General features: G+C 48.3%; 1 protein-coding gene across 1 annotated transcript; it reads right to left on the bottom strand.

The window, feature by feature from the left end:
* Positions 1 to 44,835: 44,835 nt before the first annotated feature.
* On the bottom strand, positions 44,836 to 121,756 carry NOL9 (nucleolar protein 9). Its single transcript, XM_063943406.1, has 12 exons — positions 121,351 to 121,756; positions 111,123 to 111,342; positions 110,318 to 110,448; positions 102,064 to 102,199; positions 93,617 to 93,713; positions 92,840 to 92,937; positions 86,458 to 86,619; positions 83,798 to 84,092; positions 83,583 to 83,697; positions 81,898 to 82,075; positions 63,421 to 63,554; positions 44,836 to 45,268 (listed from the first exon to the last, which is right to left on the bottom strand). The coding sequence occupies exons 1-12, from the start codon at positions 121,561 to 121,563 to the stop codon at positions 45,158 to 45,160; spliced, it is 1,890 nt and encodes a 629-aa protein (XP_063799476.1). The 5' UTR covers positions 121,564 to 121,756; the 3' UTR covers positions 44,836 to 45,157.
* Positions 121,757 to 144,179: the final 22,423 nt, after the last annotated feature.

The raw sequence follows: 144,179 nt of genomic DNA, 5'->3' as shown, positions 1-144,179 counted from the left end.
CAGAACCCCTGCTTCAAAACCAACCGTTGCTGATTCAGTCAGACAACATCACGGCGGTCGCCCATGTAAACCGACAGGGCGGCACAAGAAGCAGGATGGCGATGGCAGAAGCCACAAGGATTCTCCGATGGGCGGAGAATCACGTGCTAGCACTGTCAGCAGTGTTCATTCCGGGAGTGGACAACTGGGAAGCAGACTTCCTCAGCAGGCACGACCTCCACCCGGGAGAGTGGGGACTTCATCCAGAAGTCTTCACGCTGATTGTAAATCGTTGGGAACAGCCACAGGTAGACATGAAGGCGTCCCGTCTCAACAAAAAGCTAAAAAAATATTGCGCCAGGTGAAGGGACCCTCAGGCGACAGCTGTGGACGCACTAGTGACACCGTGGGTGTACCAGTCGGTTTATGTGTTCCCTCCTCTTCCTCTCATACCCAAGGTACTGAGGATTGTAAGAAAGAGATGATTAAGAACTATACTCATCGTTCCGGATTGGCCAAGAAGAACTTGGTACCCAGAACTACAAGAAATGATCTCAAAGGACCCATGGCCTCTGCCTCTCAGACAGGACCTGTTACAGCAGGGGCCCTGTCTGTTCCAAGACTTACTGCGGCTGCGTTTGACGGCATAGCGGTTGAACGCCGGATCCTAACGGAAAAGGGCATTCCGGATGTTGGATTTCCTGAAATCCCACTGGTTTGAGCCACTTAAGACCGTGGAGCTAAAATATCTCACGTGGAAAGTGGTCATGCTATTGGCCTTAGCTTCGGCTAGGAGTGTGTCAGAATTGGCGGCTTTGTCGTGTAAAAGCCCTTATCTGATCTTCCATATGGACAGGGCAGAATTGAGGACTCGTCCCCAATTTCTCCCTAAGGTGGTATCAGCGTTTCATTTGAACCAACCTATTGTGGTGCCTGTGGCTACTAGGGACTTGGAGGACTCCAAGTTACTAGATGTAGTCAGGGCTTTGAAAATATATATAGCCAGGACGGCTGGAGTCAGGAAAACTGACTCGCTGTTTATCCTGCATGCGCCCAACAAGCTGGGTGCTCCTGCTTCAAAGCAAACTATTGCGCGCTGGATCTGTAGCACGATTCAGCAAGCTCATTCTGCGGCAGGATTGCCGCATCCTAAATCAGTAAAAGCCCATTCCACAAGGAAGGTGGGCTCTTCTTGGGTGGCTGCCCGAGGGGTCTCGGCTTTACAGCTTTGCCGAGCTGCTACTTGGTCGGGTTCAAACACATTTGCTAAGTTCTACAAGTTTGATACCCTGGCTGAGGAGGACCTTGAGTTTGCTCATTCGGTGCTGCAGAGTCATCCGCACTCTCCCGCCCGTTTGGGAGCTTTGGTATAATCCCCATGGTCCTTACGGAGTTCCCAGCATCCACTAGGATGTCAGAGAAAATAAGAATTTACTCACCGGTAATTCTATTTCTCGTAGTCCGTAGTGGATGCTGGGCGCCCGTCCCAAGTGCGGACTCTCTGCAATACATGTATATAGTTATTGCTTAACTAAAGGGTTATTGTTATGAGCCATCTGTTACTGAGGCTCAGTTGTTGTTCATACTGTTACCTGGGTATGGTTATCACGAGTTGTACAGTGTGATTGGTGTGGCTGGTATGAGTCTTACCCTGGATTCCAAATCCTATCCTGGTAATGTCAGCTCTTCCGGGCACAGTTTCCCTAACTGAGGTCTGGAGGAGGGGCATAGAGGGAGGAGCCAGTGCACACCAGATATAGTACCTAATCTTTCTTTTAAGAATGCCCAGTCTCCTGCGGAGCCAGTCTATTCCCCATGGTCCTTACGGAGTTCCCAGCATCCACTACGGACTACAAGAAATAGAATTACCGGTGAGTAAATTCTTATTTTTTTTATTATTTTCACCAATTATTTTTTGGGAATGAATGGGTAAATTAACACTTTCTCCGCAAAACACCAGAATGAATGTAAGAAAGATGGATGAGGGGGAAGGGGGGGGGACACGGCTTTTAGGAGACAGATGGTCACATCCTCACCTCAGTAATGTGAGTGGGAACTTCCCACTGTTATGTGGGCCACTGTATAATCCTGCGGAACTCCGTCAGTGGTCAGCCACAGAACACTTCAAGTTCTGTGTGTGGGTTGGCGGGCCGCGGGCGGGAGGACAGGACAGTGCAGGTGGACGGTTGGGCATGAGGGAGCGCGGTGTGACGTCATATATATAAGCCAAAAAAATGGAAAGTCAGTGCGCTACTTCTGTTTCTTACAAAATTGTGTAATTCTGATAGAATAGAGACAGGAGTATTCCTGTAAGTCCTTATTGCCCACTTTTTCACAGGTGTCCCTGTGAGTGGCTGCTCAGTTCCTCAATACGCTACTGGGTTAGTAGCAAAAGAATCTTTAATCAAAGAAGATGGAACAAGCGCTTCATGGTGCAGTAACATCTCAGTATATTGAATATACACACATTACACATGTAGGTAATCTGCATACCAGATAGTAAGTTCAGTTGTGCATATCACATATAGTAGTCTCGCCGCCTTGTATACAGCCGACCTCAATATTAGGCAGGATCAGAGTCTCAGCTCCACTGTGGCTAGCTGCTCCAGCAAGCTCTCGTGAGAAGTGCAGTTAGCCTTCTTGCATTAGAATTTACTTTGCATACAAATCCTGGAGTGCCGCTGTTCTTTTGTTCTAGGGGGGTAATTCCAAGTTGATCGCAGCAGGATTTTGTTTAGCAGTTGGGCAAAACCATGTGCACTGCAGGGGGGGAAGATTTAACATGTGCAGAGAGAGTGTACACACGGTGAGATAAATCTGTAAGATTTTGACTATATAGTCAAAATCTTATGAAAAGTTAGTGCATATCTCATGGTGCTAGGCAGCTTGCGATACAGATTCGATCCCGATGCGCGCTCCCGTGCGGTCGGTATCGTAAGGCTAGATAGACTGTGCAGGCAAGTCAATCTTGACTATCTAGTGTACTATCTAGTATAAAGTATAGTCAAAATTGGCACTTAGTCAAAATCGTACATAGACAAAATCTCAAGCACAGATAGTCAAAATCTGTACAATTTGTGCTATCTGGGCTCTGGGGGAGTTCAAGGGAAATCGCATAGTCAAAATCGAACATAGCAGGGATCTCACCGTGTGTACACACCCTTAGATTTGGCTGTGGTGTGTTCAATCTGCAATCTAATTTGCAGTGTAAAAATAAAGCAGCCAGTATTTACCCTGCACAGAAATAAAATAACCCACCCAAATCTAACTCTTTCTGCACATGTTATATCTCCCTTCCCTGCAGTGCACATGGTTTTGCCCAACTGCTAAAAAAAATCCTGCTGCGATCAACTTGGAATTACCCCCTATATGCATTGCTTTCCACATGGAGGACACCTGGGTAATTTCTAACTATGTAAGTGGAGTATCGGACTAATACCTTTACTATAAGATATATAATATATATATATATATATACACACACACACACACACTAGTGATGAGCGGGTTCGGTTTCTCGGAAACCGAACCCCCCTGAACTTCACCCTTTTTTACACGGGTCCGAGCCATACTCGGATTCTCCCGTATGGCTCAGTTAACCCGAGCGCGCCCGAACGTCATCATCCCGCTGTCGGATTCTCGCGAGATTCGGATTCTATATAAGCAGCCGCGCGTCGCCGCCATTTTCACTCGTGCATTGCAAATGTTAGGGAGAGGACGTGGCTGGCGTCCTCTCCGTTATTGTTGAACTTGATTGTGCTTTATTGCTTAATTGTGGGGAGGACTGGGGAGCAGCTGTATAATATAGGAGGAGTACAGTGCAGAGTTTTGCTGATCAGTGACCACCAGTTTTATCCGTTCTCTGCCTGAAAAAAACGCTCCTTATCTGTGCTCAGTGTGCTGCATATATCTGTGCTCACACTGCTTAATTGTGGGGACTGGGGAGCAGCTGTATTATATAGCAGGAGTACAGTGCAGAGTTTTGCTGACAGTGACCACCAGTATACGTTGTCTGCCTGAAAAACACTCCATATCTGTGCTCAGTGTGCTGCTTTATTGTGGGGACTGGGGATCACCAGTATAATATTATATAGGAGGAGTACAGTGCAGAGTTTTGCTGACACAGTGACCACCAGTATACTATACATAGCAGTACAGTACGGAAGGCCACTGCTGTACCTACCTCTGTGTCGTCATTAAGTATACTATCCATCTACATTCTATACCTGTGGTGCATTTTAGTTTTGCAGTTTGCTGACACAGTGACCACCAGTATACTATATATAGCAGTACGGTACGGAAGGCCACTGCTGTACCTACCTCTGTGTCGTCATTAAGTATACTATCCATCTACATTCTATACCTGTGGTGCATTTTAGTTTTGCAGTTTGCTGACACAGTGACCACCAGTATACTATATATAGCAGTACGGTACGGAAGGCCACTGCTGTACCTACCTCTGTGTCGTCATTAAGTATACTATCCATCTACATTCTATACCTGTGGTGCATTTTAGTTTTGCAGTTTGCTGACACAGTGACCACCAGTATATTATATATAGCAGTACGGTACGGAAGGCCACTGCTGTACCTACCTCTGTGTCGTCATTAAGTATACTATCCATCTACATTCTATACCTGTGGTGCATTTTAGTTTTGCAGTTTGCTGACACAGTGACCACTAGTATACTATATATAGCAGTACGGTACGGAAGGCCACTGCTGTACCTACCTCTGTGTCGTCATTAAGTATACTATCCATCTACATTCTATACCTGTGGTGCATTTTAGTTTTGCAGTTTGCTGACACAGTGACCACCAGTATACTATATATAGCAGTACGGTACGGAAGGCCACTGCTGTACCTACCTCTGTGTCGTCATTAAGTATACTATCCATCTACAATCTATACCTGTGGTGCATTTTAGTTTTGCAGTTTGCTGACACAGTGACCACCAGTATACTATATATAGCAGTACGGTACGGAAGGCCACTGCTGTACCTACCTCTGTGTCGTCATTAAGTATACTATCCATCTACATTCTATACCTGTGGTGCATTTTAGTTGTGCGCAGTATATATAGTAGTAGGCCATTGCTATTGATACTGGCATATAAATCCACACATTAAAAAATGGAGAACAAAAATGTGGAGGTTAAAATAGGGAAAGATCAAGATCCACTTCGTGCTGAAGCTGCTGCCACTAGTCATGGCCGAGACGATGAAATGCCATCAACGTCGTCTGCCAAGGCCGATGCCCAATGTCATAGTAGAGAGCATGTAAAATCCAAAAAACAAAAGTTCAGTAAAATGACCCAAAAATCAAAATTGAAAGCGTCTGATGAGAAGCGTAAACTTGCCAATATGCCATTTACGACACGGAGTGGCAAGGAACGGCTGAGGCCCTGGCCTATGTTCATGGCTAGTGGTTCAGATTCACATGAGGATGGAAGCACTCATCCTCTCGCTAGAAAAATGAAAAGACTTAAGCTGGCAAAAGCACAGCAAAGACCTGTGCGTTCTTCTAAATCACAAATCCCCAAGGAGAGTCCAATTGTGTCGGTTGCGATGCCTGACCTTCCCAACACTGGACGGGAAGAGCTTGCGCCTTCCACCATTTGCACGCCCCCTGCAAGTGCTGGAAGGAGCACCTGCAGTCCAGTTCCTGATAGTCAAATTGAAGATGTCACTGTTGAAGTACACCAGGATGAGGATAATAAGATTTTACTTACCGATAAATCTATTTCTCGTAGTCCGTAGTGGATGCTGGGGACTCCGTCAGGACCATGGGGAATAGCGGCTCCGCAGGAGACAGGGCACAAAAGCAAGCTTTTAGGATCACATGGTGTGTACTGGCTCCTCCCCCTATGACCCTCCTCCAAGCCTCAGTTAGGTACTGTGCCCGGACGAGCGTACACAATAAGGAAGGATCTTGAATCCCGGGTAAGACCCAAACCAGCCACACCAATCACACCGTACAACTTGTGATCTGAACCCAGTTAACAGTATGATAACAATGAAGTAGCCTCTAAAAAAGATGGCTCACAACAATAATAACCCGATTTTTGTAACAATAACTATGTACAAGTAATGCAGACAATCCGCACTTGGGATGGGCGCCCAGCATCCACTACGGACTACGAGAAATAGATTTATCGGTAAGTAAAATCTTATTTTCTCTAACGTCCTAGTGGATGCTGGGGACTCCGTCAGGACCATGGGGATTATACCAAAGCTCCCAAACGGGCGGGAGAGTGCGGGTGACTCTGCAGCACCGAATGAGAGAACTCCAGGTCCTCCTCAGCCAGGGTATCAAATTTGTAGAATTTTACAAACATGTTCCCCCCTGACCACGTAGCTGCTCGGCAAAATTTTAAAGCCGAGACCCCCTCGGGCATCCGCCCAAGATGAGCCCACCTTCCTTGTGGAATGGGCATTGACAGATTTTGGCTGTGGCAGGCCTGCCATAGACTGTGCAAGCTGAATTGTACTACAAATCCAACGAGCAATAGTCTGCTTAGAAGCAGGAGCACCCATCTTTTGGGGTGCATACAATATAAACAGCAAGTCAGACTTTCTGACTCCAGCCGTCCTGGAAATATATATATATATATATATATATATATATATCTATTTTTAGGGCCCCGACAACGTCTAGCAACTTGGAGTCCTCCAAGTCCCTAGTAGCCGCAGGCACCACAATATGTTGTTTCAGGCGAAACGCTGACACCACCTTAGGAAGAAACTGGGGACGAGTCCGCAGTTCTGCCCTGTCCGAATGGAAAAACAAATATGAGCTTTTTTTAAGACAAAGCCCCCAATTCTGACAATCGCCTGGCCGAGGCCAGGGCCACAACATGGTCCTTTCCATGTGAGATATTTCAAATCCACAGATTTGATCGGTTCAAACCAATATGATTTGAGGAATCCCAACACTACGTTGAGATCCCACGGTGCCACTGGAGGCACACAAGGGGCTGTATATGCAATACTCCCTTGACAAACGTCTGGACTTCAGGAATTGAAGCCAATTTTTTCTGGAAGAAAATCTACAGGGCCGAAACTTGAACCTTAATGGACCCCAATTTGAGGCTCATAGACACTCCTGTTTTCAGGAAGTGCAGAAATCGACCTAGTTGAAATTTTTTCGTGGGGCCTTCCTGGCCTCACCCACGCAACATATTTTCACCACATGTGGTGATAACGTTGTGCGGTCACCTCCTTCCTGGCTTTGACCAGGGTAGGTATGACCTCTTCCGGAATGCCTTTTCCCTTAGGATCCGGCGTTCAACCGCCATGCCGTCAAACGCAGTCGCGGTAAGTCTTGGAACAGACAAGGTCCCTGCTGGAGCAGGTCCTTTCTTAGAGGCAGATGCCACGGTTCCTCTTGGAACAGACATGGTTCTTGCTGAAAGCAAATCCCATCTTAGCTCCCGAGGCCATTAGTCCTCTGTGAGCATCTCTTGAAGTTCCGGGTACCAAGTCCCTCTTGGCCAATCCGGAGCCACGAGTATAGTTCTTACTCCTCTACGTCTTATAATTCTCAATACCTTGGTTATGAGAAGCAGAAGAGGGAACACATACACCGACTGTTACACCCACGGTGTTACCAGGACGTCCACAGCTATCGCCTGAAGGTCTCGTGACCTGGCGCAATACCTGTCCCGTTTTTTGTTCGGGCGGGACGCCATCATTTCCACCTTTGGTCTTTCCCAACGGTTCACAATCATGCGGAAAACTTCCCGATGAAGTTCCCACTCTCCCGGGTGGAGGTCGTGCCTGCTGAGGAAGTCTGCTTCCCAGTCGTCCACTCCCGGAATGAACACTGCTGACAGTGCTATCACATGATTTTCCGTCTAGCGAAAAATCCTTGCAGTTTTGACCACTGCCCTCCTGCTTCTTGTGCCGCCCTATCTGTTTACGTGGGCGACTGCCGTGATGTTATCCCACTGGATCGATACCGGCTGACCTTGAAGCAGAGGCCTTGCTAAGCTTATAGCATTACAAATTTGCTCTTAGCTCCAGTATATTTATGTGGAGAGAATTCTCCAGACTTGATCACACTCCCTGGAAATTTTTTCCCTGTGTGACTGCTCCCCAGCCTCTCAGGCTGGCCTCCGTGGATACCAGCATCCAATCCTGAATGCCGAATCTGCGGCCCTCTAGAAGATGAGCACTCTGTAATCACCACAGGAGAGACACCCTTGTCCTTGGATATAGGGTTATCCGCTGATGCATCTGAAGATGCGATCCGGACCATTTGTCCAGCAGATCCCACTGAAGAGTTCTTGCGTGAAATCTGCCGAATGGAAGCGCTTCGTAATAAGCCACCATTTTTTACCAGGACTCTTGTGCAATGATGCACTGACACTTTTCCTGGTTTTAGGAGGATCCCGATTAGCTCGGATAACTCCCTGGCTTTCTCCTCTGGGAGAAACACCCTTTTCCTGGACTGTGTCCAGAATCATCCCTAGGACCAGCAGACGTGTCGTCGGAACAACTGCGGTTTTGGAATATTTAGAATCCACCCGTGCTGTCGTAGAACTACTTGAGATAGTGCTACTCCGACCTCCAACTGTTCTCTGGACCTTGTTCTTATCAGGAGGTCGTCCATTTTCTTTGAAGACGAATCCTCATTTCGGTCATTACCTTGGTAAAGACCCGGGGTGCCTTGGACACTCCAACGGCATCGTCTGAAACTGATAGTGACAGTTCTGTACCACGAACCTGAGGTACCCTTGGTGAGAAAAGCAAATTTTGGGACATGGAGGTAAGCATCCCTGATGTCCCGGGACACCATATAGTCCCCTTGTTCCCAGTTCGCTATCACTGCTCTGAGTGACTCCATCTGGATTTGAACCCTTGTAAGTGTTCAAATTTTTCAGATTTAGAATCGGTCTCACCTAGCCTTCTGGCTTCAGTACCACCCTATAGTGTGGAACAATACCCCTTTCCTTGTTGTAGGAGGGGTAATTTTATTATCACCTGCTGGGAATACAGCTTGTGAATTGTTTTCAATACTGCCTCCCTGTCGGAGGGGGACATTGGTACAGCAGACTACAGGAACCTGCGAGGGGGGAAACGCCTCGACATTCCAATCTGTGCCCCTTTGATACTACTTGTAGGATCCAGGGGTCCTGTACGGTCCCAGCGTCATGCTGAGAACTTAGTAGAAGCGGTGGAGGGCTTCTGTTACTGGGAATGGGCTGCCTGCTGCAGTCTTCTTCCCTTTCCTCTATCCCTGGGCAGATATCTTATAGGGACGAAAAGACTGAGGCTGAAAAGACGGTGTCTTTTTCTGCAGAGATGTGACTTAGGGTAAAAAACGGTGGATCTTCCAGCAGTTGCCATGGCCACCAGGTCCCATGGACCGACCCCAAATAACTCCTCCCCTTTTATACGGCAATACATCTTTGTGCCGTTTGGAATCTGCATCCCCTGACCACTGTCGTGTCCATAAACATCTTCTTGCAGATATGGACATCGCATTTACTCTTGATGCCAGAGTGCAAATATCCCTCTGCGCATCTCGTATATATAGAAATGCATCCTTTAAATGCTCTATAGTCAATAAAATACTGTCCCTGTCAAGGGTATCAATATTTTTAGTCAGGGAATCCGACCAAGCCACCTCAGCTCTGCACATCCAGGCTGAGGCGATCGCTGGTCACAGTATAAACACCAGCATGTGTGTGTATACTTTTTAGGATATTTTTCTGATAAGCATGTGAGCGCCTTATCCACCCTGAGGGGTGTTTCCCAATGCGCCTTAACTTCTGGCGGGAAAGGGTATACCGCCAATAATTTTCTATCGGGGGAAACCCACGCATCATCACACACTTCATTTAATTTATCTGATTCAGGAAAAACTACAGGTAGTTTTTTCACCTCACACATAATACCCTTCTTTGTGGTACTTGGAGTATCAGAAATATGTAACACCTCCTTCATTGCCCTTAACGTGTGGCCCTAAAGGAAAATACGTTTGTTTCTTCACCGTCGACACTGAAATCAGTGTCCGTGTCTGGGTCTATGTCGACCGACTGAGGTAAATGGGCGTTTTTACAAGCCCCTGACGGTGTCTGAGACGCCTGGACCGGTACTAATTTGTTCGCCGGCCGTCTCATGTCGTCAACCCACTTGCAGCGTGTTGACATTATCACGTAATTCCATAAGTAAGCCATCCATTCCGGTGTCGACTCCCTAGAGAGTGACATCACCATTACAGGCAATTTGCTCCGCCTCCTCACCAACATTTTCCTCATACATGTCGACACACACGTACCGACATATAGCACACACATAGGGAATGCTCTGATAGAGGACAGGACCCACTAGCCCTTTGGGGAGACAGAGGGAGAGTTTGCCAGCACACACCAAAATGCTATAATTATACAGGGACAACCCTTATATAAGTGTTCCTCCCATATAGCATTTAATATATATATGTATATCGCCAAATCAGTGCCCCCCCTCTCTGTTTTAACCCTGTTTCTGTAGTGCAGTGCAGGGGAGAGCCTGGGAGCCTTCCCCTCAGCCTTTCTGTGAGGGAAAATGGCGCTGTGTGCTGAGGAGAATAGGCCCCGCCCCCTTTTCGGCGGGCTTCTTCTCCGGAGATTGTGAAGTCTGGCAGGGGTTAAATACATCCATATAGCCTCAAGGGCTATATGTGATGTATCTTTCGCCATACAGGTATTCTACATTGCTGCCAGGGCGCCCCCCCCCGCGCCCTGCACCCTCCGTGATCGCTGTGGGAAGTGTGCTGACAGACAATGGCGCACAGCTGCAGTGCTGTGCGCTACCTGAGGAAGACTGAAAAGTCTTCTGCCGCCTGGTTCCGGACCTCTTCAATCTTCAGCATCTGCAAGGGGGTCGGCGGCGCGGCTCCGGGACGAACCCCAGGGCGAGACCTGTGTTCCGACTCCCTCTGAAGCTAATGGTGTCCAGTAGCCTAAGAATCCAATCCATCCTGCACGCAGGTGAGTTGAAATTCTCTCCCCTAAGTCCCTCGATGCAGTGAGCCTGTTGCCAGCAGGACTCACTGAAAATAAAGAACCTAAAAACTTTTTCTAAGCAACTCTTTAAGAGAGCCACCTAGATTGCACCCTTCTCGGACGGGCACAAAAACCTAACTGAGGCTTGGAGGAGGGTCATAGGGGGAGGAGCCAGTACACACCATGTGATCCTAAAAGCTTGCTTTTGTGCCCTGTCTCCTGCGGAGCCGCTATTCCCCATGGTCCTGACGGAGTCCCCAGCATCCACTAGGACGTTAGAGAAATGGGTGTTGCTGGCACTGGGGAGGAAATTGACAAGGAGGATTCTGATGGTGAGGTGGTTTGTTTAAGTCAGGCACCCGGGGAGACACCTGTTGTCCGTGGGACGTATATGGCCATTGACATGCCTGGTCAAAATACAAAAAAAAATCAGCTCTTCGGTGTGGAATTATTTCAACACAAATGCGGACAACAGGTGTCAAGCCGTGTTTTGCCTTTGTCAAGCTGTAATAAGTAGGGGTAAGGACGTTAACCACCTCGGAACATCCTCCCTTATACGTCACCTGCAGCGCATTCATCATAAGTCAGTGACAAGTTCAAAAACTTTGGATGACAGCGGAAGCAGTCCACTGACCACTAAATCCCTTCCTCTTGTAACCAAGCTCCTGCAAACCACACCACCAACTCCCTCAGTGTCAATTTCCTCCTTACCCAGGAAAGCCAATAGTCCTGCAGGCCATGTCACTGGCAAGTCTGACGAGTCCTCTCCTGCCTGGGATTCCTCCGATGCATCCTTGAGTGTAACACCTGCTGCTGCTGGCGCTGCTGTTGTTGCTGCTGGTAGTCGATTGTCATCCCAGAGGGGAAGTCGGAAGACCACTTGTACTACTTCCAGTAAGCAATTGACTGTCCAACAGTCCTTTGCAAGGAAAATGAAATATCACAGCAGTCATCCTGCTGCAAAGCAGATAACTCAGGCCTTGGCAGCCTGGGCGGTGAGAAACGTGGTTCCGGTATCCGTTAATTCAGAGGCAACTAGAGACTTGATTGAGGTACTGTGTCCCCGGTACCAAATACCATCTAGGTTCCATTTCTCTAGGCAGGCGATACCAAAAATGTACACAGACGTCAGAAAAAGAGTCACCAGTGTCCTAAAAAATGCAGTTGTACCCAATGTCCACTTAACCACAGACATGTGGACAAGTGGAGCAGGGCAGACTCAGGACTATATGACTGTGACAGCCCACTGGGTAGATGTATTGCCTCCCGAGCAAAGAACAGCAGCGGCGGCACCAGTAGCAGCATCTCGCAAACGCCAACTCGTTCCTAGGCAGGCTACGCTTTGTATCACCGCTTTCCAGAAGAGGCACACAGCTGACAACCTCTTACGGAAACTGAGGAAGATCATCGCAGAATGGCTTACCCCAATTGGACTCTCCAGGGGATTTGTGACATCGGACAACGCCAGCAATATTGTGCGTGCATTACATCTGGGCAAATTCCAGCACGTCCCATGTTTTGCACATACATTGAATTTGGTGGTGCAGAATTATTTAAAAAACGACAGGGGCGTGCAAGAGATGCTGTCGGTGGCCCGAAGAATTGCGGGCCACTTTCGGCATTCAGCCACCGCGTACAGAAGACTGGAGCACCACCAAACAATCCTGAACCTGCCCTGCCATCATCTGAAGCAAGAGGTGGTAACGAGGTGGAATTCAACCCTATATATGCTTCAGAGGGTGGAGGAGCAGCAAAAGGTCATTCAAGCCTATACATCTGCCCACGATATAGGCAAAGGAGGGGGAATGCACCTGACTCAAGCGCAGTGGAGAATGATTTCAACGTTGTGCAAGGTTCTGCAACCCTTTGAACTTGCCACACGTGAAGTCAGTTCAGACACTGCCAGCCTGAGTCCGGTCATTCCCTTCATCAGGCTTTTGCAGAAGAAGCTGGAGACATTGAAGGAGGAGCTAAAACAGAGCGATTCCGCTAGGCATGTGGGACTTGTGGATGGAGCCCTTAATTCGCTTAACCAGGATTCACGGGTGGTCAATCTGTTGAAATCAGAGCACTACATTTTGGCCACCGTGCTCGATCCTAGATTTAAAACCTACGTTGTATCTCTCTTTCCGGCAGACACAAGTCTGCAGAGGTTCAAAGACCTGCTGGTGAGAAAATTGTCAAGTCAAGCGGAACGTGACCCGTCAACATCTCCTCCTTCACATTCTCCCGCAACTGGGGGTGCGAGGAAAAGGCTAAGAATTCCGAGCCTACCCGCTGGCGATGATGCAGGGCAGTCTGGAGCGAGTGCTGACATCTGGTCCAGACTGAAGGACCTGCCAACGATTAGAGTGTTTAGTGCAGCCGCTCACCTTGTCAGCAATCGGCGTACGAGGTTACTTCCAGAAAATGTGGAGAAGATGATGTTCATCAAAATGAATTATAATCAATTCCTCCGTGGAGACATTCACCAGCAATTGCCTCCAGAAAGTACACAGGGATCTGAGATGGTGGATTCCAGTGAGGACGAATTAATAATCTGTGAGGAGGGGATGTACACAGTGAAAGGGGTGAGGAATCGGAGGAGGATGATGAGTAGGACATCTTGCCTCTGTAGAGCCAGTTTGTGCAAGGAGAAATTGATTGCTTCTTTTTTGGTGGGGGCCCAAATCAACCAGTCATTTCAGTCACAGTCGTGTGGCAGACCCTGTCGCTGAAATGATGGGTTCGTTAAAGTGTGCATGTCCTGTTTATACAACATAAGGGTGGGTGGGAGGGCCCAAGGACAATTCCATCTTGCACCTCTTTTTTCTTTCATTTTTCTTTGCATCATGTGCTGTTTGGGGACAATTTTTTTGAAGTGCCATCCTGTCTGACACTGCAGTGCCACTCCTAGATGGGCCAGGTGTTTGTGTCGGCCACTTGTGTCGCTTAGCTTAGCCATCCAGCGACCTCGGTGCAAATTTTAGGACTAAAAATAATATTGTGAGGTGTGAGGTGTTCAGAATAGACTGGAAATGAGTGGAAATTATGGTTATTGAGGTTAATAATACTATGGGATCAAAATGACCCCCAAATTCTATGATTTAAGCTGTTTTTTAGGGTTTTTTGAGAAAAAAAAAACACCCGAATCCAAAACACACCCGAATCCGACAAAAAATTTTCGGTGAGGTTTTGCCAAAACGCGTCCGAATCCAAAACACGGCCGCGGAACCGAATCCAAAACCAAAACACAAAACCCGAAAAATGTGCGGTGCACATCACTAACACACACACAGTATTTATTAGTTACCTGCCCGTCAAACTGATGGAACAACATAACAGCAATGTCAGGCCAGCGGCTGTGCGCACCCAGACAGAGCAACACTTGAATTGCTCTGGCAGGTGAGGAGCAGTGTTAAGCCTTTTATTATATGGGATATATATGAACAATTTTTAGAACTTGCAAATTAACTCTAGTTTATATTATCATAGCTAATTGTCTATACAATGTCATTTTAAGTGAAATTGAAAGTACTTAAGAATTTAAATAAATACTGGGGAGAAAACAAGTTCAGGCGAGTTCATCTTTGAAAGTTTAAGACATTGTGTGCCACCAGTAGAATCAGTAGTTATCCTTAAGTGCTTGCTGTGATATGTTTGTGTGTCAGCCTCCTGGAGTGTCTGTGCAAAAACACTGCAAATTGAGATATATCTTTAAATGTGTTTATACCAGAGGGAACAGACCACCGTAATGGGGGGACATGTAACTGGGAATCTAAATAAAACATTCTAAAACCTGCCACGGAGAAAGTCATTCTGGCATATGTACTGAGAGCTGTGTAACAAAGTACAAAGGATTTGGGAATCTGGTGGGTTCTTTAATCGCCGAAGAAGAATGTATGAGCATGCGGCTGACAATGGGCAGCCTTCAGTTGTTGTCAGTTGTCCTCCGAGCATTGGGAGATATTATATATATATATATATATATATATATATATATACACCTCTGTTTGGCTAATGGGTATCTTTAACGGGTGTCGTACGGTATGCCGGCGCTCGGGCTCCCGGCGACCAGCATACCGGCGCCGGGAGCCTGACCGCCGGTATACCGACAGTGTGGCGAGCGCAAAGGAGCCCCTTGCGGGCTCGCTGCGCTCGCCACGCTGCGGGCACGGTGGCGCACTACGCACTATTTTATTCTCCCTCCGGGGGGGTCGTGGACCCCCACGAGGGAGAATAGTTGTCGGTATGCCGGGTGTCGGGATTCCGGCGCGGGTATACTGTGCGCCGGGATCCCGACATTCGGCATACAGAAGACCACCCTCTTTAACGAATGGCTTTCATTGCAATAGCAGTGCCACCTACCTGACAACTGCAAAAGCTATTTCAAGGAACATACTGTATAACAGAAAAGGCTAATTGTTTGTACTAAATATGTAGCTATTAGTACAATTTTCAAGTACAGTACATATGTAACAATGGTGTGTATCAGAATTGAAGTTATTCTATATAAGGTCATGATCAAGGGGCAGGCAATTTGCCCTGCACATCACACTTCCTGTTTACAAGCTTCATTTGGCTGCGAACAGTGGGGGTAATTCAGACCTGATTGTAGCAGAAAATTTGTTAGCAGTTGGGCAAAACCATGTGCACTGAAGGAGGGGTGCGGCAGATATAACATGTGCAGAGAGAGTTAGATTTGGGTGGGGTGTGTTCAAACTGAAATCTAATTGCAGTGTACAAATAAAGCAGGCAGTATTTACCCTGCACAGAAACAAAATAACCCACCCAAATCTAACTCTCTCTGCACATGTTATATCTGCCGCACCCCTCCTTCAGTGCACATGGATTTGCCCAACTGCTAACAAATTTGCTACTACGATCAGGTCTGAATTACCCCCAGAGAACAATAGCTTACAGTGACAGAAGTCTCAATAATATATATATATATATATCACATGCTGATAAAGGGACAAATTACCCTGATTTGTGTGTGGCTACAAAATGAGCGCAATGCCCACAAATCAAATCTACAGTAAATTGTCAGAACATTGGGGGTGATGCATCAAACCTTGGGGCGATAAAGTGGCAAGAGATAAGGTACCAACCAATCAGCTCCTAGTTATTTAGCAGGCTGTGTTTGAAAAATGACAGGAGCTGATTGGATGGCACTCTGGGGCAGTTGTATTAAGCCTGGAGAAGTGATAAAGTAGAAGGTGGTAACGCACCAGTCAATCAGCTCCTAACTGTCAATTTACAGGCTGGGTTTGAAAAATGACAGGAGCTGATTAGCTGGTATTCTATCTCTCTCCAAGCATTGATAAATATCCCCCTAAATGAGATTTACGCATAAATGTACAGTAAATGACCGATATCTGCCTCTGTGAGCAAATGCTGTAACAAGCCCGATGTGGCCTGCTTAGCGTCATTACTACTCACGGGAACAAATGATGAACGGGCTGATTGTATCTTAAAGGCAAAATGGTTCTATAGGGCGCCAGCTTCTGTTTCTATGAAAAACCATTGTGCACAGGGGTGAGGGGGTGTCCTACAGGACGTCTGTGACCCAAATTCCGCCTGTATTTACGGTGGCCCCATTTTCCATCGCAATGCCAGCATTCTCTTATTGTTTTTGAGTATTTAGCTCACAAGTGATATCACAACTGTCACCATGTGAAATGATCACAAGAATCTGGTTGCTATGAGCAACACCACTTTTAATATTTAGAAGCTTTAGTAAATGTACCCTGATTCTGAGGTAAAAGTAAAGCAAACATAAAGCAAGTAACTTTGCACCTTAGTGAAACCATGCTGCTCTGCAGGCAGGGGAGATGTAATATGTGCAAAGACTTAGATGCCAGAGGAACGTGTCCAAACGTAAATCTAAATTGCAGTGTAAAAATAAAACTGTCCAGTATTCGTGGGGCTACATGAAAAAAACAGCCAGAATTTACTCTGCATGCAAAACAAATAAATGTACATGCACCCCTTTCTTTGCAGTTTGGTCTGTCCTGGTGCCTTGTACCTTTACAAAGTTCCTCTCCCAAGAGGTGGAACTGAGTTGCGGAGGGGCAGTCTCACATAGGCACAGTTCAGTGAGGACATGTAGACGGAACCAGTAGAACTTCAGAGTTGCATTTAAGTATAAAACAGGATTTTAATACCTACCGGTAAATCCTTTTCTATAAGTCCGTAGAGGATGTTGGGGACACCAAAAGAACCATGGGATATAGACGGATCCGCAGGAGACATGGGCACTGTAAGACTTTCAAAGGGGGCGTGACCTGGCTCCTCCCTCTATATCCCTCCCCAGACTCAGTTTGAAACTGTGCCCGGAGAGATGGACATTTTGAGGAAAGGAATTAACAACAAGGTGAGCATCATACCAGCTTATGCCATAAACATGCCGAATAACATGGCATTCAACTGAACACATTCCAACGGACATGAACAAAATTCAGCAACAAGATGAAGAAACCATAACACAACCTGTGTGTAACCAGAACTAAACTGCAGATACAGTACGCACTGGGACGGGCGTCCAACATCCTCTACGGACTTATAGAAAAGGATTTACCGGTAGGTATTAAAATCCTGTTTTCTATTACGTCCTTGAGGATATTGGGGACACCAAAAGAACCATGGGATTATACCAAAGCTCTATAATGGGCGGGAGAGTGCGGATGACTCTGCAGCACCGATTGACCAAACTTTAGGTCTTCATCGGCCAAGGTATCAAACTTGTAAAACTTAGCAAACGTGTTTGACCCCGACCAAGTAGCAGCTCGGCAAAGTTGTAATGCCGAGACACCCCGGGCAGCCGCCCAGGACGAGCCCACCTTCCTAGTGGAATGGGCTTTTACCGATTTAGGTAACGGCAAACTTGCCGTGGAATGAGCCTGCTGAATCGTGTGACATATCCAGCAGGCAATGGTCTGCTTGGAAGCAGGATACCCAAGTTTATTGGGAGCATTTAGCACAAACAGAGACTCTGTTTTTCTAACTGGAGCCGTTCTGGCAACGTAAATTTTCAAAGCTCTGACGACATCCAGAGACTTTTCCTCAGCCAAAGTGCCAGTAGCCACTGGCACCACAATAGGTTGGTTAATATGAAAAGAGGAAACCACCTTTGGCAGAAATTGTTGCTGAGTTCTCAATTCTGCCCTATCTTCATGGAAGATCAAATAAGGGCTCTTGTGAGACAAGGCCGCCAATTCAGACACCCGCCTTGCGGATGCCAATGCTAACAAAATGACAACCTTCCAAGTGAGGAATTTCAACTCCACTTTACTTAAAGGTTCAAACCAATGTGATGTTAGGAATGTCAAAACCACATTAAGATCCCAAGGTGCCACAGGTGGCACAAAAGGAGGTTGGATGTGCAGGACCCCTTTTACAAAGGTCTGCACCTCAGGAAGTGAGGCCAATTGTTTCTGAAAGAAAATTGACAAAGCAGAAATCTGTTCGTCTATCAAGACTTACAGCGGCTACGTTTGACGGCATGGCGGTTGAACGCCAGATTTTAGCCCGTAAGGGTATTCCCGATGAAGTCATCCCCACTCTAATCCTTGCTAGGAAGGGTGTGACGTCGAAACACTATCACCGTGTTTGGAGGAAATATATTTCCTGGTGCGAGTCCAAGAAAGCTCCAGTGGAGAAGTTTGACCTTGGACGTTTTCTCCATTTTCTACAAAATGGAGTGGATGCGGGCCTTAAATTAGGCTCCATAAAAGTGCAGATTTCTGCTTTGTCAATATTCTTTCAGAAACAATTGGCCTCACTTCCTGAGGTGCAGACCTTTGTAAAAGGGGTCCTGCACATCCAACCTCCTTTTGTGCCACCTGTGGCACCTTGGGATCTTAATGTGGTTTTGACATTCCTAAAATCACATTGGTTTGAACCTTTAAGTAAAGTGGAGTTGAAATTCTTCACTTGGAAGGTTGTCATTTTGTTAGCATTGGCATCCGCAAGGCGAGTGTCTGAATTGGCGGCCTTGTCTCACAAGAGCCCTTATTTGATCTTCCATGAAGATAGGGCAGAATTGAGAACACAGCAACAATTTCTGCCAAAGGTGGTTTCCTCTTTTCATATTAACCAACCTATTGTGGTGCCAGTGGCTACTGGCACTTTGGCTGAGGAAAAGTCTCTGGATGTCGTCAGAGCTTTGAAAATTTACGTTGCCAGAACGGCTCCAGTTAGAAAAACAGAGTCTCTGTTTGTGCTATATGCTCCCAATAAACTTGGGTATCCTGCTTCCAAGCAGACCATTGCCCGCTGGATATGTCACACGATTCAGCAGGCTCATTCCACGGCAAGTTTGCCGTTACCTAAATCGGTAAAAGCCCATTCCACTAGGAAGGTGGGCTCGTCCTGGGCGGCTGCCCGGGGTGTCTCGGCATTACAACTTTGCCGAGCTGCTACTTGGTCGGGGTCAAACACGTTTGCTAAGTTTTACAAGTTTGATACCTTGGCCGATAAAGACCTAAAGTTTGGTCAATCAGTGCTACAGAGTCATCCGCACTCTCCCGCCCGTTATAGAGCTTTGGTATAATCCCATGGTTCTTTTGGTGTCCCCAACATCCTCAAGGACGTAATAGAAAACAGGATTTTAATACCTACCGGTAAATCCTTTTCTATAAGTCCGTAGAGGATGTTGGGCGCCCGTCCCAGTGCAAACTGTATCTGCAGTTTAGTTATGGTTACACACAGGTTGTGTTATGGTTTCTTCAGCTTGTTGCTGAATTTTGTTCATGTCCGTTGGCATGTGTTCAGTTGAATGCCATGTTATTCGGCATGTTTATGGCGTGAGCTGGTATAATGCTCACCTTGTTTTTAATTCCTTTCCTCAAAATGTCCATCTCTCCGGGCACAGTTCCAAACTGAGTCTGGGGAGGGATATAGAGGGAGGAGCCAGGTCATGCCCCTTTGAAAGTCTTAAAGTGCCCATGTCTCCTGCGGATCCGTCTATATCCCATGGTTCTTTTGGTGTCCCCAACATCCTCTACGGACTTATAGAAAAGGATTTACTGGTAGGTATTAAAATCCTTGGACCTCGCCTTTATCAGGAGGTCATCCAAGTACGGGATAATTGTAACTCCTCTTTTTCTGAGGAGAACCATCATTTCTACCATGACTTTTGTGAAAATCCTCGGAGCCGTGGCCAGGCCAAACGGCAACGTCTGAAATTGGTAATGAGTATCCTGGATTGCAAACCGGAGATAACTCTGATGAGGGGGATAAATGGGAACATGAAGGTAGGCATCCTTTATGTCCAAAGACACCATGAATTCCCCCTCCTCCAGGCTGAAGATCACCGCTCAGAGAGACTCCATCTTGAATTTGAATTTCTTCAGGAAAAAATTTAGAGATTTTAGGTTGATTGGTCGTACCGAGCCATCCGGCTTCGGCACTACAAATAGGCTTGAATAAAACCCTTCCCCTTGTTGTGCCCGGGGGACCGGGATCACAACCTGACTTTGACATAATTTTTGTATTGCTCCACAGACTAGAACTCTGTCTGGAAGCGAAACTGGTAAGGGTGATTAGAAAAAAACGGCGAGGGGGAACGTCTTGGAATTCCAGTTTGTACCCTTGGGTCACAATTTGTAACACCCAAGGGTCCAGGTCCGAGCGAACCCAAACCTGACTGAAAAGCCTTAGACGTGCCCCCACCGGTGCGGTCTCCTGTAATGGAAACCCGGCGTCAGGCGGTGGATTTGGCGGAAGCCAGGGAGGACTTCTGCTCTTGTGAACTTGAGGAGGCGGAAGTTCTCTTGCCCCTTCCTCTACCTCTGGTAGCGAGGAAGAAGTTACCTCGGCCTTTTCTATATTTATTGGGCCGAAAGTACTGCATTTGATAGTGCGGTTTCTTCTGTTGCGCAGGAGCATTAGGTAAATAAGTAGATTTACCCGCAGTGGCCGCTGATACTAAATCAGTAAGGCCGTCACCAAACAGTTCCCCACCTTTAAAGGGAAGGGACTCCATATTTTTATTGGAATCAGCGTCAGCATTCCATTGATGAGTCCACAGCGCACGCCTAGCCGCAATTGACATAGCATTAGCCTTAGCCCCCAGGAGGCCAGCATCTCTTGCAGCCTCTTTCAAGTACGCAGCCGCGTCCCTGATATAACCAAGCGTCACTAGGGTGCTATCCCTATCCAGAGTATCTAAACCCGCAGATAAACTTTCAGCCCATTTTTCAATGGCGCTACTAACCCACGCTGACGCAATAAGCGGTCTAAGCTGTGTCCCCGTGGTAGTAAATATAGCTTTTAAAGTAGCCTCCTGCTTACGATCAGCCGGCTCCTTAAGAGTCGTCGACTGAGCCGCAGGGAGCGCTACCTGTTTAGACAAGCGTGCTAGGGCTTTGTCTACTGTGGGTGGTGTTTCCCACTTATCCCTGTCCGCTGCGGGAAAGGGGTATGCCACCTTGATCCTATTAGGAATGAGAAATTTCTTATCAGGTGTATTCCAAATGCCATCAAAAAGGTCATTTAGTTCAAACAAGGAGGAAAAGAAACCGAGAGTCTCTTTTCTTTGTAAATAAGGACCCTCGTTTCTGGTGTAAAGGGGTCCTCGTCAATACGTAATATGTCTTTGACAGCCACAATCATATATTGAATACTTTTAGCCAATTTAGGATCTAATCTAGAATCAGCATAATCGGCACCGGTATCAGAGTCTGTGTCGGTATCTGTGTCATCTAATTGGTCAACACCATGTTTTAGTGACCCTTGTAATAAAGCATCATCTACTGATCTCTTCCAAATCTGCAGTTGAGAGTCAGATTCAGTAAACTTTTGATTTAATAGAGTAACATTAGCATTTAAAGCATTTAAAGCAGTTAACCAATCAGCAGTCGGCGGTGCCGACAGGACCCCCAAAACATTTGGTGTCCCCAATAAATTATCCCGAGAGAAAAATTCTGCCTCAAACATGTTGTCTCCCTAACAGCACCCAAAAGAAAGCCTGTGAGGGAACAAAAGGAAAGGAGCCAGCTCACACCCCAGCGCCAAAGTGCAGGTCTGAAAAACACCCTCAAGTGTCACAGAGCTGCAGCGCTATAATATGTATGTAAATAATCTGCCCCCACCCCTCGTTTTATAGCTCCTGGTACTTGCTGCTGTGAGGAAGGACCAGCGCTGCTGCTTGGAGGAGGAAATGGCGCAGAGTGAGCCTGGAGGAAGAAGCCCCGCCCCCAAGATGGCGCGCTTCTTCCCGCTTATTTTTACATGTTTATCCTGGCGGGGGTTTGCGGGCTGTACAGATATGCCAGCCTTATTTATGAGGTATTTTTAGCTCCCCAGGGCGCCCCCCCCCAGCGCCCTGCACCCAGCGGTGTGTACAGTCCGGGAGCCTGGCACGCACTGAGCAAATCACGTTGCGCGGTACCTCTATATGCCGTCTTTGTTGAAGAGAAGATGTCTTTTCCTCACATACTCACCTGTCTTCTGGCTTGTAGAGGGGGAACGGCAAGCTGTGGGAGCGAGCATCCAGGACAGCCCGGCGTTCATCTCCCCTCAGGAGCTGAAGGCATCCTGTCAGCAGCAGCAGAGCCCTGAAACTCATTAGAAGTGGGTCTAGACCGCTCTCCCCTCTTTCCCACGAAGCAGGGAGTCTGGAGCCAGCAGATCTCCCCAAAATAAAAAACCTAACATTAAGTCTTTTCAGAGAAACTCTAAGAGCTCCCCCGAGTGCCTCCATCTCGCAGGGCACATTTTCTAAACTGAGTTTGGGGAGGGATATAGAGGGAGGAGCCAGGTCACGCCCCCTTTGAAAGTCTTAAAGTGCCCATGTCTCCTGCGGATCCGTCTATATCCCATGGTTCTTTTGGTGTCCCCAACATCCTCAAGGACGTAATAGAAAATAAGATTTTAAACCTACCGGTAAATCTTTTTCTCCTAGTCCGTAGAGGATGCTGGGGACTCCGTAAGGACCATGGGGATAGATGGGCTCCGCAGGAGACATGGGCACTAAGAAAGAACTTTAGGTATGGGTGTGCACTGGCTCCTCCCTCTATGCCCCTCCTCCAGACCTCAGTTAGAGAAACTGTGCCCAGAGGAGACGGACAGTACGAGGAAAGGATTTGGTTAATCCAAGGGCAAGATTCATACCAGCCCACACCATTCACACCGTATAACTAGGGATATACGATCCAGTTAACAGTATGAAACAACACAGCATCAGACCGAGACTGATGAAAACTGTAACATAACCCTCATGTAAGCAAAACTATATACAAGTCTTGCAGAAGTAGTCCGCACTTGGGACGGGCGCCCAGCATCCTCTACGGACTAGGAGAAAAAGATTTACCGGTAGGTTTAAAATCTTATTTTCTCTTACGTCCTAGAGGATGCTGGGGACTCCGTAAGGACCATGGGGATTATACCAAAGCTCCCAAACGGGCGGGAGAGTGCGGATGACTCTGCAGCTCCGACTGAGCAAACAGGAGATCCTCCTCAGCCAGGGTATCAAACTTGTAGAACTTTGCAAAGGTGTTTGAACCTGACCAAGTAGCAGCTCGGCACAATTGCAATGCCGAGACCCCTCGGGCAGCCGCCCAAGAAGAGCCCACCTTCCTAGTGGAATGGGCCTTAATCGATTTTGGTAACGGCAATCCAGCCGTTGAATGAGCCTGCTGAATCGTGTTACAGATCCAGCGAGCAATAGTCTGCTTTGAAGCAGGAGCGCCAACCTTGTTGGCAGCATACAGGACAAACAGTGCTTCTGTTTTTCTGACCCTAGCCATTCTGGCTACGTAAATTTTCAAAGCCCTGACCACATCAAGGGACTCGGAATCCTCCAAGTCTCGTGTAGCCACAGGCACCACAATAGGTTGGTTCATATGAAAAGATGAACCCACCTTAGGCAAGAATTAAGGACTGGTCCGCAATTCCGCTCTATCCATATGGGAAACCAGATAGGGGCTTTTATGAGACAAAGCCGTCAATTCCGACACTCGCCTAGCCGAAGCCAAGGCTAACAACATGACCACTTTCCAAGTGAGATATTTTAATTCCACTGTTTTAAGTGGTTCAAACCAGTGCGACTTAAGGAAACTCAACACGACGTTAAGGTCCCAAGGCGACACCGGAGGTACAAAAGGAGGCTGAATATGCAGCACTCCCTTCACAAAAGTCTGTACTTCTGGGGGAGAAGCTAATTCCTTCTGAAAGAAAATGGATAGGGCCGAAATCTGAACCTTGATGGAGCCTAATTTTAGGCCCAAATTCACTCCAGTTTGTAGAAAGTGAAGGAAACGTCCCAGATGGAATTCTTCCATAGGAGCATTCCTGGCCTCACACCAAGAAACATACTTTCGCCATATACGGTGATAATGTTTAGCTGTCACGTCCTTCCTAGCCTTTATCAGAGTAGGAATGACCTCATCCGGAATGCCCTTTTCCGCTAGGATCCGGCGTTCAACCGCCATGCCGTCAAACGCAGCCGCGGTAAGTCTTGGAACAGACAGGGCCCCTGTTGTAACAGGTCCTGTCTTAGAGGAAGAGGCCACGGATCTTCTGTGAGCATTTCCTGCAGATCCGGATACCAGGCCCTTTGCGGCCAATCTGGAACAATGAGAATTGTCAGTACTCCTCTTTTTCTTATTATTCTCAACACCTTGGGGATGAGAGGAAGAGGAGGAAACACATAGACCGAATGGAACACCCACGGTGTCACTAGGGCGTCCACTGCCACCGCCTGAGGGTCTCTTGACCTGGCGCAATACCTCTGTAGTTTTTTGTTTAGGCGGGACGCCATCATGTCTATCTGGGGCAGGCCCCACTGACTTGCAATCTGTGCGAAGACTTCCTGATGAAGTCCCCACTCTCCTGGATGTAGATCGTGTCTGCTGAGGAAGTCTGCTTCCCAGTTGTCCACTCCCGGAATGAACACTGCTGACAGTGCCCTATATGATTTTTCGCCCAGCGAAGAATCCTGGTGGCTTCCGCCATTGCCACTCTGCTCCTTGTGCCGCCTTGGCGGTTTACATGAGCTACTGCGGTGATGTTGTCTGACTGGATCAGAACCGGTAGGTCGCGAAGCAAAGTCTCCGCTTGACGAAGGCCGTTGTATATGGCCCTCAGTTCCAGGACGTTGATGTGGAGACAAGTCTCTTGGCTTGACCAAAGACCTTGGAAGTTTCTTCCCTGTGCGACTGCTCCCCAACCTCGGAGGCTCGCGTCCGTGGTCACCAGAACCCAGTCCTGAATGCCGAATCTGCGTACCTCCAGAAGGTGAGCACTCTGCAGCCACCACAGGAGAGACACCCTGGCCCTGGGGGACAGGGTGATCAACTGATGAATCTGTAGATGTGACCCGGACCACTTGTCCAATAGGTCCCATTGGAAGGTCCTCGCATGGAACCTGCCGAAAGGAATGGCCTCGTAAGGCACCACCATCTTTCCCAGGACTCGAGTGCAGTGATGCACCGACACCTGTTTTGGCTTCAATAGGTCCCTGACCAGAGTCATGAGTTCCTGGGCCTTTTCTATCGGAAGATAAACCCTTTTCTGGTCCGTATCCAGAATCATGCCTAAGAAGGTCAAACGGGTCGTAGGAACTAACTGTGACTTCGGGATATTGAGAATCCAGTTGTGTTGCTGTAACACCTTCAGTGAAAGTGACACGCTGTTCAACAACTGCTCTCGTGATCTCGCTTTTTTTAGGACATCGTCCAAGTATGGGATAATTGTGACACCCTGCTTCAGCAGGAGCACCATCATTTCCGCCATTACCTTGGTGAAAATCCTCGGTCCCGTGGAAAGCCCAAACGGCAACGTCTTTGGTAATGACAATCCTGTACCGCAAATCTCAGGTACGCCTGATGAGGTGGATGTATGGGAACATGAAGGTATGCATCCTTTATGTCCAGGGATACCATATAATCCCCCCCTTCTAGGCTGGCGATGACCGCTCTGAGCGATTCCATCTTGAACTTGAACCTTTTCAAGTATAGGTTCAAGGATTTTAAATTTAAAATGGGTCTGACCGAACCGTCCGGTTTCGGGACTACAAATAGGGTTGAGTAATACCCCCTCCCTTGTTGCAGCAGGGGAACTTTGACCACCACCTGTTGAAGACACAATTTTTGAATTGCATTTAAAACTATCTCCCTTTCTGGGGGAGAAGCTGGTAGGGCCGATTTGAAAAACCGGCGAGGAGGCACCTCTTCTAATTCCAGCTTGTAACCCTGGGAAACAATTTCTATTGCCCAGGGATCCACCTGTGAGTGAACCCTGATGTGGTTGAAAAGGCGAAGACGTGCCCCCACTGGGGCGGACTCCCCCAGCGGAGCCCCAGCGTCATGCGGTGGATTTTGTAGAGGCCGGGGAGGACTTCTGCTCCTGGGAACTAGCTGTGGTTGGCAGCTTTTTTTCCTCTGCCCTTACCTCTGGCAAGAAAGGACGATCCTCGTGCTCTCTTGTTTTTATTTGACCGAAAGGACTGCATTTGATAATGTGGCGCTTTCTTAGGCTGTGAGGGAATATAAGGCAAAAAATTAGATTTACCTACCGTAGCAGTGGAGACTAGGTCCGAGAGACCTTCCCCAAACAATTCCTCAAACCTGTAAGGTAAAACCTCCATATGACTCTTTGAGTCGGCATCACCTGTCCATTGCTGGGTCCATAGGACTCGTCTAGCAGAAATCGACATAGCGTTGACTCTAGAACCCAGTAGGCCAATGTCTGTTTGAGCATCCCTCATATATAAGACAACATCTTTAATATGACCCAGGGTTAATAAAATGGTATCCTTATCCAGGGTATCCAATTCCGCCGATAAGGTATCTGTCCACGCTGCTACAGCGCTACAAACCCAAGTCGACGCTATCGCCGGTCTGAGTAAGGTACCAGAGTGTGTGTAAATGGACTTTAATGTAGCCTCCTGCTTGCGATCAGCAGGATCCCTGAGGGTAGCCGTATCTTGGGACGGCAGTGCTACCTTTTTGGATAAGCGTGTCAACGCTTTGTCTACCCTTGGGGAGGATTCCCACCGTATCCTGTCCTTGGTCGGGAAAGGATACGCTATAAGAATCCTTTTGGGAATTTGCAGTTTCTTGTCTGGAGATTCCCAAGCTTTTTCAAATAACTCGTTCAGCTCATGAGAAGGGGTAAAGGTTACCTCAGGTTTCTTTTCCTTATACATGTGTACCCTCGTGTCAGGGACAGGGGGTTCCTCTGTGATATGCAAAACATCTTTTATTGCAATAATCATATATTGAATACTTTTAGCCAATTTTGGTTGTAACTTTGCATCATCGTAGTCGACACTAGAGTCAGAGTCCGTGTCGGTATTAGTGTCTACCATTTGGGATAGTGGGCGCTTTTGAGACCCCGAGGGTCCCTGCGACATAGGGACAGGCAGGGCCTGACTCTCTGCATAATTCCTGGACTCAGCTTTGTCCAACCTTTTGTGCAATAAATTTACATTAGCACTTAAAACATTCCACATATCCACCCAGTCAGGTGTCGGTATTGCCGACGGAGACACCACATTAATCTTCTCCACCTCCTCACTAGGAAAGCCTTCTACCTCAGACATGCCGACACACGCGTACCGACACCACACACTCAGGGAAACCTCTTATCTGAAGACAGTTCCCCCACAAAGGCCCTTTGGAGAGACAGAGAGAGAGTATGCCAGCACACACCCAGCGCTAATGACCCAGGAAAAAACACTCTATATGTTTACCCAGATAGCGCTGTAATCTATTTGCGCCAAATTATGTGCCCCCCCCCCCGTTCTTTAAAACCCTCTTTCACCGTGGTAAGCAGGGGAGAGTCCGGGGAGCTTCCTCTCAGCGGTGTGCTGTGGATAAAATGGCGCTGGTGAGTGCTGAGGAGCAAGCTCCGCCCCCTCATCGGCGGGCTTCGGTCCCGCTTAAAAATTCAAAACATGGCGGGGGATCTCTCTTATATAGTGCCCAGCCTGTATATAAGGTTATTGCCACCTTTGGAGGTCCATATTGCTGCCCAGGGCGCCCCCCCTGCGCCCTGCACCCTTACAGTGACTGCCGTTTGTGTGTGCTGTATGGGAGCAATGGCGCACAGCACTACCGCTGTGCGTTACCTCAGTGAAGATCTGAAGTCTTCTGCCGCCTTTGAAGTCTTCTTTCTTCACATACTCACCCGGCTTCTGTCTTCCGGCTCTGCAAGGAGGACGTCGGCGCGGCTCTGGGACGAACTGCGGGGTGAGACCTGCGTTCCGTTCCCTCTGGAGCTAATGGTGTCCAGTAGCCTAAGAAACAGAGCCTAACATTAAAGTAGGTCTGCTTCAGGCTCCCTGAAAATAAAAAACCTAACAAATACTTTCTTTTCCAGGAAAACTCAGGAGAGCTCCCTGTAATGCACCCAGTCTCCTCTGGGCACAGTAATAAACGGAGGTCTGGAGGAGGGGCATAGAGGGAGGAGCCAGTGCACACCCATACCTAAAGTTCTTTCTTAGTGCCCATGTCTCCTGCGGAGCCCGTCTATCCCCATGGTCCTTACGGAGTCCCCAGCATCCTCTAGGACGTAAGAGAAATATAGGTTTCCAAACATATCATTTACATCCAGGAAGGCTGGTGCAAAAGCATCCTGATGATGTCAAGTTCCAAATCAAATGCACAGATAACGTACCAGGCTATCATGATATGCAAATGACTGAACTGCCTGCACATGGATATACCTTTAATGGCCCTTTAAATAAAAGTTAGTCAACAGCACTATGAATGGGCCTGTCTATCTGCTTAGCTGGCATTCCCCGGTGCCAACAAAACACATGGACAATCAAGACTCTCGGCTATTGTGTGCACTTTCACATTTTGTCTGCTCAGTAGACTGCAGTGTGATTTATAGACCCTGTAGGCTTTTGTTGGCCAGTTATTACATAGGACAGAGAAAATTATACAGTGTCTGATAAAACAAAGGAAGGAAATAACCCAAGTGTTAGGGCAAAGGAGGAAGAGGAATGTGTGTGATGCTACAATATATCAAATATAGTGGAACAAATCAGCATTTGCAGATAACTAGAGAGACTAGGAATACGGTGGAGACAGTTGTGTAACGAGAAGAGGTGAAAAATGAGAAAGAACATAAATACTTATAAACTTCTGACCTATGTCAGGAGTATCAGCAAGGTATCCTCTCAGCATTCCCTGTGAAATCATTTGTTTATTTAATACAATCTACTTAATAATCTAATGCAGCTGTTCCCAAATGCAGTCCTCAAGGCAACACTAATAGTCCAGGTTTTGGCCTGGCCAACCTGAGGCTCTCCGGCTGTTATGAAACTACCCAACCCAGCATGCCCTGCCCCCGTTTTAGCATTCCCTAATAGCAAAACTGTGTCAGGGCATGCTGGGACTTGTAGCCTCAACAGCTGGAGAGCCACAGGTTGGTCAGGTCTGAAATACATGCTCAGGCACAGGTGACTTAATTAGTACCTCAATCAGTTTGAATATATAGTACCATCTGTGCACAAGCAGGGATATCCCTAAAACTTGGACTGTTGGGGTCCCTTGAGGACTGCATCTGGGAACCACTGATCTAATCCGGCATTATACCTGGAGATTATGGGTCAAGGGTAGCAGGTGTTTGCAGGTGCACAGTATGGCGAGTTAGCAGTAAGGTTGAAAGCCATTAAAAGGCAAAAGCAGGTGGGTTTTGCCTTTTTGTTTTTAAAAATAATTTAAAAAGCAAAATATTTAAATATTTCTTTGGGGGAAAACATCCCTGTAGCCCCCCCTCCTCGAGTCAATCGCTCCCCATTGTAATGTTACCTGCAGGTCACCAGGAAAATAAGAATTTACTTACCGATAATTCTATTTCTCATAGTCCGTAGTGGATGCTGGGGACTCCGAAAGGACCATGGGGGATAGCGGCTCCGCAGGAGACTGGGCACAAAAGTAAAAAGCTTTAGGACTACCTGGTGTGCACTGGCTCCTCCCCCTATAACCCTCCTCCAAGCCTCAGTTAGGATACTGTGCCCGGACGAGCGTACACAATAAGGAAGGATTTTGAATCCCGGGTAAGACTCATACCAGCCACACCAATCACACCGTACAACTTGTGATCTGAACCCAGTTAACAGCATGATAACAGAAGGAGCCTCTGAAAAGATGGCTCACAACAACAATAACCCGATTTTTGTAACAATAACTATGTACAAGTAATGCAGACAATCCGCACTTGGGATGGGCGCCCAGCATCCACTACGGACTATGAGAAATAGAATTATCGGTAAGTAAATTCTTATTTTCTCTAACGTCCTAGTGGATGCTGGGGACTCCAAAAGGACCATGGGGATTATACCAAAGCTCCCAAACGGGCGGGAGAGTGCGGATGACTCTGCAGCACCGAATGAGAGAACTCCAGGTCCTCCTCAGCCAGGGTATCAAATTTGTAGAATTTAGCAAACGTGTTTGCCCCTGACCAAGTAGCTGCTCGGCAAAGTTGTAAAGCCGAGACCCCTCGGGCAGCCGCCCAAGATGAGCCCACTTTCCTTGTGGAATGGGCTTTTACAGATTTTGGCTGTGGCAGGCCTGCCACAGAATGTGCAAGCTGAATTGTACTACAAATCCAACAAGCAATAGTCTGCTTAGAAGCAGGAGCACCCAGCTTGTTGGGTGCATACAGGATAAACAGCGAGTCAGATTTTCTGACTCCAGCCGTCCTGGAAACATATTTTCAGGGCCCTGACTACGTCCAGTAACTTGGAATCCTCCAAGTCCCTAGTAGCCGCAGGCACCACAATAGGCTGGTTTAAGTGAAATGCTGAAACCACCTTAGGGAGAAATTGAGGACGAGTCCTCAATTCTGCCCTGTCCGTATGAAAAAATAGGTAAGGGCTTTTATAGGATAAAGCCGCCAATTCTGAAACACGCCTGGCTGAAGCCAGGGCTAACAGCATTACCACTTTCCATGTGAGATATTTTAAGTCCACAGTGGTGAGTGGTTCAAACCAATGTGATTTTAGGAACCCCAAAACTACATTGAGATCCCAAGGTGCCACTGGAGGCACAAAAGGAGGCTGTATATGCAGTACTCCCTTGACAAACGTCTGAACTTCAGGAACAGAAGCTAGTTCTTTTTGGAAGAATATTGACAGGGCCGAAATTTGAACCTTAATGGACCCTAATTTTAGGCCCATAGACAGTCCTGTTTGCAGGAAATGCAGGAATCGACCCAGTTGAAATTCCTCTGTAGGGGCCTTCCTGGCCTCGCACCACGCAACATATTTTCGCCAAATACGGTGATAATGTTGTACGGTCACATCCTTCCTGGCTTTGATCAGGGTAGGGATGACTTCATCCGGAATGCCTTTTTCCTTCAGGATCCGGCGTTCAACCGCCATGCCGTCAAACGCAGCCGCGGTAAGTCTTGGAACAGACATGGTCCCTGCTGGAGCAGGTCCTTTCTTAGAGGTAGAGGCCACGGGTCTTCCGTGAGCATCTCTTGAATTTCCGGGTACCAAGTCCTTCTTGGCCAATCCGGAGCCACGAGTATAGTCTTTACTCCTCTCCTTCTTATGATTCTCAGTACTTTTGGTATGAGAGGAAGAGGAGGGAACACATACACTGACTGGTACACCCACGGTGTTACCAGAGCGTCCACAGCTATTGCCTGAGGGTCCCTTGACCTGGCGCAATATCTGTCCAGTTTTTTGTTGAGGCGGGACGCCATCATGTCCACCTTTGATTTTTCCCAATGGTTCACAATCATGTGGAAGACTTCTGGGTGAAGTCCCCGCTCCCCCGGGTGAAGATCGTGTCTGCTGAGGAAGTCTGCTTCCCAGTTGTCCACTCCCGGAATGAACACTGCTGACAGTGCTATCACATGATTTTCCGCCCAGCGAAGAATCCTTGCCACTTCCGTCATTGCCCTCCTGCTTCTTGTGCCGCCCTGTCTGTTTACGTGGGCGACTGCCGTGATGTTGTCCGACTGGATCAACACCGGCTGACCCTGAAGCAGAGGTCTTGCCTGACTTAGGGCATTGTAAATGGCCCTGAGTTCCAGGATATTTATGTGAAGTGACGTTTCCATGCTTGACCACAAGCCCTGGAAATTTCTTCCCTGTGTGACTGCTCCCCAGCCCCTCAGGCTGGCATCCGTGGTCACCAGGACCCAATCCTGAATGCCGAATCTGCGGCCCTCTAGGAGATGAGCACTCTGTAACCACCACAGGAGAGACACCCTTGTCCTTGGAGACAGGGTTATCCGCTGATGCATTTGAAGATGCGATCCGGACCATTTGTCCAGCAGATCCCACTGAAAAGTTCTTGCGTGGAATCTGCCGAATGGAATCGCTTCGTAAGAAGCCACCATCTTTCCCAGGACCCTTGTGCATTGATGTACTGACACTTGGCCTGGTCTTAGGAGGTTCCTGACTAGGTCGGATAACTCCCTGGCTTTCTCTTCCGGGAGAAACACCTTTTTCTGTACTGTGTCCAGAATCATTCCTAGGAACAGCAGACGTGTTGTCGGAATCAGCTGCGATTTTGGAATATTTAGAATCCATCCGTGCTGTCGTAGTACTACTTGAGATAGTGCTACTCCGACCTCTAACTGTTCTCTGGACCTTGCCCTTATCAGGAGATCGTCCAAGTAAGGGATAATTAAGACGCCTTTTCTTCGAAGAAGAATCATCATTTCGGCCATTACCTTGGTAAAGACCCGGGGTGCCGTGGACAATCCAAACGGCAGCGTCTGAAACTGATAGTGACAGTTCTGTACCACAAACCTGAGGTACCCTTGGTGAGAAGGGCAAATTGGGACATGGAGGTAAGCATCCTTGATGTCCAGAGACACCATATAGTCCCCTTCTTCCAGGTTCGCTATCACTGCTCTGAGTGACTCCATCTTGAACTTGAACCTTTTTATGTAAGTGTTCAAGGATTTCAGATTTAAAATGGGTCTCACCGAGCCGTCCGGCTTCGGTACCACAAACAGCGTGGAATAATACCCCTTTCCCTGTTGTAGGAGGGGTACCTTGATTATCACTTGCTGGGAATACAGCTTGTGAATGGCTTCCAATACCGCCTCCCTGTCGGGGGGAGACGTTGGTAAAGCAGACTTCAGGAACCGGCGAGGGGGAGACGTCTCGAATTCCAATTTGTACCCCTGAGATACTACCTGCAGGATCCAGGGATCCACTTGCGAGTGAGCCCACTGCGCGCTGAAATTCTTGAGACGGGCCCCCACCGTCTTGCCTGAGTCCGCTTGTAAGGCCCCAGCGTCATGCTGAGGACTTGGCAGAAGCGGGGGAGGGCTTCTGTTCGTGGGAAGAGGCTGTCTGCTGCAGTCTTTTTCCCCTTCCTCTGCCCCGGGGCAGATATGAGTGGCCTTTTGCCCGCTTGCCCTTATGGGGACGAAAGGACTGAGCCTGAAAAGACGGTATCTTTTTATGCTGTGAGGTGACTTGGGGTAAAAAGGTGGATTTCCCAGCCGTTGCCGTGGCCACCAGGTCCGATAGACCGACCCCAAATAACTCCTCCCCTTTATACGGCAATACTTCCATATGCCATTTGGAATCCGCATCACCTGACCACTGTCGCGTCCATAACCCTCTTCTGGCAGAAATGGACATCGCACTTACTCTTGATGCCAGAGTGCAAATATCCCTCTGTGCATCACGCATATATAGAAATGCATCCTTTAAATGCTCTATAGTCAATAATATATTGTCCCTGTCCAGGGTATCAATATTTTCAGTCAGGGAATCCGACCAAGCCACCCCAGCACTGCACATCCAGGCTGAGGCGATTGCTGGTCGCAGTATAATACCAGTATGTGTGTATATACTTTTTAGGATATTTTTCCAGCTTCCTATCAGCTGGTTCCTTGAGGGCGGCCGTATCAGGAGACGATAACGCCACTTGTTTTGATAAGCGTGTGAGCGCCTTATCCACTCTAGGGGGTGTTTCCCAACGCGTCCTAACCTCTAGCGGGAAAGGGTATAATGCCAATAATTTTTTAGAAATTAGCAGTTTTTTATCGGGGGAAACCCACGCTTCATCACACACCTCATTTAATTCATCTGATTCAGAAAAAACTACGGGTAGTTTTTTCACACCCCACATAATACCCTTTTTTGTGGTACTTGTAGTATCAGAAATGTTCAAAACCTCCTTCATTGCCGTGATCATATAACGTGTGGCCCTACTGGAAAATACGTTTGTTTCCTCACCGTCGACACTGGAGTCAGTGTCCGTGTCTGTATCGACCTGAGGTAACGGGCGTTTTATAGCCCCTGACGGTGTTTGAGACGCCTGTACAGGTATTAACTGATTTGCCGGCTGTCTCATGTCGTCAACAGTCTTTTGTAAAGTGCCGACACTATCACGTAATTCTTTCCATAAGACCATCCAGTCAGGTGTCGACTCCCTAGGGGGTGACATCACTAACACAGGCAATTGCTCCGCCTCCACACCATTTTCCTCCTCATACATGTCGACACAGCGTACCGACACACAGCACACACACAGGGAATGCTCTGATAGAGGACAGGACCCCACTAGCCCTTTGGGGAGACAGAGGGAGAGTTTGCCAGCACACACCAGAGCGCTATATATATACAGGGATAACCTTATATAAGTGTTTTTCCCTAATATAGCTGCTGTATATATTTATATGCCAATTTAGTGCCCCCCCTCTCTTGTTTTACCCTGTTTCTGTAGTGCAGGACTGCAGGGTAGAGTCAGGGAGCCTTCCTCCAACGGAGCTGTGAGGAAAAAATGGCGCCAGTGTGCTGAGGAGATAGGCTCCGCCCCTTTTTCGGCGGCCTTTCTCCCGCTTTTTTATGTAAAAATAGGCAGGGGTTAAATACATCCATATAGCCCAGGAGCTATATGTGATGTATTTTTTGCCAAAAAAAGGTGTTTTTATTGTGTCTCAGGGCGCCCCCCCCCCCCCCAGCACCCTGCACCCTCAGTGACCGGAGTGTGAAGTGTGCTGAGAGCAATGGCGCACAGCTGCGGTGCTGTGCGCTACCTTAGTGAAGACAGGACGTCTTCTGCCGCCGATTTTCCGGACCTCTTCAGTCTTCTGGCTCTGTAAGGGGGACGGCGGCGCGGCTCCGGGACCCATCCATGGCTGGGCCTGTGATCGTCCCTCTGGAGCTAATGTCCAGTAGCCTAAGAAGCCCAATCCACTCTGCACGCAGGTGAGTTCGCTTCTTCTCCCCTTAGTCCCTCGATGCAGTGAGCCTGTTGCCAGCAGGTCTCACTGAAAATAAAAAAACCTATTTAAACTTTTACTCTAAGCAGCTCAGGAGAGCCACCTAGATTGCACCCTTCTCGTTCGGGCACAAAATCTTAACTGAGGCTTGGAGGAGGGTCATAGGGGGAGGAGCCAGTGCACACCAGGTAGTCCTAAAGCTTTTTACTTTTGTGCCCAGTCTCCTGCGGAGCCGCTATCCCCCATGGTCCTTTCGGAGTCCCCAGCATCCACTAGGACGTTAGAGAAAGAAAGGGTTAACACTTTGGGTAGCGAGCAGAACACATGGCTGAAGTGGTTTACATATAGTTGAAGGGCAGAGGGGGTTCATACATAGGAGAGACAGCATTGGCATCCCATGTTCACTCCACATGGGAAGAATACCGCTTAATGGTAGCCCCAGCACCAGGAGTCACACTCTTCACAGCCCCCATGATTATACAGTATGCGGTTAACATACCGCCTGTCGGGATCCCGGCTGTCTCAATACAGACGTCGGGATCCCGACGGGGGTACTATACCACCGCTGGAATACCGGCGATGTAGGAGATTTCCCCTCTATGGGTGTCCATGACACCCATAGAGGGAGAATAGAATCTGTGGCGAGCTAATCTTGCCACCGAAACCGCAAGGTGTCCCCCCCCCCCCCCCACCGCCAGCATTCTAGCGCCCGGGATGCCAATGTCGGTATAGGGGCACATTCAGCATCCCAGTCGATGGGCTCACATACTGATCCTGATTATACTTGGCAGGAACACACTGTACATCTCCACAGGAGCAGGCTCGATAATGGAGTATGTTTCTGTCAGGATATCAAGCGGTGGGTAATGTAGCTCATGGGTAACATAGGCAAGGCAAAAAGAAAAGGTGCTTCAGTAGAGGTATTAGAAATAAAAGGCCAGCTGAGTCCTCGATCTTCCAAGCAAACTATCAGCAGATTTGGAAAGCAGTCACTTAGATTGGTATGTGGATGGTATATACATAGGGGAGGGATTCAATTGTTATCAAGCACCGATCATCAGTCTACAGCAGGCATTCCCAACCACGGTCCTCGAGGCACACCAACAGTGCAGGTTTTAGTGATATCCAGACTTCAGCACAGGTGACTTAACTAGTACCTCAGTTATTTTGATTTAACCATCTGTGCTGCAGCCTGGATATCACTAAAACCTGCACTGTTGGTGTGCCTTGCAGACTGTGGTTGGGAATGCCTGGTCTACAGTGATGGGAGATTGCAAGGGCAATATTCAATTGATCCCCGTCATCACACCCATTAGTGCCTGGTTTAGCCGCGTAAAGCAGCTATACCTGACCAAGCTAATGGGCGCGATCAAGAAAAGTGACGTTTGGGCGCCCAAACATCACTTTTCACACATTTCAGCCGAGGGGTGCGAGCTGAAATGTCAGCATCCGATCACGCCCGAACGGAGATACAATTGAATAGCTCCGTTGGATGCCATCTGCTGGCTGCCAGCGCATACTACATATGAATTCCGCCCATAGCCAGTCAATAGGTTGATAAATAAGAATTTACTTACCGATAATTCTATTTCTCATAGTCCGTAGTGGATGCTGGGACTCCGTAAGGACCATGGGGAATAGCGGCTCCGCAGGAGACTGGGCACAAAAGTAAAAGCTTGAACTAGCTGGTGTGCACTGGCTCCTCCCCCTATGACCCTCCTCCAAGCCTCAGTTAGGATACTGTGCCCGGACGAGCGTACATAATAAGGAAGGATATTGAATCCCGGGTAAGACTCATACCAGCCACACCAATCACACCGTACAACCTGTGATCTGAACCCAGTTAACAGTATGATAAACGAAGGAGCCTCTGAAAAGATGGCTCACAACAATAATAACCCGAATTTTGTAACAATAACTATATACAAGTATTGCAGACAATCCGCACTTGGGATGGGCGCCCAGCATCCACTACGGACTATGAGAAATAGAATTATCGGTAAGTAAATTCTTATTTTCTCTAACGTCCTAAGTGGATGCTGGGACTCCGTAAGGACCATGGGGATTATACCAAAGCTCCCAAACGGGCGGGAGAGTGCGGATGACTCTGCAGCACCGAATGAGAGAACTCCAGGTCCTCCTCAGCCAGGGTATCAAATTTGTAGAATTTAGCAAACGTGTTTGCCCCTGACCAAGTAGCTGCTCGGCAAAGTTGTAAAGCCGAGACCCCTCGGACAGCCGCCCAAGATGAGCCCACCTTCCTTGTGGAATGGGCTTTTACAGATTTTGGCTGTGGCAGGCCTGCCACAGAATGTGCAAGCTGAATTGTACTACAAATCCAACGAGCAATCGTCTGCTTAGAAGCAGGAGCACCCAGCTTGTTGGGTGCATACAGGATAAACAGCGAGTCAGATTTCCTGACTCCAGCCGTCCTGGAAATATATATTTTCAGGGCCCTGACTACGTCCAGTAACTTGGAGTCCTCCAAGTCCCTAGTAGCCGCAGGCACCACAATAGGCTGGTTCACGTGAAACGCTGAAACCACCTTTGGGAGAAATTGAGGACGAGTCCTCAATTCTGCCCTATCCGTGTGAAAAATCAGGTAAGGGCTTTTATAAGATAAAGCCGCCAATTCTGAGACACGCCTGGCTGAAGCCAGGGCTAACAGCATTACCACCTTCCATGTGAGATATTTTAATTCCACAGTGGTGAGTGGTTCAAACCAATGTGATTTTAGGAACCCCAAAACCACATTGAGATCCCAAGGTGCCACCGGGGGCACAAAAGGAGGCTGTATATGCAGTACCCCTTTGACAAACGTCTGGACTTCAGGCAGAGAAGCCAGTTCTTTTTGGAAGAAAATCGACAGGGCCGAAATTTGAACCTTAATGGACCCTAATTTTAGGCCCATAGACAGTCCTGTTTGCAGGAAATGTAGGAAGCGACCCAGTTGAAATTCCTCTGTAGGGGCCTCTTTGGCCTCACACCACGCAACATATTTTCGCCAAATGCGGTGATAATGTTTCGCGGTTACATCCTTCCTGGCCTTTATCAGGGTAGGGATGACTTCTTCTGGAATGCCTTTTTCCTTCAGGATCCGGCATTCAACCGCCATGCCGTCAAACGCAGCCGCGGTAAGTCTTGGAACAGACAAGGTCCCTGCTGGAGCAGGTCCTTTCTTAGAGGTAGAGGCCACGGGTCCTCCGTGAGCATCTCTTGAAGTTCCGGGTACCAAGTCCTTCTTGGCCAATCCGGAACCACGAGTATAGTTCTTACTCCTCTCCTTTTTATGATTCTCAGTACTTTTGGCATGAGAGGCAGAGGAGGGAACACATACACTGACTGGTACACCCATGGTGTTACCAGAGCGTCCACCGCTATTGCCTGAGGGTCCCTTGACCTGGCGCAATATCTGTCTAGTTTTTTGTTGAGACGGGACGCCATCATGTCCACCTTTGGTTTTTCCCAACGGTTTACCATCTCTTGGAAGACTTCTGGATGAAGTCCCCACTCCCCCGGGTGAAGGTCGTGTCTGCTGAGGAAGTCCGCTTCCCAGTTGTCCACTCCCGGAATGAACACTGCTGACAGTGCTATCACATGATTCTCCGCCCAGCGAAGAATCCTTGCAGCTTCTGCCATCGCCCTCCTGCTTCTCGTGCCGCCATGTCTGTTTACGTGGGCGACTGACGTGATGTTGTCCGATTGGATCAATACCGCCTGACCCTGAAGCAGGGGTTTTGCTTGAGTTAGGGCATTGTAAATGGCCCTTAGTTCCAGAATGTTTATATGAAGAGATGTTTCCATGCTTGACCACAAGCCCTGGAAATTTTGTCCCTGTGTGACTGCTCCCCAGCCTCTCAGGCTGGCATCTGTGGTCACCAGGATCCAATCCTGAATGCCGAATCTGCGGCCCTCTAGTAAATGAGCACTCTGCAGCCACCACAGAAGAGACACCCTTGTCCTTGGCGACAGGGTTATCCGCTGATGCATCTGAAGATGCGATCCGGACCATTTGTCCAGAAGATCCCACTGAAAAGTTCTTGCATGGAATCTTCCGAATGGAATCGCTTCGTAAGAAGCCACCATTTTTCCCAGGACCCTCGTGCACTGATGCACTGACACCTGGCCTGGTTTTAGGAGATTCCTGACTAGCTCGGATAACTCCCTGGCCTTCTCCTCTGGGAGAAACACCTTTTTCTGGACTGTGTCCAGAATCATTCCTAGGAACAGGAGACGTGTCGTTGGAATCAGCTGCGATTTTGGAATATTTAGAATCCACCCGTGCTGACGTAACACTAACTGAGATAGTGCTACTCCGACTTCTAACTGTTCCCTGGACCTTGCCCTTATCAGGAGATCGTCCAAGTAAGGGATAATTAAAACGCCTTTTCTTCGAAGACGAATCATCATTTCGGCCATTACCTTGGTAAAGACCCGGGGTGCCGTGGACAATCCAAACGGCAGCGTCTGAAACTGATAATGACAGTTTTGTACTACAAACCTGAGGTACCCTTGGTGAGAAGGGTAGATTGGGACGTGGAGATAAGCATCTTTGATGTCCAGAGACACCATATAGTCCCCTTCTTCCAGGTTTGCTATCACTGCTCTGAGTGACTCCATCTTGAATTTGAACCTCTTTATGCAAGTGTTCAAGGATTTTAGATTTAAAATTGGTCTCACCGAGCCGTCCGGCTTCGGTACCACAAACAGCGTGGAATAATACCCCTTTCCCTGTTGTAGGAGAGGTACCTTGATTATCACCTGCTGGGAATACAGCTTGTGAATGGCTTCCAAAACTGCCTCCCTGTCGGAGGGAGACTTTGGTAGAGCAGACTTCAGGAACCGGCGAGGGGGAGACGTCTCGAATTCCAGTTTGTACCCCTGTGATACTACCTGCAGAATCCAGGGGTCCACTTGCGAGTGAGCCCACTGCGCGTTGAAATTTTTGAGACGGGCCCCCACCGTGTCCGAGTCCGCTTGTAAAGCCCCAGCGTCATGCTGAAGACTTGGCAGAAGCAGAGGAGGGCTTCTGCTCCTGTGAAGAGGCTGCCTGATGCAGTCTTTTTCCTCTTCCTCTGCCCCGGGGCAGAAATGAGTGGCCTTTTGCCCGCCTGTACTTATGGGGACGAAAGGACTGAGTTTGAAAAGACGGTGTCTTTTTCTGCTGAGAGGTGACCTGGGGTAAAAAGGTGGACTTTCCGGCCGTTGCCGTGGCCACCAGATCCGATAGACCGGCCCCAAATAACTCCTCCCCTTTAAACGGCAATACTTCCATATGTCGTTTGGAATCCGCATCCCCTGACCACTGTCGCGTCCATAACGCTCTTCTGGCAGAAATGGACATAGCACTCACTCTTGATGCCAGGGTGCAAATATCCCTCTGTGCATCACGCATATATAGTAATGCATCCTTCAAATGCTCTATAGTTAGTAATATACTGTCCCTATCCAGGGTATCAATATTTTCAGTCAGGGAATCCGACCACGCAACTCCAGCACTGCACATCCAGGCTGATGCGATTGCTGGTCGCAGTATAACACCAGTATGTGTGTATATACCCTTCAGGATATTTTCCAGCCTTCTATCCGCTGGTTCTTTGAGGGCGGCCGTATCAGGAGACGGTAACGCTACTTGTTTAGATAAACGTGTGAGCGCTTTATCTACTCTAGGGGGTGTTTCCCAACGCGCCCTAACCTCTGGCGGGAAAGGGTATAGTGCCAATAATTTATTAGAAATTAGCACTTTTTTATCGGGGGAAACCCACGCTTTATCACACACCTCATTTAATTCATCTGACTCAGGAAAAGCTACTGGTAGTTTTTTCACTCCCCACATAATACCCTTCTTTGTGGTACTTGTAGTGTCAGAAATATTCAATGCCTCTTTCATTGCCGTGATCATGTAACGTGTGGCCCTACTGGACATTACGTTTGTCTCCTCACCGTCGACACTGGACTCAGTATCCGTGTCTGGGTCTGTGTCGACCCACTGAGGTAACGGGCGTTTTATCGCCCCTGACGGTGTCTGAGACGCCTGGACAGGCACTAATTGATTTGTCGGCTGTCTCATGTCGTCAACAGTTTTTTGTAAAGTGCTGACATTGTCACGTAGTTCTTTAAATACAACCATCCAGTCAGGTGTCGACTCCCTAGGGGGTGACATCACTAATACAGGCAATTGCTCTGCTTCCACATCATTTTCCTCCTCATACATGTCGACACAATCGTACCGACACCCAGCACACACACAGGGAATGCTCTGATAGAGGACAGGACCCCACTAGCCCTTTGGGGAGACAGAGGGAGAGTTTGCCAGCACACACCAGAGCGCTATATATATCAATAGGGATAACCTTATATAAGTGTTACTCCCTTTTATAGCTGCTGTTTATAATTTAGCTGCCAATAGTGCCCCCCCTCTCTCGTTTTTTACCCTGATTCTGTAGGGACTGCAGGGGAGAGTCAGGGAGCCGTCCTTCCAGCGGAACTGTGAGGGAAAATGGCGCTTGTGTGCTGAGGAGATAGGCTCCGCCCCTTCACGACGGCCTTATCTCCCGCTTTTTTCTGGAAAACTGGCAGGGGTTAAATACATCCATATAGCCCAGGAGCTATATGTGATGTATTTCTTTTGCCATCCTAAGGTATTTGTTTTTATTGCGTCTCAGGGCGCTCCCCCCCAGCGCCCTGCACCCTCAGTGACCGGAGTGTGAAGTGTGCTGAGAGCAATGGCGCACAGCTGTAGTGCTGTGCGCTACCTTAGTTGAAGACAGGAACGTCTTCTGCCGCCGATTTCACCGGACCTCTTCGTTCTTCTGGCTCTGTAAGGGGGCCGGCGGCGCGGCTCCGGGACCCATCCAGGCTGAACCTGTGAGCGTCCCTCTGGAGCTAATGTCCAGTAGCCTAAGAAACCCAATCCACTCTGCACGCAGGTGAGTTCGTTTCTTCTCCCCTTAGTCCCACGATGCAGTGAGCCTGTTGCCAGCAGGACTCACTGAAAATAAAAAACCTAAAATAAACTTTTACTCTAAGCAGCTCAGGAGAGCCACCTAGCATGCACCCTTCTCGTTCGGGCACAAAAATCTAACTGAGGCTTGGAGGAGGGTCATAGGGGGAGGAGCCAGTGCACACCAGCTAGTTCAAGCTTTTACTTTTGTGCCCAGTCTCCTGCGGAGCCGCTATTCCCCATGGTCCTTACGGAGTCCCAGCATCCACTTAGGACGTTAGAGAAATTATCAATATGTCAACTGGTTCAAAAGGTCTAGCGTTAGACTGCCAGAGGGGACGGTTAAGGACTTGGTGGAGGGTTAGGCTGCAGAAGGAAATGGTTAGGCACTGGGGGAGGGGGGGGAGGGGGGGGGAGGGGGGGGGGGGGGAAGGGGCGGGGGGAAGAGATATGTTTAGGGTTAATGAAGAAAAAAATTGATAATCTTTTCTGTGTCAACCTATTCACTATCTTTCAATCCACACCCATGTTGATCAATGTCCTGCCAAGGCTATCAATACCCCCTATCAGCAAGATAGGACCACTGCTCATATCTCCTTGCTTAAGCAAGCCCACTCAGGGGTCAGTGCACAGGGGTGAAGTTAACACAGGATAGCTGGATCAGGCAGAATTCAAAACCCCAATCTCTTAGTTTATTTACTAAGCATCAAGTTCTAAAACCTGGCACTTCCAATCGTGCTTATGCCAGAAGTTTACAAGGCAATGCTTTTACTAGCAAAACACGGGATCATGTTTAAATTTCGGATATAAACACGATCAGAAGCTCCGTGTTTAGAACCAGACACTTCGTAAAATAAACCCACGGGAGTCTTCAAACACCCCCTTCTTAAGGGTATCCAAATTCCTTTACTCTCAGGACCGGGTGGTCTTCAGTTTGACGGCTGTCGGGATGCCGGCGCACAGAATACCGGCGCCGGAACCCCGATTCCTTTTCTCCCTCTTGGAGGTCCACAACCCCCCTGGAGGGAGAATAGATTGCATGTAGTGCGCCACCGTGCTCGCAGCGTGGCGAGTGCAGCGAGCCCGCAAGGAGCTCATTTGCACTCCCCCAGCTGTCGGTATGCCGGCGGTCAGGATTCCAGCGCCGGTATGCTGGCCGCCGGCATACCCTACTACACCCCCTCAGGACCCACCTTAGGTTGGCCTCCGATAACTGGCGCTTCCTAGATGGAGACCAGGTCCCCAAGGCCGATTCCTTTCTAACTCTCGCTTTTCTAAAGACCAGAAGATACAAATTGTATCATGAAATTACTTAAATAACATGAGACGATAGCTTGGACCTATCTAAGAATTTTACCAGCGATTCATGACTTAAGGTGCATACACACGGAGCGATATAGCCGAGAGATTTTGACTATATAGTCAAAATCGCTCAGAAAGTTAGTGCATATCTCTCCATGTGTACACAGCCAGCGATAGCGATGCGCGTCCCCGCCAGGTCGCTATCGCTGCTAAAAATAGACTGTGCAGGCAAGTCAATTTTGGCTATGTTGCTGGAAGAGAAAAAGCATCCCCTTGCTTGAATGAGTTAGCCAAAATCGCCCATAGCCAAAATCGCTGGTAAAGTTAGTCAAAATCTCCTACAGCCAGTTCAAGGGAAATCGCTCAGTCAAAATCTCTCATAGTCAAAATCTCTCCGTGTGTATGCACCTATAGTTAAAATCTCTCCGTGTGTATGCACCTATAGTTAAAATCTCTCCGTGTGTATGCACCTATAGTTAAAATCTCTCCGTGTGTATGCACCTTTAGGGTGTGTACACACGGTGAGATAAATCTGTGAGATTTTGACTATATAGTCAAAATCTTATGAAAAGTTAGTGCATATCTCATAGTGCTAAGCAGCTTGCGATACAGATTCAATCCCGATGCGCGCTCCCGTGGGGTCGGTATCGTAAGGCTAGATAGTCAAGATTGACTTGCCTGCACAGTATATCTAGTGTACAATCTAGTACAAAGTATAGTCAAAATTGGCACTTAGTCAAAATCATACATAGACAAAATCTCAAGCACAGATAGTCAAAATCTGTACAATCTGTGCTATCTGGGCTCTGGGGGAGTTCAAGGGAAATCGCATAGTCAAAATCGAACATACCAGGGATCTCACCGTGTGTACACACCCTTATGTTGATCTTTCATCTGATATGGTTTCCCCACAAAAAAAATAAAGTCTTTGACATCTGTTTTTCAACATTTTGGAATTATTTTGAAAATGCTGAACACACACCTAGTACTACATTGCAGCCTGCTGAATTAGAAAGTGGATTCCCAATGGACATTTGAAAAAGTGTGGGGATGATGCTGTAATAGGACGTTTTTGGATGAACCAACTGTGTTCCGCATTTAGGGAGACTGCACTACACCAGTCTTCTAAACCTCTCCTGGCCAATCCCCATCAAAACCAGCACTTTACATTTACTTTAGAGCAGTAACCCAAACTCCACCATTACAGTCCAGGCTCAAAGGATATCCATGTTTGAGCACAGGTGGCTGGCTTAATTAGTACCTCAGTCAGTTTGACTTAACTATCTTGGCTCACGCATGGATAGCCTTATCACCTGGACTGTAATGGAGCAGTTTAGGAAACTCTGCCTTAGAGTGAATGTGCACCAGTCACCTTTATGTAGGGGCCAATAGCTACAATAATATATCCTATCACGTCTGCAGGAACCGGACAAATATTCGGTCTGAAAATCCAGCAAAACAAGGGCAAGCCATTGCGTCAAGTCTCTTTAACCTTTATTGCAAAATGTCCTACATATTCATTTTTAAAGGACTTTTTTTTGCGTAAAATATTTACATATAATACAATTGCGCATAAAAATGTGCTATATAAATTCAGAGGAACACTGCTAGACTTACAAAAGTACTACATAGCCTTAAAAAGAAAAACAATTCACAGTTTTCAATAGAAAATTAGTTTTAAAAGTATTTACATAGCAAATGTCACCGCCAATCATCTTCCAGGAGAACGCCAATAACTTAAACAAACATTTTAACAGAATATAAAAATGTAACTTGATAGTCACATAGAAGTGATACGGTTATAGATGTTCCCGTCTTTTTAGAGGTTTGTTTAGCTTCATCTTCCCAGATCCGTATATAGTGAAATCATATTCCGAGGTTACGTACGGAATGTCACCTTTAATGCCAGGCTTCTCATATAAAAAAAAAAAAAAAAGGGGAGAGGGGGAATAAAAAGAACATTACTAAAATGGAAAAAGTTGTGGAACTGTATATAAAAAAAAAAATATATATATAAAAAAATAAGAATTTACTCACTGGTAATTCTATTTCTCGTAGTCCGTAGTGGATGCTGGGAACTCCGTAAGGACCATGGGGAATAGACGGGCTCCGCAGGAGACTGGGCACTCTAAAAGAAAGATTAGGTACTATCTGGTGTGCACTGGCTCCTCCCTCTATGCCCCTCCTCCAGACCTCAGTTAAGGAAACTGTGCCCGGAAGAGCTGACACAACAAGGAAAGGATTTGGAATCCAGGGTAAGACTCATACCACCCACACCAATCACACTGTACAACTTGTAATAACCATACCCAGTTAACAGTATGAACAATAACTGAGCCTCAGTAACAGATGGCTCATAACAATAACCCTTTAGTTAAGCAATAACTATATACATGTATTGCAGAGAGTCCGCACTTGGGACGGGCGCCCAGCATCCACTACGGACTACGAGAAATAGAATTACCGGTGAGTAAATTCTTATTTTCTCTGACGTCCTAGTGGATGCTGGGAACTCCGTAAGGACCATGGGGATTATACCAAAGCTCCCAAACTGGCGGGAGAGTGCGGATGACTCTGCAGCACCAAATGAGCAAAGGCAAGGTCCTCCTCAGCCAGGGTATCAAACTTGTAGAACTTAGCAAATGTGTTTGAACCCGACCAAGTAGCAGCTCGGCAAAGCTGTAAAGCTGAGACCCCTCGGGCAGCCGCCCAAGAAGAGCCCACCTTCCTTGTGGAATGTGTTTTTACTGATTTAGGATGCGGTAACCCTGCCGCAGAATGAGCTTGCTGAATCGTGTTACAGATCCAGCGCGCAATAGTTTGCTTTGAAGCCGGAGCACCCAGTTTGTTGGGTGCATGCAGGATAAACAGCGAGTCAGTTTTCCTGACTCCAGCCGTCCTGGCTACATAGATTTTCAAAGCCCTGACTACGTCCAGCAACTTGGAAGCCTCCAAGTCCCGAGTAGCCGCAGGCACCACAATAGGTTGGTTCAAATGAAACGCTGATACCACCTTTGGGAGAAATTTGGGACGAGTCCTCAATTCTGCCCTGTCCATATGGAAGATCAGATACGGGCTTTTACATGACAAAGCCGCCAATTCTGACACACGCCTAGCTGAAGCCAAGGCCAACAGCATGACCACCTTCCACGTGAGATACTTTAGCTCCACGGTTTTAAGTGGCTCAAACCAGTGTGATTTCAGGAAATCCAACACAACGTTAAGATCCCAAGGTGCCACTGGAGGCACAAAAGGGGGCTGAATATGCAGCACTCCCTTAACAAACGTCTGAACTTCAGGCAGTGAAGCCAGTTCTTTTTGAAAGAAAATAGACAGGGCCGAAATCTGGACCTTTATGGATCCTAATTTTAGGCCCATAGTCACTCTTGACAGGAATCGACCCAGCTGGAATTCCTCTGTAGGGGTCTTCCTGCCCTCACACCAAGCAACATATTTTCGCCATATACGGTGATAATGTTTTGCTGTCACGTCTTTCCTAGCCTTTATCAGCGTAGGAATAACTTCATCCGGAATGCCCTTTTCCGCTAGGATCCGGCGTTCAACCGCCATGCCGTCAAACGCAGCCGCGGTAAGTCTTGGAACAGACAGGGCCCCTGCTGTAACAGGTCCTGTCTGAGAGGCAGAGGCCATGGGTCCTCTGAGATCATTTAATTTCTTGTAGTTCTGGGTACCAAGTTATTCTTGGCCAATCCGGAACGATGAGTATAGTTCTTACTCCTCTCTTTCTTACTATCCTCAGTACCTTGGGTATGAGAGGAAGAGGAGGGAACACATAAACCGACTGGTACACCCACGGTGTCAGTAGTGCGTCCACAGCTATCGCCTGAGGGTCCCGTGACCTGGCGCAATATTTTTTTAGCTTGTTGTTGAGGCGGGACGCCATCATGTCCACCTGTGGCAGTTCCCAACGATTTACAATCTGTGTGAAGACTTCTTGATGAAGTCCCCACTCTCCCGGGTGGAGGTCGTGCCTGCTGAGGAAGTGTGCTTCCCAGTTGTCCACTCCCGGAATGAACACTGGTGACAGTGCTAGCACGTGATTCTCCGCCCATCGAAGAATCCTTGTGGCTTCTGCCATTGCCATCCTGCTTCTTGTGCCGCCCTGGCGGTTTACATGGGCGACCGCCGTGATGTTGTCTGACTGAATCAGCACTGGCCAGTTTTGAAGCAGGGGCTCTGCTTGACTCAGGGCGTTGTAGATGGCCCTTAGTTCCAATATATTTATGTGTAGAGAAGTCTCCAAGACTTGACCACTGTCCTTGGAAGTTTCTTCCCTGAGTGACTGCCCCCCATCCTCGGAGGCTTGCATCCGTGGTCACCAGGATCCAGTCCTGTATGCCGAACCTGCGTCCCTCGAGAAGATGAGCACTCTGCAGCCACCACAGCAGAGACACCCTGGCCCTTGGGGACAGGGTGATCAACCGATGCATCTGAAGATGCGATCCGGACCATTTGTCCAACAGATCCCACTGAAAGAACCTTGCATGGAACCTGCCGAAGGGAATTGCTTCGTAAGAAGCCACCATCTTTCCCAGGACTCGCGTGCAGTGATGCACCGACACCTGTTTTGGTTTCAGGAGGTCCCTGACCAAAGATGACAATTCCTGGGCCTTCTCCACCGGGAGAAACACCTTCTGTTCTGTGTCCAGAATCATTCCCAGGAAAAGCAGACGCGTCGTAGGGATCAGCTGCGACTTTGGGATATTCAGAATCCAGCCGTGCTGTTGCAACACTTCCTGAGAGAGTGCTACGCTGACCAACAACTGCTCTTTGGACCTCGCCTTTATGAGGAGATCGTCCAAGTACGGGATAATTATAACTCCCTTTCTTCGAAGGAGTATCATCATTTCGGCCATTACCTTGGTAAATATTCTCGGAGCCGTGGAGAGACCAAATGGCAACGTCTGGAATTGGTAATGACAGTTCTGTACCACAAACCTGAGGTACTCCTGGTGAGGTGGGAAAATGGGGACATGCAAGTAAGCATCCTTGATGTCCAGCGACACCATAAAATCCCCCTCTTCCAGGCTTGCAATAACCGCCCTGAGCGATTCCATTTTGAACTTGAACTTCTTTATATAAGTGTTCAAGGATTTTAAATTCAGGATGGGTCTCACCGAACCGTCCGGTTTCGGTACCACAAACATTGTGGAATAGTAACCCCTGCCCTGTTGAAGGAGGGGGTACCTTGATTATCACCTGCTGGAGGTACAGCTTGTGAATTGCCGCCAGTACTACCTCCCTTTCCCTGGGAGCAGCTGGCAAGGCTGATTTGAGGTAACGGCGAGGAGGAGTCGCCTCGAACTCCAGCTTGTATCCCTGAGATACAATTTGTACAGCCCATAGATCCACTTGTGAGCGAACCCACTGGTTGCTGAAGTTTCGGAGACGCGCCCCCACCGCACCTGGCTCCGCCTGTGGAGCCCCAACGTCATGCGGTGGACTTAGTGGAAGCAGGGGAGGATTTTTGTTCCTGGGAACTGGCTGCCTGGTGCAGCTTCTTTCCTCTACCCTTGCCTCTGGCCAGAAAGGATGCTCCTCTGACCCGCTTGCCTTTCTGAGGCCGAAAGGACTGCATTTGATAATACGGTGCTTTCTTAGGCTGTGAGGGAACCTGAGGCAAAAAAGTTGACTTCCCAGCAGTTGCTGTGGATACGAGGTCCGAGAGACCGTCCCCAAATAGTTCCTCACCCTTATAGGGCAAAACCTCCATGTGTTTTTTAGAATCAGCATCACCTGTCCACTGCCGAATCCATAATACTCTCCTGGCAGAAATGGACATTGCATTAATTCTAGATGCAAGCAGGCAAATGTCCCTCTGTGCATCCCGCATATATAAGACGACGACTTTTATATGTTCGATGGTTAGCAAAATAGTATCCCTGTCGAGGGAATCAATGTTGTCTGACAGGGTATCAGTCCATGCTGCTGCAGCACTACACATCCAGGCTGAAGCAATAGCCGGTCTCAGTAGAGTACCAGAGTGTGTATACACAGACTTCAGGATAGCTTCCTGCTTTCTATCCGCAGGATCCTTTAGGGCGGCCGTATCCTGAGACGGCAGTGCCACCCTTTTAGATAAGCGTGTTAGCGCCTTGTCCACTCTAGGGGATGTTTCCCAACGTAACCTATCCGTTGGCGGGAAAGGGTACGCCATCAGTAACCTCTTAGAAATCACTAGTTTCTTATCAGGGGAACTCCACGCTTCTTCACACAAATCATTTAATTAATCAGATGGGGGAAAAGTCACTGGCTGCTTTTTCTCCCCAAACATTATACCCCTTTTGGTGGTAACCGGGTTAATATCAGAAATGTGCAATACATCTTTCATTGCAGTAATCATGCATCGGATGGCTTTTGTAGACTGTACATTTGTCTCATCCTCATCTATACTGGAGTCAGACTCCGTGTCGACATCTGTGTCTACCATCAGAGCTAGCGGGCGTTTATGAGCCCCTGACGGCTTCTGAGTCGCCTGGGCAGGTGCGGGCTGAGATCCCGGCTGTCCCAAGGCTGCTGCGTCATCAAACCTTTTATGTAAGGAGTTGACACTGTCGGTTAAGACCTTCCACATATCCATCCAATCAGGTGTCGGCCCCGACGGGGGCGATACCACATGTATCTGCCCCTGCTCCGCCTCCACGTAACCCTCATCAAACATGTCGACACAGCCGTACCGACACACCGCACACACACAGGGAATGCTCAGACTGAGGACAGGACCCCACAAAATCCTTTGGGGAGACAGAGAGAGAGTATGCCAGCACACACCACAGCGCTATATAACACAGGGATTTACACTGCTAATAAGTGATTTTCCCAATAGCTGCTTGTTTGTATCGATTTGCGCCTAAATTTATGTGCCCCCCCTCTCTTTTTAACCCGTCTTGTACCTGGATACTGCAGGGGAGAGCCTGGGGAGCGTGCTTCCAGCGGAGCTGTGAAGGGAAAATGGCGCTGGTGTGCTGAGGAAGAAGGCCCCGCCCCCTCAGCGGCGGGCTTCTGTCCCGCGCTTTTTGTAACTTAATGGCGGGGTTTTTTACACATATACAGTTAACTGACTGTATTATGTGTATTCTTTTGCCAAAAGGTAATATAATTGCTGCCCAGGGCACCCCCCCCCCCCCAGCGCCCTGCACCCTACAGTGACCGGAGTGTGTGGTGTGCTGTGGGAGCAATGGCACACAGCTGCAGTGCTGTGCGCTACCTTAAAGAAGACAGGAGTCTTCTGCCACCGATTTCATCTGTTCTTCTGTCTTCTGGCTCTGCAAGGGGGACGGTGGCGCGGCTCCGGGAACGGACGATCGAGGTCAGGCCCTGTGTTCGAACCCTCTGGAGCTAATGGTGTCCAGTAGCCTTAGAAGCACAAGCTAGCTGCAAGCAGGTAGGTTTGCTTCTCTCCCCTCAGTCCCACGTAGCAGTGAGTCTGTTGCCAGCAGATCTCACTGAAAATAAAAAACCTAACAAATACTTTCTTTCTAGCAAGCTCAGGAGAGCCCACTAGGAGCACCCAGCTCTGGCCGGGCACAGCTTCTAACCGAGGTCTGGAGGAGGGGCATAGAGGGAGGAGCCAGTGCACACCAGATAGTACCTAATCTTTCTTTTAGAGTGCCCAGTCTCCTGCGGAGCCCGTCTATTCCCCATGGTCCTTACGGAGTTCCCAGCATCCACTAGGACGTCAGAGAAAAAGATGAAACAGGAAATTAAACTATTTTTATATTTAATACTTCCATTAAGAAATGATGGAATAGTATGAGCTAGCACTGTGGAAGAATAGTTTACATTGATCAGTTATTATAAAGAACACATTAAATACAATATCATAATCCACGTGGCCAGGGAAGTCATAAGAGATCAACCTAAACATTAATGCACAACAGCAAGGAAGCATACGAGTGCTAGAGGCGGGGAAACGCATAGAGACCGTGCCCTCCTTTCTTGGATCACAGCGTTTTGTTGCACGACTAAAATGGGCTGAGGACGCTGATTGCAGTGCATAAAAGACTCATGGATGTCTCCATAAGTAACAGTGAGATTATACTGCAGTTGAGTAAACAAAGGACCTGTGGGGATTATTCACATCAACAAGGGGACAGAGTGTGTCAGACTTCCAATGGCGTTCTATATGGGATCAGTACGAAATCCCGGCAGTCGGAATACAGACACCGGGATCCAGACTGGCACAATCCCGACAGGGGGGCGAGCGCAGCGCAGCCCCTTGCAGGGCTTGCTGCGCTCGCCGCGCTGCCTCGCTACGCTCGCCACTAATTTATTCTCCCTCTATGGTTGTCGTGGACACCCACAGAGGGAGAATATGTCGGGATTGTGCCGGTTGGGATCCCGGTGTCGGTATTTCGACCGCCGGGATTCCGTCCGGCGGGATCTGGACTTCATCCCTTCTATATAGGACACTCTCCCCTCCCTTGAAATTGCACTTGAACAATTTGAAGCAGTAATAGGCATCTTTTATTAGCTGGAACAAGTTTACCAATTACTTATCTGTGTGCAAACTAATAGTGATAAAATGTAATCAAACAGCAAATGAGCTAAACAGGATTAATTGTTGAATTGCTTATTAAAACAATATATAGTCAATATTATGTGTGTATACACACCTGAAGGCTAGAGACTTCCTTCAATCTGGATTGGTACCCCTTCCACTGCCTCTGAGGCTTTAAATAGGGACCTACAGTAGCATTTCTGACTGCACAATCTGTATGTCATAACCCCTGATTGGCTGCCGGTCCGCCAGCTCTGATTAGCTGGTGGCCAGCGCTACATTTGAAGTGCCGCCGCGTTCATAGTAGTAGTATTACTTACACCCACCCTCCCTGCACATGCGCAATGTAATCCCGTGAAACCCGGGATGGGAGGCTCCAATCCCGGGATTCAAATCGCATTTTTGGGCCCAAATCCCGGGATCCTGCCGATGCCGATCCCGGGATTGGCCTCCCTAGTGCCCGGCCTTAGGTTTAATTGTGCATATTTTGATGGGATGTGGTCAAATTTACCCGACGGTTAAAATAGCGACAACCATTGACTGGCGGTCAAAATCACTACATTTAAAATACCGACAAGGTCATAATACAGACATCAAAAAGTCAACATGAGTTTTTCATTTAAACAGATTTGTTCATACTTTAACATCCCAGTGGACCTGGAGGGGGAATATAATAGTGTACTAGCGCAGCGATCCATGCGATGTGACGCGGTACACTTATACGGTGTCCATGTCGACCTATGTTGACATACACCAAAAAACAATGAAAACTCGTCGACTTTTTGACCTGACATTTTAAATGAAGGTATTTTGACCTTGTTGATATATTTTAAATGTCTGTATTTTGACCATGTCGGTATTTTGACCGTCGGTCAATTGTTGTCTGGATTTTGATTGTAGGTATTTCATATTGATCCCATTTTGATACCGTCCTAAATATATTGTGCAATCATTTTTATGTTTATCTTTTATGACTACTGACAGTGTGGACTATATCAGTTACTGCATGTGTTATTTATTATTGGTGATCAATAAGTGTGAAGTATTTGACAGCGTTTCTGTTATTTATTCTTTGTTTCGCTTATTTGGGGGTTTCAGTTATTCCTATTCTTGGTGAACAGAAACAGCAGTCATCACTGCTAGTATTAATACAGTAATAGACGGTCTATTGGCTCATTCAGGAGGTTTAGCACTGGTATTTTTTTCAGATAGTAAACATGGTTGCCTACAGCGCTGTGGCCTTGGGTTCAACTCGGATTGCCTGACCGCAAATAGCTACATAATACGCTAATACAAGTGCAAAGTCCACAGCTCACTGGCCCAAACACACTTATTCACTAACATGCTATAACCTCATCACTGTAAGGTGTCATGGTCTCGCTCAAAGTAATGTACAAGATAGTAACAACTATACGGTTACTATTGCTAACAGACGCAAGCCATCGTATGGAAATGCAAATCTGTAAAGACCACACTGTTCAGCAACATAACTTCTATAAATTATCAGAAAAGCCAGTCACATAACGAGGGTGGGGTTATTCCTGCAGGACCAAATATGTCCTACACATTTTACCCACTAAGCCATAGGTTCTCAAACTCTGAGCCAGATGTATTAACCTGGAGAAGGCATAAGGAAGTGATAAACCAGTGATAAATGCAAGGTGATAAACACACCAGCCAATCCGCTCCAATATGTAAATTGAAGTCAGGAGCTGATTGGCTGGTGCGTTTATCGCCTTGTACTTCTCACTGCTTTATCACTTCCTTCTGCTGTCTCCAGGCTTAACACATCTGCCCCTCTGTCCTCCAGTTCAGGTTTTGCAGTTCTCACAGAATCACATGCAAAATAATTAAATCCACCTGTGTTTTTTAAATGTGTAAGTGAGTAATGACTACACACCTGTGCACCTGCTGGGTGACCTGGAAACACTGCACTGTTTGGGGTACTGAGGACAGAGTTTGAGGCGCTGTGCACTAAACCAACATGACTCTGTGGATCATAGCATTCAAAGAATCACATCATCTATAGGTTTAATTTAAGCAATTTAACAGCAGTTTCTGTCCCATCTCTGGGGTCTGGGACCAGATTGCCGATTGTCATTTGCTCCCATCCAATACAGATTTTCAGTTGGATGAAAGTTGGTCTAGTGCAGTGGTTCTCAAACTCGGTCCTCAGGACCCCACACAGCGCATGTTTTGCAGGTAACCCAGCAAGTACACAGGTGTATTAATTACTAACTGACACATTTTAAAAGGTCCACAGGTGGAGCTAATTATTTCACTTGTGATTCTGTGAGGAGACCTGCAAAACATGCACTGTGTGGGGTCCTGAGGACCGAGTTTGAGAACCTGTGGTCTAGTGTATGGCCAGTCGTGCTGGGAATGTGGCACCATATGGTTTATTGAGGCTTGGTACATGACGACACATCGGTTTGTAGCTATGCCCAGGCTGGGGGCAGGGACTTTTTCTGGGTCACATCATAATTTATTGTAATCAAATCTATTAAATGGCCATCAGACCTCTACACCACAGGTTCTCAAACTCGGTTCTCAGGACCCCACACAGTGCATGTTTTGTAAGTCTCTCACAGAATGACAAGTGAAATAATGAACTCCACCTGTGGACCTTTAAAAATGTGTCAGTGAGTAATTAATTTACCTGTGCACCTGCTGGGTTACCTGCAAAACATGCACTGTGTGGGGTCCTGAGGACGAGTTTGAGAACCTATGCTCTACACCAGTGGTTCTCAAACTCGGTTCTCAGGACCCCACACAGTGCATGTTTTGCAGGTAACCCAGCAGCTGCACAGGTGTATTACTTACTCACTGACACATTTTAAAAGGTGGAGCTAATTATTTTAATTGTGATTTTGTGAGGAGACCTGCAAAACATGCACTGTGTGGGGTCCTGAGGACAGAGTTTGAGAACCCGTGCTCTACACATACCCTTTAAATACACTTCAGCCTCTATGTGTCCTTTAATGTCCCTCAGACTACCCCACATGGAATTAGATCATTCTACATACCCCTAAAATTCCCACCAGATTTGCAACATGCCCTTACACATCCCCATCTATAGTGACATTATACACTTATAGATAGATAGAACTAGTGAGTGGTGGGCCCAAATGCAAAAATATGCTTTGGGCCCCCCCATTCACATGCCTCCCCCAACCCATGCTAAATATAAGCAGGACGGTTAATGCGTTCATGCTCTTAGTGCCCGTGCTCACTCCACAGCAGGGTTTTCCTTTCCACACTTGTGCCCTTGTGTGCCCCAAATGCGCTCCCACCACAGCAGCGTGTTCCCCACTATACATCACTGCACTACAACTCCCCACTACATCACTGCACTACAGTCCCCTTACGCTACAATACTTTGCTGCACTACATCACTTCCCCCATATACGCTGCGCTACATAAGATCACCCTATATTTATACCCTGAACTACATCCCCTCGAAATGACGCACTACACCCCCTCTATAGCCTCCACTACACTACTGTACTACATCCCCCCTCATATGCTGAACTACATTACTACATCTCCCTACACATTGCACTAGATCCCCCACATATGCTGAACTACATCACCCATGTGCTGCACTACATCACTATAACTCCCTCCCTATACGCTGCACTAAATCACTACAGTACACTACACATTAACATTAGGAACATCCCTCAAGATACCTTCCCAGCTCCTTTTTCCTATGGAGCTCCAACAGTGTAGAATGAGGGCACAAGTAGGGTAGCGTGGAAGAGGGGAGCAAATTAAAATTGCTGGTGACAAGGTGGAGGGTAAGAAGGGGCGAGCCTAGTCTTCGGAACGGGAGGAGCAGATTATACTACAGAGGGTCATTCAAGTGTGGAGGGGTTGGAAATGGGCTCTGTTTGGCAAAATGGAGGCGTGTCACCACCGTTTAGGGGGTGTGAAGAGGCCAGGGATCTCCATTGTAGGATGGAGATTTCCTGGTCTCTGTGACGGGCGTCTTGGGGGGTGCTTTGGTCCTAATAATAGACGCCTCCTGGTGCATCACCATACAGCGCTATGGAAGCTGCTAAGTAATAGCACCTCCAACCGCACCTGAATGACCATCATAGAGCTGCAGGTTAAAGGGGAAAGAGCAGCATTGCGGCATCATAGAGGGGCTGAAGGGAGCGGGCTAGGTCCTGTAGATGCTGCCCCTTACTCATCTCCTGCCTGACTATCCTATCCCTGCCCATGACACCCTCATCCGCAGGCATAACTCCTGCATGCTGCCTTTTCTGCAGTCTGCTGGCTAGTGTAGCTCGGGACGCCGTGGATTTCTCCAGTAATGTAACAGCCACATCCCCTGGCCGGAGGTGATAGCTCCCCTGCCATGCAAAGCAGGCTGCCGCCGGAGAGGAGAGCGGGAGATCACTCTCCCCCAGCCACACACAGCAGGCTGCCGCCGGAGAGAACAGGGTCCGGTGCGAAGCAGAGGGCAGGAGATTACACTCTCCATAATATCCTCCCCTTCCTCTGCTAAGAGACTGCTGGCCAAAGTGCGTCCTGCAAGACCCAGTGTTTTTTTTTTTTTTTTGGGTCCACACTGTCAATTCTGGGGTAAAAATAGGAATTTAATACCTACCGGTAATTCCTTTTCTCGTAGTCCGTAGTGGATACTGGGGATCTGTACTTTAGTACCATGGGGTATAGATCGGGTCCACTGGAGCCTGGCACTTTAAAACTTTTAGTGTGTGTGTGTGTGTGTGTGTGTGTGTGTGTGTGTGTGTGTGTGTGTGTGTGTGTGTGTTGGTTCCTCCCCTCTATGCCCCTCCTACCAGACTCAGTCTAGGAAACTGTGCCTGAGGAGACGGCCATACCACGAGAGAAGAAAACAGGTACAACAGTGGTGAGGCACTAAGCCAACAAATGACCATAACCGAAAGGAGGGGGCTAACCAGAACAGAGGATAGCAACACCAACCTAACCAGGATAGCAAAGCTATCCCAACAACAAAATGGGACTGCAACGGCGGGCCAATCAAACACTTACTCAAGGTAAGCAGGAATCGAAGCACTGAGGGGGGCGCCCAGTATCCACTACGGACTACGAGAAAAGGAATTACCGGTAGGTATTAAATTCCTATTTTCTCTTACGTCCTAGTGGATACTGGGGGTCTGTACTTTAGTACCATGGGGGAAGTCCCAAAGCTCCCAAAAGGGTGGGAGAGTGCCGAGACCCCTGTAACACCGCCTGACCAAACTGAAGGTCATCCTTGGTCAAGGTGTCGAACCTATAAAACGTAACAAAAAAGTGTTCAAACCAGACCAAGTAGCAGCTCGGCACAACTGCAAGGCCGAGACACCCCGGTCAGCCGCCCAGGAAGAGCCCACAGATCTAACTGAGTGGGCCTGAATAGATGTCAGCAAAGGCAGAGCTGCCGAAGTATAAGCTTGTTGAATAGTCAACCTAAGCCAATGAGCAATTGATTGCTTAGAAGCCGGCCGACATTATAAAGGACAAACAGCGAGTCAGATTTCCGATGACGAGCAGTCCGTTTGACATAAATCTTCAGAGCCCTCACCACATCCAAGGACTCTGGACCAACGGAAGAGTCAGACAACACCGAAACCACAATGGGATGATTCACGTGAAAAGCGGACACTACTTTTGACAAAAACTGAGTTCCGCGAGTTCCGTGCAGTCTTCATGAAAAATCAAATAAGGGCTCTTACAGGATAAGGCCCCCAATTCAGAGACGCGTCTGGCAGACGCCAATGCTAATAACATGACTGTCTTCCAGGTGAGAAATTTTAACTCCAACCTTTGTAAGGGTTCAAACCAGTCCGATTGAAGAAAGGACAGAACCACATTGAGATCCCACAGAGCTGTGGGAGGCATGAAGGGCGGTTGCATATGAAGAACTCCTTTAAGGAAAGTGTGTACTTCCAGCAACATGGCAAGTTGTTTATGTAAGAAAATGGAGAGCGCCGATATCTGGACTTTGATGGAACCTAAACGTAGGCCCATATCCACTCCCGCTTTCAGGAAAAGTAGAAAGCGACCCATTCTAAATTAGACGGGAGAAACCTTTCTACGTTGTTGAGACGAGAAGCCATCAGATCTACAGTATCTGCGGACAGCCCCACCAGTGAATTAACTGTTGAAACACCTGGTGATGTAGGCCCCATTCCCCTGGATGGAGGTTGTGTCTGTTGAGGAAGTCTGCTTCCCAGTTGACCACTCCTGCAATGAATATGGCTGAGATGGCCCTTGCGTTGGCCTCCGCCCAGACAAGTATTCTCGACACTTCTCGCATCGCCGTTCTGCTTTTTGTTCTCCCTGGTCGGTTTATGTACACCACCCCTGTGTCATTGTCTGATTGAACCTGGATCGCCTGAACCTTCAGGAGATGGGAAGCTTGCAGAAGAGCATTGTAAATTGCCCTGAGTTCCAGGATGTTTATCGGCAGAGCAGATTCCTGAACTGACTATATCCCATGGAACAGGGCCCCCTGGGTCACAGCCCCCCAACCCTGGAGGCTGGCATCCGTTGTCAGTAGAATCGAATTGAAATTCCTGTCCTCTACCAGGTGAGGAATTTGAAGCCACCATAACAGAGAAATCCGGGCTTTTGGACATAAGGTCACTTCCTGATGCATGTGAAGGTGAGACCCCGACCATTTGTCCAGCAGATCCAGCTGAAATTGCCGGGCATGAAATCTGTCGTACTGGATTGCCTCGTAAGCAGCAACCATCCTGTCCAGCAAGCGTATGCAAAGATGTATTGATACCTTGCGAGGACGGAACACTGAGCGGACCATAGCCTGGATAGCCAGGGCCTTCCGGTGGAAGTAAGTTTGCGTTCCGGGATTGGTGGAACGCACGTCCGGACCACATGATCGCACACTTCCGGCGGTTATGATTGGTGGCTGCCCCCGGCAGACACTAGCGTGCGTTCCACTGGGTGCGGAGCGCACGCTGACAGTTGAGGAAAGACGACTCCGCGATCCACTTCTGGCGGAAGTGACATGGAGTGTGCATCGGTGGAGGATTACGGGACCCACTTCCGGTGGATGCGGTGTGCGTTCCAGATGTACTGGAACGTACAGAACAATTAAACTGTATTTAGCATATTAAGATTGCTTTCAAGTATAAAAATAGTGTATCCAGAAGTAAAAGATTTGTTCCATTAGTGTTTTTAATGGGGGAACTTCTTAAGGACTTATAAAAGACAATTTGAATGTGTAATTAACAGACCCCTCCTCTTCCTGGGAGGGACTAGTTTAAGTATAAATATGTGTATCCACAGCTCACTCCTCACACCCTGAGGAAGACTTTAATGTCGAAACGCGTTGGAGGAGAGTGCTGTGGCAGTTTTTAACGAGTACCTGAATGCTGGATCTGCACCTGGAACTACTACCTTGAGGGGGACTGTCCGGACCTTGATTCCCCCCACAAGTTACGTATTTTCCTTATTTCATCTGTGCTAATTTAAGCTCCGGAGTACATTGTGTTTTTTTAGCATTTTTATAAGGGACATTGTGTTATGGCCTTTGATAATAAAGAGATTAAGGGATTTGAGGATTGAGACGTTCCTTCCTTTTTTCCAACGCCCCCATTGTTTGAAATTGAAAGTATCACCAAGTGACAAAGGGGGAGGAGTAAAAGGAAGAGAACTGTTAGAAAAGATACCTTTATGTGGAAGACTACTCACAAGATATAGTAAGTCGGTATGCTGGATACCATTTTATCTTCCTAAATTTTGGTGAAAAGATACCTTTATAGGATTTACACAGTTTTATTTATAGTAAGTAAGGTACGGCTTTATACCATACCTACACACCTCTCAATGTGGTGGACCTTTAAAAGGAGATATACACCCTTCTGAGAAATAGGGTGACGGACCTACCCTTTTCGACCTATTAAGGGGCTGGAGAAAGAAAGGGGGAAAGACATTTTCCATCTTCAGACCTTACTATAATTTCTGTTCCCCTCTCTCTGCTTCTCCACTCACTTGATATTCTGACATCTTCATTGATCGAGACTTGAATAATCATCAAGCGATAGAGGGGGAGAAGTTGAACACAGAGTAAGAGAGTTGATAAAAAAAGATACCTTTATGTGGAAGACTACTCCTGGAAAATAGCAAGTAGGGTATGCCTGATACTATTTAATCTTCCTAAAATTTTGGTGAAAAGATACCTTTATAGGATTTATACAGTTTTATTTGTAGTAAGTAAGGTACGGCTTTGTACCATATCTCCATATCCTTCACTGTGGTGGACCCCTAAAGGAGAGATACACCCTTTTGGAATAAAGCTCAAGATTTTTTAGAACATTCCAGTCTCCTGTTCTAAGGAGAATAGGGTGACGGACCTACCCTGTTTGACTTACCATGGGGGGATAAGGGGGAAAGAAATTTTCATCCTTAGATCTCACTACAATCTTGTTCCCCTCTGTCTGCTTTTTCCTTGAATTTGAGAAATCAAGTCACGTGGGATTGAGAAGAAATCGATTATATCCTGTCAGCCAGAACAGTGATGAACATCTAAGGACTGTTTCCCAGTATATGATCACTGATTCCTATGTATGGTCACATTTATGTTTTGTATAATATTTGAAGTGAGTGCTGTTTAAGGTTGTTTCCAATTTTGTTTGTAAAAGTTTCCATTTTCTGGTGTGTGTGGTGATACACCAAGTGATACGACCACAGACTGCTGCTCCTAGAGTGCGCATTAGACTTCTCTCCTAGTATTTAGGTGTACGAAGTGTTGAAGGCGAGCACCTACCTGAAAGTCGCCTTGCTGGTGGGGCCAACCGTCACGCGGAAGGCTTAGCAGCAGGGGACCCGTTGGTCTGGTCCAGGGAGGCAGCAGCAGGTTTACGGGACTTACCCCAAGGTCCTCTGGGAGTAGTGGAGATCCCCCAGCCCCTGCCTCTGAACCTTGCCACACGAAAGGACTGCAAGGAGGGTCCTGTGTAAGAACGTCTAGCAGGTGGCGTAGCCGACAGCAGATAGGTAGATTTACCCGCCATTGCCTGGGAGATTAATTTATTTAATCCGTCTCCAAACAAGGCATCACATGTAAAGGGAAGATTTTCTACACCCTTTTTGGAATAAGCGTCCGCTGACCATTGACGCAACCACAGAGCTCTGCGTGCCAAAACATCCATAGCAGTAGTGCGGCCATTTATCTTACACAATTCCTTTATAGCCTCGCTCATGAAATTTGCAGCATCCTGTATATGTTGCAGCAGAGAAATGACCTCATCCTGGGGCAGAGTCCAACCCCTCAATAACAGTATCAGACCACTTGACTACCGCCCTGGAAATCCACCCACAATCAATTGTGGGGCGTTGTGCTACGCCTGCTGCCGTATAGATTGCCTTGAGAGTGGTCTCAATTTAACAGTGAGCCGGCTCTTTTAGGGATATAGCCCATGGCACCGGCAGTACCAATTTCTTAAACAGTCTGGATACAGACACACAGACTGTCGTGGGGTTTTCCCAAACCTTCCTGTCCTCAGCTGGGAGGGGCAAAGTAGCTAAAAACCTCTGAGGAATTTTAAAATTTCTTATCAGGGTTTAACCATGGCCAGAGAATTTAATTCTTTTGACACAGGAAAGGTGACTGAGGTCTTTGGTCTAACATTAAAGTACAACTCCTCATCTGGTTCTACCTCCTGATCGGGTATGTGAAGAACCTTTGTTACAGCATAAATGAGGGCCTCCACCCCAGGGGATAGAGAGCTGTCCTCATCCATATCATCCTGCTCCACATCAGGCTGATCAGAAACAGACTGGAGCACCTGTGTCAGTGAGCATTTATGTGAAACCAACAGAGGGTGCTGAGAAGCCTTTCTGGTATCTGCTGCTTTTGCCATACAATCAATAGACTGTTTCAACACCTGTCTCTCCTTTTTAGCAGCAGCCAATTCTGAATTTACATTCTGAATCATGCTTTTAAAATTATCTAACCAGTCAGGTGCCTGTGAACTGTGTCCCTGTGGAGATAAGGAGCATTGTTCACACATGTGGGACCCTGCTGATGAGGGGGTAGAGTTACAAGCAGCAAACATAACCATGTCCACAGACATATTTACACCACTGTAATAGAGCACAGCTCACTAAAACACCTCCACACAGACCCCAGAGCCCCTGGAGTGACAATGAGGAACGGAGACCAGCACACAAAACACAGCAGCACAGAGTGTGAATTTGTGTGTACAACCTGATAGAAGTGTAGTGGCACTACTGCTGGTGTGCTCCCCCCCTGCTATGACCCCCTGGTACCAGTACAGAGCCTAACAGCGCGAGTCCCTGGAAGAGCAGCGTGCATGCAGCCTTGATGATCCGCAGCAGCAGGAAATGGCGCCTTCCCGGCTCTGGAAGCCCCAGCCCTTGCAATGGCGCGTGGTCCCTGCAGTTTTATACTGGCTATGTTAACACACACACACACACACAGATAGATATCAGTACACACAAGCCCTAATGGACAGTGAGCACTGCGGGGCATGAGCCCTGAGCCAGTCTAGTCCGCGGCAGGCATCGCAGCTCCTGGCCCGTGACATGCCGCCAAAACCGCTTCGGGGACCCGCTAACCGGAACCCCAGTGTTAATACTCACCGCACCTATCAATCTTCGGCATCTGTTAGAGGATGGCGGCTAGCTGCTGGTGTGGGCACATACATTAACGGTGTGTGAACAGCACTTCAAGAGCTCAGTGTCCTGTCAGCTGGGATTACGAACCATTAACCCTCAGGAGGTTGGTTCGGTCCCCCCTCTAAGTCCCACGAAGCAGGTAGACTGGTTGCCAACCGGGACTACCTGAAAATAAGAAACTAAAAAATAAAGGAAACTCTCTGGAGCTCAAAAAAAATGTACCCGGCTCCTTGGGCACATTTTTCTAAACTGAGTCTGGTAGGAGGGGCATAGAGGGAAGCACACACATACTAAGGTTTTAAAGTGCCAGGCTCCAGTGGACCCGATCTATACCCCATGGTACTAAAGTACAGATCATCAGTATCACTAGGACGTAAGAGAAATACGCGCTATAGCGCGATGACTGTATGGGCATGCTAAACTTACATTTGTAGTACAGCTGGGATACTGAACCCACACTATAAGGGGTATTCAATTAGCCACGATAAACATTGGGTGCGAAAAACGTCAGTTTGTCACAATTTTTCCACGTATATTTTTATACAAGCTATCCAATTTGGATCCCTCGGAAAAATAAATAAATATTAATCCTCGCAAAAACACACCCGTTCAGTGAAACCTGTATGTTTTCGCCGTCCACAGCCCTGTTGCTGCGCCTATGACAGGTGAAACTAAATCCCTGATAAGCCACAGCATCAGCTTATCAGGGATAATTGGATAGCCTCTGGCGATACAATTACCCTCAGTAAATTACCGCAGGTAACCAGATACCCTCCAAATACACACATAATTACCATAAAGCGCTACATGACCATTATACAGAAGGAAAACAATTCATAATCACATTATATTTTGACTGGAGGAGGGAAATGTTACTGAGCTGTAACACATTAATTGGGACAATACCTGGTGCTTGAAGATGCTGTGTGGTATAGAAATGCTTCCTATTAGCAGACAGTTCACCTGTGGGAGAGTCTCAGGTGGGACAGGTGTAAGAATGTGGTAAACCTTCCTTGCTATATTAACACCCCGAACAATACCTAGTGAGAAAAGGACAAAAAGAAAAAGCACATTACTAAAAGCGTATGTAAGGTATATTTGTTGCCCGCAGGTGCGAGTAACAGCAACATCACTGGGGCTCGCTCAGCTGTTTAGGTGAGAACAATCTAGAATCTTCCATGGCTGGAGTAGTTTAGACTGCAAATACCACATAGGGGGTGGTAGTTGATTTACCGACAGACAATACAGACGGTCATAATCCCGACAGCCATTAACCAACAGTCAAAATATCAACATTCATTATGCCATGTTCAAAATGCCGACCGTGTTGGTATTTTGCCTGTCGGTCAATGGCTGTTTGGGATTATGACCGTTGGTAAATCATACTGAACCCCACATAGGGACAGGTAAGGGAAAAGCAGGTGCCTCAAATTCAAACAGCAAACATGAGACTGGTTACCTGCAGCACCAGCATGCAACTCACACAAGAAAAAGAAATAATAAGATTTTACACTTACCGGTAAATCTATTTCTCGTAGTCCGTAGAGGATGCTGGGACTCCGTAAGGACCATGGGGAATAGACGGGCTCCGCAGGAGACATGGGCACTTTAAGAAAGACTTTAGACTCTGGGTGTGCACTGGCTCCTCCCTCTATGCCCCTCCTCCAGACCTCAGAGAAACTGTGCCCAGAGGAGATGGACAGTACGAGGAAAGGATTTTTGTTAATCCAAGGGCAAGATTCATACCAGCCACACCAATCACACCGTATAACTTGTGATAAACTACCCAGTTAACAGTATGAACAAACCGTGACTATGTTGTTTGTTCATACTGTTGTTTGTTCCAAACCGATGAACTATAATATAACCCTTATGTAAGCAATAACTATATACAAGTCTTGCAAAAGAAGTCCGCACTTGGGACGGGCGCCCAGCATCCTCTACGGACTACGAGAAATAGATTTACCGGTAAGTGTAAAATCTTATTTTCTCTAACGTCCTAGAGGATGCTGGGACTCCGTAAGGACCATGGGGATTATACCAAAGCTCCCAAACGGGCGGGAGAGTGCGGATGACTCTGCAGCACCGAATGAGCAAACACAAGGTCCTCCTCAACCAGGGTATCAAACTTATAGAACTTTGCAAAAGTGTTTGACCCCGACCAAGTAGCAGCTCGGCACAGCTGTAGTGCCGAGACCCCTCGGGCAGCCGCCCAAGACGAGCCCACCTTGCTAGTGGAATGGGCCTTAACCGATTTCGGTAACAGCAATCCTGCCGTAGAATGCGCCTGCTGAATCGTGTTACAGATCCAGCTAGCAATAGTCTGCTTTGAAGCAGGGCCGCCAACCTTGTTGGCTGCATACAGGACAAACAGTGCTTCTGTTTTTCTGATCCTAGCCGTTCTGGCCACGTAAATTTTCAAAGCCCTGACCACATCAAGGGACTCGGAATCCTCCAAGTCACGTGTAGCCACAGGCACCACAATAGGTTGGTTCATATGAAAGGATGAGACCACCTTAGGTAGGAATTGAGGATGGGTCCGCAACTCCGCTCTATCCATATGGAAACCAGATAGGGGCTTTTATGTGATAAAGCCGCCAATTCCGAAACTCGCCTAGCCGAAGCCAAGGCTAACATGACCACCTTCCAAGTGATATATTTCAACTCCACTGTTTTAAGTGGTTCAAACCAATGTGACTTAAGGAAACTCAACACCACGTTAAGGTCCCAAGGCGCCACTGGAGGTACAAAAGGAGGCTGAATATGCAGGACTCCCTTCACAAAAGTCTGTACTTCAGGTAAAGAGGCCAATTTTTTTTGAAAGAAAATGGATAAGGCCGAAATCTGAACTTTAATGGAGCCTAATTTTAGGCCCAAATTCACTCCAGTTTGTAGGAAGTGAAGAAAAAGGCCTAGATGGAATTCTTCCGTAGGGGCATTCCTGGCCTCACACCAAGAAACATATTTTCGCCATATTCGGTGATAATGTTTAGACATCACGTCCTTCCTAGCCTTTATTAGCGTAGGAATGACCTCATCCGGAATACCTTTTTCCGCTATGCCGTCAAACGCAGCCCCGGTAAGTCTTGGAACAGACAGGGACCTTGTTGTAACAGGTCCTGCCTTAGAGGAAGAGGCCACGGATCTTCTGTGAGCATTTCTTGCAGATCCGGATACCAGGTCCTTCATGGCCAATCTGGAACAATGAGAATTGTTCTCACTCCTCTTTTTCTTATTATCCTCAACACCTTGGGTATGAGAGGAAGAGGAGGAAACACATATACCGACTGGAACACCCACGGTGTCACTAGGGCGTCCACAGCTACCGCCTGAGGGTCTCTTGACCTGGCGCAATACCCTTGTAGCTTTTTGTTGAGATGGGATGCCATCATGTCTATTTGGGGTAGTCCCCACTGACTTGCAATGTGCGCGAAAACTTCCTGATGAAGTCCCCACTCTCCCGGATGCAGATCGTGTCTGCTGAGGAAGTCTGCTTCCCAGTTGTCCACTCCCGGAATGAACACTGCTGACAGAGCGCTTACATGATTCTCCGCCCCGCGAAGAATTCTGGTGGCTCCTTGTGCAGCCTTGGCGGTTTACATGAGCTACTGCGGTGATGTTGTCTGACTGGATCAGAACTGGTTGATTGCGAAGTAAGATCTCCGCTTGACGTAGGGCGTTGTATATGGCCCTTAGTTCCAGGATGTTGATGTGAAGACAAGTCTCTTGACTTGACCAAAGTCCTTGGAAATTTCTTCCCTGTGTGACTGCTCCCCAACCTTGGAGGCTCGCGTCCGTGGTCACCAGGATCCAGTCCTGAATGGCGAAACTGCGGCCTTGCAGGAGGTGAGCACTGTGCAGCCACCACAGGAGAGATATCCTGGCTCTGGGAGACAGGGTGATCCTTTGATGCATTTGTAAATAAGACCCGGACCATTTGTCCAGTAGGTCCCATTGAAAAGTCCTTGCATGGAACCTGCCGAAGGGGATGGCCTCCCCCAGGACACGGGTGCAGTGAAGCACTGAAACCTTTTTTGGCTTTAATAGGTTCCTGACCAGTGCTATGAGCTCCTGAGCCTTTTCCCCCGGAAGAAAAACCTTTTTCTGTTCTGTGTCCAGAATCAGGCCCAAAAAGGTCAGACGCGTTGTAGGAACCAGCTGGGACTTCGGAAAATTGAGAATCCAGCCGTGCTGTTGCAACGTCCTCACTGACAGTGACACGCTGTCCAGTAACTTCTCTCGAGATCTCGCCTTTATGAGGAGATCGTCCAAGTATGGGATAATTGTGACACCCTGCTTGCGCAGGAGCACCATCATTTCCGCCATTACCTTGGTGAAAATTCTCGGGGCCGTGGAAAGCCCAAACGGCAACGTCTGAAATTGGTAATGACAGTCCTGTACCGCAAATCTCAGGAACGCCTGGTGAGGAAGAAAAATCGGAACATGAAGGTAAGCATCCTTTATGTCCAGGGAAACCATCCAATCCCCCCCCCCTCCAGGCTGGCGATGACCGCTCTGAGCGATTCCATCTTGAACCTGAACTTTTTCAAGTACAGGTTCAGGGATTTCAGATTCAAAATGGGTCTGACCGAACCGTCCGGTTTCGGAACCACAAACAGGGTTGAGTAATACCCCTTTCCTTGCTGGAGAAGAGGAACCTTGACTATCACCTATTGCAGGTACAATTTTTGAATTGCAGTTAACACTAACTCCCTTTCTGACGGAGAAGCTGGCAGAGCCGATTTGAAAAACCGGCGAGGAAGCATCTCTTCGAATTCCAGCCTGTATCCCTGAGAAACAGTCTCTATTGCCCAGGGATCCATCTGTGAGTGAACCCAGACTTGGCTGAAAAGTCGAAGACGTGCCCCCACTTGAGCCGACTCCCCCAGGGAAGCCCCAGCGTCATGCGGTGGATTTTGCAGACGTAGGGGAGGACTTCTGCTCCTGGGAACTAGCTGTGTGCAGCTTTTTTCCCTTGCCTCTACCTCTGACAAGAAATGACGATCCCCGTACCTTCTTGCTTTTATTTGAACGAAAGGACTGCATTTGGTAATGAGGTGCCTTCTTAGTATGTTGCGGGGGAACATAAGGTAAGAAATTCGATTTACCGGCCGTAGCAGTAGAGACAAGGTCCGAGAGGCCTTCTCCAAACAACTCCTCCCCCTTGTAAGGCAACAACTCCATATGCCGCTTTGAGTCGGCATCCCCCGTCCACTGTCGGGTCCACAAGAGTCGCCTAGCAGAAATAGATATAGCATTTATTCTGGAGCTTAGTAAACAAATGTCTCTGAGCAACCCGCATATATAAAGCTGCATCTTTGATATGCTCTAGTGTCATTAGAATGGTATCCTTCTCTAGGGTGTCAATCTCCGTAGATAAGGAATCTGTCCATGCTGCGACAGCACTACAAACCCAGGCCGATGCCATCGCCGGCCTAACAATAGTACCGGAATGTGTGTAAATGTACTTCATGGTAACTTCCTGCTTACGATCAGCAGGATCCTTGAGGGTAGCTGTATCCTGGGAAGGCAGTGCCACCTTCTTGGACAAGCGTGTCAGCGCCTTGTCTACTTTAGGCGAAGATTCCCATCGTATCCTGTCCTTTTGTGGAAAGGGATACGCCATAAGAATCCTTTTGGGAACTTGTAGTCTCCTATGTGGAGATTCCCAAGCCTTTTCGCACAATTTGCTTAGCTCAAATGAGGACGGAAAAGCGACCTCAGGCTTTTTCCCTTTATACATGTGCACCCTCGTGTCAGGGACAGTGGGTTCCTCAGTGATATGCAAAACCTCTTTAATGGCAATAATCATGTAACGAATACCTTTTGCCACCTTTGGCTGTAATTTTGCATCCTCATAGTCGACACTAGAATCTGAGTCCGTGTCGGTATCTGTGTCAGTAATCTGGGAGTGCGTTTTTGAGACCCAGAAGGTCCCGGTGCCACTGGGGCAAGCATGGTCTGACTACCTGACTGCTCCCTAGCCTCAGCCTTGTCTAACCTCTTATGCAATAAATTTACATTCAAGACATTCCACATATCCACCCAGTCTGGTGTTGTCGTTGCCGACGGCGACCTGACAACCATGCACTCCCCCTCCTCCTTAGGTGAGCCTTCATCGTCAAACATGTCGACACAGGCGTACCGACACACTCCACACAAACAGGGAATCTCTTATCTGAAGACAGGTTCCCCCCTAGGCCCTTTGGAGAGACAGAGAGAGTATACCAGCACACACCCCAGCGCTATATGACCCAGGAAAAAACACAGTATGTTTACCCAGTAGCGCTGCTGTAATGTATAATCGCCAAATATGTGCACCCCCTCTACTTTAAAACCCTCTTTCACCGTGTGTCAAGCAGGGGAGAGTCCGGGGAGCTTCCTCTCAGCGGTGCTGTGGAGAGAAAATGGCGCTGGTGAGTGCTGAGGGAGAAGCCCCGCCCCCTCGGTGGCGGGCTTCTGTCCCGCTCAAACTTAATAAAATATGGCGGGGGCTCTTTTATATACATGTACAGTGCCCACCTGTATATGTATATAGTCATTTGCCATAGGAGAGGTATTCTATTGCTGCCCAGGGCGCCCCCCTTGCGCCCTGCACCCTTACAGTGACCGGAGTGTGTGAGGTGTGTGGGAGCAATGGCGCACAGCTGCAGTGCTGTGCGTTACCTCAGTGAAGCACCCGAAGGCTTCTGCCGCCTCAGTAGTCTTCTTTCTTCGTTTCTTCCGGCTCTGTGAGGAGAACAGCAGCGCGGCTCTGGGATGAACGCCCAGGACGAACCTGTGTTCCACTCCCTCTGGAGCTAATGGTGTCCAGTAGCCGAGAAGCAGAGCCTATCATTTAAGTAGGTCTGCTCCTCTCTCCTCAGTCCCCCGATGCAGGGAGTCTGTTGCCAGCAGAGCTCCCTGAAAATAAGAAAAAAACCTAACAAAATGCTTTCTTAGCAGGAAACTCAGGAGAGCTCCCTGCAGTGCACCCATCTTCCTCTGGGCACAGTTTAAAACTGAGGTCTGGAGGAGGGGCATAGAGGGAGGAGCCAGTGCACACCCAGAGTCTAAAGTCTTTCTTAAAGTGCCCATGTCTCCTGCGGAGCCCGTCTATTCCCCATGGTTCTTACGGAGTCCCAGCATCCTCTAGGACGTTAGAGAAAATAAGAATTTACTCACCGGTAATTCTATTTCTCGTAGTCCGTAGTGGATGCTGGGGACTCCGTAAGGACCATGGGGAATAGACTGGCTCCGCTGGAGACATGGGCACTTTAAGAAAGACTTTAGACTCTGGGTGTGCACTGGCTCCTCCCTCTATGCCCCTCCTCCAGACCTCAGTTAAGGAAACTGTGCCCGGAAGAGCTGACATTACAAGGAAAGGATTTGGAATCCAGGGTAAGACTCATACCAGCCACACCAATTACACTGTACAACTTGTGATAAACTTACCCAGTTAACAGTATGAACAACAACTGAGCATCACTCAACCGATGCCACATAAACATAACCCTTTGTTAAGCAATAACTATATACACGTATTGCAGAAAGTCCGCACTTGGGACGGGAGCCCAGCATCCACTACGGACTACGAGAAATAGAATTACCGGTGAGTAAATTCTTATTTTCTCTAACGTCCTAGTGGATGCTGGGGACTCCGTAAGGACCATGGGGATTATACCAAAGCTCCCAAACGGGCGGGAGAGTGCGGATGACTCTGCAGCACCGAATGGGCAAACACAAGGTCCTCCTCAGCCAGGGTATCAAACTTATAGAATTTTGCAAATGTGTTTGAACCCGACCAAGTAGCAGCTCGGCAAAGCTGTAATGCCGAGACCCCTCGGGCAGCCGCCCAAGAAGAGCCCAGTTTCCTTGTGGAATGGGCTTTCACGGATTTCGGCTGCGGCAATCCCGCAGCAGAATGAGCCTGCTGAATCGTGTTACAGATCCAGCGAGCAATAGTTTGCTTTGAAGCAGGAGCACCCAGCTTGTTGGATGCATACAGGATAAACAACGAGTCAGTCTTCCTGACTCCAGCCATTCTGGTTACATACATCTTCAAAGCCCGGACTACGTCCAGCAACTTGGAGTCCTCCAAGTCACGAGTAGCCGCAGGCACCACAATAGGTTGGTTCAAATGAAAAGATGACACCACCTTTGGCAGAAACTGCGGACGAGTCCGCAATTCTGCCCCGTCCATATGGAAAACCAGATAGGGGCTTTTACATGACAAAGCCGCCAATTCTGATACACGCCTAGCTGAAGCCAAAGCCAACAGCATGACCACTTTCCACGTGAGATACTTTAGTTCCACGGTTTTAAGTGGCTCAAACCAGTGGGATTTCAGGAAATCCAACACCACGTTAAGATCCCAAGGTGCCACTGGTGGCACAAAAGGGGGCTGAATATGCAGCACTCCCTTAACAAACGTCTGAACCTCAGGCAGTGAAGCCAGTTCCTTTTGAAAGAAAATGGATAGGGCCGAAATCTGGACCTTTATGGATCCCAATTTTAGGCCCATAGTCACTCCTGACTGTAGGAAGTGCAGGAATCGACCCAGTTGGAATTCCTCTGTAGGGGCCTTCCTGGCCTCACACCAAGCAACATATTTTCGCCATATACGGTGATAATGTTTTGCTGTCACATCTTTCCTAGCCTTTATCAGCGTAGGAATAACTTCATCCGGAATGCCCTTTTCCGCTAGGATCCGGCGTTCAACCGCCATGCCGTCAAACGCAGCCGCGGTAAGTCTTGGAACAGACAGGGCCCTTGATGCAACAGGTCCTGTCTGAGAGGCAGAGGCCACGGGTCCTCTGTGAACATTTCTTGCAGTTCCGGGTACCAAGTCCTTCTTGGCCAATCCGGAGCAATGAATATTGTTCTCACTCCTCTTTTTCTTACAATTCTCAGCACCTTGGGTATGAGAGGAAGAGGAGGAAACACATAGACCGACTGGAACACCCATGGTGTTACCAGCGCGTCCACAGCTATCGCCTGTGGGTCCCTTGACCTGGCGCAATATCTTTTTAGCTTTTTGTTGAGGCGGGACGCCATCATGTCCACCTGTGGCAGTTCCCACCGCTGTGCAATCTGCATGAAGACCTCTTGATGAAGTCCCCACTCTCCCGGGTGGAGATCGTGTCTGCTGAGGAAGTCTGCTTCCCAGTTGTCCACTCCCGGAATGAACACAGCTGACAGTGCTTGCACGTGATTCTCTGCCCAACGAAGAATCCTGGTGGCTTCCGCCATCGCCACTCTGCTTCTTGTGCCGCCCTGGCGGTTTACATGACCCACTGCGGTGATGTTGTCTGACTGAATCAGCACCGGTTGGTTGCGAAGCAGAGGCTCCGCTTGACTCAGGGCGTTGTATATGGCCCTTAGTTCCAGGATATTTATGTGCAGACAAGCCTCCCGACCTGACCACAACCCTTGGAAGTTTCTTCCCTGAGTGACTGCCCCCCATCCTCGGAGGCTCGCATTCGTGGTCACCAGGACCCAGTCCTGTATGCCGAACCTGCGGCCCTCGAGAAGGTGAGCACTCTGCAGCCACCACAGAAGAGACACCATGGCCCTCGGGGACAGGGTGATCAGCCGATGCATCTGAAGATGCGATTCGGACCACTTGTCCAACAGATCCCACTGAAAGATCCTTGCATGGAACCTGCCGAAGGGAATGGCTTCGTATGAGGCCACCATCTTTCCCAGGACTCGCGTGCAGTGATGCACCGACACCTGTTTCGGTTTTAAGAGGCCTCTGACTAGAGTCACGAGCTCTTGAGCCTTCTTCGCCGGGAGAAACACCTTCTTCTGGGCCGTGTCCAGAATCATGCCCAGAAAGGGCAGACGCGTCGTAGGAATCAGCTGTGATTTTGGGATATTCAGAATACAGCCGTGCTGTTGCAACACTTCCTGAGAGTGTGCTACGCTAATGAACAACTGCTCTCTGGACCTTGCCTTTATGAGGAGATCGTCCAAGTATGGGATAATTGTGACTCCTTGCTTTCTCAGGAGTACCATCATTTCCGCCATTACCTTGGTAAATATTCTCGGTGCCGTGGAGAGCCCAAACGACAACGTCTGGAATTGGTAATGACAGTCCTGTACCACAAATCTGAGGTACTCCTGATGAGGTGGATAAATGGGGACATGCAAGTAAGCATCCTTGATGTCCAGAGACACCATAAAATCCCCCTCTTCCAGGCTTGCAATGACCGCTCTGAGCGATTCCAAATTGAACTTGAATGTCCTCAGATAAATGTTCAGGGATTTTTAATTCAAGATGGGTCTGACCGAACCGTCTGGTGTCGGTACTACAAACATAGTGGAATAGTAACCCCTTCCCTGTTGAAGGAGAGGAACCTTTACAACCACCTGCTGGAGGTATAGCTTGTGAATTGCTGCCAGCACTACCCTCCCTTTCCATGGGGGAAGCTGGCAAGGCCGATTTTAGGTAACGGTGAGGGGGCGTCACCTCGAATTCCAGCTTGTATCCCTGAGACACAACTTGTATAGCCCAAGGATCCACCCGTGAGCGAACCCACTGGTGGCTGAAATGTCGGAGACGCGCCCCCACAGCTCCGCCTGTGGAGCCCCAGCGTCATGCGGTGGATTTAGTGGAAGCCGGGGAGGACTTTTGTTCCTGGGAACTAGCTGCGTGGTGCAGCCTCTTTCCTTTACCCCTGCCTCTGGCAAGAAAAGATGCACCTCTGACTTTCTTGCTCTTTTGCGAACGAAAGGACTGCATTTGTAATACGGTGCTTTCTTAGGCTGTGGAGGGACATAAGGCAAGAAACTTGACTTCCCAGCCGTAGCTGTGGAAACTAGGTCTGAGAGACCATCCCCAAACAATTCCTCACCCTTATAAGGTAAAACCTCCATGTGTTTTTTAGAGTCGGTATCCCCTGTCCATTGCAGAGTCCATAAGACCCTTCTGGCAGAAATGGACATTGCGTTTACTCTAGAGCCCAGCTAGCAAATGTCCCTCTGGGCATCCCGCATATATAGGACCGCGTCCTTGATATGTTGCTTCTGAACTTCTGGCTCTGCGAGGGGGACGGCGGCGCGGCTCCGGGAACTGACGATCAAGGTTAGGTACCCGTGTTCGATCCCTCTGGAGCTAATGGTGTCCAGTAGCCTAAGAAGTGCAACCTAGCCACAGTTAGTAGGTTTGCTTCTCTCCCCTCAGTCCCACGTAGCAGAGAGTCTGTTGCCAGCAGAAGCTCTCTGAAAATAAAAAACCTGACAAAATACTTTCTTTTCTAGCAAGCTCAGGAGAGCCCACTAGGAGCACCCAGTTCTGGCCGGGCACAGATTCTAATTGAGGTCTGGAGGAGGGGCATAGAGGGAGGAGCCAGTGCACACCAGATAGTACTGAATCTTTCTTTAGAGTGCCCAGTCTCCTGCGGAGCCCGTCTGTTCCCCATGGTCCTTACGGAGTCCCCAGCATCCACTAGGACGTTAGAGAAATATACAGTATACACACACAATTAAATGTACAGTGTCCGTCATCTGCCTGAAAATTATAATTTAATTGGATCACTGCAGTACAAGTGGGAGAGAAATATACTGTATTTATCTTTCATAAGTACAAAAAGAGGGGGGTTTGGAATGTTCCAGCGCACAGAGGTGCTTTCCAAAGCCTAGATTCTCACTACTTCATGTGTAATGTGACTCTGGTTGCCATGGAACGCCCATGACTATATGGGAAATTGTAGTAGCAGCCTGAAGAAACAAACCAAGGATAAAAAAGGAAATTCTCAAACATAGTATATGCCAGTGATTTAAGCTACGTTTAAAATAATAAAAAAATAAAAATAAATGTGGAATTGTTACATTACTACCGCATATTACTATGGTATTTGGATATTTGTTAACTTCTAGATATTTACATAGTAACAGTTTCTGAGGTTGAAAAAAAAAGAGAAAAAAAAACAATTTGTCCATCGAGTTCAACCTATTCGTGATCGCCTACACTATTATTTTTAGGACTAATGTTATCTGTTGTGAATGTCGCCCGTTGTGTTTATTCCTCGTTAACTAAAGTACGTGATCTACCCACCATAACCCTGTATATCCTTATCCATTAGGCATTTATCTAGCCCATTCTTAAAAGTAATGACCGAGTCTGCCATTACTACCCTCTAAGGCAGGGAATTACAAATATGTATTAAGAAACACGTCTGTGTGCGAAATCTCCTCTCCTCTAACCTAAGCTGATGTCCACATGTCCTCTGTGGTGATCTCACCAAAAACAAATCCCTCGCAAGTTCTGTCTATTGACCCCTTATATATTTGTAAATGTTAATCATGTCCCCTCTTAATCTCCTCTTTTCTAGTGTGAACATGCCTAGATTAACAAGCCTTTCCTCGTATTCTAGCATCTCCATCCCCTTAATCAACTTGGTCGCCGTTTCTGATCCTTTTCTAGTTCCAGGATTATTCTTTTTGTAGTATGGTGCCCAAAATTGTGCACAATATTCGAGATTTATTTATATGTACCTAGTCATATACCAGAGAGAGCTGTCATTGTTAATATTTACCAATCTAAATTATAAGGGTGACATTCAATTGATTAAAGGTCGGGTTTAGCTGCTGGCCACGCTCACGAAAAGTGGCATTTGGGCGCCCAAACAGGTAACTTTTCACGCATTCCAACTCACCACCCCCCGGGAGTGCGAGCAGAAATGCAGATGCCGGCAGCCATTGCTACAATTGTATAGCTCAGTTTGGGCGTCATCTAGTGGCGGTCGGCGGAACAACATGTGAATTCCACCCTAACTGTCTATTTGTGTAGTGATCCCTTCATCAATGAATATTTACGTGTGGGTAACGCGTGGTGTTTGTACTCCTATCTGTGGTTTGCATACTGTTTATTCAACGGAGCATCCCCTAGCTTACCTTATCTTGTTAATTATATTAGCTATGCGGACATGCTTTCTTTTAATATATATGAAAAGCATTAAGCTTGAATTGCTCATTGTACAGTATATTCCTGAATGAGTAACACGGGTAAGGTTGGTCATCTATTTATGTAGCTGTGCATTAGCCCATAAGAAAGCCAAGAGCCTCAACATTATATACTGGTGCAAACTACACATCATATCGTTCATTTGTCTTGTGATCAGATGGAGGAATGACCCACCAACTGGTATCCAAAGAAAGAAAACTAACAGGAGAGGAATGCTAAAGTCAGCAAGCAGACAATGGGATGATTGCTCTCATGGGAGATGTATCAAACCTTTGAGAGGTTTTAGGGGCAGAATTATCAAAGCTAGGAGAGAAAAGAGTTTATGTACTAAGACTTGGAGAAAGCAATAAAGTGGGCACATATAAGTACCCACTGATCATCTCCTAACTGCCATGTTGGTACTTTATCTCTATACACTTTCTCTCTCTCCAAGGATTAGTAAATAGACCCAAAAGTACCAACGATCAGCTCCTGTCACTTTTTCAAACACAGCCTGTAAAAATAAGAATTTACTTACCGATAATTCTATTTCTCGTAGTCCGTAGTGGATGCTGGGGACTCCGTCAGGACCATGGGGTTTAGCGGCTCCGCAGGAGACAGGGCACAATAATAAAAGCTTTAGGATCAGGTGGTGTGTACTGGCTCCTCCCCCTATGACCCTCCTCCAAGCCTCAGTTAGGATACTGTGCCCGGACGAGCGTGCATAATAAGGAAGGATATTGAATCCCGGGTAAGACTCATACCAGCCACACCAATCACACCGTACAACCTGTGATCTGAACCCAGTTAACAGTATGATAACAACGAAGGAGCCTCTGAAAAGATGGCTCACAACAAGAATAACCCGATTTTTGTAACAATAACTATGTACAAGTATTGCAGACAATCCGCACTTGGGATGGGCGCCCAGCATCCACTACGGACTACGAGAAATAGAATTATCGGTAAGTAAATTCTTATTTTCTCTAACGTCCTAAGTGGATGCTGGGGACTCCGTCAGGACCATGGGGATTATACCAAAGCTCCCAAACGGGCGGGAGAGTGCGGATGACTCTGCAGCACCGAATGAGAGAACTCCAGGTCCTCCTCAGTCAGTAGCAGCTCGGCAAAGTTGTAAAGCCGAGACCCCTCGGGCAGCCGCCCAAGATGAGCCCACTTCCTTGTGGAATGGGCTTTTACTGATTTTGGCTGTGGCAAGCCTGCCACAGAATGTGCAAGCTGAATTGTACCACAAATCCAGCGAGCAATCGTCTGCTTAGAAGCAGGAACACCCATCTTGTTGGGTGCATACAGGCTAAACAGCGAGTCAGATTTTCTGACTCCAGTCGTCCTGGAAACATATATTTTCAGGGCCCTGACAACGTCAAGTAACTTGGAGTCCTCCAAGTCCCTAGTAGCCGCAGGTACCACAATAGGTTGGTTCATGTGAAAAACAGAAAACACCTTAAGGAGAAATTGAGGACGAGTCCTCAATTCTGCCCTGTCAGAATGAAAAATTAAGTAAGGGCTTTTATATGATAAAGCCGCCCATTCTGACACACGCCTGGCTGAAGCCAGGGCTAATAGAATCTTCACCTTCCATGTGAAATATTTTAATTCCACAGTGGTGAGTGGATCACCAATGTGACTTTAGGAAACTCAAAACAACATTGAGATCCCAAGGTGCCACTGGGGGCACAAAAGGAGGCTGTATATGCAGTACCCCTTTTACAAACGTCTGAACTTCAGGCACTGAAGCCAGTTCTTTCTGGAAGAAATTTGACAGGGTCGAATTTTGAACCTTAATGGACCCTAATTTTAGGCCCATAGACAGTCCTGTTTTCAGGAAATGTAGGAAACGACCCAGTTGGAATTCCTCTGTAGGGACCTTCTTGGCCTCACACCACGCAACATATTTTCGCCAAATGCGGTGAAAATGTTTTGCGGTTACATCCTTCCTGGCTTCGACCAGGGTAGGGATGACTTCCTCTGGAATGCCCTTTCAGGATCCGGCGTTCAACTGCCATGCCGTCAAACGCAGCCGCGGTAAGTCTTGGAACAGACAAGGCCCCTGCTGGAGCAGGTCCTTTCTTAAAGGTAGAGGCCACGGTTCTTCCGTGAGCATCTCTTGAAGTTCCGGGTACCAAGTCCTTCTTGACCCATCCGGAACCACGAGTATCGTTCTTACTCATCTCCTTTTTATGATTCTCAGTACTTTTGGTATGAGATGCATAGGAGGGAACACATACCCTGACTGGTACACCCACAGTGTTACCAGAGCGTCCACCGCTATTGCCTGAGGGTCCCTTGACCTGGCGCAATATTTGTCTAGTTTTTTGTTCAGGCGGGACGCCATCATGTCCACCTTTGGTTTTTCCCAACGGTTTACAATCATGTGGAAGACTTCCCGCTGAAGTCCCCACTCTCCCGGGTGGAGGTTATGCCTGCTGAGGAAGTTTGCTTCACAGTTTTCCACTCCCGGAATTAACACTGCTGAGAGTGTTATCACATGATTTTTCGCCCAGCGAAGAATCCTTGCAGTTTCTGCCATTTCCCTCCTGCTTCATGTGCCGCCCTGTCTGTTTACGTGGGCGACTGCCGTGATGTTGTCCCACTGGATCAATACCGGCTGACCTTGAAGCAGAGGTCTTGCTAAGCTTAGAGCCTTGTAAATTGCCCTTAGCTCCAGTATATTTATGTGGAGAGAAGTCTCCAGACTTGATCACACTCCCTGGAAATTTTTTCCTTGTGTGACTGCTCCCCAGCCACTCAGGCTGGCATCCGTGGTCACCAGGACCCAGTCCTGAATGTCGAATCTGCGGCCCTTTCATAGATGAGCACTCTGCAGCCACCGCAGAAGAAAACACCCTTGTCCTTGGAGACAGGGTTGTCCGCTGATGCATCTGAAGATGCGATCCGGACCATTTTCCCAGCAGATTCCACTGAAAGGTTCTTGCGTGAAATCTACCGAATGGGATCGCTTTGTAAGAAACCACCATTTTTCACAGGACCCTTGTGCAATGATGTACTGATACTTTTCCTGGTTTTAGGAGGTTCCTGACTAGCTCGGATAACTCCCTGGTCTTCTTCTCCGGGAGAAAACATCCTTTTCTGGACTGTGTCCAGAATCATTCCTAGGAACATTAGACGTATCGTCGGAAAAAACTGCGATTTTGGAATATTTAGAATCCACTCGTGCTGTCGTAGAACTACTTGAGATAGTGCTACTCCGACCGCCAACTGTTCTCTGGACCTTGCCCTTATCAGGAAAGCGTCCATATTTCTTTTAGGAAGAATCATCATTTCGGCCATTACCATGGTAAAGACCCGGGGTGCCGTGGGCAATCCAAACGGCAGCGTCTGAACTGATAGTGACCGTTCTGTACCACGAACCTGAGATACCCTTGGTGAGAAGGGCAAAATTTGGACATGTAGGTAAGCGTCCCTGATATCCAGTGACACCATATCGTCCTGGTTCGCTATCACTGCTCTGAGTGACTCCATCTTGATTTGAACCCTTGTATGTAATTGTTCAAATCTTTTAGATCTCACCGAGCCGTTTGGCTTCAGTACCACAATATAGTGTGGAATAATACCCCTTCCCTTGTTGTAGGAGGGGTACTTTGATTATCACCTGCTGGGAATACAGCCTGTGAATTTTTTTCCAATACTGCCTCCCTGTCGGAGGGAGACGTTGGTAAAGCAGACTTCAGGAACTTGTGAGGGGAAGACGTCTCGAATTTCCAATGTACACCTGGGATACTACGTGTAGGATCCAGGAGTCCACTTGCGAGTGAGCCCACTGCGTGCTGAAACTCTTGAGATGACCCCCCACCGCACCCGAGTCCGCTTGTATGGCCCCAGCGTCATGCTGCGGACTTGGCAGAAGCTGTGGAGGACTTCTGTTCCTGGGAATGGGCTGCCTGCTGCAGTCTTCTTCCCTTTCCTCTAACCCTGGGCAGATATGACTGGCCTTTTGCCCGCCTGCCTTTATGGGTACGAAAGGACTGAGACTGAAAAGACTGTGTCCTTTTCTGCTGAGATGTGACTTGGGGTAACAAAAGTGGATTTTCCAGCTGTTGCCATGGCCACCAGGTCCGATGGACCGCCCCTTTATACGGCAATATTTCCATGTGCCGTCTGGAATCTGCATCACCTGACCACTGTCGTGTCTATAAACATCGTCTGGCAGATATGGACATCACATCTACTCTTGATGCCAGAATGCAAATATCCCTCTGCGCATCTCGCATATATAGAAATGCATCCTTAAAATGCTCTATAGTCAATAAAATATTGTTCCTGTCAAGGGTATCAATATTTTCAGTCAGGAAATCCGACCAAGCCCCCCCAGCGCTGCACATCCAGGCTGAGGCGATTGCTGGTCGTAGTATAACAACAGTATGTGTGTATATACTTTTTAGGATATTTTTCAGCTTCCTATCAGCTGGCTCTTTGAGGGCGGCCGTATCTGGAGACGGTAACGCCACTTGTTTTTATAAGCGTGTGAGCGCCTTATCCACCCTAAGGTGTGTTTCCCAACTCGCCCTCACTTCTGGCGGGAAAAGGTATACCTCCAATAATTTTCTATCGGAGGAAACCCACGTATCATCACACACTTTAATTTATCTGATTCAGGAAAAACTACAAGTAGATTATTCCCACCCTACATAATACCCTTATTTGTGGTACTTGTAGTATCAGAAATATGTAACACCTCCTTCATTGCCCTTAACAAGTAACGTGTGGCCCTAAAGGAAAATACGTTTGTTTCTTCACCGTCGACACTGAAGTCAGTGTCCGTGTCTGTGTCGACCAACTGAGGTAAAAGGGCGTTTTTACAAGCCCCTGACGGTGTCTGAGACGCCTGGACAGGTACTAATTTGTTTGCCGGCCGTCTCATGTCGTCAACCGACCTTGCATCGTGTTGACATTATCACGTAATTCCTAAATAAGCCATCCATTCCGGTGTCGACTCCCTAGAGAGTGACATCACCAATACAGGCAATTTGCTCCGCCTCCTCACCAACATCGTCCTCCTACATGTCGACACACACGTACCGACACACAGCACACACAGGGAATGCTCTGATAGAGGACAGGACCCCACTAGCCCTTTGGGGAGACAGAGGGAGAGTTTGCCAGCACACACCAAAAACGCTATAATTATACAGGGACAACCCCTTATACAAGTGTTTTCCCTTATAGCATTTTCACATATGTAATCATATCGCCAAATAAGTGCCCCCCCTCTCTGTTTTAACCCTGTTTCTGTAGTGCAGTGCAGGGGAGAGCCTGGGAGCCTTCCTCACAGCAGAGCTGAGCAGGAAAATGGCGCCGTGTGCTGAGAATAGGCCCCGCCCCCTAAAACGGCGGGCTCTTCTCCCGGAGTTTGTGAGATCTGGCAGGGGTTAAATACATCCATATAGCCTCAAGGGCTATATGTGATGTATTTTAGCCATAAAAAAGGTATAATACATTGCTGCCCAGGGCGCCCCCCCAGCGCCCTGCACCCTCAGTGACCGCTGGTATGAAGTGTGCTGACAACAATGGCGCACAGCTGCAGTGCTGTGCGCTACCTTATGAAGACAAAGTCTTCTGCCGCCTGTTTCCGGACCTCTGGACCTCTTCAACTTCGGCATCTGCAAGGGGGGTCGGCGGCACGGCTCCGGGACGAACCCCAGGGTGAGACCTGTGTTCCGACTCCCTCTGGAGCTAATGGTGTCCAGTAGCCTAAGAAGCAAATCCATCCTGCACGCAGGTGAGTTTACTTCTCTCCCCTAAGTCCCTCGTAGCAGTGAGCCTGTTGCCAGCAGGACTCACTGAAAATAAAAAACCTAACTTAAACTTTTATTCTAAGCAGCTCAGGAGAGCCACCTAGATTGCACCCTTCTCGGCCGGGCACAAAGATCTAACTGAGGCTTGGAGGAGGGTCATAGGGGGAGGAGCCAGTGCACACCACCTGATCCTAAAGCTTTTATTATTGTGCCCTGTCTCCTGCGGAGCCGCTAAACCCCATGGTCCTGACGGAGTCCCCAGCATCCACTTAGGACGTTAGAGAAATAACAGTTAGGATGCGGATTGGTTGGTACTTTATCTTTCTCCGAGCTTTGATAAATCTACCCCCAAGTGGATAAATCTACCCCCAAGTGGAGAAGTCGCTCATAGAAACTAATCAGCTTTTAATTGTCATTTTATAGACTGTATTAGATAAATGATAGCTAGAAGCTGATCAGTTTCTATGAGCAAATTTTCCAATTTATGTCTAAGAGGTTTGATACATCTCCCTCTACGAAACATGGCATAGTGCACTGAGCAATGGGACAGTAATAAAAAAAGATAAAGTCCCGATTAAGAACCCATCTGACTGTAAGAAAACCACTGCTTTGACTCCACAGCATAAACCTATTGTGTGTGGTTCTGCACCACCACCTCCATGCTGATCAGTAACTCACCGAACCCCAGGCAGTCGCAGATCGGGGTCTGGGTCAGTATAACGGGGCCGCTGTCCTGACTACGGATGTCATCCAGAATGTGGCAGAGGCCGACCCAGCTGGCATTAGCCGAGTACATGATGTGTGACGGAGCCACGTCCGAATGGATAACACGCAGTGCCACCGCATTAAAGGGCACCTGAAAGGATTACTGCACGTTACAGCGTATAATATCACCAACAGGTTTATGGTACACAAAACTATTTACTTACATCTTGAACTAAATGAGCATTAAGTTATTCACTGTGACCTCACTTCCTGCATGTGAAAATCAAGACTGACTCTTTCCTTACTAGGACAGACATTCACACTCAGATAATGCCCATTGCTTACTGGATACAATCTGTTACCTTTCTAGGTAATTAAATATAAATTAATAATACCATTTTAGCAATCAAATTGCCCAGACTTATAATATAATCATCGACTCCCCACCCCCTTTTGTATATATAGCATCATATATGGGGTAAGCATAAAAACAAGTGACAGACAGTACTACATAGAACACCTACTTGCCACAAAAAGTACAGAACATGAAAAGAAGGCACTGCAGTGTAATTAGGGAATGAGGAAGACAGCTCACTATCTCACTAGACCAGGCATGTCCAAACTGTGGCCCTCCAGCTGTTGAGAAACTACACATCCCAACACAGCTTTAGCATTCTGACAGCAAAACTGTGTCAGGGCATGCTGTGATATGTAGTTTCTCAACAGCTGGAGGGCCGCAGTTCGGACATGCCTGCACTAGACCTTTAGTATGTGCAAGCAAGCAGTATCAGAGTCGGAGAAGGGAACAAGGTGCACTGGGGTGACATGGATAGTGCTAGGGGGAAGAGGATCCTACCCAAGAGCTTACATACTAAGGGTAGGGCTGGACAGCTGGAGGCTGACACAGGAAGAAGTGGGAGGAGTGCTTAACTAAATAGGTGTGGCTTAAAGGCGCATTTAAAACAAGAACTTTTAGTGAATGAATAGGCTGTATTTTCACAAATGGTTAATCGTGTAAAATACCTGCCTCCATTATGTGCAAGCAATGAGTGCACTTTACAATCTCAATTGTGTAGTTGGTCCCTCAGACATGCAAATGCTGACAACAGACCTGTAAACTGCAACTCAACTATGCAAATCCCTAACTCCCTCTATTTCCTGCAGTATTACCTCTATCATACCTCACAACATGACCCTCTCCAGGAGGGACAGAATGCTCTGCTCCTGGACTTTCCTCTTACTGTATAACTGCCATCACCTGTGCCGAAACCTTTCTTATCCATTAACCTGTTCAAACCAGGTGCCGGCAATCATACATTAAGAGAAAAGTCCAGGAGCAGAGCATTGTGTCCCTCCTGGAGAGGGTCATGCTGGGAGGTATGCCTCTATCATTACCCGACTGCCACCTATCCCTGCACAGCATCTGCCTTGTCTGCTGAGGGGCACATCCACTGTTCCATCTACTTTAGGGCAGAACAGAAATAGGATAAAGGTGGTTATTTCATCACTTCATTAACAAAGACTTTGCTCCCACCCAGCAGGGCTGCATAATATAAACCCTACCTGCCAACATAAAGAGAGTGCACTACAGTCACTGGTGTAACCATGCCGTGCATGAGCTGAGCTAGTGTTTTTACCACATCGCTCACAGTACTCACCTCATAGGGCAATAAGCTGTTCAAGGGAATGACCTGTTCTGGGTCAAACTGCTGCTGCAATTTACTAATGTATCCCAGCATGGCCATGTCACGCAGAATCCATTTGTGGCAAAGCCTTCACAAGAAAAGACATATTGGTGAAAATGTGCTGTCTCACTTGTCAGTAATCGGCTTCACTTCCATCATTCAAAACAAGACACAAAGTGATCACTTACATAACTTCCGTATCTCCCGCTCGCTCAAAATCGCTCTCGATAGGAATGAGCTGATGTCCCGCTGATGGTCTGAAATGGAAGCCGTCCATATAGTCTTGATCCTCTTCATCAGAGAAGTCCAGACCTCTACGCTTGCACCGGGCCTGTGACCACCCCTTTGTCACAAAGCCTGCAGTGTTCTTGACAAATTCAGGAGTCAGGGGCTCCATGATGTAACCGTCCTTTGCGCTGATCTGGACAACGTGACTCGGGGAAAGGAGATGAATTAAGTCAATCAAAAGTAACAATCCAAATCCTGGGGACAAGAAAACAGAATGAGAGTAAATAAATTAGATCCTGAAGTAGATTAAGGGATCTTCATAATGAGTTATGTATGCAACGTCTGTTATAATCTTACAATATCCATATTACATTATCAAAGAGTAGCGGTAAGCATTGGGAGAAGATCAGGCAATTATGAGACAGAGGCTAACAATGGCACTCATACTATAGCGGTTTATTTGCCAAGTGAAACAAAGCTCCTAAAATGTGCAGACAAATGACAAACAGAAAGAAATACTCCTCTAATGGTTTCTGCTACAGTCACAAATCTGTGCCATGCAATAAAAGAAATGGTTTAAAAACATTCTGCTTGTAGGATACCTATGTTTACAGTAATAACACAATCCCAAGTGAAGAGCAGGACCATAATCATCTGCTCTAAACTGGACATGTGTAACTGACCCAAAAGAAACCAGTGTGAGCGGGTAGGAGAGGGACAGTCACCCATTAGTGCAGCACAGAGATAGGGAGAGCACTGTATGAGCTGATGGGAGAGGGACAGTCACCCATTAGTGCAGCACAGAGAGAGGGAAAGCACGGTGAGAGTGGGTAGGAGAGGGACAGTCACTCATTAGTGCAGCACAGAGATAGGGAGAGCACGGTGTGAGCAGGTAGGAGAGGGACAGTCACCCAATTAGTGTAGCACAAAGATAGGGAGAGCACTTGTGAGCTGGTGTGAGAGGGACAGTCACCCATTAGTGTAGCACAGAGAGAGGGAGAGCACGGTGTGAGCAGGTAGGAGAGGGAGGGTCATCCATCAGTGCAGCACAGAGAGAGGGAAAGCACAGTGAGAGTGGGTAGGAGAGGGACAGTCACCCATTAGTGCAGCACAGAGATAGGGAGAGCACGGTATGAGTGGGTAGGAGAGGGACAGTCACCCATTAGTGCAGCACAGAGATAGGGAGAGCACGGTATGAGTGGGTAGGAGAGGGACAGTCACCCATTAGTGCAGCACAGAGATAGGGAGAGCACGGTATGAGTGGGTAGGAGAGGGACAGTCACCCATTAGTGCAGCACAGAGATAGGGAGAGCACGGTATGAGTGGGTAGGAGAGGGACAGTCACCCAATTAGTGTAGCACAAAGCTAGGGAGAGCACTTGTGAGCTGGTGTGAGAGGGACAGTCACCCATTAGTGTAGCACAGAGAGAGGGAGAGCACGGTATGAGCAGGTAGAGTCATCCATCAGTGCAGCACAGAGAGAGGGAAAGCACAGTGAGAGTGGGTAGGAGAGGGACAGTCACCCATTAGTGCAGCACAGAGATAGGGAGAGCACGGTATGAGTGGGTAGGAGAGGGACAGTCACCCATTAGTGCAGCACAGAGATAGGGAGAGCACGGTATGAGTGGGTAGGAGAGGGACAGTCACCCATTAGTGCAGCACAGAGATAGGGAGAGCACGGTATGAGTGGGTAGGAGAGGGACAGTCACGCATTAGTGCAGCACAGAGAGAGAGCATGGTGTGAGCGGGTGGGAGAGGGACAGTCACCCATTAGTGCAGCACAGAGAGAGAGAGAGAGAGAGAGAGAGAGAGAGAGAGAGAGAGAAAGACGGTGTGAGTGGGTAGGAGAGGGACAGTCACGCATTAGTGCAGCACAGAGATAGAGAGCATGGTGTGAGCGGGTGGGAGAGGGACAGTCACCCATTAGTGCAGCACAGAGAGAGAGCGAGAGAGAGAGAGAGAGAGAGAGAAAGACTGTGAGTGGGTAGGAGAGGGACAGTCACGCATTAGTGCAGCACAGAGATAGAGAGCATGGTGTGAGCGGGTGGGAGAGGGACAGTCACCCATTAGTGCAGCACAGAGAGAAGCAAAGCATGGTGTGAGCGGGTGGGAGAGGGACAGTCACCCATTAGTGCAGCACAGAGAGAAGGAAAGCATGGTGTGAGCGGGTGGGAGAGGGACAGTCACCCATTAGTGCAGCACAGAGAAAGGGAGAGCACGGTGTGAGTGGGTAGGAGAGGGACAGTCACCCATTAGTGCAGCACAGAGATAGGGAGAGCACGGTGTGAGTGGGTAGGAGAGGGACAGTCACCCATTAGTGCAGCACAGAGATAGGGAGAGCACGGTATGAGTGGGTAGGAGAGGGACAGTCACCCATTAGTGCAGCACAGAGATAGGGAGAGCACGGTGTGAGTGGGTAGGAGAGGGACAGTCACCCATTAGTGCAGCACAGAGATAGGGAGAGCACGGTATGAGTGGGTAGGAGAGGGACAGTGACCCATTAATGTAGCACAGAGATAGGGAGAGCATGGTGCAAGCAGGTAGGAGAGGGAGAGTCATCCATCAGTGTAGCACAAATACTGAGATCCAAATGCTGAAAGACAACACCAGATGAAAACTACCTTTAATCCAGCCCATGGTATTGATAATCAGGGGCTGGTCTCGCTTATAACAAGTGATGACGTATTTCACAGATTCCATAAACCGTTCCATGTCCTGCTCACAAGACGTCTCTCCAAAGTAAACCATTTTGTTGGGGGTTCGCTGGTGAGTATATGGAGGACCTAGCATACAGAGATAATGAAGATTAGACTTGGAACATAGTGGCAATAATAAACATTAATGCACCCAGTTTCATGACAGTATGCACAATTTAAATTGCCGGATAATGGTAAAGAGAGGATTTTGGTACTTAACGATAAATCCATTTCTCTGAATCCTCTAGGGGACACTGGAGTCCTATACAGTAGGGGTGTGAAGCTTGCAACCGGAGGTGTGGCACAATCTAAAATTAGCATTGTCTGCACAGCCGGCTCCTCCCCCTTCACATCCCTCCTCCCTCAGTTTTGAAAATTTGACTGAGAAAATAGGACATGATGATATAGCACATGGCGAGGATCCGAACCGTACAACATACCAAACAGCATCCAAGAAACTCTTAACCGAAAAACTAACGCTGTTTGTACGAACTGTTTGAACAAGAACTTTGAACACAGCAAGTTGACAGCACCGAAGCGGGCGTCCAGTGTCCCTTAGAGGATTCAGAGAAATGGATTTATCGGTAAGTACCAAAATCCTCTTTTCTCTTTCATCCACTAGGGGACACTGGAGTCCTATACAGTAGGGGACGCCCCAAAGTTATCCCCAAGGGAGGGAGTGCTGTCGGTGGCCTGCAAAACTAAACGTCCGAACTTAAGAGTCTCCGGACGCAAAGGTATCAGATTTGTAAAATTTCGCGAACGTGTGGGCTGAGGACCACGTCGTCGCTCTGCAAAGTTGAGTAGCAGAAGCACCTCTGGCAGCAGCCCATGAGGTACCCACTGATCGGGTGGTAGGAGCACCCGTCTGAACTGGAACCTGTTTGCCACAGAAAATATAAGCTTGTCGAATGGCAAGTCGAATCCATCTAGACAAATACCGCTTAGCTGCTGGCCAACCCTTCTTTGGCCCATCATAAAGAACAAACCAATGGTCCGACTTTCTGAAGGACGGCGTAACTTGCATGTATACCCGTAAATCTCTGACAACATCCAAAGACACTTCCCCATCTGCAAGACCCTGGAAAGATGGGACCACAATTAGCTGGTTTACATGAAACCCCGAAAAAACCTTAGGAAGGAAATCTGCTCTTGTACGGAGTTCTGCCCTATCCTTATGAAAAATTAAAAAGGGACTCTTACAGGATAAGGCTCCCAAGTCAGCAACCCGCCTGGCCGGAGCCAAGGCAAGCAAAGATGTGACCTTCCAAGAGATAGAGATAGAGATAGATATATATATATATTATTTTTTTTCCAAAAGATGGTGATCTCAAAAATTCCAACACCAAATTTAAGTCCCATGGTGCAGTGGGGGGGACGAAAAGGGGGTTGGATCCTCAGAACCCCCTGTAAAAAGGTTTGAACCTCTGGCAAGGATGCTAACCGCTGTTGAAATAGGATGGAGAGCCAAAATTTGAACCTTCAGAGAGCCCAGCCTCAGACCTACCTCTAGACCGACCTGAAGGAAAAGTAGAAGTCTGGATAAGTGGAAGTTCGTCGAATCCCACCCACGTTCATCCCACCAGTCCATGTATCTCTCCAAATCCCGTAGTAGTGCCTGGCTCTGACCGGCGTCTTAGTGTTGATCACCGTAGGACTGGCCGTTCTTGGTATCCGTCCGTTTCGTAAGATCCGGGTTTCAATAACCACGCCGTTAAACGCAGCCTGTTCAGGTCTGGGTTGGAACGGTCCCTGAGATAGCAGGTCCTCTCTCTGAGGTAACCTCCAAGGATCTTCCGCTAGTAACTCTCACAGGTCTGAGTACCAACTCCTGCGGGTCCAACCTGGTGCGATTAGAATCGCCCACACTCGTTCTTGTTTCAACCTTTTCCCAAACCCTGGATATGAGTGGGAAAGGTGGAAAACCGTAAACCTTCCTGTAACACCAAGGAAGTGTTAATGCGTCCACTCCTTCTGCTGGACACATATCTGGGCAGTTGATGGTTTTGCCGAGACGCCCTAGGTCGACTTGAGGTAGACCCCATCTCCTCACCACCATGTCGAAAGTCCGTGGATGAAGGCACCACTCCCCCGGATGCATGTCCTGGCGACTGAGAATCTGCTTCCCAGTTTTCCACACCTGGAATGAACACTGCCGAGAGGATGATGTTTCGCCTTTTTGCCCACAACAAGATCTTTGTGGCTTCTTTTAACGCCATCCTGCTCCTAGTTCCTCCCTGACCGTTCATGTATGCCGTCGTCGTGACATTGTACGACTATCTTTATGTGTTGACCCATGACTAGGTCTTCGGCTAAGAGAAGCGCATTGTAAACTGCTCTTAGTTCTAGAATGTTTATGGGTAGGCTGCTCACCAGTATTGTCCATCTGCCCTGAAACTGATGTTCCGCCAAGACGGCACCCCAACCTCTGAGACTGGCGTCCGTTGTCAGGATCCCCCAATCCCAAATACTGAATCTCTTGCCTGCTGCGAGATTCCTGTGCAACGACCACCAAATCAAGGAGGTTCGTATGTGCGGTGGAAGTCGGATTCTTTGATGTAGAAGCCAGTGTGACCCTGCTCCCTGAGCAATAAGGTTCATCTGGAATGGTCGGGGATGAAGTCTGCCGTACTGTAGAGCTTCAAAAGACGCCACCATCTTCCCGAGAAGTTGCCCACAGAGGTGTAGAGAAACAGTTTGTGACCTCAGTACCCGAGCCAGTAATCTCTGTAGGTCCTGGACCTTGTTCTCTGGTAGGAAAACTCAATTGTACCGTGTCCAAGATAAGACCGAGGAATTGAATCCGTTGAGTTGGCATGAGGTTGGATTTCTGGAAATTCACAAGCCACCCATGTTGAATAAGAAATTGATGAGATGTCTGAACATCCTCGATCAACTGTTCCCGAGAGGATGTCTCGATCAGTCGATCGTCAAGACAAGATATAAACGTGACCCCTAAAAGTCTCAATCCTGCAACCAAGATTGCCATGATCTTCGTAAGGATTCCTAGGTCTGATGATAGACCGAACGGCAAGGCCCTTGAATTGGTAGTGATCCATCACCAGTGCGAACCCTAAGTAAGCCTGGTGAGGAGTCCCGATTGGGATATGCAGATCTGTATCCTTTACGTCCATGGATACCATGAACTCGCCTTTTTCTAAGTCTGCAATGACCGACTGGATTGATTCCATCTTGAATTTGTAGACCCTTAGAAACTGGTTTAAAACTTTGAAATGGAGTATCGGTCTGACCGTCCTGTCTGGCTTTGGCACGACAAAAAGATTGGGATAGAAACCCGTACCTTTCCGAGAGGCGGGAATTGGAATAATTACCTCTGACAGTAGCAATTTTTGAATTGCTGTCAGTAATGCCTCTGCTTTCTGAGGGCACCGAGAAAATTCTGTTGTAAAAAAAACTGACTGTGAGGCCTCTGTTGAAAATCCAGTTTGTACCCTTTATCCAAAGTTCTGGTGAGGTTTTGGTCGAGATGTCCCGGAAACCTTCCAGACGTGCGCCCACCAAGGGGAACCCCAGGTGAGCTGGGAGGCCGTCATGCCCCTGTCTTATCAGCAGGTTATCCTGCTTTCTGGTTGTTGTCTGTGAGCGGCCTCTACCTCTGCCTCCAAGGGCTTGTGAACCGAAACCTCTTGCTTGGGCTCGAAAGGACTGTAACCTAAATTAACATTTGTCCCGAATAACCTCTCCTAACCTGTGGAGTGGTTCTCGTAAAAGGAGTAGGTAGGAAAGTGGACTTCCCTGCCGTAGCTTGTGAAATCCACTTGTCCAACTATGGACCGAAAAGCAGTTCACCCCCAAAGGGGATGGATTCCACCGCCTTCTGCCATTCTCGGAGCCATAAAATCCGTCTAGGTAATATGGCCGATGCGGAGATGCGCGATGCTATCCTGCTAATATCCTTTGAGGCTTGACACAAATACGAGCTGGATTCTCGAAAGTGTTCCGCCAGTTGGGTATTTCGTCCAAGCTATTGTCCTTCTCAATAGCCTCTACAATACGTCCCGACCATGCTCCCATGGCATTGTTAACCCAAACACAGATGATCGTAGGTCTCTGTGCTGCACCTGCTGCTACAAAAAATTTACTTTAAGGCTGAGTCAACCTTACGATCTGAGCCAACTTTAAAAGTCTTACCGTTACATTAGGTATCGGTAAGATTGTCCTCTTTGACAAACTGCCTAAGGAAGCATACACTACTGGTTTTTCAGGTTGCTTCCAAGTCTCCTCCATTTGAGATCGGAGAGACATAGGAATGGGAAACACAGTCGAACGCGGTTCTTTTGGGATTGGAATAATTCGAAATTCTCTGGCTCCTTAACTTTTTCAACTTTAAAGTTTAGGATCACCGTTACCACGTCAATTAAGGAATCTAGGTCTGAGATTGCCGTTGTTCTTCCTGAAAATCGGCGTTTAGGTTTGATTCAATTATCTGTATCAATAATAAGACCTTCCTCCCTCTGAAACTGGTACAATAGGAAGAGGTCTTTTAACCGCCTTCTGCTTGTGCGGGCGGTATTAACTTGATGAGAATGTATTTCATCGTTTTTAAGAATCTCGCAGCCCCTTCCTATTGCTGCATGCGTGATTCCGCCATCTACTTTGAGATTCTATCTGCCAGGTCCTCTTGCCATGACCTAGGCGGAGCACTGCTCCCAGGTGTAGTGTCCTTGTCTAATCAGGAGTCGCACACCCCGGAGCTGCCATATAAACATAACAGGTCTTGGATGTCTTTGCTTTAGACATGTTGGTTAAAACCCCTTACCAGGGTATTTCACGGCGCTTTCACCCTTTAAACTAGGAATAGAAAGGCTAGTTGGATCCGGCTGGAATTACTGTTCCCTTCTTAACATAGAAACCAGAACAGGCCAAAATTATATATATATAAATAAATGGAAAAAGAGAAAAAAAAAATAATAATATTAAACCACCAGCCGACATGCAACCTCCACCCTTAACTGTAACTCGGCTACGATGGTAGAGTTGGTATCCGCTTGCTTCCTTGTATTTCCTTCAGGATCTTTATAATAGAAGTCCTCTGAAAATATCAATAGTATATAGGTTTATTTTGTACAGGAGATCCTCACATTTCTGAATATACTCTTTCACCAGTAGAGGGAGCAATTGCTACACAATAAAACATCCCTCTTGATATCTATACGAAGGGGGGGCTATCCTTTCCCCATAAATGGCGCCAGTTAGGGATAATTAAGATGGCCGACATAAAAACATTTTAGTCACTCCGGGCCATCCTTAAATAAGTGTTTTTTCCGTACTACAGTTTTAAATAATATGGGGAGGCGCGCTGATGTGGTGAGCGGCCTCTTCCCCCACACGCGGCTGAAAGCTCTCCTCAGCCGCCGCAAAACACTGCAGCGTCTATGGTGTGCGCGCGCGCTACGGGACCGCTTCTCACTAAGTCCCGTAGCGGCGATATACAGTGTCTCCCCGTACACGGCTCACAGTCTCCCCGCACGCGGCTCTCTCTCGCCCCTGGTGATGCACGCTACGGGACCCTTCTCACTAAGTCCCGTAGCGGTGCTAATCAGTGTGGCGCTTCTCAGCGGTAATGGGCGGCTTACTGTTCCCCCCTACCCCCGGCGCGCTCTCCAGCCCCGCGCTACACCCTGGTGACCGCTGGCTGTATGTGGAAAATTATGGCAGGGGATAAAGCATAAAATAAATAAAACAAAAGTATAGCATGGCCCCTATTGTCGAGACCAGTACTTACTGTGCCTTGTAAGAGGATCTCCTGTGGAGAGATGCAGGTCCCTTCGAAAGGGATCTTTGTCTCTCCAATATACATAGGCTTTGTCTCCCTTTTATTAGGTGGACGCAGCACATTGTCATAGATTTTAGTCAGGAGCTCAGTGCTCCCACGTGCTGTACCTCCAGCACAATTTTCAAAACTGAGGGATGAGGGATGTGAAGGGGGAGGAGCCGGCTGTGCAGACAATGCTAATTTTAGATTGTGCCACACCTCCGGTTGCAAGCTTCACACCCCTACTGTATAGGACTCCAGTGTCCCCTAGTGGATGAAAGAGAAATAGTCTCTCTCAGAGACAGGGAGAACAGCACAGCTGATCCAGTTACCCAGCATACTGTACGTAAAATCAAAATGCAGTATATATACTGCAAATCTGGTCTGTACATGAAGAAAACTCTTCGAGCCCCGTTGTTTCCCCATGACTAATATTCCCACATCCACATAGCCAATTTAAAATTTCCAAGATTTTGTAGCAGTTCCCTTTAAAACGGAAACAATCTAAAAAATTAATTATGAGGCACTTACCCAGAACAGGCTCGTCAATGTTCAGTAATGATATACACCCTGGAGGGGTAAATTCTGTTTGCCCCAGGTCACAGTCTAAGTAATCAACACATGGGATTCTAATAACAAAACAAAAACAGTCAGGATACTTTGGATAGTTACAAAGGCAGGTATCATACAAAGTAGACAAAAGGGGATTTACAGGGATATCTGGAAGCACATACTGGCTTTTACTGTCATAAGTAGCCCATAGGCTTACTTTCAATCATTTGTAGAAAGGACAGCCAAGAAAAATAAGACGCTGATCAGATCTTTTTCAAAATCTCTCTGAAGTATGCACTGTATGGCTGCCAGTCTCACACACACAGACTTGTAGGTCTTAGTATGTCATGTGATGTCAGGGGGAGAGAATGATGGGGGAGGATATCACAGTGTTAGAGCACAGAAGAAAATTCAAAAATAATTACCCAGAGTCTCCGTATACGGATAAAGAAAAAAACGAAAAACGAAAACACTGATATTTTTTCTTTAGGAGATTGTTACTTTATGCTGCAAAGATGAATATTGGTGGAACTACTCCCTCCATTATAAAGTACAGATCAGTCATCTCAAACGCAATCACTCAAGTAGGCAGATCTCTAACCTCACGTCTCTCCTGTAATAATCTGGTACCTTGGAGAGAACAGTGATAATCTAGATCAACAAGCAGGGAAACCAACCAATGCTGGTAAGTGAGTGTAATCAAGTTTTCTAAATAATACTGTAATATAAAAGGAAATAAAAGTAGTAACGCTTTACCGGCTTAGTAGTTGATTGATGAGATATCTATTAAACGTTGATTTTCCAACATTGTTTGGGCCACAAACAAGAATGATGGGGCAGCCGTTATCTTCCTCTGTATAATGGCAACAGAACCGTTTAGAAAACAACTTGATAGATTTGGAGACAGAATCAATGGCCATCAGTGGGAATTATATCAAAACAATCAAAAGCCCATACACGCTTGTCAAAGGGAAAAAAAAAATACACAGTTGCAAAACGAAAGTCCAGGTAACACAACTTTGTATTTTGCTAATTGTTGTGGTATAAAATGAGATTTTAAAAAAACAAAACAAAAACTGCTCTGAGCCCATTACCCACTGATAACGGTCAAACCCAATAGAGTTTGACATTGCCGTGGAAGGACATTCCACAGACCAATGTGGGGTCATAAATGTCAGTGAATGGAACATGCTGTATCCCTAAATGCAGGTGCGAGAGGAAGTGGATAAGGGTTCAATGGAACCAGGGGAGTTGCATTACAGAGCTCAGACAGGTGGGAAATGAGAAAACATAATGCAAAACACTGGCAGAGCTCATTTTATCTTTTTTACACTTCTTGGTGTGATCCAAATGAATGGTTTATTACCACTGCAACCAAGAACCAAATTTATCTAATGGCACCATTCTGTCTTCGTGTTCCTTGCTATATTTGTGTATCCAGCTCAGTAATAACACTATTACTCAAATATTTCTCTGCTTTAAATTCTCCCCTCATTATATTCCTACAAATCATTTTTGCGTAAGCCAATGAAAGTCGTTCCTATAAAACTATCCGGTATGACGACACCCTAATAGTGTGGCCTCTGTGAAATGTTTTGTGGGGCTGCTGCCCAGAGCCAGGCATCACTGAGGGGTTCCCGGAACGTGCCAAGCGCGCGAGCTGCATCCCACTAACTGCTTGGCTCGTCAGATGTTTTAAAACAGATTTCAGATGGACAAATTTTATACAGATGGAACTGAATTAGGCATTGGGAGTGAAGGGATACATCAATAATACCAAAATAGCGGATTATCCTATTAGACGGGGATAATCACCCAGTGCCTAATTACAGGATTAGTGCCAGATGTTGGGAAAACTCAAAATTAAAGTTCAGGTTTAATGTAGGAAGACAATGCGCCAAAAGCAATGGGTAAGACAAGCTGGATACAAGTGGCCCTCAATAAGGGCCTGATTCTAAAGTGGGAGAATAGAATAAGCAGCTGTGCACCTGGATTAATCAAGCTGCAATGTAAGGGGTACTGATACATTTTTTATTTTGCATGCAGGGTAAATACTGGTAACTTTAAAATGCAGCCCACAAATACTGGACAGCTTTATCTTTACACTGCAATTTAGATTTGAGTTTGGACACGCGTCTCTCACATCTACATTTCTCTGCACATCTTACATCTGCTCCATGATTTTGCCAAGATGCAGGCCCTCGGAGTGGAGCAAATCCAGCTAACTGACGCAAACCACGCTGCGGTGCAAGGGTGTAAATGACATGTTCTCTGCATGCAGGGGAGCTGCAGTGATTTGTTCCCTCAGTGCGTTTCTCTCCAAGTATGTACACAAACTGCAGAGTGACTGAGGCTCAGAGAGAAAACAGAGGGCCTGATTCAGCACAGGAAGCCGTTTCTAATGTCCACGCACATTCCCAATAAGCAGGAATGTGCGCAGACACAGGACTTGTTCTGCGCATGTGCTTAGTGATTGTACGCCGCCCTCCTTCTGCCTCTGCCTGATTGACAGGGACGGGGTGGGGGGGGGGAAGGAGGCAAGGCCAGGGTGTGTGTCCCTGGATGCATACTTCCCGGCCTCACAAGGCGCCCTGCGACAGCCAGCCCGAGTAATCAGAGGTTCACTCAGCTGGCCATCTACTGGAATCATCGCGTTTATCCCAGGCTGCGACCTTGGGTGCAGCATGGGGATGTCGGACATCTCCTTCTGCGTTTTCAGTGGACGGATTTGTAAAGCCGCTTGTGTGTGGCTTTGCAAATCTATCTACTGCTGAATCAGGCTCAGAGTACATATCTCTAAGTGACGAGTATATTCTTCTGCAGCTGCACAACAGACCAGGGGAAGGCCCAAGTTAGTTGTTTCAGAAGAAAATGGTGCTGCAATCACAAGATGACTGTACCACCACCATTGCTTGACTGGGGATGGACATCGGAGAACAATGGTTAACAATCATATTGATTTTCCCAACCCAATACAAGTACACTTACTTTCAAATTGCAGGTTGTCGATGGTTGCCAGCCATCGAATGCATCTTTCCTATGGCTGCCTTTTTTTTTCAGTTGTGGACACCTAGAAGCTCACACAATGTGCGAAGCTCTGGCTGCTTCTACAAATCCGCCCAGTGTAATAATCGATGGTTATAGCATATAATGGTTTTCATTGTGATGGCTAATAACCATCACATCGCTTGTTTGATGTTGGAAACCTGGCAGCCACTCGATGTCGTGCTTCAGATATCCATCTCTAGCCTTGACCTCAACAACCTGGTACTTTCCTCACCATGATTAGGCTGTATGGCAATTTCTCATCAATGTATAGGAGCCCTAGATAAGACCTTGTTTGTATGAAAGAAAGACTCTGGACAGGTCCATGAGAGTAAGTGCGACTTACGATGGCTCCGGACTCAGATTTTTATTTGCAGCCCCATGGGGCTAATTAAACCAACCCCGCATGTAAATCTGCTGGGCAGTAAGTAGCAGAAACTTTGTTAAAAAAATAAGAATTTACTTACCGATAATTCTATTTCTCGTAGTCCGTAGTGGATGCTGGGAACTCCGTAAGGACCATGGGGAATAGCGGCTCCGCAGGAGACTGGGCACAAAAGTAAAGCTTTAGGACTACCTGGTGTGCACTGGCTCCTCCCTCTATGACCCTCCTCCAAGCCTCAGTTAGGATACTGTGCCCGGACGAGCGTACACAATAAGGAAGGATTTTGAATCCCGGGTAAGACTCATACCAGCCACACCAATCACACCGTACAACCTGTGATCTGAACCCAGTTAACAGCATGATAACAGAGGAGCCTCTGAAAAGATGGCTCACAACAATAATAACCCGATTTTTGTAACAATAACTATGTACAAGTATTGCAGACAATCCGCACTTGGGATGGGCGCCCAGCATCCACTACGGACTACGAGAAATAGAATTATCGGTAAGTAAATTCTTATTTTCTCTGACGTCCTAGTGGATGCTGAGAACTCCGTAAGGACCATGGGGATTATACCAAAGCTCCCAAACGGGCGGGAGAGTGCGGATGACTCTGCAGCACCGAATGAGAGAACTCCAGGTCCTCCTCAGCCAGGGTATCAAATTTGTAGAATTAAGCAAACGTGTTTGCCCCTGACCAAGTCGCTGCTCGGCAAAGTTGTAAAGCCGAGACCCCTCGGGCAGCCGCCCAAGATGAGCCCACCTTCCTTGTGGAATGGGCTTTTACAGATTTTGGCTGTGGCAGGCCTGCCACAGAATGTGCAAGCTGAATTGTACTACAAATCCAACGAGCAATAGTCTGCTTAGAAGCAGGAGCACCCAGCTTGTTGGGTGCATACAGGATAAACAGCGAGTCAGATTTTCTGACTCCAGCCGTCCTGGAAACATATATTTTCAGGGCCCTGACTACGTCCAGCAACTTGGAGTCCTCCAAGTCCCTAGTAGCCGCAGGTACCACAATAGGCTGGTTCAAGTGAAACGCTGAAACCACCTTAGGGAGAAATTGAGGACGAGTCCTCAATTCTGCCCTGTCCGTATGAAAAATTAGGTAAGGGCTTTTATAGGATAAAGCCGCCAATTCTGAGACACGCCTGGCTGAAGCCAGGGCCAACAGCATTACCACTTTCCATGTGAGATATTTTAAGTCCACAGTGGTGAGTGGTTCAAACCAATGTGATTTTAGGAACCCCAAAACTACATTGAGATCCCAAGGTGCCACTGGAGGCACAAAAGGAGGCTGTATATGCAGTACCCCCTTGACAAACGTCTGAACTTCAGGAACTGAAGCCAGTTCTTTCTGGAAGAAAATCGACAGGGCCGAAATTTGAACCTTAATGGACCCTAATTTTAGGCCCATAGACAGTCCTGTTTGCAGGAAATGCAGGAAACGACCCAGTTGAAATTCCTCTGTAGGGGCCTTCCTGGCCTCGCACCACGCAACATATTTACGCCAAATACGGTGATAATGCTGTACGGTTACATCCTTCCTGGCTTTGATCAGGGTAGGGATGACTTCCTCCGGAATGCCTTTTTCCTTCAGGATCCGGCGTTCAACCGCCATGCCGTCAAACGCAGCCGCGGTAAGTCCTGGAACAGACAGGGTCCCTGCTGGAGCAGGTCCCTTCTTAGAGGTAGAGGCCACGGGTCCTCTGTGAGCATCTCTTGAAGTTCCGGGTACCAAGTCCTTCTTGGCCAATCCGGAGCCACGAGTATAGTCCTTACTCCTCTCCTTCTTATGATTCTCAGTACCTTGGGTATGAGAGGCAGAGGAGGGAACACATACACTGACTGGTACACCCACGGTGTTACCAGAGCGTCCACAGCTATTGCCTGAGGGTCCCTTGACCTGGCGCAATACCCGTCTAGTTTTTTGTTGAGGCGGGACGCCATCATGTCCACCTTTGGTTTTCCCCAACGGTTCACAATCATGTGGAAGACTTCTGGGTGAAGTCCCCACTCTCCCGGGTGGAGGTCGTGTCTGCTGAGGAAGTCTGCTTCCCAGTTGTCCACTCCCGGAATGAACACTGCTGACAGTGCTATCACATGATTTTCCGCCCAGCGAAGAATCCTTGCAACTTCTGCCATTGCCCTCCTGCTTCTTGTGCCGCCCTGTCTGTTTACGTGGGCGACTGCCGTGATGTTGTCTGACTGGATCAGCACTGGCTGACCTTGAAGCAGAGGTCTTGCTAGGCTTAGAGCATTGTAGATGGCCCTTAGCTCCAGGATATTTATGTGAAGTGATGTCTCCAGGCTTGACCACAAGCCCTGGAAATTCCTTCCCTGTGTGACTGCTCCCCAGCCTCTCAGGCTGGCATCCGTGGTCACCAGGACCCAGTCCTGAATGCCGAATCTGCGGCCCTCTAGAAGATGAGCACTCTGCAACCACCACAGGAGAGACACCCTTGTCCTTGGTGACAAGAGTATCCGCTGATGCATCTGAAGATGCAACCCGGACCATTTGTCTAGCAGATCCCACTGGAAGGTTCTTGCGTGGAATCTGCCGAATGGGATTGCTTCGTAAGAAGCCACCATCTTTCCCAGGACCCTTGTGCATTGATGCACTGAGACTTGGCCTGGTTTTAGGAGATTTCTGACTAGTTCGGATAACTCCCTGGCTTTCTCCTCCGGGAGAAACACCTTTTTCTGGACTGTGTCCAGGATCATCCCTAGGAATAGAAGTCGTGTCGTCGGGATCAGCTGTGATTTTGGAATATTGAGAATCCAACCGTGCTGGCGTAGCACTATCTGAGATAGTGCTACCCCGACTTCCAACTGTTCCCTGGATCTTGCCCTTATCAGGAGATCGTCCAAGTAAGGGATAACTAAAACTTCCTTCCTTCGAAGGAGTATCATCATTTCAGCCATTACCTTGGTAAAGACCCGGGGTGCCGTGGACAATCCAAACGGCAGCGTCTGAAACTGAGTGACAGTTCTGTACCACAAACCTGAGGTACCCTTGGTGAGAAGGGTAAATTGGGACATGTAGGTAAGCATCTTTGATGTCCAGAGACACCATATAGTCCCCTTCTTCCAGGTTTGCAATCACTGCTCTGAGTGACTCCATCTTGAATTTGAACCTTTGTATGTAAGTGTTCAAGGATTTTAGGTTTAAAATTGGTCTCACCGAGCCGTCCGGCTTCGGTACCACAAATAGTGTGGAATAGTACCCCTTTCCCTGTTGTAGGAGGGGTACCTTGATTATCACCTGCTGGGAATACAGCTTGTGAATGGCTTCCAATACTGCCTCCCTGTCTGAGGGAGACGTCGGTAAAGCAGACTTTAGAAAACGGCGAGGGGGAGACGTCTCGAATTCCAATTTGTACCCCTGAGATACCACCTGAAGGATCCAGGGGGTCCACTTGCGAGTGGGCCCACTGCGCACTGAACTTCTTGAGACGGGCCCCCACCGTGCCTGAGTCCGCTTGTAAAGCCCCAGCGTCATGCTGAGGACTTTGCGGAGGCGGGAGAGGGCTTTTGCGCCTGGGAACTGGCTGTTTGTTGCAGCCTTTTCCCTCTCCCTCTGCCACGGGGCAGAAATGAGGCGCCTTTTGCCCGCTTGCCCTTATGGGGCCGAAAGGACTGCGCCTGATAATACGGCGTCTTCTTAGGTTGAGAAGCTACCTGGGGTAAAAATGTGAATTTTCCAGCAGTTGCCGTGGCTACCAGGTCTGATAGACCTACCCCAAATAACTCCTCCCCCTTATAAGGCAATACTTCCATGTGCCTTTTAGAATCCGCATCACCTGACCACTGCCGCGTCCATAAACCTCTTCTTGCAGAAATGGACAGCGCGCTAACTCTTGATGCCAGTCGGCAAATATCCCTCTGTGCATCACGCATATATAGAAATGCATCCTTCAAATGCTCTATCGTCAGTAATATACTGTCCCTATCTAGGGTATCAAATATTTTCAGTCAGGGAATCCGTCCACGCCAGGCCCGCACTGCACATCCAGGCTGAGGCGATTGCTGGTCGCAGTATAACACCCGTGTGAGTGTATATACATTTCAGGATATTCTCCAGCTTTCTATCGGCAGGTTCCTTTAGGGCGGCCGTATCAGGAGAGGGTAGTGCTACCTGTTTAGACAAGCGTGTGAGCGCATGTTCCACCCTAGGGGGTGTTTCCCAACGTGCCCTATCCTCTGGCGGGAAAGGGTACGATGCCAATAACCTTTTAGGAATTATCAGTTTTTTATCGGGGGAAACCCACGCCTCATCACACACTTCATTTAATTCCTCGGATACAGGAAAAACTACAGGCAGTTTTTTCTCACCAAACATAATACCCTTTTTAGTGGTACTTGTATTATCAGAGATATGCAATACATTTTTCATTGCTTCAATCATGTAACGTGTGGCCTTACTGGAAGTCACGTTTGTCTCCTCATCATCGACACTGGAGTCAGTATCCGTGTCTGTGTCTGCCATTTGAGGTAACGGGCGTTTTAAAGCCCCTGATGGCGTTTGAGACCCCTGGACAGGCACAAGCTGAGTAGCCGGCTGTCTCATGTCGTCAACTGTCTGTCGTAAAGAGCTGACACTGTCACGCAATTCCTTCCATAAGCTCATCCACTCAGGTGTCGACTCCCTAGGGGGTGACAACTCTATAATAGGCAATTGCTCCGCCTCCATCTCATTTTCCTCCTCAAACATGTCGACACAATCGTACCGACACACCGCACACACACAGGGAATGCTCTGATAGAGGACAGGACCCCACTAGCCCTTTGGGGAGACAGAGGGAGAGTATGCCAGCACACACCAGAGCGCTATATATAGACAGGAATACCACTATAAAATGTGCTTTTCCCTTTATAGCTGCTGTTAGTATCAAAACTGCGCCAAATTAGTGCCCCCTCTCTTTTTTACCCTTTTCTGTAGTGCAGGACTGCAGGGGAGAGTCAGGGAGACGTCCTTCCAGCGGAGCTGTGATGGAAAATGGCGCCCGTGTGCTGAGGAGATAGGCTCCGCCCCCTTCTCGGCGGCCTTTTCTCCCGCTTTTTGGTGAGTTCTGGCAGGGGTTAAAATACATCCATATAGCCCTGGGGGTTATATGTGGTGTATTTATGCCAGCCAAGGTGTTTACATTGCTGCTCAGGGCGCCCCCCCTAGCGCCCTGCACCCTCAGTGACCGAAGTGTGAAGTGTGCCTGAGTAACAATGGCGCACAGCTGCAGTGCTGTGCGCTACCTTGTTGAAGACTGATGTCTTCTGCCGCCGATTTTTCCGGACCTCTTCTTGCTTCTGGCTCTGTAAGGGGGCCGGCGGCGCGGCTCTGGGACCGAGCTCCGAGGCTGGGCCTGTGTTCGGTCCCTCTGGAGCTAATGGTGTCCAGTAGCCTTAGAAGCCCAAGCTGGCTGCAAGCAGGCAGGTTCGCTTCTTCTCCCCTTAGTCCCTCGATGCAGTGAGCCTGTTGCCAGCAGGTCTCACTGAAAATAGAAAACCTAAAACTAAACTTTCACTAAGAAGCTCAGGAGAGCCCCTAGTGTACACCCTTCTCGGCCGGGCACAAAAATCTAACTGAGGCTTGGAGGAGGGTCATAGGGGGAGGAGCCAGTGCACACCAGGTAGTCCTAAAGCTTTACTTTTGTGCCCAGTCTCCTGCGGAGCCGCTATTCCCCATGGTCCTTACGGAGTTCCCAGCATCCACTAGGACGTCAGAGAAAATGGATATATTTTTACATATAGTTTAAGAAAGCCTCTTCATACGTACCAAGGCAAGCATGAACTAGCTGCTGTGCTGCGGAGACCGCGTCCTGCGACATGCTGACACCAGCCTCTGGGTTACAGCTCTGAATACCAATAGAGTGTAAGACTGCATCTTCCATCTTAGAGGAACGTTTTCTTTTCTGTAGAAATGAACAGAAGGTTTTACACTTGGTTATTCCTGTGATATGAGACGCATCATCCAATCACAGCGACATCTCAGCGCTCTCACGTATACCCCTTTCACACCAGAAATGCAGGGACAAAACCCGGGAATTCTGCCACGGGCTCATGCAGGGACATTCCCGGGTTCGCACCTTTCATACCAGCATTTGGAGCCGAGACATCCCGGATCTGCACCTTTCATACTGAACCCGGGATGGCCCTGCATTTTCTGAAAATGGGCGTCTCAGAAAAAACACAAGACCAGGAAGTGCCCTGAAGAGCCAATCAGCATCAGTATAGGCAACCCGGGAAGGTGGGACATGTCCCTGCACCATTCACACTGTCCAGGGTCCAGGGATCATCCCGGGACCAACCCTGGTCGATTGCAGGGTTGAAATGCAGGGACAGAAATCCCGGGTTTTTGTCCCTGTACCCTTTCACACCGAGAAATTTCCCGGGTTGATGCGCGTTTATGTGTTTTAACCCGGGAAATTTTGGGCTGTGTGAAAGGGGTATAAGCGGCATACCACACAGAGAAAGCGGATGTCCTGAGCTGCCCCACTGGGGTCATCCTGCCACTGTGTGTGGGGAGGGAGAAGCTATGACGGTACCCTGCCAGTACACTTGTATGTAATGTCTAGGTATCTTTATGCCAATAAAGAATGCTTTTTCAAAAAAAAAAAAAAAGGTATCCGGCCTTCAAAAGGTGAGAGAGTAAAGTAGAACCGCTGCAGCTGCTTTGAGTGACGGTTGTGTATGTCTGAAGGTGTGCGGTGTAACAGCAGATAACAGAGAGAGCAGCGATAATCCAAATTCAACATACCACGGGATCGAGAAAGTAAAGGTACACCAATCCTATTTCTAATATCAGCAGATGAATATAGAACACGAAAGGTGAACTAACACTAACAGCAACACCCTATTATTCCTTCTCAAATCAATTTCCGGTCTATCTTATTCATGTGCTATAATCACTGTACACTACCACAGCTGTGGGGCAATGAAAGTCTGGAAAGAAATGACCGCAGAGAGAGATACAGAAACGGAGAGACTAAAGCTGGGTACACACTGGAGCGACCACTAATCATTCAGACTTTACTGACGATTTCCCTTGAGCCCAGTACAAGCGATATTGAGCGTACACACACTGCAAGCTTGCCAACGTCTGAACGATTTATTGCATCGCTTGGTCACTAACGATTTATTGTTGCTCCTGCACACTCTAGGACAACCTTCATGCCACTCCGTTCTAGCGAGTCAGTCCGACATATCGTTTGCGGTCAGGTTTGCTGTAAACACTACACGATAGGCACAAAATCGCTAGCAATATCGCTAGGTTTGATGTGCAGAACGGACGACCAGCAACAGTCACTAGTGACCAGCGGGAGCGCGCAATCATGCATACATACTGAGCGAAGTAGGCAACATGGTGTTACGAAACGGAATATTGGGCCTACATCGCTCCAGAGTGTACCCAGCTCTAAGCAGAACAGGCAGAGAAAATGCAGTCATGCAATACTGACCACATTATTACCTACATACAAGACCTCGCCAGAGAGAGAAACGGATATCTGATAGAACGATCATTTAGTGCATCATTGTAGTCCTCTAGATCACGGCTTTATTCCCCAGTGATGGCACTGATCATCAGGACTTGGCCTAACTTGAGAATGTTGTCAGGTATCCACTATGGCAGCGCTTACCAAATTTAGTCTTCAAGACAGTCCAGGTTTTAAGGCTGTCCATGCTTGAGCACATACCAGTAAATTAAAGTGATTGAGTTATTAAGTTATCTGTGCTCGGACATGGATATCCTTAAGACCCGGGCTGTTACTGTGTCTTGAGGAGAGTTTGAGAAGCACTAATCTAGATGACCAAAAAACATGCTCTGCTTTGTAGTCTGCACACAGGTTGGAAAAATCAAGACACCGTCTTACAGAGGGGAAGGAGGGGGGGGGGGGGGGGGGGGGGGAGTGTTATAAAGGGTACTGTTATTTCCAAAAGAATCTTCGACCTCAATCCACATAGGGCCTAATGCGGAGTCAACTGTACGCCGTGCAGAACACATCTGGGGTGTTTAATCACTGCACAAGCTCCGGAAACCAAGGTCCACAAGTACAGGCACTGCAGAGTCAGAAGAATTTTACCAACATCTCAGCTTGCGACTGAAGACGGGTAAATGGGTAATAATGGAGATCTCTCTTGTAGGAATAGGTTGTTGGAGGCGTAACATAAAATAAGAATTTACTTACCGATAATTCTATTTCTCATAGTCCGTAGTGGATGCTGGGGACTCCGAAAGGGCCATGGGGAATAGCGGCTCCGCAGGAGACTGGGCACAAAAGTAAAAGCTTTAGGACTACCTGGTGTGCACTGGCTCCTCCCCCTATGACCCTCCTCCAAGCCTCAGTTAGGATACTGTGCCCGGACGAGCGTACACAATAAGGAAGGATTTTGAATCCCGGGTAAGACTCATACCAGCTACACCAATCACACCGTACAACTTGTGATCTGAACCCAGTTAACAGCATGATAACAGAGGAGCCTCTGAAAAGATTGCTCACAACAATAATAACCCGATTTTTGTAACAATAACTATGTACAAGTATTGCAGACAATCCGCACTTGGGATGGGCGCCCAGCATCCACTACGGACTATGAGAAATAGAATTATCGGTAAGTAAATTCTTATTTTCTCTGACGTCCTAGTGGATGCTGGGGACTCCGAAAGGACCATGGGGATTATACCAAAGCTCCCAAACGGGCGGGAGAGTGCGGATGACTCTGCAGCACCGAATGAGAGAACTCCAGGTCCTCCTCAGCCAGGGTATCAAATTTGTAGAATTTAGCAAACGTGTTTGCCCCTGACCAAGTAGCTGCTCGGCAAAGTTGTAAAGCCGAGACCCCTCGGGCAGCCGCCCAAGATGAGCCCACTTTCCGTGTGGAATGGGCTTTTACAGATTTTGGCTGTGGCAGGCCTGCCACAGAATGTGCAAGCTGAATTGTACTACAAATCCAACGAGCAATAGTCTGCTTAGAAGCAGGAGCACCCAGCTTGTTGGGTGCATACAGGATAAACAGCGAGTCAGATTTTCTGACTCCAGCCGTCCTGGAAACATATTTTCAGGGCCCTGACTACGTCCAGCAACTTGGAATCCTCCAAGTCCCTAGTAGCCGCAGGTACCACAATAGGCTGGTTTAAGTGAAACGCTGAAACCACCTTAGGGAGAAATTGAGGACGAGTCCTCAATTCTGCCCTGTCCGTATGAAAAATTAGGTAAGGGCTTTTATAGGATAAAGCCGCCAATTCTGAGACACGCCTGGCTGAAGCCAGGGCTAACAGCATTACCACTTTCCATGTGAGATATTTTAAGTCCACAGTGGTGAGTGGTTCAAACCAATGTGATTTTAGGAACCCCAAAACTACATTGAGATCCCAAGGTGCCACTGGAGGCACAAAAGGAGGCTGTATATGCAGTACCCCCTTGACAAACGTCTGAACTTCAGGAACTGAAGCTAGTTCTTTTTGGAAGAATATCGACAGGGCCGAAATTTGAACCTTAATGGACCCTAATTTTAAGCCCATAGACAGTCCTGTTTGCAGGAAATGCAGGAAACGACCAAGTTGAAATTCCTCTGTAGGGGCCTTCCTGGCCTCACACCACGCAACATATTTACGCCAAATACGGTGATAATGTTGCACAGTTACATCCTTCCTGGCTTTGATCAGGGTAGGGATGACTTCATCCGGAATGCCTTTTTCCTTCAGGATCCGGCGTTCAACCGCCATGCCGTCAAACGCAGCCGCGGTAAGTCTTGGAACAGACAGGGTCCCTGCTGGAGCAGGTCCTTTCTTAGAGGTAGAGGCCACGGGTCTTCCGTGAGCATCTCTTGAAGTTCCGGGTACCAAGTCCTTCTTGGCCAATCCGGAGCCACGAGTATAGTCCTTACTCCTCTCCTTCTTATGATTCTCAGTACCTTGGGTATGAGAGGCAGAGGAGGGAACACATACACTGACTGGTACACCCACGGTGTTACCAGAGCGTCCACAGCTATTGCCTGAGGGTCCCTTGACCTGGCGCAATATCTGTCCAGTTTTTTGTTGAGGCGGGACGCCATCATGTCCACCTTTGGTTTTTCCCAACGGTTCACAATCATGTGGAAGACTTCTGGGTGAAGTCCCCACTCCCCCGGGTGGAGGTCGTGTCTGCTGAGGAAGTCTGCTTCCCAGTTGTCCACTCCCGGAATGAACACTGCTGACAGTGCTATCACATGATTTTCCGCCCAGCGAAGAATCCTTGCAACTTCCGTCATTGCCCTCCTGCTTCTTGTGCCGCCCTGTCTGTTTACGTGGGCGACTGCCGTGATGTTGTCCGACTGGATCAACACCGGCTGACCCTGAAGCAGAGGCCTTGCATGACTTAGGGCATTGTAAATGGCCCTTAGTTCCAGGATATTTATGTGAAGTGACGTTTCCATGCTTGACCACAAGCCCTGGAAATTTCTTCCCTGTGTGACTGCTCCTCAGCCTCTCAGGCTGGCATCCGTGGTCACCAGGACCCAGTCCTGAATGCCGAATCTGCGGCCCTCTAGAAGATGAGCACTCTGTAACCACCACAGGAGAGACACCCTTGTCCTTGGAGACAGGGTTATCCGCTGATGCATTTGAAGATGCGATCCGGACCATTTGTCCAGCAGATCCCACTGAAAAGTTCTTGCGTGGAATCTGCCGAATGGAATCGCTTCGTAAGAAGCCACCATTTTTCCCAGGACCCTTGTGCATTGATGCACTGACACTTGGCCTGGTTTTAGGAGGTTCCTGACTAGGTCGGATAACTCCCTGGCTTTCTCCTCCGGGAGAAACACCTTTTTCTGGACTGTGTCCAGAATCATCCCTAGGAACAGCAGACGTGTCGTCGGAATCAGCTGCGATTTTGGAATATTTAGAATCCACCCATGCTGTCGTAGTACTACTTGAGATAGTGCTACTCCGACCTCTAACTGTTCTCTGGACCTTGCCCTTATCAGGAGATCGTCCAAGTAAGGGATAATTAAGACGCCTTTTCTTCGAAGAAGAATCATCATTTCGGCCATTACCTTGGTAAAGACCCGGGGTGCCGTGGACAATCCAAACGGCAGCGTCTGAAACTGATAGTGACAGTTTTGTACCACGAACCTGAGGTACCCTTGGTGAGAAGGGCAAATTGGGACATGGAGGTAAGCATCCTTGATGTCCAGGGACACCATATAGTCCCCTTCTTCCTGGTTCGCTATCACTGCTCTGAGTGACTCCATCTTGAATTTGAACCTTTGTATGTAAGTGTTCAAGGATTTCAGATTTAAAATAGGTCTCACCGAGCCGTCCGGCTTCGGTACCACAAACAGCGTGGAATAATACCCCTTTCCCTGTTGTAGGAGGGGTACCTTGATTATCACCTGCTGGGAAAACAGCTTGTGAATGGCTTCCAATACCGCCTCCCTGTCGGAGGGAGACGTTGGTAAAGCAGACTTCAGGAACCGGCGAGGGGGAGACGTCTCGAATTCCAATTTGTACCCCTGAGATACTACCTGCAGGATCCAGGGGTCCACTTGCGAGTGAGCCCACTGCGCGCTGAAATTCTTGAGACGGGCCCCCACCGTGCCTGAGTCCGCTTGTAAGGCCCCAGCGTCATGCTGAGGACTTGGCAGAAGCGGGGGAGGGCTTCTGTTCCTGGGAAGAGGCTGCCTGCTGCAGTCTTTTTCCCCTTCCTCTGCCCCGGGGCAGATATGAGTGGCCTTTTGCCCGCTTGCCCTTATGGGGACGAAAGGACTGAGCCTGAAAAGACGGTGTCTTTTTCTGCTGAGAGGTGACCTGGGGTAAAAAGGTGGATTTCCCAGCCGTTGCCGTGGCCACCAGGTCCGATAGACCGACCCCAAATAACTCCTCCCCTTAATACGGCAATACTTCCATATGCCGTTTGGAATCCGCATCACCTGACCACTGTCGCGTCCATAACCCTCTTCTGGCAGAAATGGACAGCGCACTTACTCTTAATGCCGGAGTGCAAATATCCCTCTGTGCATCTCGCATATATAGAAATGCATCCTTTAAATGCTCTATAGTCAATAATATACTGTCCCTGTCCAGGGTATCAATATTTTCAGTCAGGGAATCCGACCAAGCCACCCCAGCACTGCACATCCAGGCTGAGGCGATTGCTGGTCGCAGTATAATACCAGTATGTGTGTATATAGTTTTTAGGATATTTTCCAGCTTCCTATCAGCTGGTTCCTTGAGGGCGGCCGTATCAGGAGACGGTAACGCCACTTGTTTTGATAAGCGTGTGAGCGCCTTATCTACCCTAGGGGGTGTTTCCCAACGCGCCCTAACCTCTGGCGGGAAAGGGTATAATGCCAATAATTTTTTAAAAATTAGCAGTTTTTTATCGGGGGAAACCCACGCTTCATCACACACCTCATTTAATTCATCTGATTCAGGAAAAACTACGGGTAGTTTTTTCACACCCCACATAATACCCTTTTTTGTGGTACTTGTAGTATCAGAAATGTTCAAAACCTCCTTCATTGCCGTGATCATGTAACGTGTGGCCCTACTGGAAAATACGTTTGTTTCCTCACCGTCGACACTGGAGTCAGTGTCCGTGTCTGGGTCTGTGTCGACCATCTGAGGTAACGGGCGCTTTAGAGCCCCTGACGGTGTTTGAGACGCCTGTACAGGTAATAACTGATTTGCCGGCTGTCTCATGTCGTCAACAGTCTTTTGTAAAGTGCTGACACTATCACGTAATTCCTTCCATAAGACCATCCAGTCAGGTGTCGACTCCCTAGGGGGTGACATCACTATTACAGGCAATTGCTCCGCCTCCATACCATTTTCCTCCTCATACATGTCGACACAACGTACCGACACACAGCACACACACAGGGAATGCTCTGATAGAGGACAGGACCCCACTAGCCCTTTGGGGAGACAGAGGGAGAGTTTGCCAGCACACACCAGAGCGCTATATATATATATATATATATATATACAGGGATAACCTTATATAAGTGTTTTTCCCTTATATAGCTGCTGTATAGATTTATCTGCCAAATTAGTGCCCCCCCTCTCTTGTTTTACCCTGTTTCTGTAGTGCAGGACTGCAGGGGAGAGTCAGGGAACTTCCCTCCAACGGAGCTGTGAGGAAAAATGGCGCCAGTGTGCTGAGGAGATAGGCTCTGCACCCTTCTCGGCGGCCTTTCTCCCGCTTTTTTTAAGGAAAAATTGGCAGGGGTTAAATGCATCCATATAGCCCAGGAGCTATATGTGATGTATTTTTTGCCATATAAGGTGTTTTTATTGCGTCTCAGGGCGCCCCCCCCCCCCAGCGCCCTGCACCCTCAGTGACCGGAGTGTGAAGTGTGCTGAGAGCAATGGCGCACAGCTGCGGTGCTGTGTGCTACCTTATTGAAGACAGGACGTCTTCTGCCGCCGATTTTCCGGACCTCTTCAGTCTTCTGGCTCTGTAAGGGGGCCGGCGGCGCGGCTCTGGGACCCATCCATGGCTGGGCCTGTGATCGTCCCTCTGGAGCTAATGTCCAGTAGCCTAAGAAGCCCAATCCACTCTGCACGCAGGTGAGTTCGCTTCTTCTCCCCTTAGTCCCTCGGTGCAGTGAACCTGTTGCCAGCAGGATTCACTGAAAATAAAAAACCTATACTTAAACTTTTTTACTAAGCAGCTCAGGAGAGCCACCTAGTGAGCACCCTTCTCGTTCGGGCACAAAAATCTAACTGAGGCTTGGAGGAGGGTCATAGGGGGAGGAGCCAGTGCACACCAGGTAGTACTAAAGCTTTTACTTTTGTGCCCAGTCTCCTGCGGAGCCGCTATTCCCCATGGTCCTTTCGGAGTCCCCAGCATCCACTAGGACGTCAGAGAAATTAGTACGCATCTTTCCAGGATTATTATTTGCACCAAGAATAGGCTGGTGACAGCAAATCAACCACGTAGATAGGGACTGGCAGGCGGCAAAGATGCCTTTGCAGAAATATACCATGCAGGCAAACAGAAGCAATTATGGATGATTTGCATTCAACCCAGTCTCAAGACATCACATACCGGTTCCGTCCAGAAGATTTTGGCATAATCTGGATGGCTCAGGATGAAGCTGCTTGTTGCATCTTCTAGTCGCTCCAGCAATAAAATGGAGGATGAGGATTTAAACATTTTCATTACTGCCCGTCTGCAATCTGAAACGCAGGAGGGATTTGGATCAGGGACACTGAAATAGGCACACATCTCTGGTTTGGGACAATGTAAACAGGAACTAAGAAATGTTTGTTTTGGAAAGGAAAAAACTAAACAAAACAGTTATTTTGTTATTATTACTCTGTCTGCACTATTCCTGCAGGCATCACATACCTAGTGCTCAGGGCTCCAGTATGCAAATAAGGGGGAGGTGACAGTTGGCATAATGCTACTAGGTACCATGCTCTGCATAGGAGGGGAGACTGAAATGAACTCTGAAATAGTTCCCCCCAGGATGAAACATTTATTGGTATAGTCCCTAATCTGTCCAACTTCCTTCATATTTGCAGCCATGTCTTCATATAATCAGGCAGCGGTATACTTGTTTCCCTGGGATAGGATGGTGCCCAGCACAGGGAGCAGAGTGATGCATCTCAGGACAATGGAAATACATAACTGTTCCTGATGATATAACTACATGGCTGAAAACGATAGACTTGTATACTCTAAAACACAGTGGCAGGAAGTGTGCCTCCATGTAGCCACTACACAATGGGCTCCTGCTTATCTCCTGTGATAGGGTACAGTGTCCCCCTGGCTACTTCATAACACATGCTGGCATAGGAAAGAAACCAATATAGTAAATCATCAAAATAATCCAGTGAATATCTATTACCCAGAGAGAGGTATCCACGCAGCAACAACCTGGCCTCCAAACAGATCTCTTTGCGCGTTTTAGAGTTTTTTTTCTGTTTCAGTCCTACAATTGTCAAAGGTGAATGTGTTTTGGGGGAGAACAACTCGTAAGGGGTTTCATTCGAGTTGATGGTTAAGCCGAGCACTTCCACACTGCCGTACAGGCACGTCACCACGCATTTTCCCCGGAACGTCAGTTTCTGTATAAAACAAGTACAGAAGAAAAAAAGTTACGCCTCTGTAAGACAGACAATATGTTTTGATCATACAGGAGAGAGCGCGACAACTTTTACAGGAGAAGAACAGAAACAGATAACAGGATGAATCCAACGCACTGCGCTGTCATCTATCTATTAACAGTCACATGTATTAATGGGAACATCTGGGCAGGCTGATGTAGGATGCTTTCACTGCTTTTAAAGGACGCATCTTATATGAGTGATGATCTGGCAGCGTATTACAAAGCAGTCATTATTACAGATGTACAAAGTCACTGCAGCAAAGCTGCAAAATCTTTATTTAATTCCTTAACACGCAGCTTTGCGCTTCCATGTTTTGCTGGCGCTACTCTGTCACTTATAATACGCTTAGACTGTATAGTAAAGATATGATATTCCATTATATTTACAGTATTATGCAGGGTGTTCGGAAAGTCACTGTGCACTTTTTATAAAGCAGTGCAAACAGTGGAGAAGTGAAGCAGTGGAGAAGTTGCCCATGGCAACCAATCAGCATTGAGGTAACATTTCTAATTTGCATATTATAAAATTATACGGAGCAGCTGATTGGTTGCCATTGGCAACTTCTCCACTGTTTTACTGCTTTATGAAAAGACCTCATATTTTGTTCGGAAAGTCACTGTGCACTTATGTATGTAGAAGTGTTTAGAAACAAAATAAAAAGGATCCAAGCCTGTCTTGATGCTAACGGTTGTCATTTTCAACATTGTTTATAATTATCATTTGTGTTTACATCATGTATTATATATTGAAACGTGTGTTAATAAATATACATAAGAGCACAGTAACTTTCCGCACACCCTGTACTATGTATAACTAGGCCAATGCAAGGCAGTCAATGCAAATCGTAGTGGTTCCCAAACTTTTTAGAATCACAGCGCCCTAGAGTATCAGAATTGTTTTCACGGCACCCCAAGGACAAAAATGTCTTTTTGAGAAATTCAGACGGAACAAAAATAATGGGATTTTAATACCTACAAGTATTTCCTTTTCGCGTAGTCCATAAGGGATATTGGGGAAACTAGTACGATGGGGTATAGATGGGGTCCAAGGGAGCTAGTACACTTGAAATGTCTTCAACTGGGTGTGCTGGCTCCTCCCCTCTATGCCACCTCCCACAGGCAGTTATAGGTAAAAACGTGCCCGAAGGAGAAAGGACATATGTGAGAGAAGGAACACGATAACAGAAAAGGTGGTGAGATTTAGACACCAGCACACCACTAACATACAACAACGGCTGGTAACCACAACAGCTGAACAGGTAACTACAGAACAAGAACCTGCAGAAAAGTCCACTCACTGAAGCGGGCGCTCAATATCACTTATGGACTACGAGAAAAGGATTTACTGGTAGGTCTTAAAATCCCATTTTCGCTAGCATCCATAAGGGATTATTGAGGAAACTAGTACGATGGGGATGTCCCAAAGCTTCCAGAACGGGCGGCCAAACTGGGTATCCTCTTTGGCCAGGGTATCAAATTTGTAGAACTTCACAAAAGTGTTATTCCCCGACCAGGTAGCAGCTCGGCATAGTTGCAAGGCCGAGACTCCACGGGCAGCCGCCCAGGAAGAGCCCACTGATCTGTGAATAACGCCCCAAGTCCCACTCTGAGGAAGCTCTGCCCTCTCCAATGGCGCCGGAGCTGTACATATTTATACTGGTAAAGTCTCACATCACACGAGTGCTAGTCAAACAGTTTTGTGCCAGTTTACACACGGGGTTCCTAGCGGGACCCCCCAGGGAGGGTTCCGTACGCCGCGCCCGTGGTCAGCTGCACTTTGAACTGGGGGACCCCCTAGCGGGGCCCCCGGTTTGTACTCCCCACCGATGTTACCTTCAGGCAGCGTTAGGGGTGTGCGGCGTGCTGTGACAGCTAAGGCGCAGTGCTCCGCTGAACAGACACCTCAGGGAGGTGGTCCTGCAGCGAGAAAGCAGCTCTGCACCTCGTAAGGCCGGTGACCGTCCCCCGCCTTACTCCCACAGCATACAGACAGCATGCCCAGACAGCATACCGAAAATAATAAAAGTTTTAAAAGAAATTGAAGAAAACTCTCTGGAGCTGCAAAGATGCGCATCCTCTCCTGAGGGCAATTTTTTCTAAACTGCCTGTGGGAGGGGGCATAGAGGGGAGGAGCCAGCACACCCAGTTAAAGAAATTTAAAGTGCACTAGCTCCTTTGGACCCCGTCTACACCCCATCGTACTAGTTTCCCCAGTATCCTTTATGGATGCTAGAGAAATATTAAAATTAGGTAAAATAAGAATTTACTCACCAGTAATTCTATTTCTCGTAGTCCGTAGTGGATGCTGGGACTCCGTAAGGACCATGGGGAATAGCGGCTCCGCAGGAGACTGGGCACAACTAAAAGAAAGCTTTAGACTACTGGTGTGCACTGGCTCCTCCCACTATGACCCTCCTCCAGACTTCAGTTAGGATACTGTGCCCGGAAGAGCTGACACAATAAGGAAGGATTTTGAATCCCGGGTAAGACTCATACCAGCCACACCAATCACACCGTATAACTCGTGATACTATACCCAGTTAACAGTATGATAACAACTGAGCCTCAACAGATGGCTCAACAATAACCCTTTAGTTAAACAATAACTATATATAAGTATTGCAGACAATCCGCACTTGGGATGGGCGCCCAGCATCCACTACGGACTACGAGAAATAGATTTACCGGTGAGTAAATTCTTATTTTCTCTGACGTCCTAAGTGGATGCTGGGACTCCGTAAGGACCATGGGGATTATACCAAAGCTCCCAAACGGGCGGGAGAGCGCGGATGACTCTGCAGCACCGAATGGGCAAACTCTAGGTCAGGCCTGGCCAACCTGTGGCTCTCCAGCTGTTGTAAAACTACAAGTCCCATCATGCCTTGCCACAGTTTTGCTATTAGGGAATGCTAAAACTGTGGCAGGGCATGCTGGGATGTGTAGTTTCACTACATCTGGAGAGCCACAGGTTGGCCAGGCCTGCTCTAGGTCCTCCTCAGCCAGGGTGTCAAACTTGTAGAATTTAGCAAATGTGTTTGACCCCGACCAAGTAGCTGCTCGGCAAAGTTGTAGAGCCGAGACCCCTCGGGCAGCCGGCCAAGAAGAGCCCACTTTCCTCGTGGAATGGGCTTTTACTGATTAAGGATGCGGCAGGCCAGCCGCAAAATGTGCAAGCTGAATCGTACTACAGATCCAGCGAGCAATAGTCTGCTTTGAAGCAGGTGCACCCAACTTGTTGGGCGCATACAGGATAAATAGCGAGTCAGTCTTTCTGACTCCAGCTGTCCTGGAAACAAATTTTCAGGGCCCTGACTACATCCAACAACTTGGAATCCACCAAGTCTTTAGTAGCCGCAGGCACCACAATAGGTTGGTTCAGATGAAAGGCTGACACCACCTTAGGGAGAAAATGGGGACGAGTACTCAATTCTGCCCTATCCATATGGAAAATCAGATAAGGGCTTTTACATGACAAAGCCGCCAATTCTGATACACGCCTGGCCGAAGCTAAGGCCAACAACATGACCACTTTCCACGTGAGATATTTCAATTCCACGGTCTTAAGTGGCTCAAACCAATGTGACTTTAGGAAATCCAACACCACGTAGAGATCCCAAGGTGCCACTGGAGGCACAAAAGGGGGCTGAATATGCAGCACTCCCTTAACAAAAGTTTGAACTTCAGGTAATGAAGCCAGTTCTCTCTGGAAGAAAATCGATAGAGCCGAAATCTGGACCTTAATGGAACCCAATTTTAGGCCCATAGTCACCCCCTGACTGTAGAAAGTGCAGGAAATGGCCCAGCTGAAATTCTTCCGTTGGGGCCTTCCTGGCCTAACACCACGCAACATATTTTCGCCATATGCGGTGATAATGGTTTGCAGTTACTTCTTTCCTAGCTTTAATCAGCGTAGGAATGACTTCCTCCGGAATGCCCTTTTCCTTCAGGATCCGGTGTTCAACCGCCATGCCGTCAAACGCAGCCGCGGTAAGTCTTGGAACAGACAGGGCCCCTGCTGCAGCAGGTCCTGTCTGAGCGGCAGAGGCCATGGGTCCTCTGAGATCATTTCTTGAAGTTCCAGGTACCAAGCTCTTCTTGGCCAATCCGGAACAATGAGTATAGTTCTTACTCCTCTTCTCCTTATTATCCTCAGTACCTTTGGTATGAGAGGAAGAAGAGGGAACACATAAACCGACCGGTACACCCACGGTGTCACTAGAGCGTCCACAGCTATCGCCTGCGGGTCTCTTGACCTGGCGCAATACTTTTCTAGCTTTTTGTTTAGGCGGGACGCCATCATGTCCACCTGTGGCCTTTCCCAACGGTTTACAATCAGTTGGAAGACTTCTGGATGAAGTCCCCACTCTCCCGGTTGGAGGTCGTGCCTGCTGAGGAAGTCTGCTTCCCAGTTGTCCATTCCCGGAATGAACACTGCTGACAGTGCTAACACGTGATTTTCCGCCCATCGGAGAATCCTTGTGGCTTCTGCCATCGCCGTCCTGCTTCTTGTACCGCCCTGTCGGTTTACATGGGCGACCGCCGTGATGTTGTCTGACTGGATCAGTACCGGCTGGTTTTGAAGCAGGGGTTTTGCCTGACTTAGGGCATTGTAAATGGCCCTCACTTCCAGAATATTTATGTGCAGGGAGGCCTCCTGACTTGACCATAGTCCTTGGAAGTTTCTTCCCTGTGTGACTGCCCCCCAGCCTCGAAGGCTGGCATCCGTGGTCACCAGGACCCAGTCCTGTATGCCGAATCTGCGGCCCTCTTGAAGATGAGCACTCTGCAGCCACCACAGCAGAGACACCCTTGTCCTTGGAGACAGGGTTATCAGCCGATGCATCCGAAGATGCGATCCGGACCACTTGTCCAACAGGTCCCACTGAAAGGTTCTTGCATGGAACCTGCCGAATGGAATTGCTTCGTAGGAAGCTACCATCTTTCCCAGGATCCGCGTGCAGTGATGCACCGACACCTGTTTTGGTTTTAGGAGGCCTCTGACTAGAGATGACAGCTCCTTGGCCTTCTCCTCCGGGAGAAACACTTTTTTCTGTTCTGTGTCCAGAACCATCCCCAGGAACAGTAGACGTGTCGTAGGGACCAGCTGTGACTTTGGAATATTCAGAATCCAGCCGTGCTGTTGTAGCACCTCCCGAGATAGTGCTACCCCGACCAACAACTGCTCCCTGGACCTCGCCTTTATCAGGAGATCGTCCAAGTACGGGATAATTAAAACTCCCTTCTTTCGAAGGAGTATCATCATTTCGGCCATTACCTTGGTAAAGACCCTCGGAGCCGTGGATAGACCGAACGGCAACGTCTGGAATTGGTAATGACAATCCTGTACCACAAATCTGAGGTACTCCTGGTGAGGATGGTAAATGGGGACATGCAGGTAAACATCCTTGATGTCCAGTGATACCATGTAATCCCCCTCGTCCAGGCTTGCAATAACCGCCCTGATCGATTCCATCTTGAACTTTAATTTTTTTATATATGTGTTCAAGGATTTCAAATTTAAAATGGGTCTCACCGAACCATCCGGTTTCAGTACCACAAACATTGTGGAATAGTAACCCCGTCCTTGTTGAAGTAGGGGCACCTTTACTATCACCCGTTGTGAATACAGCTTGTGAATTGCCTGTAACACTGCCTCCCTGCCTGAGGGAGTGGTTGGTAAGGAAGATTTGAAGAAACGGCGGGGGGGGGGAAGATGTCTCGAATTCCAGCTTGTACCCCTGAGATACTACTTGAAAGATCCAGGGATCCACCCGTGAGCGAGCCCACTGATTGCTGAAATATTTGAGACGGGCCCCCACCGTACCTGGCTCCACCAGTGGAGCCCCAGCGTCATGCTGTGGACTTAGAGGAAGCGGGGGAGGACTTTTGCTCCTGGGAACTGGCTGTATGCTGCAGCTTTTTCCCTCTACCTCTGCCTCTGCGCAGAAAGAACGCGCCCTTAACCCGCTTGCCCCTACTGGGCCGAAAGGACTGTACCTGATAATACGGTGCTTTCTTTGGCTGTGAGGGAACATGGGGTAAAAATGTAGACTTCCCAGCTGTTGCTGTGGAAACGAGGTCCGAGAGACCATCCCCGAACAACTCCTCACCCTTATAAGGCAGAACTTCCATGTGCCTTTTAGAATCTGCATCTCCTGTCCACTGCCGAGTCCATAACCCTCTCCTGGCAGAAATGGACATTGCACTTATTTTAGATGCCAGCCGGCAAATATCCCTCTGTGCATCCCTCATGTATAAAAGTGCGTCTTTAATATGCTCTACGGTTAGCAATATAGTGTCCCTGTCTAGGGTATCAATATTTTCCGACAGGGAATCTGACCACGCAGCTGCAGCACTGCACATCCATGCTGAAGCAATGGCTGGTCTCAGCATAACACCTGTGTGTGTATATATAGACTTCAGGATAGCCTCCTGCTTTCTATCAGCAGATTCCTTCAGGGCGGCCGTATCCGGAGACGGTAGTGCCACCTTCTTTGACAAGCGTGTGAGCGCTTTATCCACCCTAGGGGATGTTTCCCAACGTGACCTATCCTCTGGCGGGAAAGGGTACGCCATTAGTAACCTCTCAGAAATTACCAGTTTCTTATCAGGGGAAGCCCACGCTTCTTCACACACTTCATTTAACTCCTCAGATGGAGGAAAAGCTACTGGTAGTTTTTTCTCTCCAAACATAATACCCTTTTTTGTGGTACCGGGGGTAACATCAGAAATGTGCAACACATTTTTCATTGCCTCAATCATGTAACGTGTGGCCCTACTGGAAGTTACATTAGTCTCATCGTCGTCGACACTGGAGTCAGTATCCGTGTCGACATTGTGTCTGCCATCTGAGGTATCGGGCGTTTTAGAGCCCCTGATGGCTTTTGAGACGCCTGGGCAGGCACAGGCTGAGAAGCCGGCTGTCCCACATGGTATGTCGTCAAACCTTTTATGCAAGGAGTCGACACTGTCGCGTAATTCCTTCCACAGCACCATCCACTCAGGTGTCGACCCCGCAGGGGGTGACATCACATTTATCGGCATCTGCTCCGCATCCACATAAGCCTCCTCATCAAACATGTCGACACAATCGTACCGACACACCGTATACACACAGGGAATGCTCTGACAGAGGACAGGACCCCACAAAGCCCTTTGGGGAGACAGAGAGAGAGTATGCCAGCACACACCAGAGCGCTATTTAACACAGGGATCCCACTATAAATGAGTGTTTTTCCCTTATAGCTGCTTATATTATATATACTGCACCTAAATTTAGTGCCTCCCCTCTCTTTTTTACCCTTATGTAGCTTGACACTGCAGGGGAGAGCCAGGGAGCGTCCTTCCAGCGGAGCTGTGAGGGAAAAATGGCGCCAGTGTGCTGAGGGAGATGGCCCCGCCCCTTTTCCAGCGGACTTCTCTTGCTTTTTCTGGAATTCTGGCAGGGGTATTTTTACACCTATATAGCCTTCCTGACTATATATGGTGTAGATTTGCCAGCCAAGGTGTCTTATATTGCCCTCAGGGCGCACCCCCCCAGCGCCCTGCACCCATCAGTGACCGGAGTGTGAGGTGTGCATGAGGAGCAATGGCGCACAGCTGCAGTGCTGTGCGCTACCTTGTTGAAGACAGAAGTCTTCAGCCGCCGATTTTCAGGAACACTTCTTGCTTCTGGCTCTGTAAGGGGGGCGGCGGCGCGGCTCCGGGACCGAACAGCGAGGTCGGGTCCTGTGGTCGATCCCTCTGGAGCTAATGGTGTCCAGTAGCCTAAGAAGCCCAAGCTACCACCAGTTAGGTAGGTTCGCTTCTTCTCCCCTTAGTCCCTCGTTGCAGTGAGTCTGTTGCCAACAGATCTCACTGTAAAATAAAAAACCTAAATATACTTTCTTTCTAGGAGCTCAGGAGAGCCCCTAGTGTGCATCCAGCTCAGCCGGGCACAAGATTCTAACTGAAGTCTGGAGGAGGGTCATAGTGGGAGGAGCCAGTGCACACCAGTAGTCTAAGGCTTTCTTTTAGTTGTGCCCAGTCTCCTGCGGAGCCGCTATTCCCCATGGTCCTTACGGAGTCCCAGCATCCACTTAGGACGTCAGAGAAATTGTGTTTATATGTCATGTGTTATGATTGGAAGCCACAAGCACTGGTTTTGCCTATCACATGGTAATTCAAAGTAATTTGAATTGGTCCTGAACTACCAACCCAGGTCATCCCTGACAGTCCCCCGAGGCACCCCAGGGACCATGGCACCCAGTTTGGGAACCACTGACATATAGTATTATAACTGTCAACATACCACCCTACATTTACACAAGTGAAATCAGGACAAACAACCTATGTCCCGATAGGATGTGGATCATTAGATCTACACTATAAAGGTCTACAACCAATAGGCTGACCAAAATGGTTGGTCGACATGCAAAAGGTCAACAGGGGCAAAAGGTTAACATGGAATAGGTAGAAATGGTAAACAATTTTTTTTTTAGGTGTTTTGTCATTTTCTGACACAAAAAAGCCCTATTGGCGTGCTGCTTCGGTGGCCATGCTTTCGGGCAAGGTGCCTTGCTCTACACAGGTTACTATTCCCAATCATAGTGTTCCCCCTAGGATAGGGGCAGTATGCACACAAGTGAAAAGGGTAGGGGGGTGTCCCGCTGGCATCACTATTGGGGGCGGTCTGTCCCCCATCGACATCACTAATGCCCCAGCCATCGGCATCACTGATGGGGGCGTGCGTAGATGCTGTGCTTCCTCCAACTTTTCCCATGAATGTGAATAGATGACGTGTGCGCGGCATCTATTCATGCAGCAAGGCAGCGAGCAGGCTATGTTACCAGGGTGCCGCTAAAGGGGCAGGGCATATCTTACCCTTTAAAAATCGGGCAAGGCAGCAGCGTCCTGCTAGAACAGCCTAGCATGAACACTGCAATTGTAGTCCATGTGGATGGTACAGTATGATAAAGTTGAAAAACACCCCAAAATGTGTCAACTCGACCTTTTAAACCTGTCAACCTTTTCATGGCGTCCATTAATGGTCGACCTATAGACTGTCGACCTACAAACCGGAACCACCTCCTACTAAGCCCACTGCTAGGGAACACTCCACCCATTTCATGTAAGCCCCTCCTCTTCCCAGGTGACTAACCAGGCCTGTTGTGCCAAGGGGTGGTCTTCAGTATGCCGACTGTCGGGATCCCGGCGCACAGTATACCGGCGCCGGAATCCCGTCAGCCGACACCTGTCTCCCTCGTGGGGGTCCACGACCCCCTTGGAGGGAGAATAAAATAGTGTGGCGCGCGTAGCGCCTGCAGCGTGGCGAGCGCAGCGAGCCCGTAAGGGGCTCATTTGCGCTCGCCACGCTGTCGGTATGCCAGCGGTCGGGCTACCGGCGCCGGTATGCAGGTCGCCGGGAGCCCGGCCGCCGGCATACCATACTACACCCGTGCCAACATAAAGGCATGGTTATGTCTAGAATCAAGTTTGAGAAAGGACCTCTGACGACACCAGGGGGAGGAGCCATGCCCAAACAGGGTACCCGGAATGTACCCTCATGGGCTCGCTTCGCTTGCCACGCTTCGGGCACGGTGGCTCGCTCTGCTTGCCACTGGTTTACTAAAGTGGGTAGCTGGTGGCGTGGATAGTGACAGAAATATCCCGCTGGCCTAGCTCCTCCCCCTGGTGACGTGGCTCCTTTCCCTGACGTTGTAGGTCCTTTAGCCCACTTGATTCTAGCAACTACATGCAGGCATGGTATTGGATTTAGGGGATGATGTATCAAGCAGTGATGAGATTGGACTAGTGGAGAAATTTCCCACAGCAACCAATCAGATTCTAGCTACATAAATGTTAACTGGGAGCTGACGGGTTGCTATGGGCAACTCCTCCGCTCTGTGTCTCTCCAAATTTGGATACACCTCCCCGCTATATATGACCGTCAACGCGCTGCAATGGTTCCCCAGCCCAGGGCACTGACCTGGCCGGACCCCAGCACCATCACACAGATGCCCTCCTCCACCAGCAGCGCGCTGTGTCCCGGGCTCTCCTCGGAGGTGCTGGCCTTGGCTTTGGGCATCTCAGAGGCGGCCAGCTTGCAGCGCTCAGCCAGCAGCTGGCGTTTCCGTGCAGAGCCGCCCTTCCCCGGCCGGACGCTGAAGGAGGGTCCCGGGCGAGCGCCGAGAGGCTTCATGGTGGTGATTCCAGTGAGCGCAACGTTCCCGGTCACTGGCGGAAATGGCAGCAGAGTGCGCGCTGCCGGGAGCTCACGGGACAACCATGGGTTTCCCGGGGAGTTTGGCGTGGAAGCTCACGCTGCACACAGGGACCAGGGTTACTTCCTGCTTGCCCTGTTCTCGCTACTATGCTCCGCCCACAGAGCGCTCATTCAACCCACCACATCCGCCCTGAAATTGGCAAGGCATGCTGGGAGTTGTACTTCTTTTTTCTCTCGTCCTGATAAAGGGGGTGATTCCGAGTTGTTCGCTCGCTAGCTGCTTTTAGCAGCATTGCACACGCTAAGCCGCCGCCCTCTGGGAGTGTATCTTAGCTTAGTAGATTTGCGAACGAAAGATTAGCAGAATTGCAAATATAAATTTCTTAGCTGTTTCTGAGTAGCTCCAGACTTACTCTGCCATTGCGACCAGCTCAGTCCTTTTCGTTCCTGGTTTGACGTCACAAACACACCCAGCGTTTGCCAAATACTCCCCCGTTTCTGCAGCCACTCCTGCGTTTTTGCAACTCGAACGCCTGCGTTTTTCCGCACACTCCCATAAAACGGACAGTTTCCGCCCAGAAACACCCACTTCCTGTCAATCACACTACAATCAGCAGAGCGATGAAAAAACTTCGTAATGCCATGAGTAAAATACCTAACTAGGTACATGCGCTCTGCGAACATTCAGTAGCGGATCTTGCCACGGGCAAGCAGTACTTTTGCCCGGGGCGCCGCCTTCCGGAGGGCGCTGGCGCCATCCGGAGGGCGCCGCACCATGGCAAGATCCGCCACTGCTGTGCCCTCCGCTGCCCGCTGTGTCCCCCCGGCTCCTGCGGCTCTGGTCCCGTGAAGGGAACTAGACGCGTAGCGTCTAGTTTCCCTTCGCAAAGAGGACCATTACTGAGCGGTGCGCGATGACGTCATCACGCACCGCACAGCAAAGGTCCTCTCCGCGAAGGGAACTAGACACTACGCGTCTAGTTTCCCTTCGCGGAGAGGACCTTTTGCTGTGCGGTGCGCGACGACGTCATCGCGCACCGCTCAGCATTTAAGCGGCGCTTCTGCTGTACAGGGGGCGTGTCTGACCACGCCCCTGTAGTAAGCCACGCCCCCATTCCCTGCCCGGGGCGCCGAGGGCATTCGAACCGGCCCTGCGAACATTGCGCATGCGCAGTTAGCGGATAATCGCAGTATAGCGAAAATCGGCAGCGAGCGAACAACTCGGAATGACCACCAAAGCGTGAAGCGCGATGTCATAGGGAGGTAGCGGAGGCTGTGACGCAGCTACAGCACTACACCAAGCGAGTTTTATTTCCTGAGCAAAAAACAGGGACTTGATGAGCAGCAAGTGCAGACATTCCTATGACTCTGATCAGTGTCCTCACTGTGAGTCCCACCAGTCTATTCTGATTAGTTTCACCTGTCCCAATTTTTTCTGGAGTATACACTGGCGCAAAGTGATAACTTTGTGTAGGCGAATGCCGACCATACATCCAGAGCTGGATTTAGGGGCTAATCCAGGTTGGATTGCAAAGAGCGATCCAACTGGAATTTCTACGATTGCCCCGCGGGTGCATGCGCAGTGCCTATTCTGCGCATGTGCCCGTCAGGGCGCAACAATCCATTTCCAAGATGGAGTGTGGCGTAAAAACGTGGGCGTGATCGAGGCAGCTGCGTGACGTCACACGCAGCTGCTGCAATCACAAAAATGGCGTAGAGCCTCCTGCGGGAGCAGCCAGGCTGCGTCGGCAGGAGGCTACCCTATTTTTAGCGATCATGCTGAAATTGCGGTGTACTGTGTCTGGAGACGCATTCCGCCCCGTTCAGAAGCCGTGCGTCTCCGTACCCTTGTGCCGCCATAATGGCCGGCGCCCCGCTAACCGGGACACCAGCTCAGTACTCACCACTCTTCATTCTTCTGGCTCTGTTAGGAGTGGCGACGTGCTGCGGGAACGTACGCTGGCCGTAGTGGGGCTTGCCAATGGTTCCCTTAGGAGCTCAGTGTCCTATCAGCGGGGAACGGGACCATTAACCCTTCAAGAGGTTGGGCCATTCCATCCCCAAGTTCCACGAAGCAGGCAGGCTGGTGCCAACCAGCCCTGCCTGAATGCAACAAACATAGAAAATAAATGTAGAAAACTCTTCAGGAGCTTCCCAAACGTGACTGGCTCCTCTGGGCACATTTTCTACACTGAGTCAGGTAGGAAGGGCATAGAGGGGAGGAGCCAGCACGCACTATCAAATTCTTAAAGTGCCCATGGCTCCTAGTGGACCTGTCTATACCCCATGGTACTAAATAGACCCCAGTAGCCTCTAGGACGTAAGGGAAACATGCACTGTTAAAGGAACCAGAGAACTGGAGTAATAAATTGGGGAATGAGGGATGTGTGGATTATTTAATAAATGTATACAACATCCAGTGTGTCTGTTCTCTCTTTATTTTAAGATTATTTTTTTTGAAGAGACGGACTCCCAGTGCTAGGAAACCAAGAATGTCCGGGCATGCTTGCACTTGTGGTTTGACAAGTGAAACAGACATTTCTGCAGCCTCCTACAGAAAAAAATAGTAAATGTTGGTTTTAAATTGGACATTGTGATAAGATTTTTTTTAACATGCTGTATTTTAGCAGAATCCTCAACTGCGTCTCACTACACGGTACACAGTACCCACACTGGCAACGCAGCCTTAAAATGGTTTCTCTCCATTTTAAGCACCAGATTCCTCAACCGGTATAAAAAAAGCCTGAAGACCGCGCACCATTGAAGGGGCGAGGCTTCACTATGAGAGGATCCAGCAGCTCACCAGCACCATTTTCCCTCTGCAGTGGACACAGACGCTGACAGGACAGGGATGCGCAGCTCCTCCGGTGTGACTCCAGATGACCTCAGCGGTACCAGGGGGTCATAGCAGGGGGGGAGCGACTATTAGTGTACTAAGTCCCCTACCAGGGTACTTAGTCTGTGACCTGGCTAAGCTTGGCCTTAGCGATAAAGGCGCAGTGGGCACTGGCTCGAAACATCTCTGTGTCTCCCTGAAGGGCTCTTTGTGGGTTAATTGTGTTTAACCTTTCCTCTGTGTGTGCTGTCACATTTACATTATGTCAGGCAAAATGTGTGTTTCTTGTACAGCAGAGTGTTCCTCTTCACCAGGGGGCTCACTGGTTACTCAGGGATCACAAGCTAGCGGTGCTGAACCGGAGTGGGTTAATTCTCTCAAAATAATTATTTCCACTCTCTCTCTCAAAGGAATTATTTCCACTCTTAATTCTCTCAAAGGAATTATTTCCAATTCTCTCAAAGGAATTATTTCCACTCTTTCGCAATGAGAAAGAGACGCAATACTCAAAACAAACTGGATGAGTTTATGAACAGAGACTCAGTCCCCTCCCATTTGTAGGCAAAAGCCCATATCCTGCAATCTGGCGCTGATGGGTCTGAATTGGAGCAGGGTGAGGTGGACTTGGAGAGGGAGGGGTGGGGGGATGTGGCTCTGTCACAGGGAATAGAGGCTCTTATAGAGGCTATCAGAGATGTTCTGCATATTCCTGATGAGGTGTCAGAGGAGTGTGAGGAATCTTATTTTAATGTAAAGAAGTCCTCAGTTACTTTTCCTGTGTCAAAGGAATTAAATACCCTGTTTGAAGAACTGTGGGTTAATCCTGATAAGAAGTTTCAGATCCCTAAAAGGTTGCTCTCATCTTTTCCTTTTCCTTTGGAGGATAGGAAAAAATGGGAAAATCCACCGATAGTGGACGCATCAGTCTCTAGGCTGTCACGTAAAATTGTATTGCCTGTTCCTGGTGCAGCCTCCCTAAAGGATACGGCTGATCGTAAAATTGAGACTACACTCAAATCATTGCATACAGCTGCTGGGGTGGCCCAAAGACCCACTATTGCATGTGCGTGGATCACTAAAGCCATTGCGAAATGGTCAGGTAACTTAATTGAAGGGTTAGATTCCTTATCTAGGGGGATGTTGTCTTACTCCTGCAGGATATATAGGACTCTGCGAACTTTATGGTAGGAGCCATAAAGGAAATAGGTGTACTTAATGCACGCAGCACCGCTATGGCAGTTTCGGCACGCAGGGGCTTGTGGCTACGCCAGTGGACTGCTGACGCGGACTCCAGGAAAGGCGTGGAAGGCCTACTGTTCACAGGAGAGGCCTTGTTTGGAGAGAGACAAATGGATCTCCACAGCTACTGTGGGTAAGTCTACGTATCTTTCCGCAGCCCCCCCCCCAACCAAGAAGACTTATTCAGCTTCTAAGTTACAGTCCTTTCCGACGTCCAAGTTCAAGGGCAAATCCAGAGGTGCTTCTATGTCCTCCAGCAGCGCAAGATGTAAACCACGCAAACCAGCAACTGCTGGTGCTCAGGAACAGACTTCAAGCTCTGCTTCCTCAAAGACTTCAGCATGACGGTGGACCGCAATGCCTGGAAGGCTGTCAGGTGGGAGCCCGACTACAATTCTTCAGTCAGATCTGGTCAAATTCGTGCCAGGATCCCTGGGTCATAGATCTTATTTCCCATGGCTATAGACTGGAGTTCCAAGAGCTCACACCTCACAGATTCTTCAAATCAGGCTTGCCAGTTTCACAAGAGGCAAGTATAACTTTACAGCATGCCATCCAAAAACTGGTACAGACTCAGGTCATTGTTCCAGTTCCACCTCATCTACTAAACAAGTGGCACTATTTTAACTTGTTCGTAGTACCGAAGCCGGACAGTTCGGTAAGACCGATTCTGAACCTCAAGTCTTTGAACCTGTACTTACGAGTGTTCAAATTCAAGATGGAGTCTCTGAGAGCGGTGATCTCAGGTCTGGAGGAGGGGGAATTCCTAGTGTCTCTGGATATCAAGGATGCTTACCTTCATATTCCGATCTGGCCCCCTCATCAGGCTTATCTACAGTTTTCACTGCAGGACTGTCACTACCAGTTCCAGGCCCTGCCATTTAGTCTCTCCACGGCACCGAGGGTATTCACTAAGGTGATGGCAGAGATAATGTTTCTACTCCGCAAACAGGGAGTGAACATAATTCCTGGACGATCTCCTGATAAAAGTGCCATCCAGGGAGAGGTTGCTCGACAGCATTGCTCTCTCAACCAAACTCCTCCAGGATCACGGGTGTCTTCTGAACCTTCTGAAATATTACCTAGAGCCAGTACGGAGGCTCCCATTCCTAAAAATTATACTGGACACGGTGTCACAAAAGGTATTCCTTCCGTTGGAAAAGGCATTGGTAATCTAGTCGATGGTGCGGGATGTCCTGAAGCCAACCCGGGTGTCAGTGCATCTGCCTTCTGGGGGAAATGGTAGCCTCTTACAAAGCACTTCAATACGGAAGGTTTCACGCAAGACCCTTCCAGCTCGATCTGTTTGACAAATGGTCCGGATCGCATCTTGACATGCACCAGAGGATCCGTCTGTCGCCAAAGGCCAGGGTCTCCGTTCTGTGGTAGCTATAGTCTTCTCACCTCGTCGCAGGACGGAGGTTCGGAATTCAGAACTGGATTCTGTTAACCAGAGATGCAAGCCTCAGAGGTTGGGGAGCAGTCACTCAGGGGGTGCACTTTCAGGGAAGATGGACAAGTCAGGAAGTCATCCTTCCAATCAACGTTCTGGAAGTCAGGGCCATATACAACGCCCTTCTGCAGGCCTCACATCTTCTTTGAGATCAGGCAATTCAGGTCCAGTCAGACAATGTGACGGCAATAACGTAGATAAACCGACAGGGCGGAACGAAAAGCAGAGCAGCAATGTCAGAGGTGTCAAGAATTCTCCTCTGAGCAAAAAGAAACGCTGTGGCATTTTCAGCGGTCTTCATTCTGGGAGTAGACAACTGGGAAGCAGACTTCCTCAGCAGACACGACCTGCACCCGGGGGAGTGGGGCCTTCACCCGGAAGTGTTCAGGTGCTTGACAAGTCGATGGGGATATCCACAGATCAACATGATGGCCTCTCATCTCAACAAGAAGCCCAGGCGGTATTGTTCCAGGTCGAGAGACCCACAGGCGGTGGCGATAGACACCTTGATGACTCCATGGGTCTAGCAGATGTTGTACGTGTTTCCTCCACTTCCTCTGATCCCAAGAATTCTAAAATGAATAAAAAGGGAAAAGGTTCAAGCAATACTCATTGCTCCGGACTGGCCAAGAAGGGCCTGGTACACGGACCTTCTGGAGATGCTACTCGAAGATCCGTGGCCTCTACCTCTTCGTGAGGATCTTCTGCAACAGGGCCGTTCATCTATCAGGACTTACCACGGCTACGTTTAACAGCATGGAAGTTGAACGGCTGATTCTAGCCAGAAGAGGGATCCCTAACAAGGTTATCCCGACTATGATCAAAGCCAGGAAGGGGGTAACGTCTAAACATTACCATCATATTTGGAAGAAATATGTCTCTTGGTGTGAGAGCAGAAATATTCTGCGGTGGAATTTCATCTGGGATGTTTTCTGCAGGCAGGTGTGGATGCGGGCCTGCATATGGGCTCCATAAAAGTCCAGATTTCGTCCGTGTCCATTTTCTTTCAGAAACAATTGGCTTCTCTCCCTGAGGTCAAGACGTTCTTGAAAGGTGTTCTGCACATCCAACCTCCCTTTGTGTCTCCCCCAGCACCTTGGGATCTCAATATGGTGCTGCAATTCCTCCAACTGTTACAGGAGGTGGACGTAAAATATCTTACGTGGAAGACCGTCACACTGTTGGCCTTGGCTTCAGCAAGACGTGTGTCGGAGCTGGGGGATTTGTCTCACAAAAGTCCCTATTTAATTTTCCATGAGGACAGAGCTGAACTCAAAACTCGTCAGCAATTTCTTCCTAAGGTAGTGTCCGCATTTCACATCAACCAACCTATTGTGGTTGTGAGGGCTTTGAAGGTGTATGTGAAAAGAATAGTTTGTGACAGAAAGACCAACTCGCTGTTTGTTCTTTATGATCCCAATAAGATTGGGTGTCCTGCTTCAAAGCAGACGATTGCATGCTGGATCAGACTTGCTATCCAGTATGCTTATTCCACTGCAAGTTTGCCATGTCCAAAATCTGTACTGGTCCACTCTACTAGGTCGGTGGGTTCTTCCTGGGTGGCTGTCCGGGTTGTCCCTGCTTTACAACTCTGCCGAGCAGCTACTTGGTCAGGTTCGAACACGTTTGCTAAGTTCTACAAGTGTGATACTTTGGCCTCTGTGGACCTTCAGTTTGGACAGTCAGTTCTGCAGGAACCTCAGCACTCTCCCACCCAGTTTGGGAGCTTTGGTACATCCCCATGGTACTAAATAGACCCCAGTATCCACTAGGACGTAAGAGAAAATAGGATTTTAATTACCTACCTGTAAATCCTTTTCTCGTAGTCCGTAGAAGATACTGGGTGCCCGCCCAGTGCTTCGTTCTTCCTGCACTGTTACTTAGTTAGTAATGTTGGTTCAGCCATTGCTGTTCCTGTTTCAAGTTTGGTTAGCTTGGCTTTCCTCTTGTGTGTGCTGGTTCGGAATCTCACCACTATCCTTATCTATCCTTCTTTCAAAGTATGTCCGTCTCCTCGGGCACAGTTTCCTAGACCGAGTCTGGTAGGAGGGGCATAGAGGGAGGAGCCAGCCCACACTATCAAATTCTTAAAGTGCCCATGGCTCCTAGTGGACCTGTCTGTACCCCATGGTACTAAATGGACCCCAGTATTCTCTACGGACTACGAGAAAAGGATTTGCCGGTAGGTAATTAAAATCCTATTTTTCCAGATGTCCCAGTTAGTGCACAGGTGTAGCCATTACTCACTATCGCAATTTAAAAGACCCACAGGTGGAGCAAATTATTGCAACTGTGATACTGAGGAGATCTGAAAAACATGCACTGTTAGGGGTTTCTGATGACTGGAGCTGGGAAACACTGCTATAGATTAGATGTAAAATGTCAGATGTGTGCAGCAGTACAACTATAGAACATGTTTAAAGTCTAGGATGTGGAATGCCTTAAAGGTAATGAGAGAAAAAATTAGTTGTGCATTGAACAATAAATACACCCCAAAAAAACAAGCTTTGCCGGCCCTGGTAATGAGGGGGGGGGGGGGGGGGGGGGGGTATACCAGACAGCTCTATTTAAAATAGTAAAAGCCACATAGGGAGAGGTGTAGCTAGGTGCCCTGGTGCCCGAAGCAAGGGTATGTTTTAGCATCACCCTCCCCTGTACTCAGGGCCGGCTCCAGGTCTACTAGTACCCTGAGCGAGAACATGTAAAAGCGCCCCCCCCCCCCCCCCCCCCCCCCCCGTCATGTGTGCGCTCCAGGACAAGTGGGTGTGGCCTCTGGAAAAGTGGGCGTGTCCTCATAACTTCATATTATTAGACTATAAATAAATATATTTTCACACCCCCTCTACGCACACAGGGGATAATTCCAAGTTGATCGCAGCAGGATATTTTGTAGCAGTTGGGCAAAACCATGTGCACTGCAGGGGAGGCAGATATAACATGTGCAGGGAGAGTTAGATTTGGGTGGGTTATTTTGTTTCTGTGCAGGGTAAATACTGGCTGCTTTATTTTTACACTGCAAATTAGATTGCAGATTGAACTCACCACACCCAAATCTATCTCTCTCTGCACATGTTATATCTGCCCCCCCCCCCCCCCCCCCCCCTGCAGTGCACATGGTTTTGCCCAACTGCTAAAAAATTTCCTGCTGCGATCAACTTGGAATTACCCCCACAATTAGCAGCCTTACACATAACAGCCACAGTAGGGTTCCTTACACACAATGGGGTTAAATTTACTAAGATTCGTATTTTCCCGTTTCAGGTCAAAGTTCAATCACGAATGACATCGAAAGTGTAAAACTGCAACTTTTTGAATTGATTACGACTAATTTACTAAGCTGTCGTATTCAGGTTTTTCTTTTGTTCCGATGTCGATGTCATTCGTGGTTTTTTTTCTATTTTTACGGCAGTGATTAGCAAAACACTGCCGACTTTTTTTACAATCAATCTCGGCCGGATCTGTGTGATCCGTGCTGGGTTTTTTTTTTTTTTTTAATTAAACACTGTAAAATAATAAAAAAAAATGCGTGGGGTCCCCCCTCCTAAGCATAACCAGCCTCGGGTTCTTTGAGCCGATCCTGGTTGCAAAAATATGGGGGGGAAAATGACAGGGGTTCCCCCATATTTAAGCAACCAGCATCGGGCTCTGCGCCTGGTCCTGGTCCCAAAAATACGGGGGACAAAAAGAGTAGGGGTCCCCCGTATTTTTAAAACCAGCACCGGGCTCCACTAGCTGGACAGATAATGCCACAGCCGGGGGTCACTTTTATATAGTGCCCTGCGGCCGTGGCATCAAAAATCCAACTAGTCACCCCTGGCCGGGGTACCCTGTGGGAGTGGGGACCCCTTCAATCAAGGGGTCCCCCCCCCCAGCCACCCAAGGGCCAGGGGTGAAGCCCGAGGCTGTCCCCCCCCATCCAATGGGCTGCGGATGGGGAGGCTGATAGCCTTTGTTGTAAAAGAAAAGATATTGTTTTTAGTAGCAGTACTACAAGTCCCAGCAAGCCTCCCCCGCATGCTGGTACTTGGAGAACCACAAGTACCAGCATGCGGCGGAAAAACTGGCCCGCTGGTACCTGTAGTACTACTACTAAAAAAATACCCAAAAAAAGACAAGACACACACACCGTGAAAGTATAATTTTATTACATACATACACACATACATACATACTTACCTTAAGTTCCCACGCAGGTCGGTCCTCTTCTCCAGTAGAATCCAAGGGGTACCTGTTGAAGAAATTATACTCACGAGATCCAGGGGTCCAGGCTCCTCGGGAAATCCAGGGGTAATCCACGTACTTGAAAAAAAAAAAAAAACGGTGTCCCGACCACGAACTGAAAGGGGACCCATGTTTGCACATGGGTCACCTTTCCACGAATGCCAGAAACCCACTCTGACTTCTGTCTAAGTGGGTTTCTTCAGCCAATCAGGGAGCGCCACGTTGTAGCACTCTCCTGATCAGCTGTGTGGTCCTGTCCTCACTGACAGGCAGCACACGGCAGTGTTACAATGTAGCGCCTATGCGCTACATTGTAACCAATGATGGGAACTTTCTGCTCAGCGGTGACGTCACTTTAGGTCAACCGCAGGGCAGAAAGTTCCCATCATTGGTTACAATGTAGCGCATAGGCGCTACATTGTAACACTGCCGTGTGCTGCCTGTCAGTGAGGACAGGACCACACAGCTGATCAGGAGAGTGCTACAACGTGGCGCTCCCTGATTGGCTGAAGAAACCCACTTAGACAGAAGTCAGAGTGGGTTTCTGGCATTCGTGGAAAGGTGACCCATGTGCAAACATGGGTCCCCTTTCAGTTCGTGGTCGGGACACCGTTTTGTTTTGTTTTTCAAGTACGTGGATTACCCCTGGATTTCCCGAGGAGCCTGGACCCCTGGATCTCGTGAGTATAATTTCTTCAACAGGTACCCCTTGGATTCTACTGGAGAAGAGGACCGACCTGCGTGGGAACTTAAGGTAAGTATGTATGTATGTGTGTATGTATGTAATAAAATTATACTTTCACGGTGTGTGTGTCTTGTCTTTTTTTGGGTATTTTTTTAGTAGTAGTACTACAGGTACCAGCGGGCCAGTTTTTCCGCCGCATGCTGGTACTTGTGGTTCTCCAAGTACCAGCATGCGGGGGAGGCTTGCTGGGACTTGTAGTACTGCTACTAAAAACAATATCTTTTCTTTTACAACAAAGGCTATCAGCCTCCCCATCCGCAGCCCATTGGATGGGGGGGGGACAGCCTCGGGCTTCACCCCTGGCCCTTGGGTGGCTGGGGGGGGGACCCCTTGATTGAAGGGGTCCCCACTCCCCCAGGGTACCCCGGCCAGGGGTGACTAGTTGGATTTTTGATGCCACGGCCGCAGGGCACTATATAAAAGTGACCCCCGGCTGTGGCATTATCTGTCCAGCTAGTGGAGCCCGGTGCTGGTTTTAAAAATACGGGGGACCCCTACTCTTTTTGTCCCCCGTATTTTTGGGACCAGGACCAGGCGCAGAGCCCGATGCTGGTTGCTTAAATATGGGGGAACCCCTGTCATTTTCCCCCCCATATTTTTGCAACCAGGATCGGCTCAAAGAGCCCAAGGCTGGTTATGCTTAGGAGGGGGGACCCCACGCAATTTTTTTTGAAAAAATAAGCACTTTCCCACCCCTTCCCACTGATATACATGCACGGATCTCATGGATCCGTGCATGCCTATCCAATCACGAATAAAAAAAAAAGGTCTGTTTTTTTTTAGCACTTTTTTACGAGTTGTAATTTTTCACGGCAGTGTTTGTTTGTTTTTTGCTTTGCACTTCTTAGTAAATGACCGAGATTCATACTTAAACAGCCGCGTTTTGACCGATGGTGTATTCATTCGTAATTTTTTACTTGGACTTGCAAAAAATTACGAATGCCCTCATCTCTGCCGTGATTAGTGTTTAGTAAATTACCGAGATGACACTTTGATGAAAAAACGGCATCTCGGTCAAAATCGGGAGCTTAGTAAATTTCCCCCAATGTCTCCAGTATAGTGTCAGATACACAATGTGCAGTGCCAGCTACACATGACATGCCCCCTAGCAGTGCCAGCTACACACAATATGCCCCCCAGCAGTGCCAGCTACACATGATAGTGTTAACTTTTTAGGGCAGGGTGCTGATCACAGGGAGGGCACATTTTTAAGTTAGGAGGGCAAAATGATATACATACTGTAATGCTTGGTGCTCATCCACCTACATGGTAAAGCATGGACAGTGCGCGCCGAAGGCGCGCAGCAAAAATTTAGGGGCGTTGCTTCGTGGGAAAGGTGCGTGGCCACATAATAGTGGCAATTCGCATTACACCACACAGTAGTGCAGTTAATACACACTGCACCAGGTAGAACCTCCTAGACACTTTGCGCCAGGCAGAGCACGTTAGACGCTTTGCACCAGGCAGAGCACATTAGACACTTTGTGCCAGGCAGAGCACGTTAGACACTTTGCGCCAGGCAGAGAGCATGTTAGACACTTTGCGCCAGGCAGAGCACGCTAGACACTTTGCGCCAGGCAGAGCACGTTAGACACTTTGCGCCAGGCAGAGAGCACGTTAGATACTTTGCGCCAGGCAGAGCACGTTAGACACTTTGCGCCAGGCAGAGCACGTTAGACACTTTGCGCCAGGCAGAGCACGTTAGACACTTTGCGCCAGGCAGAGCACGTTAGACACTTTGCGCCAGGCAGAGCACTGAGACTCATTGCCTAGCCACAGACGCCTAGCGGGAACACTACATGATATGCTCCCCAGCCGTGCCAGCTACACATGACATGCCCCCCAGCAGTGTCAGATACAGAAATGCCCCCACAGTGCCATAAATGCCCCCACAGTGCCAGATACATAAATGCCCCCACAGTGCCAGATATGTCCCCACAGTTCCAGATACATAAATGCCCCTACAGTGCCAGATACAGAAATGCCTCCACAGTGCCAGATATGCCCCCACAGTGCCAGATAAATGCCCCCACAGTGCAGATATGCCCCCACAGTGCAGATAAATGCCCCCACAGTGCCAGATATGCCCCCAGTGTGCCAGAAATGACCCCAGTGCCAGAAATGCCCCCACAGTGCCAGATACAGAAATGCCCCCACAGTGCCAGATATGCCCCCACAGTGCCAGATATGCCCACACAGTGCAAGATATGCCCCTACAGTGCCAGATATGCCCCCACAGTGCCAGATATGCCCCACAGTGCCAGATATGCCCCCACAGTGCCAGATATGCCCCCAGTGTGCCAGAAATGCCCCCACAGTGCCAGAAACAGAAATGCCCCTACAGTGCCAGAAATGCCCCCACAGTGCCAGAAATGCCCCCAATGTGCCAGAAATGCCCCCACAGTGCCAGAAATGCCCCCACAGTGCCAGATACAGAAATGCCCCCACAGTGCAAGATATGCCCCTACAGTGCCAGATATGCTCCCACAGTGCCAGATATGCCCCTACAGTGCCATGTATGCCCCCACAGTGCCAGATATGCCCCCACAGTGCCAGAAATGCCCCCAGTGTGCCAGAAATGCACCCACAGTGCCAGATACATAAATGCCCCCACAGTGCCAGATATGCCCCCACAGTGCCAGATATGCCCCCACAGTGCCAGAAATGCCCCCAGTGTGCCAGAAATGCCCCCACAGTGCCAGATACAGAAATGCCCCCACAGTGCCAGATATGCCCCCACAGTGCCAGATATGCCCCTACAGTGCCAGATATGCCCCCACAGTGCCAGATACATAATTGCCCCCACAATGCCAGATATGCCCCCACAGTGCCAGATACATAAATGCCCCCACAGTGCCAGATACATAAATGCCCCTACAGTGCCAGATACAGAAATGCCCCAACAGTGCCAGATACAGAAATGCCCCCCCAGTGCAGATATGCCCCCACAGTGCCAGATAAATGCCCCCACAGTGCAGATATGCCCCCACAGTGCCAGATAAATGCCCCCACAGTGCAGATATGCCCCCACAGTGCCAGATAAATGCCCCCACAGTGCCAGATAAATGCCCCCACAGTGCAGATGTGACCCCACAGTGCCAGATAAATGCCCCCACAGTGCCATCCATAAATGTGCCCCCCCCCCAAATACCTGCGGCGCTGATAGGGGGAGGAGCACTGCTGTCCGAGTGCGGGCGGGCGGGCGGCTGGGCGAGTGCGGGTCCAGGTGCGGGCGGGCGCTTGTGTGCGCTATGCGTGGCGACGGCGTCTGGCGTTAGACACCGGCGCCGCGAAGCGCGCATAGCGCACACAAGAGGTCACGCGGCCAGGCCAATGCTGCACAGGGCCGGCTCCAGCTTCGAATATGGCGGTGCCAGCGCACGGCGCCCATTAAGGGTGGCGCCCTGCGCGGCCGCTCTATTCGAACATGCCTGGAGCCGGCCCTGACTGTACTGAATTAAGAGCCTAGCCAACATGTGGAGGAATGTTACATTTAAAAAGAAAACATATTTAAAAATCCTAAATTGGTGATACGGCCTTGTGGAACGCAACAAAAATATAGGAGTGTGGCTTCATGGGGATGGGGTGTGGCGACAGAATAGTACCAATTCACATTACACAGCACAGTACTGTCCATTATTCACATTACACCACACAGTAGTACCCAGAATATACGTTATGCTACATAGTAGAGCCCCTTATTCACAATACATCACACAGTAGAACCACTTATACACATTACACCACACAGTAGTACCCAGAATATACGTTATGCTACATAGTAGAGCCCCTTATTCACAATACATCACACAGTAGAACCACTTATACACATTACACCACACATTAGTACCCCTTATGCTATCTATGGCCATCAGCTCCTAGTAGTGCGTTGATCACTCACTCGCTACTTACATCTAAGCTGTATTATGTTTTGAGAATTGTGGTGCTCTTTGTTACCTGTACTCTATTTTTGTTATTTATTTACTGTAATGCTAAGTTTGTCTCCCTGTACTGGCCTTTGTACGGCGCTGCGAAACACTTGAGGTGCCTTATAAATAAAATTTAATAATAATAGTAAAGCCCCTTATACACATTAAACCACAGTATAACCGCTTATATGCGGGACAGAGAGTGGTGCTGCAGAAGCCTGGGCAGAAAGAGGTGCTGTAGCATCTGAAATAGAGACGTGCTGCAGCTTCCGGAAAAGAGAGATATGATGCAGAAGCTGGGGCAGAGAGAGGTGCTGTAGCAGCTGGGCAAGACAGAGCACAGTGCTACAGCAACAGGCTCAGATAATGCTGCTTCAATACAGAAGAAGCCTTGCTTTACAGCTACAAGCAGACAGTGAGACATATAAAGAGGGTGAGCAGAGCTCCGGTGCCTCCTGCTGTGTTGCCTCTGTCCTGCCCTGTTCCCTACCTACTGTATTTTCTGAGTCTGAATCGGGTGCACCCTCTCTGCTCCTACTCTGCAGCTGCCTATACAGCAGTCCACAGTGCAGCGTGAGGAGGGAGGGTGGTGACGCGCCCTCTAAATCTTTTTGGCCCCCGGAACCACCCTCACTACACCCCTGCACAAAGGAGGTGGGTGCCGGTGTCAGAACTGGTGGGTGGCGGGAAGGAAGGTCACACCACTTTCATTCATCATGTAGGGACTGAGGATTGGACGCCGCTGCGGCTGCCTCTCTCCCCAGCGGGTGCTGGGCTGGGAGAGAGGCTGCTGCAGCAGCGGCCAGTCCTCTCTCCCCAACTGACGTGCGGCTGTCAGCAACAGGGAAGAGGGAGGACAGAGGGACCCTGCACTGCACACATGGTCCAGAGGGCTCACACAGCACAGGCTTAACAGATTGCAAGTTCCCTCTGTGAAAGCCTAGGGGGTTTATTTCCAATATGGATATCACACTCTTAAAGCAAATATGGCTGATTTTGACCGTTAACTACTTTGCCTGGCATGGTCGCATCAGATGCGGCAATGCCTGCAAGTGCTTTATCTGACCTGGTCGTCAGAGCCGGCCATAGGCATAGGCAAACTAGGCAATTGCCTAGGGCATTTGATATGCCATGGGGCATCATTAGCTTCTGCTGATTAAAATGATGTGTGGCATGCCTATATTCTGTATGTAGCATTTCATATGCAGATACAGCCACAGTCTCACACAGTATATAGGCATGCTGCATATCAGTTTAATCAGCAGAAGCTGCTTGTGCATCTTAGCCACATACCAATGCAAATAAGATGCATTTTCATTAAAAAAAAAGAGGTGCCCGATGTTAGCATTGATGCAAGATTTGTGAGGACACATCTGTATTTAAGCAGAGGCAGGGGTCACAGTGTTAGTGGCAGTGTGAGTGCTGTGTGCATGTGAGTGGGTTGGTTGTGCAGTAGTGTTCAGAATATGTGTTAGGAACATTATGTGTTTAATGTAAAAATGCATTAATAATGTGCAACATATGTATAAAGGGCCACTACTGTATGTGTGTCATTATGTGTACAGGGCCACTAATAATGTGCAGCAAATGTGTAGGGGGCACTATGTGTGTCATTATGTGTATAAGGGCATTAATAATGTGCGGCATATGTGTAAGGGACATTATGTGTAAAAGGGCATTAATAAAGGTTGTCATAATGTGTAAGGTGCATTATGTTTATAAGGACATTAATGTGTCTCATATGTGTAAGGGTCATTACTGTGTGGAATTGTGTATAAATGCATTACTAATGTGTGGCATTATGTGTATAAGGTGCTCTACTATGTGGTGTTGCATATAGAAAGGGCACTACTGTGTCGTCTAATGTGAATAAAGAGCAATAAGGTATGGTGTAATGTGAATAAGGAGCAATTCAGTGTGATGTAATGTGAATAAGGGGCTCTACTGTGAGGAGTAATGTTTATAAGGTAAAGTGATACTACTGTGGGATGTAATATGAATTATGGACACTATCGCAAGATAAAATGTGAATAAAGTTGCAGTACTGTGTAGCGTAATTGGAATTAGGGTTACTATTGTGTGGCCATGCCCCTTCCCAGCAAGAAGATTCCCATTTTTGGGCTGTGCGTCAAATGTGCGAACTGTTCCTATTTAAAATATAGGGGGTACAAGGACTGCTATGGGTGAAGGGTGATGGTGCTGGGAAAGAGGTGCAAGGTCAGAGGCAGAACCAGCGGTGGTGCTAGTGGGCACCAGCCAAAATCTTGCCTAGGGCATCATATCGGTTAGGGCCTGCTCTGTTGGTCGTACAGGATGCAACCAGTCAGATAAACATTGTTAACAGCAGCAGGGATGGGAAACTTTCCTCCGCTGCTGCTGTCAAAGGGACCGGAAGGTTCCTCTGCCTCCCGGCACTCTCCCCCACTGATTGCCTTGCTGCCGATCACTGCTGATCAGTCGGCACGGCAGGAACCACCCCTCCAGCGGCCGCAGACAATAGCAGCTGCTGGGGAAGTGAAAATTAACCCCCCCCCCCCCCAAAAAAAAAAAAAAAAACCTTGTGTACCTGGAGGCTATCCCGGCAATATGAAAGTCGCAATGTTTCTGATATTTGCGATGTTCCGATGTTTGTTTAAAAAAAAGTGAAAAGATTTTAAAAAAAATATATATTTTTAATTAAAATCATTTTGGATAGGGTTAAAGTCATGTTCTTCACTTAATTCACTCATTAAAAAAAAACAGACAATTTCTGAACTTTTTTTTTGGGTGAGGGGGAAATCGTCAGTTAAGTGGTTAAATAACATCATAATTAAAAAAGATAGTGTGCGGGCTTCCGGTTCCGGCACTGCATGGAGTGACACGCTGCTTGGAAGCTCCGGTGCCTGCAACCACTAACCACCTTCATATCGCTCGCTTTGAGCGTCCACTGAGCGGCCTTTCCTATCTACCCGCTCCCTGTACCTTCGGCCCCCCTCTATGGACCGATTTCTTGCTCCCACGATGCAGGGAAAGCCTCCACGTGCCAAATCTGAAAGCCGCGGCTCGGCTTCTAAAATGGCCGCCGCAGCTTCTCTGGACGCCGGAGCTCGTGCGGCGGCTACATCCGCTCTTCCCCTGGCCCCTATGACCACCAGCTCCTCTTCCCCTGCAGGGTCCACTGCTCCAGGCTCATCGCTGCCTTCCTCTATTCCTGGGCATCCCTTGTCCTATGAGGACATTGTTAGAGCAGTGAAAGAGACTGTCCAGCCCTTATTTCAAGAACAGGCTCAGCTGCATGCTGCTGCGCTGCAACAAGCTGTCCTGGACACTAAAAGCCAGTATAAACAACTATCCAAGCGTGTTCTACAAGTGGAGCATACTGCTGGTGAAAATTTTCAGCAAATCGCTGAACTATCCGACATCTCCGCTAAACTGCAGAAATCAGAAAACATGGGCCCTCATTCCGAGTTGTTCGCTCGGTAAAAATCTTCGCATTGCAGCGATTTTCCGCTTAATGCGCATGTGCAATGTCCGCACTGCGACTGCGCCAAGTAAATTTGCTATGCAGTTAGGAATTTTACTCACGGCATTTTCATCGTTCTGGCGATCGTAATGTGATTGACAGGAAATGGGTGTTACTGGGCGGAAACAGGCCGTTTTATGGGCGTGTGGGAAAAAACGCTACAGTTTCCGGATAAAACGCAGGAGTGGCCGGAGAAACGGAGGAGTGTCTGGCCGAACGCTGGGTGTGTTTGTGATGTCAAACCAGGAACGACAAGCAGTGAAATGATCGCAGATGCCGAGTAAGTCTGGAGCTACTCAGAAACTGCTACGAGGTGTGTAATCGCAATATTGCGAATACATCATTCGCAATTTTAAGATGCTAAGATTCACTCCCAGTAGGCGGCGGCTTAGCATGAGCAAATCTGCTAAAATCCGCTTGCGAGCGAACAACTCGGAATGAGGGCCATGGTGTTGGCAAAGATCGACGATCTCGAAAATAGATCGCGTCGGAATAATCTCAGGCTTATTGGGCTCCCAGAGTCGATTAAGGGCCAAGCTCTTTACCACTTCCTTCGACACACGCTTCCAGATCTCCTTGGAATTCAAGATGCCTGCTCGGATCTAGTAGTGGAACGTGCACATAGAACCGGCCCCGGCCTCCCCGCTGCTGCATCTACCCGACCGCGTGCTGTACTATTTCGATGTCTTAACTTCCTCCATAAAGAGGCCCTGTGGTCCGCTTCCCGCCGTATAAGAGACCTTGTTTGGGAAGATGCCAAATTATTAATCTTCCCGGACTTTTCCCCGGAGCTCACCAGGCTACGCAAGGCGTTCTCTCCCATCTGCTCAAAATTAGCCCACGAGGGCCGTAAGTTTGCTCTACTCTACCCTGCACGCCTGAGGATTTTCGATGGCACGTCCTTTAAAGACTTCCACACCCCGGAGGATGCCGCTGCTTATCTTTCGGAGACCGAAGCCTCTGACCAAATGCCGAAATAGCCGTCTTCTGCAGACACCGACCTGAAACTATTGTTATGCACACCAGTGCCTGCAGGAAAGTACTGGTGTCAGGACTGTTATGCACTCCAGTGCCTGCAGGAATGTACTGGTGTTTGAACTGTTATGCAAAACAAATGGACTCACAGACAGACTAGGGAATATGACATAACGTACACAGAAGGTGGTAGGGTAACAAAATACACACAACGTGAACAGAGAAGCCCAGAGGCTAAGGAACTGGGTATCTCCCTTGTATTAGAACTGCTCAGATGTGAAAAGCAAGATGTTGTGTTTTAATACATAGAAAACCCGAAATGCTGTTGCTAAGGGCAACAGCAAAACCCTAAAGGGTTACCAACGGGTGTGGCAGTAAACTCCTTGGTCAGAGATGGAATGATAGACACAAGGAGATTCTCCACAATCCTAATTCTCACTTGCAGTGCACAGGTTCGGTTTACTGCCACTAAACTGACCCCTGACACCTAGCACAGTGAGACAGGATTAGACAGGCAAGTCTTAGAATACAGCCGCAAACTTGCTAAGTTCACAGAGTAGTAACAGAACCCCAGCAAGCAAAACGACTGACTCCAGTCTTACTGCTAGGTCTGGATTGGCAGAATGTAATACCAAATCCCCAGGCCTATATGCAGTAAGCAACAAACAAATACAAAGCTACACAGTACTGGCTAACTTTCAGAAACTGACTAACCAACAAAGATTCAGCAGCATCTGCTTACCCTGAAAAGAGGCCTTATAAAGCAGGTGCTGTCCACGCCCCACTCAGACCTCACAGACTGTGAGCACCAAAACCAGCACCGGATCCCCTGCCATGCACAGAGCCTATAACCACTGCACAACAAAAGACCCGAACCGGAGTATCAGCTGCGCTCAGGTTACTCCGCTAGCACTTGTCTCCCGGTTGCCATGACGACGTGGCAACACAGGGCAGGAGACCCTAACAGTACCCCCCCTCTGACGAGGGGTCAAAGAACCCCTACCACCGGGTTTATCGGGGAACTGCGAGAAGAAAGAGCGTATCAGTCTGGGGGCATGAAGATCACAACTGCGCACCCACGACCGCTCCTCCGGGCCATACCCCTTCCAGTGCACCAAAAAAGACAGCCGACCCCGAACCACCTTGGAGTCAAGAATCCTTTCAACAACAAACTCCCTCTGGCCACGTATCAGAAGAGGGGAAGGTCTTCCACTGGAAGAAGGATTACTAATCGCCCGTTTTAAAAGGGAACAATGAAATGTTTTATTAATACCCAAAGAACGGGGCAGATCTAACTGAAATGCCACCGGATTGATAACCCTGGTGATCTTATAAGGGCCGATGAACCGGGGGCCTAACTTATGAGATGGCTGTCTCAACTTCAAATTCTTGGTAGACAACCAGACGAAGTCTCCTAATTTGAAGCTGCAGGGTCTTTTCCGCTTATCAAAAACCCTTTTGGTCACTAATGACACAGACACAAGGGCTTTCTTCACTTTCCGCCAAATACCTCTAAGGACCGAAACCACAGAGGAACCACCAGGCGTGGAGTCCAGGGGGTCAAAAGAATTGGCCTTAGGATGATGCCCATACACACAAAGGAAGGGAGAGATCCCTGTAGCAGAGTGAGCCGCGTTGTTATAGGCAAACTCCGCCATGGACAGATGAGCAACCCAGTCAGTCTGACACTTGGAGACATAACACCTGAGGAACTGCTCCAAGGACTGGTTCACCCTTTCAGTCTGCCCATTAGACTGCGGATGGTAGCCCGATGACAAGCTGACAGAAATCTGGAGATCGGAACAGAATGCCCTCCAGAATTTGGCCACAAACTGGGATCCGCGGTCAGAGACCACATCAAGTGGCAACCCGTGGAGACGCACAACATGCAGCATAAATAATTCAGACAGGCGTCTGGCCGATGGCAGCCCAACCAGTGGAACGAAGTGCGCCATCTTCGAAAACCTGTCAACGACAACCCAGATGGCTGTCATCCCCGAGGATTTGGGCAAGTCCACCACAAAATCCATTGAAATGTGGGTCCATGGCTTAGATGGGATAGAGAGTGGATGTAGTGGGCCAACAGGAACCCCTCTAGGAGTCTTATTTCGGGCACAGATGTCACATGCCCGAACCCACTGATCCACATCCTTAGCCACCGAGGGCCACCACACCGCCCTAGATAGCAACTCCCGAGTTCTGGCAATACCCGGGTGACCTGCAGACTTCTTGGCATGGAATTCCAGGAACACTCGCTGTCTTAACCTAGGAGGCACAAACAAAAGACCTACCGGAAGGTCTGGAGGAGCCTGCTCCTGTGCTCTAAGGACTAATGATAAGAGGTCCTGGGTAATGCCCACTTTAATACATGATGGGGAAACAATGGGCAACGGCTCCTCGGTGGTCTCCTGGATTGGAGCAAAACTCCGCGAGAGCGCATCAGCCTTGATGTTTTTTGACCCAGGGCGATATGTTATCAAAAAATTAAAGCGAGCAAAAAACAAAGCCCATCGTGCCTGCCTGGCATTGAGACGCTTCGCTGACTCTAAATATGCCAGATTCTTATGGTCAGTGAGAATTGAGACCACAAACTTAGCCCCCTCAAGCCAGTGTCTCCACTCCTCGAGTGCATCCTTAATAGCCAACAATTCCCGGTTACCCACGTCATAATTCATCTCGGCAGGCGAAAATTTACGGGAAAAGTAAGCACAGGGATGAAGGCGATTATCTGACACTCCCACCTGAGAAAGGACTGCCCCAATACCCATCTCAGAGGCATCCACCTCCACCACAAAAGGACGCTCTGGATCTGGGTGTCGCAGCACCTTGGCCGAAACAAATGCCCTTTTGAGACGGGCAAAAGCCGCTTTAGCCTCACAAGACCAGTGAGCAACATCCGCCCCTTTCTTAGTGAGTGCCACCAAGGGCGCCACTATAGACGAAAATCCAGCGATAAATCGTCTATAAAAATTCGCAAAGCCCAGGAAACGCTGAAGCGCCTTCAAACTAGTGGGCTGCACCCAATCCAGGACTGCCTGTACCTTGGAACCCTCCATTTGGAAACCTTCTGGGGAGATAATATATCCTAGAAATGCGATTTGCTGAACTTCAAATTCGCACTTCTCCAGCTTCGCCCCAAGCCGGTGGTCTCTGAGTTTCTGGAGGACTAAGCGTACATGCTTCCGATGTTCCTCCAGGGAATGGGAGAAGATTAGGATGTCATCTAAGTATACAACTAAGAATCTATCCAAATATTCCCTGAGCACATCATTCATGAAATCCTGGAAGACTGCCGGGGCATTACAGAGCCCAAAAGGCATCACCAAATATTCATAATGCCCCGAGTGGGTATTAAAGGCAGTCTTCCATTCATCCCCCTCTCTTATTCGGATTAGATTGTACGCACCGCGTAGGTCAATCTTAGAAAAAATGGTGGCAGTACGAAGCTGGTCAAACAAGACCGAAATGAGAGGCAGTGGGTATGAGTTTTTAATCGTGATACGGTTCAATTCCCTGAAGTCGATGCAGGGTCGCAACGAACCGTCCTTTTTACCCACGAAGAAGAACCCCGACCCAACTGGAGACTGTGAAGGTCTGATAAATCCCTTAGCCAAGTTCTCCTGAATGTACTCTGCCATAGCCTGAGTCTCAGGACGTGACAGGGAGTACAACCTGCTCTTGGGAAGCTTAGC

Source organism: Pseudophryne corroboree, chromosome 10, assembly GCF_028390025.1.
Source record: "Pseudophryne corroboree isolate aPseCor3 chromosome 10, aPseCor3.hap2, whole genome shotgun sequence".
NCBI classification, from domain to species: Eukaryota; Metazoa; Chordata; class Amphibia; order Anura; family Myobatrachidae; genus Pseudophryne; species Pseudophryne corroboree.
Note: the sequence above shows the minus strand (reverse complement) of the source record. Positions and strands in the feature narration are given on the sequence as shown.

Excerpts from the sequence above, each read along its gene's own strand:
- NOL9 (XM_063943406.1), bottom strand. The coding sequence starts at position 121,563 with ATGAAGCCTCTCGGCGCTCGCCCGGGACCCTCCTTCAGCGTCCGGCCG. Across the intron at positions 111,343-121,350 it reads TGGTGCTGGGGTCCGGCCAG|AAACTGACGTTCCGGGGAAA; the intron begins GTCAGTGCCCTG and ends TGTTTTATACAG. Across the intron at positions 110,449-111,122 it reads GCGTGGATACCTCTCTCTGG|ATTGCAGACGGGCAGTAATG; the intron begins GTAATAGATATT and ends CCTGCGTTTCAG.